Here is a 144179-nt window from a genome sequence, read left to right as displayed (position 1 = left end):
AGGGGTGATATGAGTATATCGGTCCAGGCAGGAGATAAGACGTGCAGCAGGGTTCTGAATGGATTGAAGGGGGGATAGATGGCTAAGTGGGAGGCCAGTGAGGAGTAGGTTGCAGTAGTCAAGTGCGAGAGGTAATGAGAGAGTGGATGAGAGTTCGGGTGGTGTGCTCAGAGAGGAAAGGGCGAATTTTGCTGATGTTATAGAGGAAGAAGCGACAGGTCTTGGCTATCTGCTGGTTATGCGCAGAGAAGAGAGGGAGGAGTTGAAGATGACTCCGAGGTTGGCGGGCAGATTGAGACGGGGAGGACTGAGGTTGTGTTGTCAACTGAGATAGAGAGTGGCGGGAGAGGAATCAACCTAGGGAGAGTGGCAAGGGTCCCTTCCCAACCAGGCCAGCATTATACCCTGACCACCACCCGCATGATCCTTCTGTGGGAAACCTGTTCTCTCAGCTCCCCTTTTGGAGCCTCCTTTCCCCTTCTTCTACCAGGCTCTCCTCCCGAGCAGCCCTCTCCTGTTTCACCTCCTTTCATTCCAGTTTAGTCAGAGCAGCAATCTCCATCAGCTCCTCTTGCTCTAGTTCCTCCCCCTTTTCTTCCCCTTGCCAGTCCGTGGTTCCTGCCCACACCCATTGCTCAGCTGCTCTCCATTTGCTTTGATTGGGCAGGTTCAGAACTCCTTTCCTCATCCTGGCTCTCTGGGACAGGTTTTTCCAACTCCCTTTCTCTGACCTCTTCCATGGGCTGGTTGGGATTGAAGTCCCTGTTTCTACCATGGGACCTACTCAGGGGCTGCTGGGAATTGTAGTCTTTTCCTTTCCTCCAATCCCCAGGGGAAAAGACTCCTTCCTTTCTCTACACAGCCTCCCTCCCTCTCGAGCTTCCTCGTTTCTCCATGTGCCTTCATTCTCCCTCTCACCTCCCTCTCATTCCTCACAACATCCAAAATGACTTAAGAAAATGCACTCAGACCCCTCTACTGTTGTTTGAACAATTTATTTTCTCATTTGCTTTGGTCCCGCTGTCTCTTTTCTGTTTTTCTCTGTTTCTGCTGCCTTTACAGGGTCTTTTGCCCATCTGACATTTCTTCTGTCTCCAAGTGCACCATCCTTCTTTCCTCTGCACCACTATTTGTCCTGTCCAGCATCTCCCTTCTGTGTCCCTTGTCCCTATCCTACCCCCCAAGTTCAGCATCTGCTATTTCTGTGTCCCTATCTCCCCCCCCCCCCCCCACCCCATTTGTCAGCACAAGCCTACCTGGTCTCATCTCCCTCTTTTCTAGCATCTGCCGTCCAGGTGTCTCCATCTCTCCCTTTTCCAGCATTACTTCTTTGTCCCCATCTCACCCCTTTTTCACCATTGTCCCCATATCTCCATTCCCCCTTCCAGTGGTGCCCCTCTGTGTCCCTATCCCCCTCCTTTTCAGTAGAGCCCTTATCTTTCCTCCCCCCCCTTTTCAGTAGTGCCCCTATGTCCCCATTTCTTCATTATCCAGCACTGCCTCTTTGCGTTCCAATGTCCCTCTCCTCTCCTCTCCCTGTCCAGTATGACTCTGTGTCCTTCTCCCTCCTCACTATCCCATGTTAACCTTCTTCCCCATCTCTTTCAGCGCTCCCCATCCTCCTTGGGGCCACATATCTCCCTGGCCTGCTCCCACGGTCCATCCTCTGGCAGCTCCAAGGAGGTTTAATAGACAGGAGACCAAGTGACATCAAAATGTTGAAACCAATTAGGCCAATCTCACTTTCCCCTTCCCCATGCAGCTGTCATTGCTGTACTCTCAAAATAAGCAAGCAAATCTATGAGCTGCTGCATCCATGTTGTCACTCTTTATTGTTTAAAAAAAAAAATCCTTTATCCTCCACCTTTTAAGACACTGCCTATTGTGCTGAATAGTGATGGCACAAGGAAAGCAAGTTTGGTCCAGTGCAGGGGCGTAGCCAGACACCCAAGTTTGGGTGGGCCTGGACCCAAGGTGGGTGGGCAGAACTCCGCCTTGTCCTACAAGTGATTTGGTTTCTCCTTCTCTTGCCTGCATGCCATATGGTCTTTCAAACATCCCCTCTCCCCCCATATACCTTTTAAATAGCAGATTTTCACCGGCAGCAAACAGTTGTTGGGAGTTTTTGGCTGGTGGGGCTTGGGGTCCCTGCCAGCCACATTATAGGTGTGCTGCTACTTGGTGGGCCTGAACCTAAAGTGGGTTGGCCTGGGCCCACCCCAGCCCACCCCTTGGCTATGCCACTGGTCCAGTGAAGACTAACTCAAATAACCTGTTTCTTAGCTGGGCCCTAGTATTGCCATATTAAAAATACAACCATACCATGCTTCTGTGGCTATGTTCCACTAATGTTAAACAATTAACTAGATTTCTTGAAAGGATTATATAAACGTAGGATACATGACTAGGGGCACAAACATACACTTATTTATTCAATATCACAATTCCTCATGTAGAGCCACAAAACAACTTTTTAGGGCAGATAGTGTTCCTTTTATTATCGACCAGATAGAGGTAAGAGTTTTCAGTTTTGGCACAATATAAGTCATCATAACAACAAAATATAAGAAAACCAGTGGACTGAATTAGGGGCTTATAGCACATTTATATTTAAACAAAAGAGATCTGCATGAAACAAAATATTTATTTTTATTTTGACTTATAAAACTACTTGCCCCTGAAACACATTCAAAACAGAATAATCCCTTTCAGGTGAATTTTCGAAAGAGAAGGGCGCCCATCTTCCGCGGGAGATTGGCGTCTTTCTCGCAAGGTCACCCAAATCGGCATAATCGAAAGCCGATTTTGGGCGCCCTCAACTGCTTTCCGTCGTGGGGACGACCAAAGTTCACTGGGACGTGTCGGCAATGTAGCGAAGGCGGGACTGGGGTATGCTTAGGAGATGGGCATCCTCGGCCGATAATGGAAAAAAGAAGGGCGTCCCTGACTTGGGCAACTTTACTTGGTCCATTTTTTTTCACGACCAAGCATCAAAAAGGTGCCTGAACTGACCAGATGACCACCGGAGGGAATCGGGATCACCTCCCCTAACTCCCCTAGTGGTCACTAACCCCCTCCCACCCTCAAAAAATATCTTTAAAAATACTTTTTTGCCAGCCTCTATGCCAGCCTCAAATGCCATACTCAGGTCCATTGCAGCAGTATGCAGATACCTGGAGCAGTTGTAGTGGGTGCAGTATACTTCAAGCAGGTGGACCCAGGCCCATCACCCCCTACCTGCTACACTTGTGGTGGTAAATGTGAGCCCTCCAAAACCCACCAGAAACCCACTGTACCCACATGTAGGTGCCCCCCTCTTCATCCCTAAGGGCTATGGTAGTGGTTGTACAGTTGTGGGTTTTGGGGAGGTTTGGGGGGCTCAGCACCCAAGATAAGGGAGCTATGCACCTGGGACCTTTTTCTGAAGTCCACTGCAGTGCCCCTAGGGTGCCGGTTGGTGTCCTGGCATGTCAGGGGGACCAGTGCACTACAAATGCTGGCTCCTCCCATGACCAAATGAGTTGGATTTTGTCGTTTTTGAGATGGGCGTCCTCAGTTTCCATTATCACCGAAAACCTGGGATGACCATCTCAAAAACGACCTAAGGACGACCATCTCTAAGGTCGAGCTAAATTTCATGATTTGGGCGTCCCCGACCGTATTATCGAAACGAAAGATGGAAGCCCATCTTGTTTTGATAATACGGGTTGCCCCGCCCCTTTACGGGGCCATCCTGCATGGACGCCCTCATGAAAACTTGGGTGCCCCGTTCGATTATGCCCCTCTTTGTGTGTCTAAAAGGTAAATGTCTACAAAACTGATGAAGATGTGATTCCATGTGCCCCAATGAAAGGAGAGTTTAATTCTACTTCCATTTAATTTCAGTATATTCTATCATCTTTATAACACCAGGCTTCAGAAGGCAGATTACAACTACAGTTAAGATGAACCCATCAGGAAACAGGATAGCCTCACTGAAATCTGGATATCTATATATAAGTCTCACACAGTGAAACACATCTAGTCAATTAAGGGGAAAAAGTCTCATCCATCTGTGACATCCAACAATTTTTCTAGTTTACATAGTGAAAAAAGTAATCAACTGAAAACCCCCAAAAAGAACTTATTTCTGTTTAAAAAAATGTTTTAAATTATTTTTTATGCATCAAAAACTCAGAAAAAGAACTTCTCAGTTAATTGTCCTTTCAATATTACAAATCTGAGAAAATATATTGAACTTATCTTTAGCTCATCAATCAATTACGTAGTCAATGGTAGTGCCAGCAGCCCTTGCAGCCAGCTTGTATTTACGTAAAGTGCGGTCCCTGAGGGAAAACAAGAACTATAGATTGTTTGGGGCATGGCAATCCTGGCAGTCACAACTTGTGTTAGTCCTGCCGCTAGAAGCCTGCTTAATAACTGTGTTTCCTAACCTGCAGAGGTTTACCCACACTATGTCATGGGCCCTGTGAAGGAATAGGCCCAGGGAGTTCTTTAAATAAATACTTATTTTGTGTTCATCCCTTTTGTCTGGTTGCGTATTTCTCCGATCCACTCTCAACCCTCGCTTGGGGTTGAGCAAGAGCAATCCCCACTTACTACTTCTAAATGGTGTCAGCTGACCCCTAACAGTAGTCTCGCAGTATTACCACAGGAGGTCAGATTGCCAAAATAAGAGTGCATGAAAATTTACTACTGCAAAGTGTATTTTTGCAAAGTGACTACACAAAAGTGCACGTTGCATAACGTAGCACAAAGAGCCTGAACTTTGGCATTTTTACATGTTTTCAGGCATTTTGCATTATTTTTTGTGTGACTTGCACTTTTGGGAAGTCACTTCTTACTTTAGCTTATAAGGCCCCAAAACAGATCTATAAAAATTTCTGACAAATATAGCATCTAATTAATTCCAGCCATTTTCAAGTATCTTCAATACTTTATACTAAGTGAAAAAGGCAGCTTAATGATGCCAATTTCCTAATACAACCAGGAAACTATTAGCTTGGAGCCAGGAAGGTGTCAGAATTCTTGTAAATTTCTAACCTTCAGTTTCATTGTTTGCCACTACTAAGAAGGAGCACAGTGCATGATCAGAAGATAAATCCCATGACCACAGAATCTCTGCCAGAAGGTATTTATATAATCTGTGGTTTGTTGAAAGTAATAAAGCAAATAGTGAAGAGAAAAATGTAGTCTAACTCCTGAAACTACAGCTCCATACTCCAACCACTAGAATGCAGTCGCAGGGCCCTACATTTTCATGGGCTCAAATGAGATAAAGCCAGTACTTATGGTTGCCAACTGACTGGTTTTCAGATGGCCTGGTCAGTTTTTCAATGGCCAAGCTGACTACCGCCAGACCCCTAAAACTAGCGGTACAAAAACAGGGTTTTTTCCCCCTTGAGGTCAGGATCCTTCTCACCCCACTCCTGGGTCCAGCCATTCTCTCTCTCTCACCCCTCCCCTCAGGCTTCCAAGTCCAATGTTTCTCTCTTCCCTCCCAGGTCCTCCAAACTTGCCTTGATTGTCAGCAGCAAAAGCATCTCTGACCGGCATTGGGACTTTCCCTCTAGAGAGCTGCACGGGAAAGGGGATTGCGGGATTCCCGTGGGAGTGCAGTCAATCTCTGTTGACTCCAGAATGATGCTTGGAACATATGGAGACAGGCAGTTGGAGCACCAGAATGAGGCTTGGAACACTCGTTGGTTGAATAGTGAATACCATCTTTAAAAAACACAGGAAACTGTTGGGGTTGGGAGGAAACAGAGAGCTGTGAGCAAGTAAATAATAGCGTTGGCTTCTGCGGATATGGGTGGGAATAGAGGAGATTAATTGTGGGGATGGGTGGGGCTGGAATGGATTTTAGCGGGTATGGGTGGGTATGGATTAGATTCCAGTGAGGATGGGTGAAATTTCTGTCCCCGTGCAACTCTCTACTTCTCTCTGCTGCATCCCACCCAGGCAGAAATAGAAAGTTATATCAGAGGAGGCGAGATGTGTGTCAGAGGGAAAGCATAACACTGGCCAGAGGCAGTCTGCTTTTATAGCTGCTGCTACTTCAATCAGAGCAAGTGGAGGACTGGGGGGAGGAAATCCTGGACTCATGGAGGTTATAGGGAGAGAAGGAGAGAAAGATTTATAAAGAAAATATAAGTTCCAGAAATGCTGTGACTCATAATCCTAGAACAGGTTTATACATCTGTCTCTAATAATAACACTAGCAATAATATCCAATACTGTGTCACACTCCAGCTTACAAAATAATAAATCTATTTCCCAGAAAACACTTATTGCATAATGGGATCAACCCAATAAATGAGGTTCAAAGTTAGGCACCAGGATGATCCATGCTAAGCTAGTATCCTGAAAATGATGCTCTGGGTGGAATAGCTTTTACAGAATACTAACTTAGCATATTAGCACGTAACTTTGGGCATGAGCATTTATGTCTGCCAAAGGCTGGTGGAAATGCTGGCACAGAAATGCAGATATTCTATAACACTGCACCTAAATTCTGGGAATACCCCTGACCCGCACATGCCCCTCTCATACCCCCTTTGGAGTTGCTTGCTAAGAAATTTAGGCTTGCATGTTGTAGAATAGGGCCAATGGTGTAGCCAGGAATTTTCAACAGGGGGTGCAGCTGTAACCAGGTGAGGGTCATTGTACAGTTCTTAATCAATAGGTTCTTGCACACGACACCATTATTCAAATGTTAGATACAATACTAATGTTATTTCATAGGTGTAATGATAAAAACATTTAAAATTAAGACTTTACTCCTCAGTCATACACAGACAATCTTGCAGACTGTTAATCCTATCATAGTACACCTGTTCATGCCCATTCCAACCAATCAAGATTACTTTTATTCTCCGTAATAATTGTGGTGCTTTAGCTCCAAGGCAAACCATCTGGAGACTTAAGGCTTGTCCTATCTGTCTTCAGCTTGCTAGTTTAAAACAGGAGCTCAGTAAACTAAAACAGGAATTGGATGCACTTAAAGCAGCTTCTAACACTTCACAGAATCATACCAACTTCTCATCACTGTCTCAAAGGATAAAACCACCTAAGAATAGATGGTTCACAGTAGGCTCAGGCAGACTACCTCATGTGGCACAGAAGCATCAGCCCTCACAAGTGTTGCCCCTACAGAATTGTTTTGCTCCATAACAGCACTGTGATGCCCCTGAAAATAGAACTGAGGCGGGACAAAAAGCAAAGAGAAAAGACACCCCCAAAGCACTAATATTTAAACGCATACCAGGAAACTGATGCTACTAGGGGATTCCATTATCAGAGGCATTAACTTTGAAACACAGTTCAATGGGCCACCCATGCAAAGTGAAATGCCTTCCAGGCTCCTCAGCTACCAGGAGTACCAAGCAAATAATGACTATAATCAGAGAAGAAACTAAGGAGTCAAACACTGATGTTGCTATCCACCTGGGAACAAAGAACATGTCCAGTAATACCCCACTTGCAGTGCAGAGAGTTTTTCAGGAGCTGGGTGTCTTATCTGGAAAGTAGGTGAGCCCTTAGGTCCCGTGAGGCCCCGAAGGACCTCAAAGGACAACCGTGCAACCCCAAGACTTCACCCGCGGCGACCGCCGTTCACTGGAGGTTGAGCCTCCAGCTGCAGGCGGCCAACGGGACTTCTGGAACTGCGGGGTTGACGAACTGACCCAGTACTGGAACCGAGAGCGGGAAGGGCAAGAGGAAACCAGAGAAGTCCAGAGACAGGCACCAGGGCAGAGCAGGCAGCTCACAGCATCGTCCAGAAACAGGCCACAGGTCAGGGCAGGCAGCTCACAGCGTTGTCCAAACACAGGCAACAGGTCAAGGCAGGCGGCTAGCAGAGTTAACCAAAAACAGTCCAAAGGTCAAACCAGGAGAACAAGGGAACGTACAGAAAACTGGAACACACAAAGACTGGCCTCAGGAAACAGAACCTGAAGCAACGTCCTGTTTCAGCCCCGCTCCTTAAATACTGTCAGCAGTCAACCGCCCAGCCCCAGCCGACATGGCCGGCCAATCGGAAACCCGGCTACTGAAGAAATCCTTCTGGTTGGTTCTGTCCGGCTTCTCAGGCGGGGCTACAGTACCGACATCCCAATCCAGTTCCTCTGAGGCGAAGCTTCGGGCTCCCGCGCCCGAATGTGGGGAAGACGCTGGCCATCGTGTCTCAGCGCCATCCTTCCTGCTAGCGCAAGCACGGAGCCCATAGCCGGCGACCGAGAGTCCGGAAGCCACAATCGCCGGCCCATGGGCTCGGCCCCAGACAGGGCGGCCATCACCGCGGCGAACCCCGGCTCTCAGCCGCAGCCTGAAGGAGGCCGGCCATCGCCGCAAAGGACACCGACTCTTGCTACCCGCAGAGGAGCAGCCGGAGGGAGCGACGGATGTGACACTGGGGGAGCAGATAAAACCTTTGGTACAAACAATAGCTTTTTCTGAAGTACCACCTACCTTTGGAAAGGGAGAAAAAGATTGCTCAAAGCTGGCTCAAAGCCTGGTGTCACCAAGAAGATTTTAGGTACATAGGAGGATTGGACATAGAAAAACAAAAGACTATATTGTAACGATGGGCTGCATCTCACTGTGGCAGGAAAAAAATCCTTGGGAGAAATGTATACAATATGTTTCTAGGCATTTAAACTAGAAGGCAGGGGTGGCATATGGAGGCAGGTCACTTCAAGTGGTCACCCCCAGCTAAAGCTAAAGACAAGATGTGACAGTAGAAAAGAAAGCAATGAAAACAACAATCTTAGCAAATCACTTCTTAACAACACAGCAGGAAGTGAGACTAAGCAAAAAACTAAACAGAAGACAAAAATGCCATTGAAATGTAGATGGAAAGCGATGACCACAAATGCTCGCAGTCTAAGCAACAAAGTTCATCTACTATAATAATTTGCAATCCAACATTCTGAAGCTGACTGCCAGGAAGTTGAAGCCCGGTTCACAATGTCTGAAGCTTTCCGGTGACGTCACCGTGTTGCCCGGGAAACCGTGATGCGTCTCAAGCACGGGCGCGATGAGTTCGCACCACCATCTCCATCACCATCACCTCCCAGTTCAGCAGTCCCGCCCCCCCCCCCCAGTGTGGCGGCAATCTCCACTTACTAGCTTCACCTAGATCATCATACATACAGTCAACAGTTCTCAATCTAACCCCCCTGCCCTTAACACCTCGCCAGGAGACGCAGGGACGTGGTACGCTCAACACTGAAACACTGCATGTAGGGAATTGTAGTTTTATTGTAGCACTAAGATCCAACGGAGGGGACAACCCCAGGGGTGCCGCAGTTAAGCGCCAGAGCTGCGCTGTGCTCGGCTGAGAGCCTCCCCTCCCCTTTTCAGCGAGAGCCTACGTTATCCTGCCTGTTCGGCTCTGCTTCCACTTGGAGGGCACAGAGAGGGATGGAGGCGCGGGGGTGTGCAACTCAGATGACAGGGGGTGCATGAAACTCGGAGGGCAGGGGAGGAGAGGGAGGAAGGGAGGGGGTCCTGGAACTGGAGGGGGGAAGGGGTCCTGGAACTCGAAGGGGAGGGGGACCTGGAACGCGGAGGACAGGGAGGGAGGGAGGTAGGGGCCATGGAACTCAGAGGGGAAGGGGCCTGGAACTCCGAGGACAGATAGGGACGGACACGCGGGGGTGTGGAACTCCAAAGATAGAGACTGAGGGACGGAGAGCTGGAACTCCAAGGAGAGGGGAGCATGGAACTCCGAGGACAGGGAGCGGGGCCTGGAATTCACATGACAGGGAGTGAGGCAGGAGGCCAGGCTGCAACTGTGAGGAAAACCTTGCTAGCACCCATTTCATTTCTATCAGAAACGGGCCTTTTTTACTAGTGATCTATAAGCCCTGATGTTAGAGGCAGACTTAGACATTGTTGCAATTACGGAGACATGGCTCAATGATTCCCATGAATGGGATGCAAACATACCAGGCTATAATCTATTTAGGAAGGGTAGGGATGGTCGTAAAGGTGGAGGAGTAGCTCTGTATCTGAGAAATGATATCACTTTGGCTGAAATGACAGGGGCCTGGGGAAAAGAAGAAGCGATATGGATCACCTTAAAAAGAGATGATGGAACCTCTGTCCACATGGGTGTTGTCTACAGACCTCCAAAACAATCGGACGAACTAGATAAAGATCTGGTTACAGGTATACAAAAGTTGGGAAAGAAGAGAGAGGTGCTGTTGTTGAGAGATTTCAATCTGCCGGATGTGGATTGGAAAGTTTCATCTGCGGAATTGGAAAGAAGTAGAGAGATCGTGGATGCTTTTCAAAATGCTCTACTCAGACAAATTGTGATGGAACACATGAGGGAGAGAGCAACGCTAGATCTGGTGCTCACAAATAGGGAAAGTGTGCCAAATATCCGAGTGGGTGCCCACCTGGGCAGCAGTGACCATCAAACAGTTTGGTTTGCTATTACAGCTGAAGTGGAGGGCAGCCACTCAAAACTCAGTGTTCCGGATTTTAAGCATGCCGACTTTAGTAAAATGGGGGAATACCTGAGGAAGGAGCTGATGGGCAGGGAGGACATATGAGAAGTGGAAGGGCAGTGGTCCAGGCTGAAAGAAGCTATAAATATGGCTACAAACCTTTATGTAAGGAGAGTAAATAAAAGCAAGAGAAAAAGAAAACCGATATGGTTCTGTAAGCAAGTGGCTGAGAAATAAAGGCTAAAGAACTGGCGTTCATGAAATTCAGAAAAACTCAAAAAGAGGAACACGGAGAGGAATACCGGATGAAAACTGAAAGAAGCCAAGAGAGAGATACATCTGGCGAAAGCGGACGAACAAATGGCTAGAAATGTAAGGAGGGGTGACAAAAATTTCTTCAGGTATATTAGTGAAAGGAGGAAGACTAAAATGGAATTGTGAGACTGAAAGATGCTGCGAACCGCTATGTTGAGAAAGATGAAGAAAAAGCAAATGCACCTAAACAAATACTTCTGTTTTCACGGAAGAAAATCCTGGAGAAGGATCACGATTGACTGGCTTAAAGTACATATGAGAATGGAGCGGATATAGCACCATTCACAGAAGAGAGTATTTATGAACAACTTGAAAATCTAAAGGTGGACAAAGCCATGGGACCGGGTGGGATCCATTCCAGGATATTGAGGGAGCTCAGAGAGGTTCTGGGGGGAGATGAACAGGAGAGGTAAGAAGGGAGGTCAGAGGGATGCTGGGTAGAGGACTGGAAGAGACAAAAGGGAGTTGCTGGACAAGGGGGAAAGGAAGAGAGGAGAGATGCCCGACATTGATAGAGGGAAGGCAAGAGAGAGGGGAAATGTTGGACATAGGTGGGTGAGAGATGGAAAGATATATATAGAAACAGTAAAAAGAGGAAGCTTGAAGACTGGATAAAAAGGAGGGATGACCACTAGGGGAAGGGGGGGTGCCCTAGGACTATCAGAGTCCAAGTCCTGGGATACGAGAGGGAGGGGAGAGGGGCAGGGAGGGGGGAGGATGGGGGGGGGGGGGTGTGAAAAGGAGAAAGCAAAAAATGGATGACAGACTTCTTCACTAGCTTTTTGTTATGTATACTATGAAGTGGCTATGTTATTTAGGCCAGATATGGTCTATGTATAATTTTGATTGTCATCAATAAAAATGTTGAAATAAAACTGAAAGTAAAAGCAAAAAAAAAAAAAAGGAGGGATGAAATTTGAGTGGTTTGAGAGCAGAAAAATAAATGGAACAAAGCTGCATATCAGAGATGAATGCAGGAGTGGAAGTGAAGAAGACAGGAGGAGAGTAAAGTAAGGAGGGCAAATGGACAGAAAGCCCTGGCCAGCAAGTTAAGAGTGTATATAAAAGAGTCATTTAGTGGTTGGAATATGTCAGTTTTGGGAATTGACTTATTTTATATTTTGCACAGTGCAGGAGGAAATGCATCTCTTTCTATTTCTCTGGTGTTGCGTTACTTGCAGAGTCTAGCTTCTTGGGGTTTCAAGGTAAAATCTGTCTAGTTATTTCTATTTTTAGATTGTTGTCACTTATTCTGTGTTTGGAAAAGGTCTATCTGTGTATGTGTTCTGCATATGTGACCATGGTCAGGTATTCTACTAGCACTGAGTGTCTGTTGGAATCAGTAGTAATCCAGCTTCTTCAATTTTCCAATAGATTTATCAATGTTCTAGGGCTCACTGCAATAGTTGTGATGTTGCCTTTTCCTATGAAGGCCCTTGTTGTTGGTGTTCTAAATGTCCTGAATCACTTTTGTAGGGTTTTGTGTTAATTTATAATATGCCTGCTAGTGGAAAGGGGTTATGTTGCTGTTACTGAGATAAACCAGAAACAGGTAAATTCTGTAGGGAAATGCACTAGTTCTGCTCTACAGATCGTTGAATGAAGAAGGCTTCTGTGGATGCAGAATATATGTCTGCATTTAATACTGTGATGGTGCAAGGTCAGGAGTCAATATTTTGATAGAGTTCCAGGCTACAAAATTTACCTTAAACACAGGAGATTCCTAAATAGAAAGAGGCTTTTAGTCACGTCACAGTACCAAGAATAATTTTTGCTGCTCTCCTTAGTGATCTTTCCACTGCTCTGGATAAGGGTAATATCACTTTGGTTGTCTCACTTGATCTCTCTGCAACATTTGTTCTAGTAGATCATTCTCTGCTTCTCACTTGTCTCTCTGATATAGGAATTCCTGGCTCTGTTCACAACTGGTTTGCTTTATTTCTCTCTAATCATTCAAATGTTGTACACGTTAATTCTTCTACTTCTTCCACATACCCTCTTTCTTGTGGAGTCCCCCAAGGTTCAGTTTTGTCCACCTTACTTTTCAACATTTTTGTCAGTCCACTTGCATCCTTAATTCAATCATTCAACACTAAGTTTTATATATATGTTAACGATATATTTACTAATCTTCCCAGTCACTCCACACAAAATTGACTTGCAACCCCTTCAGGATTGCCTTACTGCCCTAGATGATTGGCTCATTAAGAACAAATTTAAACTAAATCTAGAAAAAAAAACCAGCCTGTAAGGTCTCAGATCCATTGTCAGAACTTGATTTTGCTCCAGCTCCTTTCTTCTACTATTTAGGTGCATGATTTGACACCCAATTGTCCTTCGCTAAGCATATCTCTGAGGGTATTAAAATTGGTTTTTCAACTTTACATATATTGTGCTCTCTTCGCTCCATTCTTGATTTCTAATCTCTACATACTGCCATACATGCTTTTATCATCTCTAGATTGGATTATTGTAATATAATCTACTCTGGTCTTCCAGTTTCTCAAATTAAAAGGATAAAAAGGAGGGATGAAATTTTACAGAAAAGTGTAATCCATTTCCTCTAAAGCTAAAAGGTTCAATCAAGTCTCAGCACTACTCTCTCGCTTACATTGGCTTACTGTTAAATATTGTATCCCTTTCAAAATCCTCACGCTTGTGCACAAAACTTATTATTTGGGTAACCCCGCAGATCTGTCAGCATTAATCATCCCTTATACCCCTACATGCAATCTCTGGTCCTTGGACTCTAAATGACTTGTTCTCCCTAGTCCTAAGATGATTCACTATGAATCTATTCATCAATCTACATTCTCTTTTTTAACTCATAAACTCTGGAATAACTTGCCAGGTAATATATGGAATGAGGAATCACCCAAATTCAACTCCTTTTTATGTGTCAACATTTTTATTGATGATTCCACCTGGTAACACATCCATTAGAGTACATACATAACAAATTATAAAGCTATCGTTCTTATGTACATTAATCTTAAGTTGCTATCATCAGTTTTTGTTTTTATAATAGTACCCTGTCTTATGCCCCTCCCCCCTTACTACCTTCACTTTTGCCATGTACACTGAAAGAAACAATAGTCAGCATGTTACATTAAACTCAAACCGTAATTCCAATAGTAACACCTTACATTATTCCGTGATTGAACCCCTTATTACTATTATTCCCCCTCCCCTCCCCACTCATCCCCTCCCCCCTGTCTTTTTTAAAAACTCCATGCTCATTCGTAATCCTTTCATGGTCTAGTCATAGCCATCCTCTTCATTTTCCTATATTTAATGTGTCGGTAAAGGTTCACTGCCTTACTGGTGCTTCTTAAAGCTCTATATACCATTATCCTCTCTGTCTATTGTATTCCTTGTCCAGCCCCCCCCCTCCCCCCAAAGATACCCTGAGACTACCTCTCCCTCATGACTCTTCCTTCTCCTTCTTAATGTGTAGAAAATTTATTTAACACTGCACTTCTCGCTTTATGGGAAATACTTTGCAAATATTTATTCCAAATAGAAACAAACCGCTTTCTTTTCTTTGGAGAATCCTGAGCTTCCCTGGCCTCTCATAACATCAGCTCATGAAATTTATTCCTCCAATACCAAAAGGAGGGCGATTCCTCCTGCATCCAGTGCCTGAGTATACATTTCTTTCCCACAGCATGTGCTTTGCATAATAATAGTTCCAAATTCCTATCGGAGATCCCATAAGCTGCCCTTCTATTTAAAAGTACTCCTCTCCAAGATGGGATTATTCTTTGATCAGTAATGTTTTCAAAATATTTATGCACTGCCTTCCAAAATATTTTCATTCTATCACAGCTCCAAAATGCATGCATAAAGGTATTCCATCCCCTGTTACATTTAGGACATTGAGCGTCAGGTGTCCACCCTGCCCTTGCTGCTTGTGTTTGTGTCATGTATCCCCTATGTATTATCCTGTATTGACTCTCCTGCAATTCCGTCCCCCCCCCCCCCCACCTGCTTTGGGATATCTGTTATCAATTTTGCAAAATTTACTCCCTTCAATTCATAACCTAGTTCTTTGCTCCATGCCTCTTTAAGTGCTTCATAATTACGGGGGGGAAGGGGGGGGAGGGGACAAAGCAGCAGCAGTGCTTTATGTAAACTAGATATCGAATGATCCCCCTTTAAGAAGTCTCGGAGCTTTTGACCCAGTTTTGTTCCCAAGGCCTCTTGGTCTAAACTAAACCAATAGTAATGTAATTGTCTATAAGCATAATAATCTTTGTTGGTAAGGGAAAGCCTCTGTTGCAAGTCTTGAAATGTGTATAACTTTCCATCCTCATTGACTAAGTGTTCAACTAATGTGATTCCCTTTTCCGACCAATTTTTAATGATCCCTGCTTCCATTCCGGGTTGGAAGTCCCCATTTCCTCAAATAGGCAACTGATCACTAACATTTGGGTTCTGATTCCAAGCTTTCATTAGGTATTGCCAAACTTGTCTTAAAGGTCGTAGCAAAAAGCTTTTCTTACATGCTAACGGTAGGCTATTTGAATTGGCTTGCAAAAGAAAGTTTACATGCCAAGGTTTATACAATGCCTGCTCCATCTAATCAGGGTGAAGTGATTGGTATCTAACAGCCAATCTCGAAGGTGGCACATAAGACAGGCCTGGTTATATCTTTGTATATTGGGGAGTCCCAAGCCTCCCCGCGCCCAGTTGTCAAAGAGGTATTCTAGGCGCAATTTGGACTTCTTCCCACCCCAAAGGAATTTCCTACAAATCCTATATAATTTTCTTATATCCCTGCTTAATAAGTATATTGGCATAACTTGTAATATGTAGAGCCATCTTGGGAATATGAGCATTTTAAACAAATTGATTCTACCTATGAGAGACAAGGGTAGATGGCTCCACTGTTCAAGAGAGCGTCCTGTATCCTGCAGCAACTTCTCTACATTCAGTTGGTACAATTTTGAGGTATCCATAGACAGCTGTACACCCAGGTAACAAAAGGACCCATCTGCCCATTTCAATGGGATGTGTCCCTGCCAATTCTCTTCATGGTTCATCTCACCTTGCAATGCCTCTGACTTCTCCAGGTTTAACTTAAAGCCAGAAAAATCTCCATATTCTGCCATACATTCTAATAGAGCTGGCAGCGAGATTCCTGGATAAGTTAGATGGGCTAGTAAATCATCAGCAAATGCTGCGATCTTGAACATATCTGCTCCTACCATGACCCCCCGTATATCAGGTGACCTTTGAACATCTCTGATTAAGGGGTCTAATGTTAATACAAACAATAGGGGTGACAGCGGACATCCCTGTCTGGTGCCCCGGTGTATGGAGAAGGGGGCAGATAGTATTCCATTAACCCACATCTGGGCCTGGGGAAGATAGTATAACGCCCGTATTGCCTCCTGAAAAAACCCACTTATTCCATAGGCTTCTAATGTCCCAAATAAAAAGTCCCATACCACTCTGTCGAATGCCTTTTCGGCATTGAAGCTGACTAACACAGATGGTATTGCCTGATTGGAGACTACCTCCAATGTTGTAAGTATCTTCCTAACATTTTTTGTAATGTTTCTGCCCTGCACAAAGCCTACTTGAGACTCCTCAATAATGTCTGGTAGTATTCGGGCTAGGCGGTTCGCTAGGACTTTTGCATATAATTTGGCTTCATAATTTAAAAGTGAAATCAGCCTATAAGATTCTGGCTTCTTCGTATCTCGTCCCGGCTTTGGTAATACTATAATTTGTGCAAGCCTTAGGGATGGGGGCATTTGTTGTTCCTGCACTATGGCATTAAACATGTCTGTTAGCGGCTGTACCACCTCCTCTTTAAGCAATTTATAAAATTTCCCTCTATAACCATCGGGGCCCAGGGCCTTTCCCAGGGGTCCTTGTTTTATTGCCCACGATACTTTGTCTGCTGTTATGGTAGCATTTAACATGGCTAGACTCTCTGGTTCTACTCGGACAGTATCTTGTCCACTTAGATACATCTCGCTTTCCAGCGGTGATGGATTAGGGGGTGAGTACAAACTCGTGTAATATTCTAACATGATTTTATTGATTTGAGCATCCTTATTCTCCAGTGCCCCGCTAGAGGCATACAGAGTGTCTATTTTATTGGGCCCCTGCTTAGGTTTTGACAACCGTGCCAGCATCCTGCTGCTTTTGTTTGCATATTTATAGATTTGATATCTATAATAAGCATAGTTCTTTTGGGCCTTTTGATGAAGCCTTTCGTTTAAGGCCTGCTGCATTTCTAATAGTTGGGCTTTTAGTTGCAAATTATGATGGCGCCCATATGCTTTCCTTACTCTTGTTACTTCTTTTTCCAATCTGAGCAACTCCCTCCCCCTTACCTTGTTTTGATGACTCGTGTATGCTATGATCTCTCCCCGTAATACAGCTTTTGCCGTATCCCAGTATAGAATTGGGGTGCCCCTATGCTCCTGATGTCAGGTCTCTCGGGGAAATGTGAGCCCTTGGGCCGCTGTCACGGAGGTGGCAGCAGCAGGCAAAACCACCCAACAGGCAACCCTAAGACGGGCTGAAGTAGACAGGACTGGAGTGGCTGGGCTGGAGCTGAAGAGGAAAGCAACAAGGAATCCAGGAACAACGTCCTACAGCAGGGTTCAGGCTTGAGAAGCAGGATACAGGATACTCAATACAGGCTTCTCCCACAGGATTCGGGAAACTGGCACAGCTTGACTGGATCCGGGTTCACCCAAACACTAGGCAGGCAGGGTGTCCATGGAAGCTTAGCTTGGCAGGGAAGAGGACACAGGAGCTACATACAAGCTAAGCTCAAGGAAATGGGAATGACAGATATGCTTGCCAGAGGAAGGGTAAGACTGGAGCTACAGTAGCTAACAGAAAGAAAGTAGAGAAATGGCTGCAGCATCAGCCGCTAACCAACCTCAGACAGGGAGCAGAGCCACTGCACAGGGATAACAGAAAGGCAAGAAGCCCACAGAGAATAATATACACAGAAAGGCTGAAAGCCTACAGGTCAGAGAGATACACCCAGAAAGGCTAGAAGCCCACAGAAAGTCTGGAAACCCCCAGGCCGCAGTAATACACCCAGAAGACCTGGAAGCCCACAGATAAAGGGATATACACAGATAGACTGGAGGCCCTCAGAGCAATGGGCACAGAAGGGCTGGAAGCCCACAGAGCAATAGACACAGAAAGAATGGAAGCCCACAGAGCAATAATACCCTGAGCCAGAAGGCAAGGCCCACAGGTGATAGTAACTAGCAAAGCAGAAGGGCTGGAAGCCCACAAGAAAAGACAAGGAAAGCTAACTGTGCAAACAGCACACTAACCTTGGGACCTAAGGCACTGCGTAGGCATTGGCAATGCAAAGGCAATGAAGACTAGAACACCAGTTCCTTAAGAAGGCCCTGACAGATGAGGTCACCCCTTCAGGCCACAGGCAGGGAGCATACAGAAGCCCAGAGAGACCTAACCCACACAGGTGTAGTCTAGTGAGGTAATTAGTGTCAGGCTGGAAGCAGCCAGCCCACCCAGCCTGAGACAGAGCTGCCTCAGGAACAGCCCACTGAAGTACAGAGAGGCCCAATACACACGTGTAGAGTAGTGAAGCAATTAGAGCAGCCAGCCCACAGAGACTGAGATAGAGCTAACTCAGGAACAGTATCCTGAAGCACAGAGAGGTTAAACCCACACAGGTGCAGTATACTGAGGCAATCAGCGCCATGCTGGAAGTGGCCAGCACCCAGAGACAGAAACAGAGCCAACTCAGAAGTAGACAGAACCCAGCATAGACACTGATTCCCAGAAATAGGGTAAGTCTGAGGGTGGTCACGACCACAGACGTGACACCTGATTAGTTTCTTGAAAATGCTTATATTTTGGGGTTATATATCCCAAAAATATTTTATCGTTATACAAATGAGTAGGAAATCTCCATTGAACTTGGCCAGACACGGGTCCGGGAGGGTCCAAGATGGCGTGTACTATCGCGTGATCAGATATTTTTATAGGACCTATTTCCGCCTCCCGAATCCTCGCAAATAAAGAGTGTGAAAGTAAAATATAGTCTATATGTGACAGGGTAGCATTTGCACGAGACAAATGGGTATAATCCCGTTCCAATGGGTGTACAGTCCGCCACACATCCACTAAATCAAGGACCTCACTTAACATAGTTATTCCTCTCGAATCCGACCCCGACCCTCTCTTCCTCCCCATGCGACCTATCCAATTTTGAATCAGCCACTGCATTAAAGTCCCCTCCTACCAGCATGGGAATTCCTTCAAAACTTGTTAGATGTTGCATAAGTTTTTTTATAAAAGGCTTTATTATATGTATTGGGGGCATATACATTACACAAGACTATTGGTTGTCGCTCTATTGTTAAATGCACTAGTACATATCTGCCCTCTGTGTCTGCCACAATCTTATGAGTATGGACTTGAATCCCTTTCTTGATTAATATTATAACTCCCGCTTTTTTGCCCTGTGCCGGGGACTCAAAATAAGCTCCCACCCACCACTTGCTTAGTTTCTCATGTTCTTTAGCATTCAAATGTGTCTCTTGAAGTAAGGCTATTCCTACTTTTTGTTTATGGAGTGTCTGGAGTATCTTCTGTCTTTTGATCGGCGAGGAGATGCCACCCACGTTCCAAGTCACTATCGTAAGTGCCATTACCTAAAATCATTTTCATATTGTACATCAAGTTGATACCTGCATTTAATAAGCAATGGGGGCATCCCAGCCAGTACCCCCCTCGCTTTCTTCTTATTAGCATTCTATGTGGCAGTGTTCCCATAGTTTCCCGTACCCAACTACTTATGTCCATCTTCTTCCTGACCATGAAGTTATGTCTTCTTACTGTATCCCCCCCTGATCCCATCCCTGCCCCTCCCAACCTCTGTTTCCCCCTACTTCTACTGGGCACCTAAGGTGCACAACCTCCGTGTCTCCGATCGAGGACTCCTTTAGCAAGTGTTCCTAAGTTTGTGTCTTCCCCCCCCCCCCCCTTTGTGAATTATAACATCCATAACAGCAAGTGTAACATTAACCATTTCAGAGATAATTAACTCAACATCAACATAAGATATTTTCATCTCTTCTATCATCGTTCTCACAGTTACTCATGACTCGCTTCGCACCATCATAGTCTACTTGTTTTTAGAAGGACTCGGTCTGTCTCTCTCCATCTGGTCTACAAACGCTTGGGCCGCCTCCACAGTATCATAGAACTTCACAGCTCCATTATGCTGGATACGTAATTTCGCTGGATATAATAGTCCAAAACGGATTTGCAGTTTGTGCAGTCTCCCACAGACCTGTGAATATTTTTTACGCTGAAGAGAGACTTTAGTGGAATAATCTTGAAAACATAATATCTTGTGGCCTTCAATCTCGAGTGCTGCTCCTTTCCTGAGAGCTGTGAGTATCTCCATTTTATGATGATAGTGGAGCAGACGCACAATGACCACCCTCGGCCGGTCATTGGGAGCTTTCCTGGGCCCCAGACGATGTGCCCGCTCTATCTTGAGAGGTCCTGCTGTGCTTACATTGTGTAATATCTTAGCAAGCCAGGGTTCCAGAAATTCTCTCAGGTCTCCCTCCTTTATGGTTTCTGGTATTCCTACCAGTCGGATGTTATTCCGTCGAGAGCGGTTTTCTAAGTCGTCCACTTTATCTTCTAAGACTGCTACTTTTTTTGTTAGATCAACTATAGCTGTGGTGGACTCCTGCGTCATCGTTTCCACTTCTCCCAGTCTCTGCTGGACCTCTTGAAAGTCTTTTGTGAAAGTTGTGAACCGTTGGTCCATACTATCCAATTTGTCTATTATCTGTTGAAGCTGGTGACTCATAGTTTCTTCCACCGCCATCTTAACTTCCGTCACAATTTCCGAGGTCCATACGGAACTCACCAATGGCGATGGCGGTGAGCTTTTCTCCACCATCTTTGAGCCTCCTCCTTTGGGTTTTTCCAGCTCTTTTCTAGATCCTCTGGTCGCCATACACAGTATAGTAAAGTAGCGCTTTTGAGGTGCCTGTTTGGATCCTAATACCGTCCCAAGCACTCCTTCCTCCTCAATGCTTTATGAGGCAAGTTCAACTCCACCAATTCAACCTTCCTGCAGGGAGTTAAAGTGTTGTACACCTCCCTCTCTCTTCCTAGACTGAGGTTAGATGAATTAAAAGAAAAAGGTGCGTCTGTCTCTTTAAATCTCCAGGCTGCTCTCTTAATACAGGCTTGCTCTGCTTTCTCCAGCTTCTCTTGCAAGTACTATAACAGTTTGGCTCAGCTGCACCAGCTCTTATCTCTGCTGATATGGGATTATAAAATCTCTGTTGCATTCATTTCTCTCTGTTAGTCTCTCCGACCCTCTCTCCCCTTCCTGCCTGCAGCAGCTCCCACTCTCCCGTTGTTTACTCCCCCAGTCGCTGGTCTGCTATCTTTTGCCAATTTCCTCTTGTACCAGAAGGGACTTACTCTGTCAGCCTGTTTATTCAGTGCTCGTGCTGCCCCTGTCTTCCGACCTTATTTTGCTGTCCACTCGCTCCAGACCAGTATCTCTCAGGTGCCGGCCGTTCGCCTCGTGGAGTGGAGGAGGGGTAACCCACTGCTGCCGATTCTCGCTGCTCCGATTTCGCCGCTGCTATATTTTTGGGGGTCGGATCGCCGTCCCGTTTCCTGCCCCGGTATTTATCATCGAGCTGCATCTTAATGTGGTTGGAAGCAGCGGGTTTTTCAGAGTCCCCGACCGTGACTTTGCGGAGCTTAGCATGCGGCGGCCATCTTGGCCGGCAGCTCCACCGGAAGTCTAATTCAACTCCTTTTTAAAAACATATTTTTACCAGCAGGCTTTTGGTTAGATCTTTAGCTCTGTGTCAGAGCCTGGTGTACAGGGTTTGTTTTGCTTTGATTGTTCTCTAGAGTGTTTGCTTGTCCTCTTTCCTGTATTTATTTATTTATTAGGATTTATTTACCGCCTTTTTGAAGGAATTCACTCAAGGCGGTGTAGAGCAAGAACAAGTTAAACATAAGCAATAGCCAATTACAGCAGTAAAGATATTCAAATAACAGTACAAGTATGGCATAGTATACTGAGGCAGTGGGCAAAGAAAGTGTTAACTCTGATACATAAGAAATGATATTAAAAGCTTGGTATTTGAATTGAATTCTTATTTCAAATTTCAACTCTTTACTCTGTAAGTGAAGTGAAGGTATGCCAGATGGTTCAGATTATATTGAACTCTAGCGTTTGCCGGGCTGGGTTAGAAAGGTCAGAGACAGGAATTTCTTTCACCCTTGTGAATAATGAATGCTAGCTCAACATTTGTATACTGTTAGACATATTGTAGTTTAAGAATAGGCTGAAATACTATTTAGAAGTGCTTAATATGTAGATATTCCTGATATTTAGAATATGTCTTATAAGAAATACTGATTCTGTGTATTTTGTGTAGTTAATAGGTAGGAAACCTTTTTAAATTCTGTATCAATTCTTTGTCTGATGTTTTTAAGCAAAGACTGTAGTGAAGAGGTCAAACATGTGTTTTGACTTATCTGCAGTTCTGGCTGGTTCAATGTATAAGCTGATAGGTGAAAAAGGTCAGGAAAAGTCTTGATTAATTATAGCTAAGTGTAGGACTGGCCTCCTGAAAGTAATAACAGACCATAGCCGTATGCTATTAAGTAAGACTGACTTTTGACCTCTTTAATGAATACCAGAGTTTAGTTAGCAGTTAGTACTAGGAATATGAGAATAATAAATGTAAGAATATCCATTATCCTCTAAGTGAACCCAGGTTAAGCTATAGATGAGAAATCAATCATAATGAGAAATGTAAGAGTTCTGGAGACCAAATGTCTGGTGTAAGGGGCCCCAGGTCACAGGTCAGTTTAGGATGTCTGAAACCTATGTAACTGATATTTTTAAGGTAATGATTGGTTGAGGCAAGGTAATCAATCTATTCCTTAACCAATTGGAGAGTAAGGGGGGGGGCCAGGCTAGGAGGGGGCTTAGAACAGTATTTAAGTAGGAGCAGAAGCAGTTTACGTCAGAAGGAGCTCAGAAGAAAGAGAAGGACAGAAGGAACAGACAGAAGAAGGAGAAGACAGCATAAGAAGAGAAGCAGCTGAGACAAAGACACAGAGAGCTGAGAGAAAGACACAAAGAGAAGAAGAGACTTAATGCTGATGTCCTGCTTTGTTTGCTGGCAAATAAAGAAGATTTCTCTCTCATACTGGTGTGTGCTGTCTGACTCCTGAAGTATCACAAATTCATGCATCCATTCCTGCAACAATTCTTGGTGGCAGCGGTGGGATGAATCCTGCATTAATCCCAGCACCCAACTGACTGGAGAACATTCGCCGGGTATGTATTCTGTATTCTGTATTGTAATTCTAGCTAGAAAATTGTAAATCAGCCCCTCAAACAAATTGAGGAAGGAGAGCCTGATCAACTCTCAGCGAAGGCCCTAGTACCTTCTAGTCGCGGGGACTAGAAGCGAAAACGCTTGAGCTTATCTGTATTTGAGAAATCTGAAATTGTTGGGTGGGATTTTCTGTATGGAATGTGTGATGCGTGAATGATTATTGAGTGCGGACTTCTTATAGCTGCATTTCCAATTAACGCGAGTTCAATTGGTCAGCAACGGAAGGAAGCGATTGCTGTCTGTCTACCTAGTGTTTCGAGAGTGCGGACCCCTTACTGCACTTTCAAAAATTCCCTCCCTCTTTGTGTGTTGTAACTGTAAGCATTATGGGTGGGACATCATCTAGACAAATTGATACCCCCCTAGATTGTATGCTTAAGAACTTCAAAAAAGGATTTTTAATTAATGACTATGGACAGACTTTAAGCTCAAGTACTCTAAGAACCTTGTGTGAAGTTGAGTGGCCATCTATGGGAGTGGGGTGGCCCCCTAGTGGCAGCTTAGACATTGAAGTAATCCGGAAGGTCTACAGTATAGTTGTAGGAGAACCAGAATATTCTGAACAACTCCCTTATATAGATTCCTGGGACAGCCTTGTGACTGACCCTCCCTCGTGGTTGAAAACTTATATGGGATCCCCAGTAAAATTCATGTTAGGCCGTGTTCAAAGAAAGATTAGAAAATCTAAACTAGAAGAGGGAAAGAGCCCTAGGAAGCCTACCACCCAATCGGTGGCTTCCGCCCCTACCCTGTCTGAGAAACCCATACTCTCTGATGACCCCTCAGACCTTGAGCCACCACCTTATGGCCCATTGTTGGGGTTCCGTGCTACCCCCAGAGATCCACGCCGTCCAGCCCAAGCTTCTCCAGCACAGGCTTCTCCGGATAGTTCTTCCCCTCCTGTGCCAAACCTGCCACACCCTAGGTTGGACTTTTCACCCAGTCTCTACCCTTCTGTGCCACATCCTCTCCTGTTAACCTCTGAAGACCCGTTTTGGGTTCCACTCCCTGACTCCTCAACTCCCGACAGCCCAGCCTCTCCTTCTAATACCCCTACCCACTCATCAGGGGCCCGGCATCCCTTTCAATGGACTGACTCACCTGTGACCACCTCTCAGTTTATGAGTACCCCTCCCCATCCCTCAGGGGTTCAACACACCTCCACTGAATGGGTTAGACCCGCTGCAATCACCTTTGAGCATGATAGGAGGGTAGCTCCTAGCTCTACCTCAGGTTCTATTCCCACCTCCTCGAGAGTTCTGCCCCTCCGCCAGGTAACCATCACTCGACCGGATCCTAATAATGAGGGTCAGGTTATACAGGCACAGGCCTATCAGTATGTACCCTTCACAACCACCGATCTCCTGAATTGGAAGACGCATTACCCCTCTTATACTGAAAAGCCTCAGGCAGTGGTGGACCTAGTGGCTAGCATTATGGCCACCCATAACCCAACCTGGACTGATTGTCAACAACTTCTCCTGACCCTCTTCACAACTGAGGAGAGGCGGAAGATTTTGCAAAATGCTGAGGCCATCACGCGAGAGCGTGTCCCCGGGGGGACACAGGACCCAGAGGGGTGGGTTAGAGCTCGGTTTCCTCGCGCAGCTCCAGATTGGGATCCAAATGATGGGCAGCACTATGAACTGTTGTCTGGCTATTGCCGGGACTTGCTGGAAGGTATGAGGAAAGGCATAAAGAGGCCCATTAATCTGGCAAAGGTTTCTGAAATTCTCCAAGGGGCAACTGAATCCCCTGGGGCCTTTCTAGAGCGACTAATTGAAGCCTACAGAACATACACCCCATTTGACCCTGAAGCCCAAGAAAACCAGAGAATGGTGAATAGTGCATTGGTGGCCCAGAGTATGCCAGATATCCGGAAGAAGTTGCAGCGTCAGGAGGGATTCGCAGGGATGAATACCACCCAGCTAATTGAGATCGCAACCAAGGTTTTCATTAATAGAGATCAGGAGGTGCGCCGAGAGGCTGACCGGAAGATGCAGAAGAAGGCCGACCTTTTAGCGGCAGCCATTACTAATTCCACCCTTAACCGAGGTCGACCTCTAGCTAATGGGAAGCCAAAGTGGGATCCCGGACCACCAGCCAGGCCCCGAGATTCCTTCAATCAATCCCGGCCAAGGGGGGAGAATCCCAGACCAAGATTGGAGAGGGATCAGTGTGCCTATTGTAAGGAAAGAGGGCACTGGAAAGATGAATGCCCCCAGAGGCGCCAGGGACTGAGAAGGGGACCAGGAGATCGAGGAAGCCGAGGCCGAGTTCGAGAGGGAAGATATGAGCCTCCTGAATCTGACATCATCGGGATAGCCGAGATGGCAGAATGGGACGAATAGGACAGACCGGGTTCCTACAAACTGGGCTCCCAGGAACCTATGGTCAAGTTAACTATAGGGAGCCGCTCAATTCCATTCATGATTGATACAGGAGCTGAACATTCTGTTGTGACGGAGCGATTAGCGCCTGTGTCTGGAAAAACTGTCCGAGTGGTGGGAGCCACGGGGGTGCAGAACCGGAGGCCCTTCCTGACAACCCGTAGATGCCAATTAGGCTCACACATAGTCACTCATGAATTCCTGTATATGCCAGACTGTCCAATCCCTTTGTTAGGCCGAGACCTGCTGTCCAAGCTTAGAGCCCAAATTTCCTTTGACTCTGATGGCCAGACTTCAGTCTCCTTTCGGCCCCCGATATCCAGCCCTAAGGGTATATTGAGTTTCTGCTGCCCTCTTGAAGAAGAATGGCGGCTGCATCAGTCGCAGGGCCAAGTTGACCTACCCCTGGCAGATAGCTTTCAGGTCAGAGGGGTATGGGCAGAAGATAATCCCCCAGGGTTGGCCCGAAATATTCCTCCTGTCCATGTAGACTTACTTCCAAATGCCCGGCCAATCCATCTTCGCCAATACCCAATTCCCAGAAAGGCTCTGGAAGGGATTCAAGCACATCTGAATCGTCTGTTATCCCATGGAATTATTCGTCCTTGTCAGTCTCCATGGAATACGCCACTATTGCCAGTTCAGAAGCCAGGGACTGAGGACTACCGGCCAGTCCAAGACTTACGAGTGGTCAACAAATCCACTATCTCATTACACCCTGTAGTGCCTAATCCATATGTCCTGCTAGGATTGATACCTTCTGGAGCTACCCATTTCACGACACTAGACCTAAAAGATGCCTTCTTTTGTATTCGGGTGGCCCCAGCCAGTCAATTGCTTTTTGCCTTTCAATGGGAAAACCCAGTAACAGGAAGGAAGCTTCAGTATACATGGACCCGCCTGCCACAGGGGTTCAAGAACTCCCCCACTATTTTTGGGACAGCCCTAGGACAAGACCTTAAGACTTTTAAATCTGAGCCTTCCAGGCGAGTTTTACTCCAGTATGTAGATGACCTCCTGATTGCAGCAGTGACCCAGGAAGAGTGTTTTGAGGTTACTAGAGAATTGCTGGAGCTACTCTTGGATGCAGGCTATAAGGTCTCACGCTCAAAGGCCCAACTTTGTCAGTCAGAAGTGAAGTATCTGGGCTTTTGCATTTCCCAGGGAAGTCGGAGACTGGATGCTAGTAGGAAGCAAGCGGTAGCTGCAATTCCCCAACCCAAGTCCAGAAGAGAAGTTAGGGAATTCCTGGGAGCAGCTGGATTCTGCAGAATTTGGATTCCAAATTTTGCATTGATGGCGAAACCCCTTTACCAAGCCACAAAGGGGGGTGAAAAGGAACCATTTGAATGGGGACCTACTGCTCAACAATCCTTCATTGCCATAAAGAAAGCCCTACTCCAAGCCCCTGCGTTAGGCCTTCCTGATGTGGAGAAACCTTTCTCACTGTATGTCCATGAGCGACAGGGGGTTGCTCTGGGTGTGCTGACCCAGATGATGGGATCCTGGCAGAGGCCTGTTGCATACCTGTCTAAACAGCTGGATGGAGTGGCTAAAGGATGGCCAGCCTGCATGAGGGCCATTGCAGCAACAGCCTTACTGGTCCAGGAAGCTGATAAGTTGACCTTGGGGCAAGAACTGGTTGTTAAAGTCCCCCATGCAGTTCTCACCCTCATGGAGTATAAGGGCAACCACTGGTTTACAAATAACCGTATGGTTAAGTACCAAGCTAGCTTGTGTGAGAATCCACGGATACACCTGGAAACAGTGGCTACATTCAATCCTGCTACTCTTTTGCCAGCATCTGAGGGACCACCAGATCATGACTGTATCCAAACTATGGATGAAGTGTACTCCAGTCGACCAGATCTTAAAGATGTGCCGTGGAGGGACCCAGATGTAATTTATTTTACAGATGGAAGCAGTTATGTGGAGAACTCCAAGCGACTGGCAGGCTATGCTGTGGTGACAGAGGACAAGGTGATAGAAGCAAGAGCCCTGCCCCAAGGAACTTCAGCCCAGAAAGCAGAACTTGTGGCCCTCATACGAGCTCTGGAGCTAGCAGCAGGACTGGTAACCAACATTTATACTGATTCCAAGTATGCTTTTACAATTCTACATGCTCATGGAGCTTTGTATAAGGAAAAGGGACTCATAAATGCTGCAGGCCAACCTGTTAAGTATGGACCTGAAATACTTCAGCTGCTAGAGGCTGTGTGGGCCCCTAAGAAGGTAGCTGTCATTCATTGCAGGGGACACCAAAGGGTAGATACTCCAGTGGCCCGAGGGAACCGCCATGCTGATCGGGTGGCCAAAGAAGCTGCTCGAGGACCCCCAGCAAGTACTGTGACCCCCCTGTTCCAAATCCGATTGCAAGAATGGACGCCTATGTATACCCAAATGGAAGAGAAATGGGCTCAAGAAGAAGGTGCAGTAAGGAGACCTGATGGCTGGTTACATCTCCCTGATACCAGAGTTCTGGTGCCACGCCACCTAGCTTGGCCTGTAGTGTCTCAAGCTCATGACCTATCACACTTAGGGAAAACAGCACTAGCCCGCCTACTCAATCGAGTAGTGGTGCTGGAAGGATTGGATAGTCTGGTTGCCACTGCCTCTGCCCGATGTACTCTCTGTGCCCAGAATAATGCCCGTCAGGGACCCCGTATTCCACCAGGAGTTCAGTCTAGAGGACTAACACCCTTTGAGTCCCTAGTTATAGACTTCACAGAAATGCCCAGGAGTGGTAGGTTCCGATACCTCTTAGTTATGGTTTGTACCTTTTCTGGGTGGGTGGAAGCATATCCTACAGTCACTGAGAAAGCCACAGAAGTAGCTCGAGCCCTCCTTAGGGATGTCATCCCCAGGTATGGACTGCCCCTTGCCATAGGTTCAAATAATGGTCCCGCCTTTGTTGAAGCTACACTTCAGGCCCTGTCCCGCGCATTGCGCATTACCTGGAAATTGCATTGTGCCTATCGTCCCCAGAGTTCAGGGCAGGTTGAGCGGGCAAACAGAACCTTGAAAAATAGCCTAGCAAAGATTTGTCAGGAAACCCAATTGAAATGGCCACAGGCATTGCCACTAGCCCTCTTTCGCCTTCGATGCACCCCAACTAAAGGAACAGCCCTCTCTCCCTTTGAAATTGTGTATGGGAAGCCCCCAGCCATTTTACAGGGAATTAAGGGAGACATAGGGATTTTAGGGTCTGCCCAGGTGCAGGAGCAGGTAGCCCTCTTGGGAAAGATAATTTCTGAGCTTCAGTCTTATGTGAGAGAAATAAACCCTGTCCCCTTCCAGGCTCAGGTACATTCCTTCCTGCCAGGGGATAGAGTTTGGGTGAAAGACTGGAGGCTCCAGCCTTTGGGGCCCCGATGGAAAGGACCTTTTACTGTTTTGCTTTCTACCCCTGCAGCTGTGAAGGTCGCAGGGATTACTCCATGGGTCCATTGGTCTCGAATTAAGTCTGCTGACCAGACTGAGCCCAGCACGGATCAGACGGAGCCTAGACAGTGGAGAGCAGAAAGTGATCCAGCGGAGCCATTGAAGTTGCGCCTGACCCGAACCAAAGAATCTACTAGCTGAAAAGAAGGGTCAACTGCATACTGCAGGAGCGGCTGAACTTCGGCTTCACACTGAGACTCTTTCTTGCCCTGATTCTGGCTTTCTTGGAATTTGAAAGCTTGATCCTTGTCAGTTGAGGGTCTATCCCAACTGGTATAAGAACTCAAAGACTGAGAACACTATATGAGAGTAATCTGTGATTAGCACAGACTGTTGAAATATTATTGCTTAATTAGTTTGCTGTATTTGTTTTAGATTAGGAAGAAAGAAAATGTTAGTAGTTTGGATGCTTTTGTTGTTTTCTACTCCTTGCCTCCTTGTTCCTAAAACCCCAACTCGCTCCAACCTTTGGTTACACTCAGTCCAGGAACTAATTAGCCAGGCAAAGATTACTTCCCCTTGTATTGTGTGTTCCCGATTTTCTCCTTATACTACAGATGTCCCAGCTGTTCCTGTTCCTGTGCAACTCCCAGCTCTTATACCTCCCTACTTTTCGAGTTCAGGTCCTTGGAGCCAGGATTATACTTGGTGGTCCTTTTATAATGCTACTTCCCCCTCTGACTCTTCTCTAAGGCCAGTTTTTACGTCTCCCTATCCAGCCTCTGGAGTGTTTTGTTTAACAAGAAGCATCTCAACTGTTCTTCCCATTCCCTGTAATTATACTAATGTTCTCCCAGAAAAAGGAGAATCTGTGTGGGTAGTTTCTCCAGGTACTCCTATGTGCCCTGCTACCATACCTGCAGATTATGACCCAGGTGATTATCTGGCTCCTAAGCGTACCACTGAGAAGACTATAGTGTCCAAGCTTATTTTCTACTTTCATAAGTCCCCGGGGTATGAAGAGTTACTAACAAATGAGCAGCCTGTCACAATTGGGGATTGGCGCCTATGGTGTGCAAAGTCTCCATTTCGTCTTCGTTCCCCCTGGGATAGGGGCTCGCATTATGGGCACCCTAAGTACCCTGTCCAGCCTGAGCCAACATTTATTGGGAACTTTCCTCACCCTCTCCTTGGTCATTACTGGCTCTGTGATAATGTCCTCCACATGATTCTTCCCTCCACATATGATTTTTGTGTATTGGTAACCTTGAATTATTTTCCTAAAGTTATTCCTCTTAAGCCACTATCCCCGCACCGCTACCTTACCTCCTGGTGGTGGTCATTGACCTCCTGGATACGTCCCTTGTTCATTTCCCTAATAGTCTTAGTTTTAGCAGGGTTGTTGTTTTGTTTCCTGGCCTCATGTGCTTCGGCAGTATGCCGTCGGACCTTAACAAGTAGGGTAATGGTGATTCACAAGTCTATTCCCAGTTAGGATCACTATAATCTCCAGAGTTTGAGTTGTGAGACTTATCTCTGCATAAGCTGATTTTAGTCTCAAAGGGGGGAATGAGGCAGTGGGCAAAGAAAGTGTTAACTCTGATACATAAGAAATGATATTAAAAGCTTGGTATTTGAATTGAATTCTTATTTCAAATTTCAACTCTTTACTCTGTAAGTGAAGTGAAGGTATGCCAGATGGTTCAGATTATATTGAACTCTAGCGTTTGCCGGGCTGGGTTAGAAAGGTCAGAGACAGGAATTTCTTTCACCCTTGTGAATAATGAATGCTAGCTCAACATTTGTATACTGTTAGACATATTGTAGTTTAAGAATAGGCTGAAATACTATTTAGAAGTGCTTAATATGTAGATATTCCTGATATTTAGAATATGTCTTATAAGAAATACTGATTCTGTGTATTTTGTGTAGTTAATAGGTAGGAAACCTTTTTAAATTCTGTATCAATTCTTTGTCTGATGTTTTTAAGCAAAGACTTTAGTGAAGAGGTCAAACATGTGTTTTGACTTATCTGCAGTTCTGGCTGGTTCAATGTATAAGCTGATAGGTGAAAAAGGTCAGGAAAAGTCTTGATTAATTATAGCTAAGTGTAGGACTGGCCTCCTGAAAGTAATAACAGACCATAGCCGTATGCTATTAAGTAAGACTGACTTTTGACCTCTTTAATGAATACCAGAGTTTAGTTAGCAGTTAGTACTAGGAATATGAGAATAATAAATGTAAGAATATCCATTATCCTCTAAGTGAACCCAGGTTAAGCTATAGATGAGAAATCAATCATAATGAGAAATGTAAGAGTTCTGGAGACCAAATGTCTGGTGTAAGGGGCCCCAGGTCACAGGTCAGTTTAGGATGTCTGAAACCTATGTAACTGATATTTTTAAGGTAATGATTGGTTGAGGCAAGGTAATCAATCTATTCCTTAACCAATTGGAGAGTAAGGGGGGGGCCAGGCTAGGAGGGGGCTTAGAACAGTATTTAAGTAGGAGCAGAAGCAGTTTACGTCAGAAGGAGCTCAGAAGAAAGAGAAGGACAGAAGGAACAGACAGAAGAAGGAGAAGACAGCATAAGAAGAGAAGCAGCTGAGACAAAGACACAGAGAGCTGAGAGAAAGACACAAAGAGAAGAAGAGACTTAATGCTGATGTCCTGCTTTGTTTGCTGGCAAATAAAGAAGATTTCTCTCTCATACTGGTGTGTGCTGTCTGACTCCTGAAGTATCACAAATTCATGCATCCATTCCTGCAACAATACTACTTACAATGTCAACACAATATGTAATAAAACATTTTAATAGAAAGTATGGAGTGTAAGCAAAGATGGAACATACAGATAAGACAGAGTAACACGAATAAGAAAATAAGAGACTAATTTAAAGAAAGTTGCAAATTAGGTCAGAAAGGTGGTTGAACATTATCTTAGCTAGGGTAGGAGTGGATAAACATGTGCAGCCAGTTTCACTGCTTGTGTGACTAGCAAGTTAGCTACTTCTTCCATTAAAGGCCTGGTTGAAAAGCCAAGCTTTCACCTGCTTCCTGAAGCAGAGGTTGTGTTCAGCAAAGCCTTTCAGAGAATGCATTCCAGATTGTGGGGGCTATTTTAGAGAAGGCTCACTTGCGAGTATCACATCATGTGATGTCTTTTGGAGAGAATGTGGTTAGGGATACTCCTTGGGAGGACCTTAGTGACCTTGGAGGTGCATAGAGGGAGATCTGTTCTTCAGGTACTCTTGGCCATTTCCTTTATTGGCCTTGAAGGACTTATGGCATTCCTTTCCTATATGATTTTGTGTTTTTATTTTTATGCACACCACTTAGTCCTGCTATATTGGAATTGGCAGTATATCAAGTTTTTAATAAACATAGCATGGCTGTTGAGGTGTTATGTTAAGCAAGAGTAGTGGGAACTAAGGCCAAATCTTGGACAGACTTCTACGGTCTGTGTCCTGCAAATGGCAAAAGACAGGTGAAGCTTCGGCAACTCCAATGCTGTAGATCACTTTATTATTATGTGCTGTGAGTGAGGGTGCTGTACAGCTCAGGGGGAGGGGAAGACATCTTGGCTGGTAAGTTGAATACTGTCAACAATACTTGGGGATGATATGTGGTTATAACCAAGACTACTTCATGTTTGGATGCCTATATGCTTGGCATGGTGGAGACTTGACAACCAGTGTTTAAGCATGGGTGACTGGGCTCTGCACAGTGAGGGGTACGGTTGAGTCACCTTGTTGGACAGACTGGATGAACCATACAGGTCTTGTTGAGTATAACCAACATTGGCAAAGTTTTCTATTTTTTTCGTGTGTGTGTATATAGCTTGGGAATATAAGCTGAATTCTGTTCTATGTGGGGCAACTGCCTGACCAGTATGCTGAGTGAAGGGGACCTCCACACCCTCCTCCTTGACCAGATCTTTCAGGAGACCCTCTCTTTTGGGTGACTTGAGGAGCTTCTCATCCCTTGCGTCAGGCAGCAGACTGCCTTAAGCCACCCCTGCCCCACAAATATACAACCCTTTCATGGTAGTTTTAAAAACCTGCAGTGACTTGAGCCCGGACAAACTAACTCAGCCTTCCTTCGATGGGAGGCACAGGGAATCACAAAAGTGGAACATCTGCTAGGAAGGGAAGGAGATATCATGAAATTCGAAGACCTGCAAAATAAGATAGGGAATACATGGGGTGACTATTTTGCGTTTGTACAAGCTAAACATTATATTTCTAGCCTTAACCAGCCGGCACTCCAATCAAAAATTGGAGGTCAGATACAAGCCTTCTTCCTGGCACTGGAAGCAATAGGAATGACAGTATCTTCTATAAGCCGAGCAATGGAGAAAAATGCCCCCATAAAAAACTTGGACTATATTAAACAAAAATGGGAACATGAATCGGGAGGATCATTAGAGAGGTGGGATGTACGGGCCACACTGAGGCGCATTCCGATGCTCACCATAGACGAAAGGCTTAGGGAGAGTGGATATAGAGTGGTAATGAGGGCATATGTGTCAGGAAAGCAATGGGGACACATGAACACCATGAGGAATGTGAAATGTGTCAAATGTGACCAAGAAGCCCCCACATTATTTCATGCCTTTTGGGATTGCCCTGGAGTCCGTATGTTTTGGAGACGAATTCAATGTTTTCTGACTGCCATGACACAGACACCGGTAAGGGGGGCATGGGAACACTACGTGCTGGACACGCAACCAGCATTTACTGCATTGGCGAAAGGGCCTAGACTTTGGTGCCGTAAGGTCTGCCTGATAGCACGTAAGACTATATTGCAAAAATGGGTATCTCCCGATCCACCTGCCTATTGGCACTGGCGAAACCAAATACATGAGATGGCCACATGGGAAGCCAGAGAGGCAAAAGGTAATCCAAAATGGAAAAAATGTTTCATGCAAATATGGGGACTTTATTTACAAGGGCTTAGCCCAAGGGGCAGAAGTCTATTGCTCAACATGTTGTGACACAGTTACGGTTATTTACATAGAGAGTAAATCTCCTCCCGAACAAAGGTTGGCAAGGGGGAGGGAGGAGGGATTGGCGAGATCTGGTATCATTATAAAAAGGGAATAATTAATATACATGTTTCCAAATGTATTGTATCATTGATATTTAAGATCTGGTGGACATTTGGGCAATGCTTGATAGTATTGATGGATCAGCCGTGAGGGGACCACAAGAACAAGGGCTCCCTCCCGGGATAATGGATGCCTACCTGCAAACAATGGTTCTATGCAGAGACGGACCAAAGGATACGACCAAAATAAGAGTCAGGAGAACTGAGAACTATTGAAAACACACCATGATGACTTTTTTTCAAAATAAAAATAAGCATTGCCTAGTCCAAATTGCATTTTGGACATGAGGGAGGGGAAAGGGAGGGGGGAGATGGGGGGGGGGGGGGGGGGAGAAAACGAAACAAAATCTTGATGGTAAACATTATTCACCTTGTATCGATGCATAGTACTTGTATTTTATAATTGATTTTGAAGTTACTCGGTTGTATATACCAGATTGTTCCATCAATAAAAAAGTTGAAACATAAAAACCTGCAGTGACAACCATAACTGTGTCAGCCTTCTGTCATTGTCAGGTTAGCAAAGAAGCCAAAGAGAAAGTGGCCTGTAGTGCTGAAAGGCAAGACCAGCTGCAGTTGTATCTGCTGAACCCTCTTGAAATTCTAGCGACTCAGCACCATCCTTTCAGATAGACCATTTTCAGCACATTTGCCATGTTATTGCTTGGCAGTTCCCAGCTGCACAATGGTGTTACCAGATTTATAAAAAGTAGCCACCTGAATGGTAACAATGCCAAAAAACAACAATAAAACTTATAAGTAAAACTAACCAATTCCTGGAGGCCAGAAAGTTATTTCATAAGTTCATAATTTGTTATAAAGACTTACAATTTATGAAACTCAGTCAGTTTATAGCATATATTTGTGCAGAGATTTAGATATTTGCAATCACTGGATCTCAGAATGTGTAATAAAATATGAGGTTATAAGGACCGATAGAGGCCTGGGATCTACACGCAGATAATCCACAGGAGAACAATGCAGACCAGAGTGAAAGTAGAAATACACTATTAAAATCAGTTGCCCGATGTGGCCACATTTCGCCTCCCAGAGACTGTGTCAGGGGTTTATCATTCCACTATCAGCATATGCTGAAGCTCTTCAGTAACCTCCTCAAGAGGAGGACGTTACTGAAGAGCTTCAGCATTTGCTGCTTTTGGCAATTGCAATTTACTGCAGTAGTGTTTGTTTCAGCTGCTATCAGGTGTACATGACTTTAGGGACCCTGATAAGTGGAATGATAAGCCCCTGATGCAGCCTCTGGAAGGTGAAACGTGGCCAGGTCGGGCAATTGATTTTAATAAAGATTGTATTTCTACTTTCACTCTGGTCTGCATTGTTCTGTGGATAAAACATGAGGTTCCACTAATCATACTTGCTGATAGCGACGAACCACTTATTATAGATCACCAGTAGTCACGTTAGCTTCATGACATGCCTCATGCCTGTCATATTGCATGCACTTTGGCCAGATTCTCTGTAAGTTTCTACCTAGGATTGTTGTAGCCTTGCAATAAGATGTATCTCCAATTGTTTTGGAACAGCAAGGTCTTGTGAGTCTGTCAAGAGATGTTTATATTCATTCGGTTACTGTAGTCAGTAAATTCAGCAGTTTCTCTCCACTTCCATTCTTGCTAACATGAACGTGGCTTGTATATACTTGAAGCTTGAATTGTTGTCTTTGGCCTGTAGAATTATACTAAATGCAACACATAATTTGCAGAACCAAAACCAACTGCCACAATATCCTCTGTTGACTGATCGCAAGTAGGAAAGATTAACAATATGATCTAATAGCAAGGATGACAGTAGAAAGCAAAAAGCAATCAAGTAAAAGTTAAAATAAAAGTTAAAGCTAATCAAAGGTAATCTGGTAGTTGAAAATGAAGCCAGTGCCAGGCTCAAGACCAAGTATGCATATGCTCAGCAGACTAGATGCACCATGCAGGTCTTTATTTGCTGTCATCTGCTATGTTACTGTGGGGCTTATTTTCAAAGCACTTAGACTTACAAAGTTCCTAAGTGCTTTGAAAATATGCATCCATGTTCCTTTGTAAGTCTAAGTGCATTGAAAATACAACTCCAAGTTAATAAACAATAAAATTAAACTATAATATAAATCTTGCAATACAAAAAAAATATTCAATAGAAATAATTAAATGCATGGTGATAATCAATGAATAATAGAAACTAAACAGTAAATGAAGCATTGAGAATAAGTGAGAGGCCCTTGGGCCTTGAGCCCTAATGCAGTAATTTGCCTATTAGTGCATGCTAATCACATGGGCTTTTTTTTAGGAGGGGGCGTGGAAGCATTATCCAGTTAGTGCATTTTGATTAGCATGTGGGAGTATTTAGTGCCTCCTAAATAGGAGGTGGTAAGTGACCCTGCGTTGTCTTTGCAAGTCCCGCTCAGTAATTGAAAAATTAGTGCAGGACCTGCAAAAAACAATTACTGGTATTTAAAATGCCCTAAGTACTGGGCTTAACGCATGGGAAGGTCCCATGTCAAAATATTAATACATTTTAGTAAAAGGGCCGCTGAATGAGATATATGGTTGCATTATATGGAAATATTCAAAGAACAGAAAATAAGCCAAATTAAAGTAATGAGGTTAAAATAAATCAATAACTAAAAAGGAAGTATATCTTGTGCAATCAGAGTCCAAATAAAGTCAGATCACAGTTGAAATTACTTTGCAACTGCTGAACTGCTTGAGTGAGGCATTTGCAACATGAGGTACATTTTAATAATAACCTGCAATACATTTACTATCAAATGAAAGATAACCCATTTTTTTCTAAGAAGCTGACTAGGCTCAAACACTAGTACTGTTGGAATTTTTTCCTGCAGCAGCAGTCACTCTTCCAGTGGCCAAACTTGACAATTATAAGGTAATAGATAACTGCAAAACAATGGACTTTCAGCCCCAGGCTTGTCTGCCTTCTCCTTTCTAGTGACAAATCAGCTCATGCAGGGCTGCATTCTTTGCTCCTTAAATACTTGAACCACACCCATGTTTAGTCCTTTTTAAAGCCAGTGTGAAAGGATCAGCAAGGCACTGGGATCAGGTTACTGGAATGTGTGCATCACCACAGTAATGAGACTTCCGGTTCTCTCCTGTCCCATCTAAATTCCCAGGGCCCTGGCTACCATGGTAATTTCTAACAAAAAAAAAAAAGGAAAAGAGTCAGGAAATGCCTAGCCACCCACCTGGGGTTACCCCGTGGCCATTTAGAGGGTCTCTCTCCACCCAGCACAGCTGTCTGCCTGCACCTGCTGCTTGTGCTCTACACTAGCACCCTCCTCCCACTGACTGGGTCACAACCGCTTCTGGGTGAGTCTCCCACTCTCAAATTATCCCCAGTGATTTCTAGGTTACTGAAGCCACACTCCCAGTGGTCCCACAGTTCTCAGAAAGCACTCACAGACCCAACACACAAACCACCAGGAATCTTTATCAGTCCAGACAGGCAGAGGCAACAAACTAAATTGTTTATTGTCTTAAAACTTGAACAATGAACAACAAATATGCAATCAGCAAACAATAACAGGTAACTGAAATATGGATCAATTATAACACTAACTAAACATCTGTTTACTTTCTAGAAAGTACCTGAGAAGATCAGGACATATAGCTGCTTACCAGTTATCAAATATAACTATTTTACAGAGCATCAGCAAAGAGCTTTCTCTCTCTCTCTTCTCCCGGGCTGAAAGTTTGGAGCAAAAGCCAGTGCAATCCAAAAGAAATGAACTCCTGGGCCAATCAGAGCCCAGAACAACAAGTTTCAAAAATAGCTGGTTACATTACTATAGTATGCTAACTAAAAGAAGGAACAGTCATTCCTCTGTAACAGTTTTAAGCATAAACATGCACCACCTGCTGGCCAAACTAGAGAAATACACGTCAAGAAATATTCAATATAATTTACAGGCTTAAAAATATGCTGTTCTGCCTCACCTTGCTCTTCAAGAGAGAGACCCTGAACTGTGGCTTCTACAGACCGCTGATTAGGTCTCAATAGTCCAGTGTCAAGGTGGTTCTGGCTCTTCCTTTCTGGAGAGGCCATCAGCGTTACCATGTTCACTGCCTTTCTGGTGCTGTATGGTGAAGTACATTTGCAGGGATGGCTCCACAAGAGTAGTTTCCCATTCTCTCCTGAGACTCTTTTAAGCCAGACCAAGGTATTGTGATCTGTGATGACAGTAAAGTCTCACCCATAAAACTGTCTGTTCTCCAGGCTGAAAAGTCCTAGCCACTTTAGTCTTTCCTCATAGGGAAGTCGTCCCATCCCCTTTATCATTTTCATCGCCCTTCTCTGTACCTTTTCTAATTCCACTTTATCTTTTTTGAGATGCAGTGACCAGAATTGTACACAGTACTCAAGGTGCGGCCAGGGTTCAACAATGTCCCTTGTGATTGTGGGTAACTCATTTAATCCTCCATTGCTTCAGGTTCAAATTTAGACTATCAGCCCTCTAGAGACAGGATGATACCTATAGTATCTGAATGTAACGCCTTGAGCTACAACTGAAAAAAGCATGCACTAAATCCAAATTAAAATAAACTGGGGGGACATGGAGGAGAAAAATAAAAATAGGGAACCCCCTAGCTAACAATGAAAGTTCATGGCATTCCAGCCACAGTACAGGTAAGTTCCAATTAAATTAGGAATATGATCCTGATTAGAGACATCGACCTTACTGCCAATAAATCTCAAGAGATGCAAATGTTCTTAAAATGGATATGTTTCATCCAAGGGTCCCATAAGAACTGGACTTCACTTTCATTTGCGTACATGAAGCCTGATGTATCAAAGCTTTCTCCTTTTCTGTGCCCATGTGAAAAATAAATTTAAATCACACCCATCTTTCCGTACAACTAATTTAAAAATGAGAAAAATGGTTTATTCTTAAGTTGGCTTTACTTTATTGTTGTGAATTGCACAGGGTTTGACTGAGAGTTCTAGCCCCTCCCTCTGGTTTCTCTTTGTAAGTGAATTTATTGCCTGAGCCATGGGTTGCTGTTATAAACTGGCTGAAATGCATTCTTGGCCCATTCCAGGAGAGGGTGTGAGAAATCGGATTATAAATTGAAATTATTAATACTCTAAATAGTTAGAATCATACATTTAGGGGGCCTTTTACTAAGGTGCACTAGCGTTCATAGCTCATCCTAAAAATCAGCTGGTGCTAAACCCTGGGAAAGCGAAATACGAAAGTGCCAAACCCCTAAGAGAAAAACTACACTGGCTACCTTTAAAAGAACGAATTGCGTTCAAAGTTTGCACCCTGGTCCACAAAATCGTTCACGGGGAAGCTCCGACCTATATGTCAGACCTCGTAGACTTGCCTACTGGGAAAGCAAAAAGATCATCACGAACATTCCTCAATCTCCACTACCCCAGTTGCAAAGGACTGAAATATAAATCCACATACGCAGCCAGCTTCTCCAATGTATGCACGCAACTATGGAACGCATTACCGAAGGCCATAAAATCAATACATGACCTAACAATCTTCCGTAGACTACTGAAAACGAACCTGTTCAAGAAGGCTTACCATAATGTTCCATCTTATACACAAAATAAATAGACTTTACACAAACTAGACAAAACCGAACTCTTGTCACTGGACTATTTAACCTCACTGCTATTAAAGAAAGCTACACAATACGCACTACCAATCTATTTCCTAAATTGAAGATGACATCTTTATAGTCGATGACCTAACTTATGCTACAACTCATTTTATCACTTAGAAACCTCGATGCAATGCCATAATGCATTCCTCTGTACTATATATGGATGCACCTTGATGCAAAATCATTTGTATGCAATACCACAATGTATTCCTCTTTACCATGTATGTATACAACTAAATGTATTACCATTTGAAATTCTGTACCCGGAAATGGCGATCGCCATCACGGCATAATGTAAGCCACATTGAGCCTGCAAATAGGTGGGAAAATGTGGGATACAAATGCTATAAATCAATCAATCAATCAATAAATAAATAGGCGTCTTGGTGTTTAGCACCAGCTGATTTCTAGCATGAGCTAAAAATGCTAGTAAAAGACCTTTTTAGACTTCCTGGCATATTTTTGGCTGAAATCATATTAAAGATCTAAACTATGAGTTGAGGCTGGTCCTTTCTTGGCCTTTTAAACTGGATGTGTACTTTTGCAACATCTGACACATGCGTAGGAACATATATTGATAGGGGGCATTAATGCTTTTGTCATTCAATCCTTCACCTATGTGGACTTTACTATTTGACCCAGGTCAGAATGGAATGATTAAACCCCCTGGGCTCTCTTTTTGGCTAAAGTCAAAGATAAGATCCCAGCCATGGGCAAAGAATGGTTCCTCCTTGGCCTTTTAATATAGACAGCCAGTAGACCCCAAAGGGGATATGAAATTGGATATTGGGAAAGGCCAAAGGATTAAAACTTTCCATTCTCAAAAAAAAAAATTCCTAGGGAGATTTCTTATTTTAGAGTTTGCCTTATTCTGAACAGAACACTGAATGGAATTCAAAGAGAAGCCTAACAAAGTAATCAGTTTACTTGAGATAATAATACAAGGCAAGATTGATTCACAGGGTGGAATAAAATCAAAGTAGGCTTTTAAAACAAGATACAACATCGTGTGCAAACAAGATAGTCTGAAATATTTACTGAGCATCCTTATGTAAAAATCTGTACCAGGAGTGTCCAAGCTTTTTCAGTACTAGGCTGCAGGATCAGAAATCCATATGTGTACAAGCTGCATGTTATGCTCTGCTACACTTCTCCAGGATGGGTCGGTTTCTGTTTCCTAACCCGGCAGCCGTCATCCGGCTTGGAGCAAGAGCAGCAGCCATCTTGGCTAGCTCAGGAGGGGGCAGCCATCTTGTCTAAACGAGAACAGGAAGGAACTCCATATCTGGTCGTGGGAGGCTCTCCTATGGGGGCTGCCATGTTGGATGCACCTGAGTTTGGTTTGCTCTGATTGCTTCACTATTTAAGGCACTGCCTCCAGGCCTTCTTTGTTTCGGCCTCAATTGTTCTGAGGAGTTGCTGTGGGAGTGCTGTTTACTGACTATTCTTCTGTTCACCTGTGCACCGGACCTTGGCTAGTTTTCTCGGATTACGCTTGTTTGCTGCCTGCCTTGACCCTGGACTGATTTTGACTATTCTTTGCCTGTCGGAATACTGGTTCTGGACTGTGTCTGTTTCCTGCCATCCTGGTCAGCGGCTGTGCAACCCCGCCAGTTCCAGAAGTCCTGGTGGCTGCCTGCAGCTGGGAGCTCAACTCCCGGTGAACGGTGGACGCTTTCCAGGTGAAGCTAGGGGTTGTCTGGCTGCCTGACTGAGTGCGGTCCGCTCCATCTCTGCCGTGCTCTGTCGGGGCACAAGGGCTCACTACTACTGGGTCATAACACTGCATGAATATTTTAGTCTGTTATAGAAAGACTTATACTAATCAAAATCTGTGAAAATGTGACTTTATGTCCACCAAATAGCTCTCTAATGCTTTCAAATCTTGTGTGCTATTCAGGTACTTTTTTTGATAAAAAATCTCAAATGGGCCACATCCCAAGGTTAGATAAGCTGCATTTGGTTTATGGGCCCACATGTTGGATACCTCTGCTCAATGTTGCTGGTGAGAGAAACCTCTAGTTTTTATCCCATGGCAGAAACTTCATATACATGGCAACTAAAGATAGGAAATGCAAAACGTCCATGGCCGCAGGGTAAATTAAATGAAAGCAACATAAATTGCATAGTAAAATACAGGGGAAATTACGGACCACCATCCAGAGGATAAAAACTCTTTTCCAACAGGTCTTTTGTACAAAAATTGCTGTGGGGTCTTACTTCTGTTTACACCCTGTGTGACATGCCCCTTAGCATCCCTACCCCGCACACTGTGCCACGGCCACTGCAGGGGAGACAATGGACAGGGAACTGTTTTTGCACCCTGTGCAGCTGCACCACTCTCACAGCTCTTGGGATGGCCCTGTTCTAGGGACCAATGTCAGAATGCACAATACAGTCCTGAGACATAACAAAAAGTGTGCTATGTAAACATTACAGTATGAATGCAGTGTGGTGTGGTGTGGGTGTGAGGGAGTCTATAGGGCACTGCCACCTCTTCACAGTATCAGGGCCACCTTAAAAACCCTAGCCCCATCCAAGGGGGAAGTGACATGGGAGGGGTGGAGCTAAGAGGGCATGACCCAGGAAGTATAAAAGGCTGGGCCAGAGCTAGGTGAAAGGGGCCCAGAGGGAAGCAATGATGTATCCACCCCAAAGCTGAGAAACTGCAACCACTATGTTCAGGTAGGCCAAGTTCATCTTGGAATAGGGTTATCATATTTTGTCCCCCCAAAAGGAGGACAAATGCCCTGCCCCCCACTACACATCCTCACTCCGCCCCATGTCACACCCTCGCTCTGCCCCGTCACATTTTCCCCTCCCCCCTGTCATCCTCCTCCCCTTAGCTTACTACTGCCCTGGTGGTCTAGTGACCTCTTTGGGAAAGGAAAGAGCCCCCTCTTTCCTGCCTGGAGTGCTGCCCTGCATGCATCCTTCCTGTTGTTGATCCTTGGCGCTGAGTCAAAATGGCCGCCGAGAGTTGAAGTCTCGCGAGGTCACTTCAACTCTCGGTGGCCATTTTGAATCGGCTCTGAGGATCAGCAACAGGAAGGATGCAAACAGGGCAGCGCTCCGGGCAGGAAAGAGGGGGCTCTTTCCTGTGCCGAAGGCAGAAGAGGTCATTAGACCACCAGGGCACTAGTAAGTAAGGGGAGGGGAGGCTAGCAATCTGCCCGTTTGTCCGGATTTCTGGACAAACAGGCAGGCTGGCGGGCCATCCTATAGGACAGCCTGCCCACTTGTCCAGAAATCCGGACAAGCAGATTGGCAAAACCCGTCCGGTTGCCCGGACATGCCCTCAAAAAGAGGACATGTCTGGGTAAATCTGGACATATGGTAACCCTATCATGGAACCTTGAAGAGTTTGTGTTTTGACTTGGCCAGCTGCAGGTCAGTGTTATGTACCTGCTAGAAACTGTGCTGGCAACTCCGGATCTATGGACCAGGTCAGAGATTAGAAAGAATTGCTGCTGAGCCAAGAGACATTCATGCTGTGGCCCTGCAGGAGTAGGCCACCCAAGGACACTGTTACATTTACAGAAATAGCTTTGAGCCTTCCTTCCTGTGAAGTGAACAGGGGGCCTTTAATAAACATTATTTCTTTTCACCATAACTTTCTGAGTGTGTGTGGCTTGTTTTGTCTGGCTCCATGGCCCGCCCTTGCTCACCTTACCACAGTGGAGAAGAGGCAGACCAAATTTAGATACCAGAGAAGTGTTCCCATGGTCAAACACAGCACTTCCTCATTACATCCCAGTGCTCTCATGATAGGGGCCAGTTGTATTGCTTGCCTTCATTTTCAAAGTTTGTGGTATCATATCTTATGTGACCTGACAAATTTGGCTCACAATTTTATTACTTTGTCAGGCTCTAGGACACTATTATGCATTATGTCTTATTATTACTAGGCCACTCCTCCACTGACACTATTATGTGCAAATAGCATGCAAATGTGATTTAAATTAGATCTTTTCCTATTCCCTGCAATGTTCAGAGTGCAGTGCCCATACAGCCAGCTTGGAGCTGGTGTTAGGGTTTCTGAAGAGAGGATTCGAGCTCCGATTGGACAAAAGAACTCAAAAATATTGAACCAGGGTCACAAGCTTTACAGAAGAATTACAGAGCACAGAGTCAGTCTCATATGAGGTGTTATGACCTACTAGGGTATCAGTAGTAATCCATTCTCTTTCATCCAGTCAGCAATACAAGAAAAAACTTCATTGCAACTGTGCATCTTACTGTTAATGAATTAAGGGTGGTCTGACAACACTGAATTCAGCATGTGAGCAGGCTGCTGGTTGGCTTTCTGGCCTTCCAGGCATCAAATAAAGAAAGCTAGATGGGAATTTTCATAAGAAACAGTGCCTGGAATTTAGAGATAGAAACTCGGGATATCAGGAGAGAGAGAGATGAATCCAACCCTCAATCAACTATGCAGTTTTAGAGAAATAATCCATAAAAATATAAGCATCCCCATACTGGGACAGAGTGAAGGTCCATCAAGCCCAGTATCCTGTTTCCAACAATGGCCAATCCAGGTCACAAGTACCTGGCAAAATCCAATATAGCACTTCCACTATCAGGGTCACTCTTGATGACACTGTGGGGCCGGTATTCAGACTGCAGGAGTTAGCCTGGCTAACTCCTGCGGTCCACGGTGATATTCAATACCGGGCTGTTTCCGGTGACTGGCATTGAGCTTATTTTGGGTCGGTTTGAACTTAACTGGCCAAGCTGACATTTGGTGCTGGCCAGTTATATTTAAACTGGCCAAAGATATTCCAGGGTTTCACGATCCAAATATGGTAGCCAAACTCAGATTGAAAATTGTCAGATAGCTGGTTATATCAGTGGGAGTCAGACGGCTATTTTCTGCTGAATATCGCCTGATAGCCAGCTAAATACCATTTAACCAGCCAGGTGCTGTTCCTTGCTGGTAAATGGTTTTGAATATCTGGGGGGGGGGGGGGGGGGGGGGGGGTGTATATATCTTTCCATGCTCATATCTCTAAAGTGGTTTCGTCCTGTTTCTTTACTCTTAGACAAATATGCTCTATTCAGTCCCTTTTAGTGCCCTCCTCCTTACGCACCCTTCTTGCACTAATCACTTCACCTCACTATTTGACCATGCCACCTTTTTCAATAAGTAGACAAATCTCTAAAAAGAGCCCCGAGTAATGCTTCTGAAGGGAGAGGTGATTTAGCTACTTCATTGCAGTGTCTTTAGGTAGGGTGGAGTACACTCTATTGAGATACCCTGAGCAGACAACCCATATAGGAAAAAGGTCAATAACAAACCTGGCCATCTGGAATGAGTCCAAGGTCTGCAGTACTCCAGAGACAAAGGAACAAAGACATACCATAGAACGATAATTCCTGAGGAGGGATTAACAGCAAATGTTAGTCGTTTTGTGGATGACTGATTCAGATAGCTTTATTGGCATGACAACTTTACATGTTGCCAATGTAGTGGCAGCGGCACCTGACTTCAAATTAATGTGTATATTTAGTTCTGCTAAATGATAATTAGTAGCACTGAATCTATATATTTGTGCAGTGACTGTGGCCACCACCACAGCAGGACTAAACACTGAAAAGGCAATTCTCTTAACTCGGCACCAAAATTGGCAGTTATGTGCGAAAGTGCACTAGGCACACTCATTTGTACTTGCCATTGACCTGGCATAAATCGTCATATCTAAATCTAAGTGCACCAATTTTGGGTTACGCTGGTATTCTAAAATAGCATCGGTGCACAGATGCTGTTATACAACTGGTGCTCAGCATAGCATACCCAGATAGTGGCTAAAACACAGGTGTAGCCAGACCTCAAATTTTAGGTGGGCCACTGGGCAAAATGGGTGGGCACATGTAGTCTCTACATCCCCCTCCCCCCCTCCTTGGCGCCAACAAAAAACATTAAATACCTGAGATGGTGGAGATCGCCAAGCCCCACCAGCTGTAGAGGTCCTCCGGAGGCAAGAACAGCTCCCTCTCCTACTTGCTCCAGCCGGTGGCACTGTACATGAGATGTCGCAGCCCTGCCCCCTCATGTATACTCAAGTTTTCTTGCATGCGTGAAAACTGAGCATGTGTGACGGCTGGAGCAAGTAGGAAAGGGAACTGTTCTTGCTGCCGAAGGACCCCTGCAGCAGGTGGGACTTGGGGATCCCCACCAACCATAATAAGGGTGCTAGAATTTTGGGTGGTCCTGAGTCCAAAGTGGGTGGACACAGACCCACCCATGGCTATGCCACTGGCTGCTGAAATCTGACACTTTCCAGATAATTGTGCAGTACTTCCTTCCATCTTCCCCTTCACTATACTATTGGATAGGTTAGAGAGATTTTTTAGCCCAACACTCTTCATACAGTGGCTAAAAATTAATAGATAAGGAAGTTTTATTCACTAGCCACCAGAGAATATATAACTTACAGTGAATATTAGCCCATTACAGGCCTATTTACTAAGATGTGTTAGCAATTAACATGCTAATAGTTAACACCACACTAACTTTGTAGTTCATGTAAACTGTTAACAGCTAATGTGGAACAGAGCACGGGATGGTTGGAGAATGTGTGAAGAATGGACAGGGAATGCACCTTGCAGTTAACTCAGAGGTAGTTACTACATGTTAACTGTTCATGCCATCTCAATAGGCATAGCTAACTGCATCACATTATCTGCAGTGCGGTTAACATGTAGTAAACAACTTGTCTCTCCCTTAAGCACTCAGTTAGCATAGAGGTTTTGCAATTACCATGCATTCATTTTGGCAATTAGTTACTGCAAAACATTACTATACTGTAGTAAATAGGCCCTTTAGTGGTTAAGATTATACAAATAAATAAATAAAAACACCCTCCCCTCATAAAAGCAACAAAAAACCCTCGAAACAAAACATCAACAGGTGGATTATAAAGTTTAATAAGATTATTAACATTGGAAGTTGGATGATGCACAATGTTAATTTATCATCTGTGGGGCTGGGGGCCATAAAGATGATGCAAGTTTATTGGGAACCCAGACCAGTGCTGGAAGGAAAAAAGAAGCCAATACACAGTGTTTGGGATTGGAAGAGAAAATGAATACCAGGGTGGAGGAGGGAAAAGGAAGTTGAGGCACTGTGGCCGTGAGGGAGATTAGTAGGAGTGAACCATCCTTTTCCAAATACAGTGCACTCCATTTAAGTGCACGTTGGATAAGCGAATGCTCTGTTTAACTGTATGCCGTACTTCGGTCCCGTTTTTGGCGCCATCAATTTCTATGGGGACAAACTTCGGTTTAGTGCACCACTGGAAAGTGCAAGATTCGCTTATATGCATGGTTTAAGACCGTTCCTCTGCAGGAAAAACTGCACATAAATGCATGCATGGAATATGGAAGCCGATTGGCACGTGACAAAGGGGTGGTAAATTTGAAATCTCATTGGTTAACTGCCACAGGCAGAATAATAGAAAGAATGTTTAGTTAGAGTGTACACTGGAGTTGTCGTCGTCACGCAACTGTAAGACTTTAACACTGGCTGAACGAATAGAAGTTCTTAAAAAATTAGAAAGCAAACAAAGTCAAGCATCTATTGCTAAAGAATATGGTGTCAATCCCAGTCAAATTTCACGTATCTTGAAGCAGAAAGATCAGCTTCTGGAAGACTGGCAAAACAATACAAATCCACACAGGAAACAAAAATGGGTGGGAAAAGCTGAGGATGTAGAAGTTGCACTTCTTCGGTGGTTTTCTCAAGTCAGGAGCAGACAGTTTCCTGTCAGTGGTCCACTGCTTATGGAGAAAGCTAATCAGCTAGCTGAAAGTCTTGGACTAACTGAATTCAAAGCCACTGTTGGATGGTTGGAAAGATGGAAGGAGAGGAACAACATAAAATTCAAGAAACAACATGGTGAAAAACAAGACACTGATGACTTTGGTGCTGAAAATTGGGTTGTTTCATTCAATTCTTCCTACCATCTTGAAAGAGTTTGCACCTCGTGACATTTTCAATGCTGATGAAAACGGTCTCTACTGGCGAGCGATTCCTGATGGAACACTTGCATTCAAACAAGCCGAAACTACAGGAAGTAAAACGTTGAAGGACTGACTGACGATCCTCCTTTGCTGCAATATGGATGGGAGTGAGAAGTTGGAACCACTAGTCACTGGAAAGAGCAAACAGCCCTGTTGCTTCAAGAATGTTAAGCAACTTCCTGTGTTATACGAGGCTAATGCAAATTCATGGATGACTGGGGAAATTTGGAAGCAGTGGCTAAAGAAGTTAGACACTAGAACGTGGGCACAAAAGCGTCAGATTTTGTTGCTTTGTGATAATTGTGCTGCACACAGTGATGATGTCAGGCTGTCTAACATCAAGGTGGTCTTCCTGCCACCAAACACTACCTCTCTGATCCAACCTATGGATCAGGGCATAATAGCCAACTTTAAACAACATTATCGGGCTCTTGTGCTACGTCGTCTGATGAGCGTTATAGATGACCAGATGGCAAGGATAAACGTGCTGTTGAACTGGCTCGTAATCTATCACTGTTGGATTCCCTACATATGCAGAAAGAAGCCTGGAATCATGTTACACAGGCAACCATTGTGAACTGCTACAAGCGGGCAAGCTTTGTTAAGGATGTGGAGAGGGACGAAACAGATGCAGCTGTTGCAAACGCATCAGATGAACAGGCTATTGACATCCCAGCCGGTGTTACTGAAGAGGCGTTTCATCACTATGTAGCTGTTGATTATGATCTACAAACAGCTGATGACAACACGGATGTCGAGATACGCGCCTACACTCAGGCAACAACGGCTGATGATGAAACAGATGATGAAATAAGCAGCGAGGCACATGCTGATGAAATTCAACAACCTCCTGTCACTTTTGCAAGAGTGCTGGAGAGTCTCAACACCGTGCAGGCCTATCTGGAGGCCACTGGGTGTCAGTGCTATGACAGTTTTTACCGTCTAGCAGACGTAGTCTACGGAACTCACAGACACAAAAGTGTACAGAGGACTATGACTGATTACTTCAAGTAAGCCTAATGTCAGTTAACGGAGACTGTATAACGTCAGTTAATGGAGACTGTATACTGTACATATGTTTATCAGATGTCAAGCTTCTTTGGGTCACAACGGTTAAGCGCACGCTCTGGTTAACTGCATGTATTTCTTTGGTCCCCAGACCCTTGCACTTAAGCGGATTGCACTGTATTTCTATCTTGCATAAAAAGTGTTAGTATTCAGCAACATAAATGCTTTGTAGTATTCTAATTGCTATTGAAAAGGAGACTTTCCACAGGACACTCTTTTTAGCTGCTGCAAATATAGCTTAATTTTATGCATCCTGTTTGTTCAGTTATCCTGGTGCAAGGCAAGGCCCTTCTACAATTCCTCACAAATCTATTTGTGTTTTAACCACCTTGAATATTTTTGAGTCATGTGCAAATCTGATAAAATCATTTGTAGAACTGGCCCAAGTACAGATCCCTGGGACACTTTCCTATTCACCTCTTCATTAGGAAAAGTGACCATTTAGGCCTATTCTTTCTTTCCTATCTTTAATCCAGTTATCAGTCCACAGTAAAACATTGCTTCCTTTCGCTTAACCTTTTAATCTCCTGAAGAGTCTCTGCATAGTTGATTCAAATGCTTTCCAAAAGTTTAAAAACATGTAACCAGCTCACCCTTATCCATTTGCCCATTCAAACTTTCAAAGAATGTGAAAGATGCCTGAATCCGATTGTAACACAGAATGGGCTAAATTTACTAAAGTGAACTAGCCCACCAGTGTCACAGCCAGCTCTACTCCTGACAGCAGCAGGGACCAGCAGCATTCCTCTACCCCCGTGATGTGCCTGGCCCAGCTGAAGTAGCAGAAGCTCCCCTCGGCCCAAATCAGCTGCATCAGCAGTGGCTCTCCTGCCCTTGGCCTGTGCTCTGTGGCTCCAGGACAGGTGGAAGAGGGGAGCAGAGTGTGCCAAGATACTTGATTGCAGCTGCAATGACTGTCACTGGTGTCACAGGTCAGACAAAAAACATAAATATGTTTTTTTTACTGAAGCCTGTTAAAGATCATGTGTGTACATGGAGCACACAAGGTGTTTTGTTTTGTTTTTTTATTGTAAGTGGGGTGCTTAACCATATGCATTCACTTAAACCAGAGGTTCTCAACCAAAATGTCAAAACGTACTGGTGTGCCACAGGGAAAGTTCAGGTATGTGTACCAAAAGGTTTTTTTTTTAAATCCCAGCAAGTTCCTGGATGCCATCTTTAGCTGGTGTTCAGGGAGGAAGCATATCCCCCTCCATCCCTCCCTCAATGATCCTGATACCACTTCTTGTTCTCAAATGTCACAGCTTTTGTGGGCAGTGTACCCCAGCCTGGATTGGTAATGAAGATTGCAGCTGACACAGTTGTACCTTGAGTTGAACCCCCCCCCCCCCCTCTTGCTGGGTGGCGGGGAAGTTCTGGAGTTTGTGTTATGGAAATTAACAGTCTTGCTTATAGCTGCAGACTGGAACATGTTTGTGTTAGCTATGTGAAGTTTACAGCTTGCTCGGGTACTGTAGTTTTATGAGTATTTGTTCCATGACAATTTGTTTAGAATAAAGCGGTGGCCAAGTTGTTGCCCCTAATCCCGTCTGTGCGATTATTTATTAAAGTTGAATGTGAGCCACCCGGGTGAGGTCAGGGTGTCACAGTTGCCTCTGTTACTGATTATGCCAGTTGAGAAGGAAGCAGGTGCTGGTGTGCTTGGACAAAGTGAACCCAGCCAGGTGTGCTGTGACATAAAATGAAAGCTGGAAAAACACTGACTTTTCAACATCAAAATGACGGCAATCCTATAATTATGAAAATGAAAGTTAATAAAATAAAAATTTGAAGTTAGTCCAATAAAACTATACCAAAATGATATACATTTTGGACTAGATTCAGTGAATCACACTGAAAAACCAGTGCAGAAAAAATGATGCATTAAGCCCTATTCTATAAAGGGAATCCGCACTTTATAGAACAGCACCTAAGCACCTAACCCACACCTAACTTAAGGCGCCTGCATTTACGTCTGCTGAAACCAGGTGTAAATGCTGGTGCCTAAATTAGGCACGGATCGGGCGTATTCTATAATAATACGCATAACTCATATGAATGCCCCTAAACATGCCCCCTTGTTATAGAAACTCCCAATTAAGGCCAATTAACACCAATAATTGGTTGTTAGCAACCAAGTATTGGAGCACATTGGCTCATTAATCGATTAAGTTGTGCACATATGCACGCTGATTTGCATGTGCAACTAGTCGCCATATATAGAATCCGGGGGTTCTTGACTAGGGGCCAGATGCACTAAACAATCGTTAGAGTCCTTCCATTACCGATTCCCTTAGTGAATCGGTAAGGAACGGGCATGCATTAAGGAAAGGGAATGCAAATGAGCTGCTCGTTGTAGCTCACTTGCATTCTCTATTCCATCGTTAAACAGTCGGCCAATCAGCCGGTCGAGCATGCACAGAGTAGCCAAGTGTTATGCTGGCTGCTCTGCGCATACCAAATACGCCTCCCTGTGCAACCCCGCTCACCCCCTCCGATGTGGCTCGACAGTGCAGTTGAGGACGCCCATCCAAAAAAAAACTCCACCCATTTTGGCCGTCATTCTCCCAACCCCACCCGAAGAGGCCGTGCTGCTCACCCCTTCTGATGCGGCTCGATCCAGAGGACAGTGCCGTTGAGGACGCCCATCCAAAAAAAACATCCATTTTGGCCGTCATTCCCCCCTGCAATAATAAAAACATTTTTTTTTGGCAGTGCTTCACTCAGCTGAGAGACCTGGAAGTCCCTGAGCCAATCACAATGCGTTTAGCTAAACGCGTTCTGATTGACTCAGGGACTTCCAGGTCTCTCAACTGAGTGAAGCACTGCCAAAAAAGACGCTTTTATTATTGCGGGGGGAGGGGGAATGACGGCCAAAATGGACATTTTTTTTTGGATGGGCGTCCTCAACTGCAGTGTCCTCTGGATTGAGCTGCATCGGAGGGGGTGAGCAGCACGGCGTCTTCGGGGGGGGGGGGGGGTGAATGACGGCCAAAATGGACGTTTTTTTTTGGATGGGCGTCCTCAACTGCACTGTCGAGCCGCATTGGAGAGGGTGCGTCTTGGGGGGGGGGGGGGTGACGGCCAAAATAGATGTCTTTTTTGAAGCGGAGCGCTATTTTTTTTTTCATGAGTGAAGGACGTCCATAAAGGACGTCCCTGACGAGCACTTGACTTTTTTTCCCTCGATTTTTTGTTTTTGTTACTTTTGTAGCAGTTTTTCAATCCCGCACAGACCTCTCGTTAGATTTTCCAGTGTTAAGGCAATCGGAAAAGGTTAGTGCATCTCATTACAATAGGGTTTCTACACAATTTGCTCATCTGCATTCCGTTTTCGTTAGCTGCTACCGTCGTCGGAAAAAAGTCTTTGGTACATGCCAGGGTTTACTACTTGCTCGTTAATGGCTCATTAAGTTTAGTGCATCTGGCCCTAGGTTTTCAGAGTTAACACTCCCTTCATCAGATATAAACAAAACAAGCACATCAGAGAAGGCTGTTGTTACCTGAATACACTAATGAATCATAGAGTGCATTACAATTTTTAATTTAATTTTTGTTACATTTGTACCCCGCGCTTTCCCACTCATGGCAGGCTCAATGCGGCTTACATGGGGCAATGGAGGGTTAAGTGACTTGCCCAGAGTCACAAGGAGCTGCCTGTGCCTGAAGTGGGAATCAAACTCAGTTCCTCAGGACCAAAGTCCACCACCCATGGTGGTGTGACTGGGAAGGGACGTGCAGATGGATAGAAAATGACATGGGGTGGGGACAAAGTTTGTCCCTGTCCCGTCCCCGTGGGTTCTGTCTCCATCTCAGCCCCCACCCCATAGGTTCTGTCCTCATCTGCAGAAGCCTTGAACACTTATGATTTTATAATCTTTTTATTAAAGTATAAAAAAGGAACAATATGCTGTGCAACTGTTGTTTATAAATCACAAATAGAAAACAATAATAAAAACAAGCAACTTGTCTTCTTTGAAGATGTGCTGGTAGCAGGAATGTACAGAATCCCCCATGCAAATTTTGCTAGTTGTGGCCAACATGTTTGCTTGCTTGCTCCCCCCCCCCCCCCCCAAAAAAAAAATCAAAAAATCTGGTCTGCATCACGCAAATAACAATCCAGTTCATTAACAGGCTTCAAAGTAGAAAATGACACGGCGGGGGCAAAGTTTGTCCCTGTGGGCTGTCCCCATCCCGTGGGATCTGTCCCCGCCCAGGCCCCATACCGCGGGTCCTCGTCCCCTTGTCATTCTCTATTTGATGGGTCTTTACGGGAACCCCCCCCCCCCCCCAATTTAAATAAGGTCCACGGGGAGTTCAACCCACTTAGTTGGCCTCCCTGTTATACTCTTACTTTGATGGTACATGAAAGTGTTCTGATCTGAAGCGTCTGTTAAGGCCCGTCGGATGTCCTTAAAGCCGAGCCTTTTCTGCTACTAAAATCTTCCTGCTGCATACCGAGGCTACCGAGCGCCTGCTGATTCTATTTGCATCTCTCGGAAAGTCGATGGTCTGTGGTGGCAGCAGACAGTTCTGTAGGATCCGGGTGGGGGGCGGGGAGAGCGGTCCTGCACTGCAGCTCGGCTCTTTTTTTCGCGAAACCTTTCTCTTATTTATTCCACAGCAGCAGCGGTCGCCTTCAAGTCTCACAGCAAGAGAAGGAAGGATTTCCCAAGCCATCTCCGTCTCCGCCTCTTACTCAAGCAGGTGGGAGTGATTGCGTTCTCCTTAATAACTAAGGCGTCGGGTTTCATTTCCTGTCATAGGTAGAGGCTACACCTTCGCAGTAGGGAAGGGAAGGGGTTAAAGAGTGACACCCTGCAAGGTTTCACTTGAAACTCTGGGACAGGAAAAGGGAAGTGGCAAGTGGAGGGTGAGCTGGGCTTTTTTTTCTCTTCCCCCCCACCAGCAGAAGGCTGATTTATCTCTGGGAGCCGTATAGAGGTGATTAGCAGGAAGGGAGAGAGGACACAGCAAGCCGGCTTTATTGGTTGGGAGAAGAGACAAGAAGCAGCTTTGGATCCCCACTGAGGAGCAGAGATTTGTCGCCGACTTAGAACAAAGGAAGACACGAAGCTTAGTGGAATAGAAATGGACTTAATTTTGCGCTTTTGACGTTAACAAGAGGTTTGAGCAATTGTTGGTTCCTTTCAATTTTGGAAGACTAGAAGAGCCGAAAGGAGGAAGTAAAGCATCCAACTTCTACCACCTGAGGCAGCTGTCCCGAAAAGTGAAAAACGTTTGATTTATATTATCTTTTGGGGGCAAGAGGTATTCCATTTTGCCTGAGGTTGACTCGAGGGCAATCTTCCTTCCCCGGATCATCTGATGGATCTCAGGCGCCTTCACGTTGGGCTGGTGGGGGTCCACCTGGTGTTGCTTGTCTTCTGCTTGAGCCAGTCTGTCCTGGGGGAAGAGGAATCCTTTGGGGAATCCTGTCTGAACCGTTTCACTACGGGGATGCCAGACTTCATCCTGGACTTGGACGATTCCGTGAAAAGCGGGGCCACCTTCCTGAGCTCGGTACGTGCCCGCAGGGGCAAGGAGTGTGTCAGGGCTTGTTGCAAGACCCCTGGCTGTAACCTGGCACTGGCCGAGCAGTCCACGGAGGGCGAAGATCTCATCAAATCTTGCTTTCTCATCAATTGCCTCTATGAACAGACTTTTGTTTGTAAGTTTGCCAGGAAGGAGGGTTTTCTGAACTATGTCAACCAGGAAGTTTACAATACCTATATAGCAGAGAGAGAGTACGAGGAGGGTAAGTATTGGAGTCACCTGTATTATTCACTTTTTTCCTTGCTCTCACAGAGCTATAAATGTGCGAAGTTAGGTCTGGTTTGAATTTGACATCCCAAAATAATGTGCAAAGCCGGCGCAAGGATAGGGGGTGCCCTAGGCGAACTTTTAGCCCTACTCCTTCCCCCCCCTCTCCCCAAATGTCGATAATTCTAGTGAAAATGAGCATCCCACAAAAATCCTATAAAAATGCAGGTTAAAATATGTGCTGATGCCTGTTTTGAGTTTGTGTCGTCATCATCTATTGTTTTGCTTAGACTGAAGCTGCCCTTTGTCGCTCCCCCCCAAGTTGCTCCTGCTCAAGGGGCAACTACCTAATCTAGCCTAATGGTTGACCTGGCTCTGAGAGTGTGGTGGTAGTTTTCGATTGTGCCCATTGTGCGGATCCCACAATGCAGTAGGATATGGCAATCAGAAATGCAGGCCTGAAATCTTTTTCGCATAGCTTGACGGCTCAGAATCCCCCCCCCCTTTTTTTTTTTAATTTGATTTTAAATTTTGTTTAGGATCAATTTTACATATAAAAATTCAGGTCAGCTTATTTTCCTTTCTGTGGAAGTGGCTGAGTGGACACCAGGGGCCTATGTATTAAAAGGAAACTAGGTTTTTTGGGCCTAATTTATTAAGACTTGTTCACTATACTGTGGCTGTTGGGGGATAGGAGGGTAAGAGAGTTTTTATTACAGTAAACTGGATCCAAATTTTAGGATTGAGCAGAGGGCACTTTTTACTGGAGAGCTAGTTTTTGTCTCTACTGCAGTAGGATCACAGGGGACATCATCGGGAGATTGATTTGCTAGGGGTTCTTTTCCTAAGGTGCATTAATGATTAGCGTGTGCTAAATATAATAACCATTATATTCTATGGGCATCTTATTTAGTGCACTCTAAATCGGTTAGCGCACCTTAGTAAAAGGAACCCTATATGAGTTGATAAATAGAAACAAAACAAAAAAGGAAGAGTAGATACCTTTTTTTTTTTTTTTTGGTCTGACAAGCATTTGAAGGCACGAGCTGCTTCTGTATGATCTGGAAATGATAGTAGTAGTAGCATTGCACAGAAGTTTGCCAAGAAATTGCTATTGTATGAAGCTGTTTTTGTTCACTCAGATCAGGCATTTTGCCTGTCTGAACCATAAGAATTACCCTTTTAATCAGCCGTCATGAGAGTTAGTGGACGGCTTTGGAGCAATAATTGGGTGAGTGATCCAAGTGAGATATGTGGAGATGAATTCAAAGGTGCCTATTGAAGATTAAAGGCACCTTATAATGCACCACAAATTTGACCACTGAAAAAAAGAGTAACAGATGAAATAGAGCTGTAACCAGAGGACTCCACAAGTTACTTTTGAGCAGATGAACGAACTTGCAGCTGACTGATGGAGACTTGTGTTTTGAAACTTAAAGTGTTGTTGTGACTTGGCCCTTGTATGTTTTCCCCTTGTAGCCAGTAACTAGAGTATTTCCTCATTTAGGTGTACTGTTTTTGTTTCCTCCCACTTCTTACTGTCAAGGAGGTGTTTTTTTTTTCCGTTTCCTAAACTGCTTGTCAGAGGGAAGGTCTCCTGCCTCTCCACTGAGCTGCACACTGTACAACTCTCTAGAGAAGGAGTGAATACAAAATGGCTTCCCTGACGTGCCTATGAACAGCATTCTCCAGAGCTTGCATTCAAGTTAGGTTGATCTGCATCCGATTTGTTTTGGTGCAATAGTCTTTAGGTTAGTAACACTGGGTGGTAATTTAGTTATCCTGCATATGATCGTTAGAGGTTGTATGTTAGCAACGTGGTCACCCATGCTACCTAGGATACTGGGTGCTGTGTGAATTCGATCATGGCATCTGGACGCCCAGATTTCTGTTGCAGAATATGAACATCAGTCAGCTTTTTAATGCCATACTTTAGGTGTGAGCAGCCATGTGAATGGCTGGTGTAAATGTTTATGCCTAAATGTGCATGTAAATGCCAGCAACTGATAATATTGTATAAACTTAGTGCTCAATTGCTTGGCATGCCCCCTTTCAGTTACACAAGTGACTGACACCCTAATTTCTATGGTGTGTAACTCCTAAACTAGTGCCCATTATTGGTATTTAATTCCAATTTAGTGTCAATTAGATGCTTGTTTCGCATGTAGCTTAAATTATTCTATAACTGGGTATGCAGTTGTGCCCAGTTTATGGAGTTAGGGGGATGGTGTCAGGGTTACTGATTTGCACTTATTTTTCTGACGCTTCCCCCCCCCCCCCGCCCCCCCAATTTCATACAAAAGTAAGCCACTATGACCACAGGCCATTTGGTTTAGTGGATAAACTCACACTATTTATCTAGGTTGCTAGTTCAAACTGGCTAAGACTGATGTTGACTAATAGTCATTGCTATTTGGTAGGCCCATCGTAGAAATGTTAAGTAGTAGTAGTAGTTCCTGGCAGATGTGCTTGCTTTTCCAGCACTTTGTGAGTGGAAGACTCCTGTTCCTATGTTTCACTCTGGTAATTTTTTTAAGTACTAGATTCACTTGTAAAGCTGTGGTTCAGAGTAGAGCATTAAAACACCCTGAAAGGAGAAGTAACTTGTTTCTCAGTAAACACAGACATTGCGTGATATGATGTGCAAGCATGCACTTTCCAGCCCAGCAACAACATACAGCAGTTGGGAGGAAGTGAAGGTGGGAATGGCTCAGCCACTTTATTTTTACAGGACACATTTTTTACTGTAACATTTTAAAGCAGTAGTGCCATCTACAAACTTCAATACTAATAAACCTTTTTTGGGGTTCTGTTCCTTGTTTGTTCTTATTCCTAGATAGTTTTAAAAATTCCCCATATGTGTTTAGCAGAGCTGCCAAGCTACCCGTTCTAGGAGGGAGACTTTTTGGCCTATTCTGGATTTCTGCCAACCTCATCCTTGTGCATTATGGGTCCTGCAGCACTGATTTCAAGGGATGGAATCATAGAATAGAAATACTACACTGCTTTGGGATATAACCAGGCCTGTCCAAAAAGTCTCCCTCCTGGAATGGATAACTTTGCAGCTGTGGTTTAGCATTCTTAAAACAAAAAAGCATGTATCTTTGAAATTTGACCCCATTCTTTATAAAGGGCTTGGGCTCCCAGCTTTGAGAGTAACCTCCTAAACTGGCCCTATGAAACAAATAGGAGGAAATATTTTTTCACTGAAAGAACAGTTAAACTCTGGAACTCCTTGCTGGAGAATGTGGTAATGGTGGTTAGTGTACCTGGGTTTAAAAAAGGTTTGGACAAGTTCCTGGAGGAAATGTCCATAGTCTGTTATTGAGCTGGACATGGGGGAAGCCACTGCTTGCCCTGGGATTGGTAGCATGGAATGGTACTACTAATTGGGTTTCTGCTAAGTACTTATGACCTGTGTTGGCTACTGCTGAAAACAGGATACTGGACTAGATGGACCATTGCTGTGACCCAGTATGGATATCCTTATTATGTAGACTAGAGCCGAGTTCCTACATTTATATTCAAAATTTCATAAAGTTTAGGTGCCTGAAAAATGGATAACAGGAGTGGATTCAAGATGGGGTAAGGGAGAAGTTTGAAGCTTAACACTGATTTTCAGCACTAGTCACACAGTCTCTAAATCTAGGGTAAATGAATGGTAGGCCAAAATTTGGTTGAAAATAGGGGACAAATTTAGGAACCTAATTTTAACAACTTAAAATTTTTGATTGCAACTTCTTTAGGTGTTTTTTTTTTTTTTTAATTGGGTCCAGTGCATGTGGGTCTCAACATCTTTCCCAGGGTCCATTCTCTGGCTCATATTTTACTGTCTTTAAAAATATATGCCTCCCTGGGACATAGCATATCCACAATGAATATTCAGGAGAGAGAGAGTTGCCTGCAAGTCTCTCTCCTGAATATTCATTGTGGATATCCTAAAAACCGGATCCTGGCTGGGATGCCTCCAGGATCAGGTTTTTGGAATCACTAGCCTAAGGTTTAAAATATCTGCAAATCTAATGTACACAGCAAGTGTGCTGAAAATGAGGGCTTTCTCAGGGCACTGGAACTTCCTTTCTAGATAGTATTACTGGCTGCCTTGGTCTGTTTGCGTTTTAACATTTTATCTACATTTGCTACTTAATATTTGAGCTGTAAAACTTTTATCGCAGGTATATTATAAACTTTGTATTCTTTAGCTGGAGCAGGTCCATGGAGAATTCAAGATGGGCAAAATGGGTGCCGTGTGTTGAGTATTTGACTGTCATATAGTAGTGTAATTCCCATGCATTACAAATGCTTGCTTGCTGGTGCACAGAGAAGGTCCTGGGTTGGTAGCCGCCTGATGAGCAGAAAAACCTTTGGAAGTGAGTAGTAGGATGTTCTGTGATGCTCTGCTAAGTTACTGCTTTGAGACTGTGACAGCTCAGAGGGTTGGTAAAGTCATGAGTGAGTCAGAGTTGTGTTTTCCATAGATTTGTAGAGACATTTTGTGTTTTTTTTTTGGGTTTTTTTTGGAACCCGGCATCCATGGATGCCGGCATTCTTTCCAGAGTCTAGTAAAATTGAGGATAACACCACCCAAGCTAGAAGGTCATTCTTAGATCATCATGGTTGCAGCAGTGGTCTTTACAGCTCTGCAGAAAGAAACGTAGCTAATGCTTACGTATTTAGTTCAATTTGGCTGTAGAAACCATGCTGTAAAACTGAAATATATAGATTCTGTCTCGCTTATACACGGAAGCATTGGATAAGATAGTTAACCTTTAACGTCTCTGCCTTCTCCTCCTCTCCACCCATCAATGATGGACAAGCATCTTGTCTAGGTGGCTATGGTGCACACTTAAGCTGTAGTGGGAGTGGGGCTGGCAGAGCCTTGCTGATCACCTGAATACCAAGGCTCTGCAGCCCCTTAATCAGAGGTGTAACCTCAGGGGGCCTAGGCTCCTCCACTTTGGGCTCAAGCCCCCTCCAAAATTATGACACCGGATGCATAACTGGCTGGGATGCCCAAGCCCTGCTAGCCAACTGAGCCCCTGCTAAAGCTGCCTGAGCAACAGGAAGTTGGTGGAGTGCTCTAGCTGCCTATGCCGGCACTTCTGCACATGCTCTGCTCATGCATTGAACTGATCATGTGTAGAAGTGCTGGTGTTGGTAGCTGGAGCACTCTGTACATTTCCTTGCTGCTGTGGCAGAGAATCGCTTTGGCTAGCAGAGCTTGGACATTCCCACCAGCAAATGTATGATGGGGGGGGGAGGGGGAAGAACCAAGAGGAAATGCATGGTCCACCCCACTAACCCCCCATGAAGTTCTGGTTATGCCCCTGCCCTTGAGTGCTCCTTTTACTGTTAATGTCGTTTCAGCTGTGCTAGAGGAGCTGTGACAACAAGTTATGAGGGGAGTGGAGAAGATGCCTGGAGAACAGGTAGAGAGGGTAGGAAAGGTGGGAAACACAAAACCATGGGTGGGGAAGGGTGAAGGGGATGTGGGTCTATGCAGAGGCTGGGGATTGAAATGTTGGAGAAGGGGTTGGGGCTTGGAGATGGGTCTGTAGGGACTAAGACTGTGGTTGGCAAAAGGGGATTAAGCTGGTAGATTGTGGGAGTGGCAGAAAGGGTCTGATACTAGGACTGGGAGAAGGGGTTGATGGGGTATAGAGAAGGAGGCTCGGAGGACAGGTTGGTGAAGTGGTGTAATGCAGGCGGTCAACCAGGGGGTGGGACTGAGGGCAGAGCTTGCTTCCCCTCAAAACAAAACACACAGGCATTCTGCTGTCCCTGAGTCCAAAGAAAGTTTGTTTATATTAGATATAATGCATGCTGTAGAAATAGTTTCTGCATCTGGAAGAAAAATGAATCTCCAAACATCCCCCCTCCCTTACCTTTTTATAGGAAAAGCAGCTTTGACAGCTGCAGTATACATACACTGATTCAGTGTAACATAGTGAATAAGAATTACATCTTTCAAATTGCCGTCCTATATCTTCTAATCTCAACACACAGAAAACGCATACCAATACACAATCACACATGCATAGACATTCCTAACACGTGCACAGACATGCATTTGCATGCAAAGATGTTGGAAAGAACTCCATGAGCTGTGTTCCGCATGTTTTCCCCACTTGCTCTGAATTCTTAAGCACAATGGAGTAACCAGTCACTCTGTATGTGCTGCTGGTGAGAGCATCAGGAACTCTGTCTGAAGATCAGATTAGCTTCCACATCTTTGAAGTTTTACTTGAAGTTGTGTACCTTTAAGTGCTTAAAGTACATCAGAACATAACATCATACTGGGACAGACCAAAGATCTATTGAGCCCAGTATCTTGTGGCTAAAGTAGAAAGCAGTTTTTGTAAGACCTCATTCCTAGTGAATACTTTTTCAGATAATTCTGTTTTTTTATTTATTTTTAAGTAATATCCAGTGTACCTGAACAGGGCCGGTCTTAGCAAGTGCTGGGCCCTATGCAGACCAATTTGGTGGGGCCCCATCCTAGCCCCGCCCCTATCCTAGCCCCGCCCCCGCCCATTGATAAGATTATTCAATTTTTAGAAAATTTTTTATTTATGAAATTTCAAATAAAGACAAATGAAGCTAAACTTGTACAGAAAAACTGATTGAAATAATAAGCACAATGCTATCATGAACCCCCCCCCCCAAGAAATTATTCAGTTCAAGTCCACAATTAGTAGTTCAAATTCTCATAACCCCGGGGGGTCAGAGGTGCGGACACACAATCTCTCCACTGCAAAACACTATACACAAACTTGTGCAAAAACACAGTCAGAACCTTACCAAACCATAACAGCACTAATTCCAAGGACAGGACGAGCTACAACCTTATGCATGGAAAGGCAGAACTGTAATTACACCAGGCTCTAAAACACCAATACACTACCTTGTGAAAAAAAAGGGCTGCAAATACTACACGCTAGCAGGATACTGTACCTTGATCACACATGAAAAACACATGACACAACAAATATGAAGGCAAAATACTGAATGGAAAGTTACCTCAAGAAGTCAGACTCGGCATGCAGCAATACTAGAAAAATTGAAACTTACATGCAAAATATCACAGATGCACATTTCTAAAAGCTGACATATTCCAATTAATAAATTCTGAATAAAATACTTTTTTTCTACCTTTGTTGTCTGATCATTTAGTTTTTCTATTCGCTTTGGTCCCAGTGTCTTCTGTTTTATGCAGTGTCTTCTTTCTGTTTGATATTTTTTCTCTCACCGTGTCCACCATCCTCCTGTGTCCTTATGTGTTCTGTCTACCATCTGTAGCCCCCTGTCCCTATCCTTTCTCCAGTTTCAGCATCTGCCTTCAAAGTGTTCCGATCCAGCCCTTAAATTCAACAATTTGCCCTCCATCCACATCCAGCATTTCTCCTCTCTCCCCTCCACTCCATTTCCAGCAATTTCTCCTCTCCCTGGGCCCTGCCATCCCATCCAAGTCCATCCTTGGCCCTCTCTACCCTTCCCTCCTCCATCCACATCCAGCAATTCTCCTCTCTCCCCTCCCCTCCATTTCAGGCAATTTCTCCTCTCTCTGGGCCCTACCATCCCATCCAAGTCCATCCTTGGCCCTCTCTGCCCTTCCCTCCTCCATCCACATCCAGCAATTCTCCTCTCTCAGAAGAAGGCGGGACACAGCGAAGAGAAGCGCTTTTACTGGCTGGGAGCGCTGTCACTGACGCTGCCGGACTGGAGGTAAATTTAAAAGCAAAAAAGGAAAGGGATCGGTGATCGATCGTGGGGGAGAGAAGAGGGCGGGCAGTTCGGATGAGCGGCGGCGATCCCCGGGCGGAACTAGGTCAAGGCTGACTGAGGCTCGCCGCGCGGGGCCCTATGCGGCCGCCTCGGCCTAAGACCGGCCCTGTACCTGAATGTAACTCGCCTTGAGCTACTACTGAAAAAGGTGTGAGCAAAATCTAAATAAATATGTGGAGAGACTAGTAGTTTTAAGAATTTGGAAACTCGTTTTTATTTGGCCACTGCCATGGTTATGAAGCTGGAAACGGGGGGGGGGGGGGGGGGGGAGGGGAAGGGGTACAACTTTACTGATTCTTATCTGATCACCCAGCAGCCAAGCATAGATGCAGCATGAACTGGAGTGGGTGTAGCATGAATGTTTTACTGGCACAATAAAATAAGAGACCTGGGAATAGGAAGAAGACTGCTGCTAGGAAGGCAGGTGGGGAGTATGTTGAAATAACTGGCACTTGCACTTTTAACTGTTTTTCTCAGGTTGCTTGGTAGGCTCTAGAAGAGGCAGCCATAGGTGATTCCCTCCCCCCGCCCTAGGCTTGAATGCAGAAGCTGCTAATGCTTCATGCTCTCTCTTTCTCTATATATGTACACATGCCTGTCACCGGCAGCAGGGTGCAGTGCTGTATACCACAAAGCCTGTGTTAGTGTGCCTGCACTTGGGGCTGTGCCACTTCGCAGTGAAGAGAAAGTGTGGTTTTCCAGATGGGGAGACTGAGGCAGTAAGTGGTATAATTGGGAACCGGAGGAGTCTGTGCTCCGGCTTAAACTTTCTACACCGGTTTACCACAAACTGTGTGACTCACCAGGAGCAGCTAGTCTTTCCTTAAATGTGAAGCTCTCTGTTCTTGTTTTCTTTCCTGGTTGAGGAAGAGAAAGGAGGCTTTTTTGGTTTGGACTGGAACTTTCACTTCCCTGCGTGCTAAATGTTTTCCAAACAAAGCAGGAGAAATTTTCTGAAGACTTTGGGTTTTGGATAGATATTTTAGCAGTACTACTAACCGTAATATTCACTAGTCCAATTATCAGTAGGTTTCCTCTTTATTTTTTTTTCCTCTCTGTATGTATTTGTGTGTGTGTTTATATATAAGAAAAGATGTAAGTCTGTTCATGGTTTCTTGTTGAAATTTCTTTTCCCAGGTTCCTCTTAAACTATTTCTGCTTTCCTTGAATCAGTGTGATGCTTGCTCAGGTGTTTGAAAAGACTTGTGATTTTTCTTTACCAATTCTCCATCTTTGTTTCAGAAATCCAAATAGAATTTGAATCGCATAATAACATACATAAAGGGGACATACAACAAATAGAGAATAACAGTAAATCACTAACATTCTTATTTGGATTTTGCTCACACCTTTTTCAGTAGTAGCTCAATAAAATGTTATGCTAAAGATAATCTTCAGTCCTACAAAATGCCAGTTAGTCTTTTTCCAGTTGTATCTTCACTGCCAAAGAATTCCACATCTGGATCTGCCACAGAGCACAGTTTTCTGTGTGAAAGCTAGATGAGCACATTTGACAGATGGACAGACTGTGAGTCACTGTCCATAGACCATAAAGACTTGGGATAGTCTTGAAATTCCTGTGGACCTTGAAAACATGCTACAGGTTACAATTTATGTATTGTTAACACCAATTGTTCGAAGCAGTTTACAATAAAATTAAGATCATCCTACTCCCCCTTCATACACATTCAGAACTCCCCCCTCCATGCTTTCCATCCATCCACAGAGAATCCCTGGGACTTACTTGGGAGGGCCATCCATGATGGTCTGGCAGGAATGGTCCCCTTCCAGTCACATCCCACCTGGCTCTGCATACAAAATGGCACTCATTGACCCCTGGCATTACTCTTAATAAAATTAAAAAAAAATAAGCTTACCATCAGAAATATCAGTGTCTTCTTTCTAAAATATGCATATTCTAAATTGTTCAAAAAACAAGCAGCATATGATTGCCAGATTTTAGGAGCCTGATAAGCAAGAAGCATATCACAAACCTTAAACCTCTTAATGGCCTTAATTGATGGAAAGGCAAAAGGAGATTAATTTATAGTTCTTCTCTAGAAGAACTTAAATTTGAAATGGCATAAAAAATACTCGGGACAGTCACCATGTAAACATGATAGGATGTCTAAATTCTGTATGTACCTCCATTGGATTCTGATGGAGGCCAGGATTTTGTTTAAATTCTCTTGTACATTATATCATTTATGTAAGGAGTAAATCAATCTGACACTGGTATTTTGAATCGTCTGTAAATGTTGAAGATTATACTTAGAAGTCTCTTAAAAAAATTAAATTGAAAAAATCAAGTTACAATTGTTCAATTTACTCTTGTCTAAATTAGACTATCTCAAAAAAGCTTTGATTCTTCTCAAATTCTTCATGACAAAGAAAAAACTTTTGACTATATAGAATTAACTTGAGATTCTAATGAGATTGATCCAAGATGATTCCCAGTAGTTAAATAACGGGAGGGAGAGAGGATACTTGACTTCGTCTACAACAATATGATCAACTAGTGGATCCGGATTATTGTCTAAAAGCAAGAACTTAGTTTTCTCAGAATTTAATTCCTTTTATAATTCAATATCCAAGTATCAATTGTAGATTTACAATCCAACGGGTCTTGGAATAAGGATGGTGATACAAAGAATTAAACATAGACTGGTCAATAGATGAAAATACCAACTGACCTTGATCTCCTGGAATCCCTGTCTTGTTTTTTTTTAATAGTCTTATTATTAGGGATCTCTTTGCATTGCTTAGAAAATAATCGGCCAATCGTGAAGCTGTAGGAACATTGTCCATTGCTGGACAAGAAAATTGTGAAGCATCTGTCAAGGTTGTAACTTAAAAAAAAAAAATCCTTAGTACCCAAAACATCATTGCATACATAACTAGAATACCCTGCTTAGCATTTAAGGTAACTTTATATTTATAAATAGCTAATTTCCATTCTTTTATATATAATCTCGGAATCAGATGTCTTCTGCCATTGTCGCTCTTTTTCTACATATTTGCTTCTGCAACAATAGGTCTAAATTGTGCCAGCCACCTAAATTCTATGCAGCTGGTAACCAGTCAAAGCTTTCAACTGTGATAGGCCATTCCAAATATGCCTATTTGGATTGATTGGCCATACATTTGCAGAATACACAGCAATTTAATCAGGAGCTCCCAGGTATGAATTGTGGTGCTCTGAATATAGGAGCACCAGAGACTGAATCACTAGTTCAATCCTTGGTTTTAACGCAATTCGATTACTGCAATTCCATCTATGCTGGATGTAAGGAGGGTATCTTAAAACAGCTGCAAACAGCCCAGAATACAGCAGCTAGGCTTGTCTTTAAGGTATTGTGTTTTGATAGAGCCACTCCATTATTATGCAAGCTGCACTGGCTGCCCATTAAATCCAGGATTATTATTAAATTGTGTGTTTTTGTCTTTCAGATATTATATGGCATGACACTGGGTTACGTTCAGCTCTTAACAATCCCCCTACACAATAAAACCTGTGGTTCTAGGGACTATCTTAGACTTCATCTTCTAGATTGCAAGAGAGTGTACTATAAGTTGGTTCACTCCATAGACTTTAGATACCAAGGTTCTAAGTGGTGGAACTCACTGCCAATGGCAAACAAGGGTCAGCCTGATTACTTGGTATTTCACAAAAGACTGAAAACTTTCCTCTTTGAGAAGTTTCTACCCATTGATGGAGTATGTTAGATTGTAACTGGCCATCAATGGTTTACTATTTACCTCTTATTTGTATCTTATTTGTGCTCTTACTTGATATTTATGGTAGTTTGTAAGCTACATTGAACTCGAGTATATGCTTTCAAAAAGGTTCAGTGTTAACATTGCAGTGACATAATGAAAAATGACAAAGGGTTTGCTGAACTACCAGATTATGTATGTAAAAAGTTTTCTACTACTACTTTTACAAAATCTCAGCCAGGGGTTCAGGGGCAGAACACGATCTTTCCAGTTATGCAGGAATAGTTTTCCCCCAGACATTGCACACTCGCAGCTTGTTCGGTAGTGGGAGCAGGAGACTGGGCACCCTGTGCCTTTTCCTACTCTGTTCCTTTGTCATCTTTCCCAAGTTTTCCCTTTCTGTTCTGAATTTGACTTTTTCAGGGGCCCTTTTTACTAAGCTGCGGTAAGCGCTAGGGAACACTTACTGGAGCTTAAAAGGACTTACCAAGGAACACACTACCTGCACACTAAAGAAGAAAAAAAATTCTGAATTTTTTTGTTAGAGGCGGCATGACTGGGAGCAGCGAGTGGACATTCCTGCACTAACTAGCGCATGATTACAGTGTGAGTCCTTACCGCCTACAAAATAAAGTTACCATGGGAGCACTTACCAACACCTTTTTAAAAAAAAAAAAAATGTCTATACACTAATGGCAATATTTGGCATATTCCAGACCAAAAGACGGGAGAAAAACCTCTGCAGTAATGCAGAAAGCAACACAGCAAAGATGGAATGAAGAGCAAGCTTTATTGAAGGATCCAACTTGGCCAAGTTTCGGCTTCACCTTATCAGGGATCTATAAACATATATTAATATAAAGACAATTACTATTCAAAACAGCACAAAAATATGGCCACTTGTAGAAGAAATAAAAAAGAAAGCCAGTCAGTTTTCCACTGCAGTGAAATTGTGCTGTTTTGCTTTGACTGCACAGCTCCCAGTAAATTTGAGCTGTGCGATGTCCAAACACCCTGTGTTGTCATAAGTCTATATAACACAAAGGAGAGTCCAAAATCTCCCGCAAAAAAGACAAATGAAAAGCAAAAAGGAGCGGAAGCTATCCAGAAAGACCAGACTGAATCCACGAATGTAAAAGCCAAAATGGTTTATTGTGACCCAACACGGTCCATGTTTCGGCCAAAAGGCCTTCCTCAGGGGTCTAAAACAAGGATACAACATGTATAGTAATAGCATAATGACATAATAAAACAAATGAAAATTTATTACATACCGTAAAATTAACTTGGGACAACATTTATATTTAAAAGAAATTATGATATATACATATATATATATAATCGCAGGTGAATTAAATAAAATCTATTACATTTATTTATTTTATTTTAGATATTTTAAATAGTGTTTAGGTAAGATGCGTATGATAAATATGTAAAAGAATTGAGGAAATTGTAATAATGTATGATAGAACCTGTTAAAATTAAAACAAGGTATATATAATGTATAATGTATATAATTAAGTGCATGTAAAAATACAGACACAATTGTAAATGTATATAGTAAATTTATATAATAACTGCTGTATAGCTATACAGACATCGATTTTTTTAAAAAACAACAAATATGAATTTCATTAGATATGAATTAAAAACAAATAAATGGTCATACCTTCAAGCTGGCTTATACTGTTATTCATACAAAAGAGGCTCACAAAAAGGGTGAGGTAATCTAGGCAAAGAAATGTGGATAAAATTAAATATTAAAATTAAAAATGTAATTTTTAACACTTATACAAGGTGTTTTTTTGAATACATCAATCTAATATGAATTTTAAAATATGTAGTAATATTCTTGAAAATAATGGTCGCAATAAAGCTGACTAAGTGCTCTTCAGATGGCGATTAATAGGATCATGTGTAAAGGGTTCCTTTGTCTCTAGCGGTATACGCAATGGTCTTGACTTAAAGGTTAGATAATGATTTAAACGGTAGAATTTAAACAACGTTTTTTTAAAATAAAATGCATTTCGAGAACGAGCCTGTGGGGGTGATACTTATGTGGGAGGTTATCAGAAGTATAGATGTAAATTTAAATTTTATCTACATAGACTGACTTGTGCATTAAAGTCAAGCCGTGGTCAGCGTTAAACTTTATCTGCATAGGTTTATTTGTACATTAAAATCCAGCAATGGCAAACGTTAAAGACAAGATAGAATCTTATTAAAAGAGTGTCTTAAGAAAAGATCTTCCAAAACATTAAGACCTTACCGCTGAACACAATCACAGTGAGTTGGTCAGTCCTGTCTATATAGGCATTAGAAAGTCAGCAATGGTGAGTCGGCTATTATTTATATACAATGGGCAGACGTCACTGGTGATGTAAGCTACACATGGGAACCTATGATTGCCTAGATGCCCAATATTCGAAGGAAAACACAATGACGTTTCAAACCGTCTCAATCAATTAATGATTCATTGTCTTAAAAATACATGTATTGACGAAAATGTGACCAAGCCTTTCAAAGGGAAGGGTCCAATATAAATGAACGAATCTTAAGAAAATAGCGGAGTGTCTAAAAAATCTGTCCGAACTGAAACTAAAAGCGAAAGCGATAGACATGATCTTTAAAGGCGAACGATCATCGATACTGTCTATTTATATATCCCGTTATTGCATTTCAAAATCAAAAACGTTTTAGCGGGTGCTGGATATAAATTATATAGTAACGTTTTAAATGCCAAATCAAGACTGGCTAGAACTATTAGGTGTGTGTATGGATTAAAGGAATCCTACAATAAACAGTATCAAATATTAAATGGATTTGAAGGGTAATATAGGTGAAAAATTACATTTATATAAGGATTCCTTTGTCTCTAGCGATATACGCAATGGTCTTAACTTGAAGGTTAGATGATAATTTACAGTAAAATTCAAACGACGTTTTTTAATTGAATGCCAGCAATGTATTTGGAAAACGAGCCTGTAGTGGTAATACTTATGTAGGAGGTTATCAGAAGTAGAGGTGTAAATTTAAATTTTATCTACATAGGCTGACTTGTACATTAAAGTCCAGCTGTGGTCAACGTTAAACTTTATCTGCATAGGCTTATTTGTACATTAAAATCCAGCAGTGGCAAACGTGAAAGACAGGATAGGATCTTATTAAAAGAATGTCTTAAGAAAAGATCTTCAGAAACATTGAGACCTTACCGCTGAACACAATCACAGTGAGTTGGTCAGTCCTGTCTATATAGGCATTAGAAGGTCAGCAGTGGTGAGTCGGCTGTTATTTATATGGAATGGGCAGACGTCACTGGTGATGTAAGCTACACATGGGAACCTATGATTGCCTAGATGCCCAATGTTCGAAAGAAAATACAATGGATTTTAATGTACAAATAAGCCTATGCAGATAAAGTTTAACGTTGACCACAGCTGGACTTTAATGTACAAGTCAGCCTATGTAGATAAAATTTAAATTTACACCTCTACTTCTGATAACCTCCTACATAAGTATTACCACTACAGGCTCGTTTTCCAAATACATTGCTGGCATTCAATTAAAAAATGTCGTTTGAATTTTACTGTAAATTATCATCTAACCTTCAAGTTAAGACCATTGCGTATATCGCTAGAGACAAAGGAATCCTTATATAAATGTAATTTTTCACCTATATTACCCTTCAAATCCATTTAATATTTGATACTGTTTATTGTAGGATTCCTTCAATCCATACACACACCTAATAGTTCTAGCCAGTCTTGATTTGGCATTTAAAACGTTACTATATAATTTATATCCAGCACCCGCTAAAACTTTTTTGATTTTGAAATGCAATAACGGGATATATAAATAGACAGTATCGATGATCGTTCGCCTTTAAAGATCATGTCTATCGCTTTCGCTTTTAGTTTCAGTTCGGACAGATTTTTTAGACACTCCGCTATTTTCTTAAGATTCGTTCATTTATATTGGACCCTTCCCTTTGAAAGGCTTGGTCACATTTTCGTCAATACATGTATTTTTAAGACAATGAATCATTAATTGATTGAGACGGTTTGAAACGTCATTGTGTTTTCCTTCGAATATTGGGCATCTAGGCAATCATAGGTTCCCATGTGTAGCTTACATCACCAGTGACGTCTGCCCATTGTATATAAATAATAGCCGACTCACCATTGCTGACTTTCTAATGCCTATATAGACAGGACTGACCAACTCACTGTGATTGTGTTCAGCGGTAAGGTCTTAATGTTTTGGAAGATCTTTTCTTAAGACACTTTTAATAAGATTCTATCTTGTCTTTAACGTTTGCCATTGCTGGATTTTAATGTACAAATAAACCTATGCAGATAAAGTTTAACGCTGACCACGGCTTGACTTTAATGCACAAGTCAGTCTATGTAGATAAAATTTAAATTTACATCTATACTTCTGATAACCTCCCACATAAGTATCACCCCCACAGGCTCGTTCTCGAAATGCATTTTATTTTAAAAAAACGTTGTTTAAATTCTACCGTTTAAATCATTATCTAACCTTTAAGTCAAGACCATTGCGTATACCGCTAGAGACAAAGGAACCCTTTACACATGATCCTATTAATCGCCATCTGAAGAGCACTTAGTCAGCTTTATTGCGACCATTATTTTCAAGAATATTACTACATATTTTAAAATTCATATTAGATTGATGTATTCAAAAAAACACCTTGTATAAGTGTTAAAAATTACATTTTTAATTTTAATATTTAATTTTATCCACATTTCTTTGCCTAGATTACCTCACCCTTTTTGTGAGCCTCTTTTGTATGAATAACAGTATAAGCCAGCTTGAAGGTATGACCATTTATTTGTTTTTAATTCATATCTAATGAAATTCATATTTGTTGTTTTTTAAAAAAATCGATGTCTGTATAGCTATACAGCAGTTATTATATAAATTTACTATATACATTTACAATTGTGTCTGTATTTTTACATGCACTTAATTATATACATTATACATTATATATACCTTGTTTTAATTTTAACAGGTTCTATCATACATTACAATTTCCTCAATTCTTTTACATATTTATCATACGCATCTTACCTAAACACTATTTAAAATATCTAAAATAAAATAAATAAATGTAATAGATTTTATTTAATTCACCTGCGATTATATATATATATATGTATATATCATAATTTCTTTTAAATATAAATGTTGTCCCAAGTTAATTTTACGGTATGTAATAAATTTTCATTTGTTTTATTATGTCATTATGCTATTACTATACATGTTGTATCCTTGTTTTAGACCCCTGAGGAAGGCCTTTTGGCCGAAACATGGACCGTGTTGGGTCACAATAAACCATTTTGGCTTTTACATTCGTGGATTCAGTCTGGTCTTTCTGGATAGCTTCCGCTCCTTTTTGCTTTTCATAAGTCTATATAAACCATGAAGGAATTTGAATATTATGTGGCTCAGTCACCTGGAGCACATGATGCTGAAAGAAAACAAACTGGATGTCCCAGAGGTGGCGCAACAGCAAGGTTATGTGGAAGATGGAGTATTAACAGACTGGGAGGCAATCTGTCTTAGAGAGAGGGGGAAAAGGATGATGGGAGTAGAGACTGGCTAAGATAGGGTTAAGGGAGAGGGAATGTGTATTGGCAGGAGATTGGATCGGAGAGAGAGCAAGTCTGGGGAAATCAGATTTCGTTTACATGTGTTGATGCATTGTTGCAGGGGACCTCCATTTGTTTCGTTTCCCTGGGGTACAGAAATGTATCAAAATAGCAGAACAGTTCAGATTTGTGAAGGGGTGGCACAAGGAGTTAAGGATATTGGTGTCAAGCCTGTCTTAAAAGTTCTGCAGGGAAACTGCATGCTGGAATTTCTGTGGATAGAAATTTGTCTTGTGACAAGATTATAGCAGTGGGGGTAGATCGCCCTTCCATAAGCCTCTGATTTTAGGATGGCACTACAGACCATGATTTCACCTGTTCTATGTTAATTTTACTATACTTCTTAGCCTAAAAAAAAATCAAAGCAAAGCAGTTTACAATACTACTACTACTTAACATTTCTAAAGCGCTACTAGGGTTAAGCAGCGCTGTACAATTTAACATAGAGGGACGGTCCCTGCTCAAGGAGCTTACAATCTAAGAGACAAGTGAACGGACAGTCCGATAGGGGCGGTCAAATTGGGGCAGTCTGGATTTAGTGAACGGTAAGAGTTAGGTGCCGAATGCAGCATTGAAGAGGTGGGTTTTAAGCAAAGACTTGAAGATGGGCAGGGAGGGGGCTTGGCGTAAGGGCTCAGGAAGGTTGTTCCAAGCATAGGGTGAGGCGAGGCAGAATGAGCGGAGCCTGGAGTTGGCGGTGTTGGAGAAGGGTACAGAGAGGAGGGATTTGTCCTGTGAATGGAGGTTATGGGCGGGAACATAGGGGGAGATGAGGGAGGAGAGGTAGTGAGGGGCAACAGACTGAATGCATTTGTAGGTAAGAAGGAGAAGCTTGAATTGAATGCGGTATCTGATTGGAAGCCAGTGAAGTGACCTGAGGAGAGGGGTGATACAAATGAAAATTTATATAAAAGTATAGGAAAGGAATGCCAATTCTTAATAGGAAAGGCTTCATACCAACAAAGGGGAGAGAGAGAAAAAAAAGCTACCTGTTTTGAGTAAACTGGCTGTCAGTGTTCTGAAGTTAATTCAAAATGTGGCTGCACATCTATTTATTTATTTATTTTTTTAACTGGATGCTTTCAATATGACCATGGGGCTCATTTTCAAAAGAGTCTCAAACGACATCAAGTGGCATTTGGACATTTTTCTTTGAAAATGCTAAATTTAGCATAGAAGGAGAGGGAGGAGTCAAAGATGACCCCAAGGATATTGTAGTACAGTAGGTTTTTGGTGAGTTTTGGAGGGCTCACCATACAGTATAAGGGAGCAATGGTCAGATGTGTACCTGGGACCTTTGTATGTGAAGTCTGGTGCAGTTCCCCCCAGGGTGCCCCAGTGCTCTGCTGGGATCTCTGTGTGGCCAGTCTGCTAAGAATGCTGCCCCCCCCCCCCCCATACATCCCAATGACTTGTTTTTGTGCATTTTTCTCTTGGAGTTTTTGTTTGTTTGTTTTCCAAAAATGGCCCTAAAAGATAAACGCACTGAGCACAGATGGTCATTTTCAAAACAAAAAGTTGGCCATTTTCAAACCAGAAAAGCATCTGTGTTTACTACTGGATGTTTGGACGTTTTCTGTAAAACATCATATTGAAAATGCCCCTCCACATTCCTCCAAGTGTCCATTCTCTTTATTGGTTGCCTTATTTAAATGCTTTTGGTCTTGGAAAGCCACATGATAACCCTGCACCTGTCCAGCATTGGTTCCTTTTCAACTAGCTTGTATATTGCAGGTCCTTCTTCGAAGTACCTTCCATCAAATGTGTAACAAGCAGGGGCGTATCTGGAATCCGGCGGTAGGGGGGGCCAGAGCCAGAGGGGGGGGGCACATTTTTGCCTCCCTCCTCCCCCCCGCCGCCGCCACTCTCCACCCTCCCTGCCGTCAACCCTCCCCCGCTGCTTACTTTAGCTGGCGGGGGGGCCCCCGACCCCCGCCAGTCGAGGTCCGACCCGCAGTCTTCATATTTCGTCTTCCTCCGACTCCTCCGTGGCCATGCTGTAAGTAACGCTGCTGATTCGTTGAATTCAGTTTGGAGTCTGACGTCGCAGCACGTTGTACGCGCGTACAATGTACTGCGACGTCAGACTCCGAACTGGATTCAACGAATCAGCAGCGTTACAGCATGGCCACGGAGGAGTCGGAGGAAGACGAAATATGAAGGCTGCGGGTCGGACCTTGGCTGGCGGGGGTCGGGGCCCCCCCGCCAGCAAAAGTAAGCGGCGGGGAGGGGGGCCAGGGCGAAATCTGCGGGGGCCCAGGCCCCTGTGGCCCCACGCAGATACGTCCCTGGTAACAAGGTTCTGTATATACATGTTTCTTTTCTGTGGCAATCTTGGAATGCCCCCTCCCCCTCCCCCTTTTTGATCTGTGATGAGTTGGACATGTAAGTTATGGAGGCTGCTGGATAACGTTACATTATGTATGTGTTGTTTTAGATCTGTGGTTGGATAGTGGCAGTGATTCAAAGGCTTTATTAAAACCAAGTTAGACAGGTTTGATTGGGCATATGAACAAAACAGACACTGAAATGCTTATGAAGATTAGATAGGCTAGTAAAATTGGAAACCTAGTAATGGGGAATTCAATTACCACTGTTAATTGGTAGATTTATCTTTGGAGCAATGGTCTATATGAGATGAAGCAGTACACGTTTGCTCAGAAAAATAGGTATTAAGAAGGAAATGTCGGGAACAGATGTTCAGTTTGTTGTTTTTATTGTTAATCTTTTTTTCTCTAAGTAATTTTACTTTCATTTTTTTGGATGCTGTCCACTGTTCCCAATATCTGTTACGCTGGTGTCCATTGTTCCAAGGGTAAACTGTACCATAAACGACTCCATAGACCTGGGGGGGACACTTTTTGATCTAGTTCTTGGTGCAATTCAGGACCTGGTGCAAGGAATCTAGAGCCAATTGACAATAATAGTGATACTGCTTCAGATAAATTGAACTTTTAAAGGAAGAAACTGATAAAATGTGGATATTAGAAGGACATGTTAAAATAGAGCAGTTGCAAGGATTAAAAGACTACAATGAAGTGTGGAGTTGTTTAACACCACCATCTTGGAAGCTCAAATTAAGAATAAAAACAAAATTGAAATAAGATTAAACCAACTGTGAGCCTAGCTTCTTTAAAAAAAAAAATAGAAAATGGGGTTAAATGAGGAAAATAGGAAACAGCATGAGCACTGGTGAATGAGATGTAAATCCTTGAAAAGATCACAAGAGAATTTAAGTTTACCCCTGCAAAGCAGTTAGTTGGGCCATTAGATGATCAGAGGTTCTGAATTTGAGAACGATATGGCCATGGGGAAAAGGAAGGTATGTAGCTCACACCCTTTTCAGTTCTAGCTCAAGGCAGATTACGTTCAGATATGCTAGCGATTTTCCTGTCCCAAGAGGAAAAAGTAATTTACTAACACTGTTCGCTAACATACTTGCTTCACATTTATCTACTTCTGGTCCTATTGATTTTCCATGTTCAGTGAGACACAGTGTACAAAGTGGGAACATTTTTTTGAAATAGTAAGTGAACCTCTACTTTATAGTGGTTAATTGACTAATTAGAATCAGGTGCATAAGTGGGTAACAAGTAAACCACCTCTGAGCATCCAGTCCTCCTGTAAAGGTCAAAAGATGATGGTTGTATTAGTGACAGCTCATCATCCCACTATCAGAAGAAATGTTAGAGGACCTAAAAAATAGTTGATGCTTCTCTCTCTGGACAGGAGTACAAGATCATTTTGAAGCATTTTGGGCCACTGTCATACGTGTATGAGAGAATTCATTGCAGCCTTCAACTTTTCTTCAATCTAGGAATGTTCCTCTTGCCAAGATCACCCAAAGGGCACACCAGAAAATCATCCAAAAAAAGTCACAACACATACTAACATCTAAAGATCTGCAATCCTCTGTTCCCATGGCTATGAGGATTTGTGCATCAACCATCAAGAAATAAGCTAAATGGGAAGAGAGCTGCTAGGAAGAAACAATTGCTGTCTTAAACATGAGGCAAGCAACAGACTTTTGTCAAGACTTGTGGAATAATGCCATTTTGACTTAAGTCAACCTTGTCCCGACAAAATATCAGTCTGGTTTGGTAAAAACCAAATGCTGCCTTCCAAAGTAAGAACCTCATCCTGACTGAGCATAGTCTGTTTGTAGGTGGCGGCGGGGGGGGGGGGGGGGGGGGGAGCTGCTTTGCTGCATCAGAATTTAGGATGACTTGTCTTCTTCAATGGGAACTTGAATGCTGCTTGATTATAAAAGAAAATTCCAGAGGATTGTTTTGGGCCATCCATCCATGAGCTGAAGCTAAGCCAAAATTGGGTTAACCTCTTACAGCATTCAAGTACATCTACCACAAATTGGCTGAAGAAGAGATTTGTTGTGTTGGATTGGGCAAGTGAAAGTCATGACTTAAAACCCTATGGAGACATTGGAAAGACCTGAATCATTGTTCGTGCAAGGAAGCCCAGAAATATTAGAGCTGTATGAAAAGAATGGGCTAAAATTCCTTGAGGCATATATGAGACTGGACAAAAGTTACTGTAAATTTAGTTGACGTTACTGCTGCTATCCAAACGCCATCCAGCCATTTGCTAGGGAAGTTGCAGCCCATCTGCACACTGAGAATCTTTCACATAGAGTCAACAATAATAATCTCTGTTAAATTTAAATATTGAATTTTTTTTGTCCGATTTACTTATTCAATGGGGTTATCTTTCTCTTTTGTTGGGGGGTTTAGATTAACATCTAATCTGTTAAAATGTTGACCATTTCCTGTTGCAGGGTTTTGTTCCTTCTCTGTGCTAAAATGTTGGAGTGAGATTGACAGCATTAAGTCACAAAGTGGTGGTTTTAAGCCCCCCCCCTCCTTTTTTTTTTTTCTTCACATAAATGGGTGAATTCTATATATGGTGCCGAAAAAAAAGCGCCATTGTATAAGCCACATTTCGGTACAGTTTATAGAATAGCACTTATGCCTAGGGATTGCGCCTAACTTTAGGCGTAGCCATTTGCACCAACTGAAATGTAGCGCAAATGTACGTACCCCGTTATTCTATAATGGAACGTAAATGCTAGGAACGCCTCTTCCACCCATGACCTTCCATTTCCACGCCCCCTTTTTTTTTTTTTTTTAACTCTTATGTAAATTCCAATCAAATCTAATTATAAAATGGATGCATGCACCTTTTCTGTACCACAGCCTAGTGACCTGTTTAAAATTACCACTATTAACAATCTTCATGGCTAATGATAAAGAGCACTTGCCTGTATAAATCAGCTGTTTCAATATTTCTCTCCCTCGGTGTTCACAAGGCATGTTCCTTTTTGCCTCCATAAAAAGACTTTGTTGAGGGAGAACAATAGCAGCACAGACTGAATGCATTAAAAATGCAATGTGTGCGCTCCAAAGAAGTGAGTTTAAGTACCCACAGGTATTTCTGTACACAAGTACTGGAATAGTTCAGCTTTGGAACCTGGGGCAGAATTTGTGAGTAAAGATGCTGTCAGGCTTTCTTGCAAAAAGACATTTATTAAGTGGTACATACAAATCAAATTGTAGAAAATATTTTTTTCTGCTCAATGCATAGGGGCTAAAAAGTGGCCTGCGCTACCCCCAGTGCAGGTCTTTCCTGCACACTAAGGCCACATTTAGCTCTGCCAGGAAAAGGCCGACTTTTCTATTTCAGCAATAATGGCCATGTATTAATTTTCCCATTACTGTGTGAGCACTTAAACTTATTTTGTAGGTGGAAATGGCTCATGTGCTAACCACACACTAATCGGTTAGTTCATGGAAATGTAGCTGCATTAAGGGGTTTTCTTACTAAACCGTGGTAAAAAGTGGCCTTGGGGGGGGGGGGGGGGGGGTTACCACAGCTGGAGAGTCTTTTTTTTTTTTAACGGGGGCAGTAAATTACCGTGTGCTAAAATTAAAACTAGCACGCGGCTATCTGCTGCCTGAGCCCTTACCACCACCCATTGACCTAGCGGTAAGGGCTCACGCATTACACGTGCGGTACTCCTGCAGCACGCGCCAATGTAGCTGCACTGCCGACTTACCGCTGGGAACACCTCCTGCAGTAGAAAATAGAAAAATATTTTCTACCGCTGGAAACAGCGCGCGTCAACTTCAAAATTACCGCTGGGTGGGCCCGCTAACCAGGCGTTAGTGTTGATTTGGTGCGTGCTACACATGCGGTAGCCCTACTTCTGCTTTGTAAAAGGGGCCATAACTGATTTAGTGCATAACATGCCTACTTTCCGCCCCAGCACTAAAAAAAAACCCAAAAAACAACAACAGAAGCTTTTTTAGTATGGGTAGTTTGCAGACACGGAAAAACTACCGCAGGGCACGTTGGTGCTTTCCGTAGCATAGCAAAGGACCCCATAATTAAGGTTTAGGAATTTGCTGCCAGATGTGCTAAAAACAGCGTAGATGGTTTAAACAAAAAAAGATTATGGATTTTTCCTCCAAAAATTGTCCAAAACCATTAAGGTAGACCAGGGGAAAGCCACTGCTTATCCCTGGGATTGGTAGCATGGGATCCTGTCAGGTACTTGTGACCTGGATTGGCCACTGTTGGAAGCAGGATACTGGACTTGATGAATCTTTTGAACTGCTCTAACAGTTCTTTTGTTCTTGAAATGCATAGTCTGAAAATTGCTCCCACAGTGCTGTGTATAGTATCCTTCTCCCACAGGGCAGCATTTCAACATGTTCTTAAAACAGTATTCCACGTTCTGTCTGACGCACCATGAAAGGTACTTTGTTTCCTTTCCTTCTTTGAAGTCTTCAGGCTGATTGTGACCTATGTTCTGACGTCGGCTATAGATGGTAGCTCTCTTTGTCTTAAACTCAAACAAGGAGAATCTTGTCGTTGTTCTGTTTTGCTGCTTTCTTTAGATTCCTGCCTCTCTTCCCCCTTCAGCTGCATTTTCCAAGGTCCACTATGATTGGAAGAAAGTACTAAAAATGGTTTGCAAAAAAAAGTAGTCGAACTGCACTGAGGGCAACCATGTGAAGAGACAATAGATTCAACTCCCAGCATGCAGTAACCGTGTCTGATGGAGCAGTACTAGTGCAAATATGTTCTGACATTCAACTAACAAATGCCTTTGGTGTGTGTAAACAGCAGTGCAGCCACTGGGGTTTATCCTTTCCCAGTGCTGTAGAATCTTTGTCACAAGAGGGGGGGGGGGGGGACACAATATCAGATCGATTATATATTAATGTATGGGACCAAAGTTATGGAATGAACAGCCACTCCAGATTTGTGTAATCAGATCATTGTCTCTTTTTTAAGAAGATGTTGAATAAACAACATTTTATATTTGTGACCATGATGCTGTATTTTTATATAATTATATGTATGTTCATTACGTAATCCACTTAGAATAATTGAGAGTGCAGAATATAAGGTTTCTACAATAAGTATAGACAAACCACCTGAATTAGAAATACTGTGCTTTGGATTCTATACACTTTTGATGTAGGGGAGTCCTCTGGAAGATCAGCATATGGAGATCTTGTCATGTTCTAGATCTTTAAGAAAAAAAAATAATCCCTTTGTTACTTAGAGCCCTGTTTACTAAGCAGAGTTATAGGCGCGTTAATGTTTTTAACTACTACTACTACTATTTAGCATTTATATAGCGCTACAAGACGCGCGTTAACCATGTATGTGCCTACAATGTCCCTATAGGTGCCTACATGGTTAGCGTGCATGCTAAGTGGAGGCGCACTAAAAACACGCACCTTAATAAGCGGGACCCTTAGTGGTGAGAGACACTTTCCCTAGTGCAGTATTGTAAAATCTCTCTAGCTAGCAGCATCATTGACCTTTTTTTTTTTCCCCCCATACTGTTAGGTCTATGTATATAGCATTGCGTGGGCTGAGGAAGAAGTTTGAATTAATCTCTTTCCATGAAGTGCACTCATCCAAGGAATAGTATTTTTTTTTTTAAACATATTTTTATTATTTTCCATAAAGCCATCTGCAAAACATCATCCAATAATGCATCATAATACAAAAATCCAAGATCTATTTCCATAAACATGTTCCCCAACTACCCTCTCCCTCCCCTCTTCCCCTCGCCAGGAGTAACTTCAGACTAATCATTTATTCTCCTCTCTAGAGGCTCAACAACAATTAAACAGATATCCCTCTCCATGTCATATATGAGGACCAATTTTTAAAGAACTTCACCACGCGACCTCTTTTCACCGCTGTCATTTTGTCCATTATGCAACAAAAGTCCACTTTAGCAAATACTTGTTCCAATGATGGTGCTTTGGTTTGCTTCTAGTATTTTTGTTTACTTAGATGTGTCAGCAAAAATCTTTTCAGTAATAGATCAAGGTGAGTTAAATTCAGGAACACAACATAATTCAGACATAAATGCCCTCCATTTAAGTAAGGCACAATAAAATTGCAGAGTGATACTAAGTAGTATGTTTAAAACATTTGAAGACTTCCCCCTCCCCCCTCCCCGAATTCAGCACACATAATTAAACTCTGGAATTCATTGGGTTTAAAAAAGGTTTGACGACAATACTGGAGGAAAAGTCCATAAACTATAAATCCATTGTTTCTTATCTAACTTTTGGGATTGTGGCCAGGCGCTTGTGACCTGGATTGGCCACAGTTGGAAACAGGATATTGGGTTTGAAAGAACTTTGAGTGGAGGAGTAGCCTAATGGTGAGGAGTGGGGTGAGAATTGGGAAAACCTGATTCAAATACTACTGTGACTCCTTGTTATAGAGACGCCCATATATTCCTATGGGTGCGTCTAGAGTTTAGCACACACTAATCAGTGTGTATTAAAAAATGCTACCGCACTTTTGTAAAATACTCTGTTAATTCTCCATTGCATCAGGTACAGATGTAGATTGTGAGCCTCCTTTGGGCAGGGAAATGCCTACTGTAACTTAAATATAACTCACCTTTGAGCTACCACTGGTAAAAAAAAAAGGTGTGAACTAAACCCAAAAAGTCCTTGCCTTTGGTCTGACCCAGTATGGTGAATCTTATGGTCTTCCGACATACATTTCTGTTGGTGCTATAATGTACATTATAAATTAATCAAAATAAAACAAGATAGATTTGAAGTGATGCAGCCAGCAGCACCACTGGACTTGTCAGATTAAAATTGCTAGAAAAGTAGGTACTGAATCTGACAGGGGTCCATCTAGTCTCCTTGGTTTACTTCTCGGAGCAGTGTCTTAGACCCAGTTGAACTCTAGCTCTTCTCGTTTTGACGACTTCAATTCTATTGCTGTTATATTTATCTCCACCACCTTCCCAGGAAGGCTGCCTTTGCATTCACCACCATTTCTGTGAAGAAAGTACTTCTTGATATTACTCCTTGTATCAAGATATTTGAATGTCTGTTTTATCATCCTGTCTCTCCTTTCTCTGTTGTCTGTGATATGTTTTAGATTCTTAGATGGTAGGCAGCCATTTTTTTTCTGAGAAGCGATAGTGAACATAGAAATGCTAGCCTCTTCCCTGAAGAAGTTTAACGAAACCTGGCCATGTTGGCAGAGGTTTGGCTGGATGAAAAATCACTGCTGCTAAATGCTTTAAGCCAAGTTAAGTACTATTTATATATTTTTTAAAATAAATCTACTTCTACTAAAAAAAAGTTTTGAAAAGTTTAAAAAACCCCAAAAACAAACGGTCATATAAAGATAAAATAAAAGAACATAAATAGAAGTGTGATTCACGGTTGGATCAATGAGGATATAAGGAACACCATTAACGATTTGGGACTCAGTTCCCATATGGTGGACACCTTTAAGAAATCTGAGGATCCACGGACACACTATATGTATGGATCCATCACTAATATGGAAATTGATTTAAGAGACTGATTTATATAATTAATCAAGATGTGTTTGGGAGATTGACAGTACTGCATTAGATTCTTAAGTTGCATCTCATCTTTGGTTAAGACCCTTTATCATTTTGATGGCCCTTTCCTGAACTGTGTCCTCTTTGTTGTTAGTTGTAAACCACCTAGAATTTTAGATGGAGCAGTCTATAAATTAAGTATGGCTTCCAGAACTGAACCTAGTATTCTAGATAATTTTATAGTACAAGTTTATTGGTAAGACATTATCTCCTTGTTTTTATATTGATTTATACCTTTTGCTGTGGCCATGGATATGTTGCTTTGATCACATCTGATCTCTCAATTGTGATAGTCTTTTTCCTGCTTGGTAGACCACTTTCACTTGACTTCATGCTTCTCAAATGTATGGCTCTGCTTTTTTTGCCAAGCATTCAACCATACGTCAAGCGTTTTTAGATAACTCCTTATTCTGTCTGATCTTTTAGGGCTCTACTTTTTTGCAGATCTTAAGTGCAATCTGTAAAAAGAGAAACTAAAAAAAAAAATCAACAGATTTTGCTAAAATCCAAGTAAATCACATCCAGTGTTTAATTTTTTAAAACCTATTCATCAGATTTGTTTGGCATGATCCCATGTATTTATTTATTTAGTTATTTTGTGGGCAACTGAATGAGGTGGGCAGCTGAGGCCTTGCCTTGCAGGGGAAATAGTTGGAGGAGCCATCAACCAGAGAGCTTGTTGAGGCTGTGGAAATGGGAGATAAAAATTAGCCTCCCACAACCAAAAAAGGAGCTTCCTTGCTCTTGCCCCTGCCCACTCTGTTAAAACCATGCTGTCTTGGATTTTGCCACTAGTCACAACTATCCTTTCTTCAAGTAAATTCTCCATGAGTTCCCATCACCACAGTCTGGCTTAACCGTTCAGTAGTTTCCAGTCTGCACTTTGCTCCTTGTTACTATGGATTTTCTGTCATGGCAGGCTCCTTCTTTTTGCGCTCCCAACTCTGTGGGAATGAAGGATGTGAATGTGCTTTAAAAGTTAACCATTTACCTTCTAAAGCTTACACACCTAATTCAAAATGGTGTATATAGCCTGCAACTGCAGAGAAAGCTGATGTGCTCCTTTGCTCCCAGGGCTGGCCAGGAGTGGGTCATCCTGCCCCCATGTGGGTAGCCATGCAGCACACCAAAAAAGGGAGGGAGGAACCTAGAAGTCATCTTGAGCCAGCTTGAGTTGGTTCCTGGCTTGCGCTGATGGATAGTAAATGTTTAAATGACTGTGTGTTAACACCTCTTTCTTATTGTTTTAATAAACTAACATTTTAATTCCCAATTGGACTCGGCGTCTGTTGGACTACAGCGGTGGTTTTCAACTCCATTTTGGGGCACACCCAGCCAGTCAAGGTTTCAGGATATCCAGAATAAATATGTAAGAGTGAAGTTTTGTATGGCAAGGAGGCAGTGCATTATGGATATTCTGAAAACCTGTAAATGAGAGAGAAAGGAACAAAGGAACCGTGCAGTGTATCCAGCAATAGTACAGCTATTCAAATGAAACTTGGCAGGTATTAAGATAAGCCTTCCAATTAGCCACTCCCAGAAAGAAAGAGAAAATAAAACTTGCACAATGCATTATGGGGGTAATAATATAATTATTTACTTTGTATAATAACCCAAATGCAGACGTCTTCTGTTATATACACATAATTGCTCAGGGGAGCCCCATTGCCAAGAGTTCATTCCCCGTTCCCTGAAGTGATGATCCTTTTGGTCCTGGCACTCCTTGGTGAGTGAGGCAAAGCTCTGAATTCCTAGATGTGGAGCTCTTCTTTATACATTGGTTTTTACATTAGCAGGAATTTGTGTCCCTATTTGATTGGTCCAAGCAAGTGCTTTCAGTCACATACCATTCTGGAAGGTCTTAACTAAAGGTAGCTCTGTGAATCATTATCTTATCCTTTCTGTGAATCCTTAACTCTTCCTTGTCATCCAGACCAGTCCAGAGCATGTGGTTTGTCACCATCAATCAGCAGATGATGACGAGAAACAAAAGTAGTTCTGTGTGGTTTGTCCTCTTTAGGGCACTGTGCAGCAATAGAATGCTCAGTATTCCTCAGGTCTCTAGTAGATGATGGCAGTACACTGTGCATGTCTTCAGCTGGTCAGGCCGGATAAGCTCCTATCCAGTAGTTGGTGGCTTCAGTTGAGCAAAACTTCCTCTGAATATAAGATTTTAAGATGTGGTAAAGAGGAAGGCTTGAGGGCATAATTGGTAGTGCCAGGTCTTTCAAGCTTTCTCCCCCCCCCCCCCTTTTGTGGGAGTTTTCTTAGGATTGAGAGATCTTGAAGGAGCAAATTTCTCTAATTTCCAGCCTATAAGCTCTACAGCAGAAAGACTGACTTGCTCACTATTTTGAGTCTGTTAAACCAGACTCTGGTGATGGGAGCACATGGAGAGGGTAGTAATGGCAGAATCTGAGACAGCATGGTTTTTATCGGAGCGGGCAGGAACAAGGAAGCACCTTTTTTGGTTGGGGGAGGCTAATTTTTACCTTGCTTCTCCACACCCTCAAGTTCTCTAGTTGATGGCTCATCCATCTTTTCCCCCTGCTAGGCAGGGCCTTCGCTGCTCACCCCAAATAGTTGCCCACAAAAAATGGGATCATACCAAACAAATCTGATGAATAGGTTTTAAAGAGTTAAAACAGCATATGCTGGCTATGATTTACTTGGATTTCAGCAAAAGCTGTTGATAAAAAAAGTTCTATACAGGAGGCAGAGAAATAGTGGTCTGGAAATAATGCCCCAAGGTGTTAGGCTGATTTAGACAAAGGGTGGTGGTTTTTTATAGTGGCTGAGGCATAGAAGAGGTGGACATGATGGTACCTTCTCTGTCACTGTTCTTTCTGCGTATTTCTGTATAGCAGCTAGGACTCTGAGATAGTAATTGGAAAGTTACGGTCTCCTATGGTGTAGCTTCAGTGTTGCTTGTTTGGATGCTTTCAGCAAGTTTACCATCACTGGGGTGCCAGGTAGTGTCTTGTATGGCTTGTTTTATTTATTTATTTTTTGTTGTTTGGAGCAAAATGAGGAGACCAGATCCTGATACTGCTCAGAACTACAGCTTTCTCTTCCCTACTGAAATTGTGAGGTAAACGTTGCCTGGCTTTTAGCATCCAGAGATTTGACAACTACTGTTTAGGTCTCAGAAGAAGGTCTCCCTCCCTGCTTGTGGCAGTTTGCCTACGGAGCTGTTGATGTTTGTTTTTCTTTTTTCAGTGCCAGTTTAAAAATTTTACAATTGCTGTCTGTGAGGAAACAGCGCAGGTCATTCAGTGGTGACCTAACACTGTGCGGGCCTGATGGCAGAGTGGACAAGGCATGGGTTTTTCCTGTAATGATGGTTGGCTGAGAGGACAGAGTGCAGGCAGGGATATATGTTCTGTTAGGTTTCTGTGGCTGGCATCATAATTGTTGCAGCTGTCCAGGTCTTCCTGCATCTGAGTAAGTAGAACTGATGTTGGTTCCACTTAACTTGAGGTAAGCCACAGCATGATGGCTAAAATGTCAGTTCCACCTACACCTAGACATAAGTACATAAGTAATGCCATACTGGGAAAAGACCAAGGGTCCATCGAGCCCAGCATCCTGTCCACGACAGCGGCCAATCCAGGCCAAGGGCACCTGGCAAGCTTCCCAAACGTACAAACATTCTATACATGTTATTCCTGGAATTTTGGATTTTTCCAAGTCTGTTTAGACAACTACAACAGTTGGCGTGCAGGGAGTTTCTGTGGCAACTGCAGGCTAACAGGGACCAGCACATGTGCTCCTGTACTCCATCTTAGGAGGCCTTGTTTCAGTTCAGTACTGTGGTGGTTCGTTTTTTTTTTTTTGTTCCTTTTACACTAGAGAAATTTTTCGTCCGTCTCTAGTTGGATGTCCTTTTGGCCTTCCCCTCAGGTGAGGCAACTTTGAAGGTCTGTCCTACTCTCCCACATTTACTCATATAAAAATTGTAGGATGGCAGCCATATTCCTTTCTTTCATCTGTGTCCAACCCTCCACTCAATTCGGACACTGGTGCAGTCGCAATCTTTCAGTGATTTTATTTTTTCTCCCTAGCCCTTCTTAGTATAGGAAGCAATAAACCTACAACTCTTCTCTCAAAACCCTTCAGTTGTAAACTTGCTCTTATTTCTTTTGGAAATTTCTGCCAGGTTCTTGGCTAGATGTGGTACTCTGGATTGTGATATCTCCTCCTGCAGTTGTTTCCAGCGCATTAATTGCTGTTCCTAGTGGGACAACGTCTGACACTAAAAATAAAAGCAAGGGTGCAGTGCTATATGTTCTTGTCAGTGCACCAAGGGTGGGCCTGGCAGCACACCCATGATGTAGCTGGCAGAGATCCCCAAGTCCCACCAGCCGAAAACTCCCAACAACTGTCCCTCCTGCATACCTTGTAAATAGCAAATCTTCACCTGCAGCGACTGATACTGCTCCTTCACCTGCAGCGACTGATACTGCTCGCACCGGCCCCACAGCCTTCCATCTGATGTATTCCTGCCTATGCGGAAACAGGAAGTTACATAAGAGGGAAGGCTGTGGGGCCAACACGAGCTGTGTGTATTAGTTGCTGCTGACTGCCGGTGAAAATCTGCTATTTAAAAAGCTATGCGGGGGAGGGGGGATGTTTGAGAGACCATATGGTGTGCAGGTGAGAGAGGGAGAGACCAAATCACTTGTGGGGCAAGGCGGAGTTCTGCCCACCCAAAATGGGGTGTCTGGCTATGCCCCTGGTTCTTGTGCTGTTCAGTTCTCTGCCATGCCCTTAATCCCTGAGGATATTAACTGTGTTTTAAGTATCACATTCAGAGCCTCTCCCTCTTATGTCTTCCTTCCTTTTCTACTTAAAACGTAGCTGTTCTTTCTTTTGCTAACAGTTGCCTGCTGAATTGTTTTTTTTCTGTTTTTCTCATTCTTACAGTTTTAGTTCTTCAGGGTCACATCCTATCCTTGTTTGTGTATAACTAATGGTTTTGACTTTTTTTTTTTTTTTTTTAATTTAAATTAAAAATCACAGACATGGAAGCACTGGAGTATTGTGTTCAGTACTGGTCTCCGTATCTCAAAAAAGATATAGTAGAATTGGAAAAGGTACAGCGAAGGGCGACGAAAATGATAGTGGGGATGGGACGACTTTCCTATGAAGAGAGGCTGAGAAGACTAGGGCTTTTCAGCTTGGAGAAGAGACGGCTGAGGGGAGATATGATAGAAGTGTATAAAATAATGAGTGGAATGGATCGGGTGGATGTGAAGCGACTGTTCACGCTATCCAAAAATACTAGGACTAGAGGGCATGAGTTGAAGCTACAGTGTGGTAAATTTAAAACGAATCGGAGAAAATTTTTCTTCACCCAACGTGTAATTAGACTCTGGAATTCGTTGCCGGAGAACGTGGTACGGGCGGTTAGCTTGACGGAGTTTAAAAAGGGGTTAGATAGATTCCTAAAGGACAAGTCCATAGACCGCTATTAAATGGACTTGGAAAAATTCCGCATTTTTAGGTATAACTTGTCTGGAATGTTTTTACATTTGGGGAGCGTGCCAGGTGCCCTTGACCTGGATTGGCCACTGTCGGTGACAGGATGCTGGGCTAGATGGACCTTTGGTCTTTCCCAGTATGGCACTACTTATGTACTTATGTAAGCAGATTAGCTGCCTCTTCGTTATTTTTAAGTGATTCCATTTGGTGGAGGTTCTGTCTAAGCCTGTTGGGTCCTTTTGGACTTTCCAGGACATGAATATTTTACAGTCATTTTATTTGCCAGTATCTAGTTTCTGTTTCTTCAAGTTCTTATTATATTTCTTTGGAAATTTCTTCTGTTCTACTGTCCTCTTACTCTCTCCCTAGCAGGACTGGTGTTGGGAGTGTCAAACGGGGCAATTGCCCTGGGCCCCCATACCATAGGGGGCATCAGGAGACATAGGCAGAAGGCCAGCTTTTGGGCCTGTACTGCTATGGATTTACAGCCTGCTTCACTAACACAGACTACTCAGTAATTACTGTGGATTCTTTTGGATTCGTATTAGGTAAATGAGACCTTTATTAGAGGTGCTAAAATCTACAGTGATTAAGATATATACAATGATTAGCTATATACACTGTAAAGAGTATGTAGGAAAGGCCCCAAAGGAACCCTGGGTTAGGCCAGAATACCCCCGGTATAGGCAGGCATTCCCCAGAAAAAAACTAGAAATAAGGAACTACAACCCCCAGCATGCCCCAAGGGAGACCGGGGATAAGAGAAACTATGTGCATTCCCAGGAGTCTCCAGAGGAGGGCCGCAGGGGAAGGAATAAGGCTGATTCGCCAACCTGGTGGAAGAGGTGGTGGGACAGGTGGGTGGAGAAAGAAGAGCCACCAAAGAGCTGTAATGAAAGAAAGGGTGAGCAGCTGGGAGAAGGGCGGGGCGAGGAGAATATGGATTGGGCTCCTGAGGAGAGAGAGGCAGAGAGTGAACCTTGCCCGATGGAGTTGACTGAACCGGAGAACACCCTGGAAGAGCCGATGGACTTTTCAGCTCTGGCTCAGCGAAAGCCAAGGAAGTAGCGGGGCCAAGCCGGGTCGAGCGGGAGGAGGTCAGGTAGGAGTATGACTGACCAAGAGGGTGGGACCCTAGGCTTTGAGCCCGCGCAAAGCCATTATTGAACTGTGTTTTGAAAGCCTGGCTAAACTGAGCTGTGTTTTGGAAGGCTTGGCTAGAACTGAACTGTGTTTTGAAAGCCTGGCTAAACTGAGCTGTGTTTTGGAAGGCTTGGCTAGAACTGAACTGTGTTTTGAAAGCCTGGCTAAGATTAACTTGTGTTTTGAAAGCCTAGGCTAGAACTGAACTGTGTTTTTGAAGCTGGGCTAAAATTGAACTGTGTTTTGAAAGCCTGGCTAAACTGAACTGTGGTTTTTGAAGGCCTGGCTAAACTTGAACTGTGTTTTGAAAGCCTAGCTGGACTGAGCTGTGTTTTTGAAGCTTGGCTAAAAATTGAACTGTGTTTGGAAACCAGGGCTGAATTGCGCTGGGTGTTTTTTTTTTCTTTTTCCTGCTACTCTCCAGGGGACCGGGAGAGAAAGCAGCGGTTGAAGCCTGCACGGTGTAGCAGTGTTTGTTGTTTTGGAGAAGCAATTGGGAGAAGGAGGGACGGTCCTCCTATTCAATAAAAAGCTTCCTTATATTTGTTTTTTGAGACAAAGGGGAGTCATACAGGAGTGTGTTTTTTTTTGTTTGGGTTTTTTGTTTCTTGGAAGAGCTGCAACCCAGGAGGAAAGAGGATCCACTTTACAACACACAATGATTAGCTATATAACTAAAAAGAAACAATACCTATCTATAAACAATCATTATCACTGGTCTCTACATCTAAGCAATGCTAAGAGTTCCTAGACCAGGAAAAGAAGCAATAATACACTATATACAATCGTCACTGGCCCGTACATCATCCAGGCTCTTATCAGCTGGGGGGGGGGGGGGGGGAGGAGGGCCCGGGCCCTGTTCACAGTGAAAGCTAGGAGTTTCTTTGACCAGGAAACATGGTTCTCTGCGCAGTTCGTACGTTACTCACAGATGAGCTCCCAATTTCACTGAAAGAAACTCCCCTTTTTATAAGGCTTAGAACTCATGTTCAGAGCTAAGGAAAATTACAAGAATGTACATGAGGATGCAGTCACATTCTTCTGGCCCAAAAAAACAAACCACTGGCCAGGTGGCTCATCTCCTGAACTCCGAACATATCCTGTTTCCCTCCTGCACAAACTGAATTGATCAGAAACATGCCTTATCTTCCACATTCCAACTTGTTTTTGTATTTACAAGGAAAGTTTTTTGGTCAAAGAAGATTTTAGAGTGTATTATCGGACAAAGCAAGGTTGAAAATCAGTCCTTTACATCTAACATCAGCCCTTCTCCCTAGAAATCTAGGGGTCCATTGTACTAGGAAGTCTGCTTTCCTATTAGTGTCAGTTTAATCCAAAAACTTTCTTTCATTTTGGATTCATCCTTTTCACAGGCATTAGTGAGTCATTGCACCACTGCAGTATTCATTTACTCCTTTTCAGACAGGGTTGCTACACTACAGATTCTTATGGTTGGTCTTCGACTTCTAATCAATACTTCTTCAGCAACTCCTTATCACCAGGCCTGCCTTTGCCTCAGTTTTCTACTGTCTGACTTGACTTTGACTCCTACTAGATGTAGTAAATCTAAGACATTTGATTAATTACAGAAACATAGGATTTTTAAAATTTTCTTTTTAGTAAACATATACAGAAAAAATTTACAATAATGTTAAAGGAAATGCAAAGCATATTATACACACTTTTCTAAAGAATATAAAGAAATATTATAATAGCTTAAATAAAGGAAAAGAAGGCAGGCAGCATCAGGAGACATTAAACAAGAAAATAAAAAAGAAATAAAAGTATCTAATAATATTACTCTGTACCATAGGTCAGTTCCTAAAACTAATAAGCAGATTTCATGCTGTTCAATCGAAGTTTTCAGTTGGTTGGTTCTAAAAGTACATGGTTATTTCCATCAAACTTAGTGGGCCTTTTACAAAGGTGTGCTGGCTTTTTTAGCATCCTCTAACGCTAGAGATGCCTATATATTCCTATGGGTGTCTCTAGCATTTAGCACGTTCTAATCATCAGTAGTGATTCTCAGCACTGCAAATGTGACGAATCTCATTGTATTTGCTGATTTGGAATCGCTACCAAGTGTTAGTAAAAGGAGCCCATAATCTGACACCTAGGATATTTGACAAGAAAGGTAGGGTTAAGTGGCCCAGCCCCTACCTGGTACATTCTGGGATGCATGAGGAGGGGTGAGATAGGGAACACAAGCAGGTTGTCTTTTCAGCTGCTTGTGTTTCCCTCCTCTCAGACAGCTCCAGAGCTGCTGGAAAATCTAGCTCAGTATGCTGAGTGCTGTGGAGCTGTGCATAGCAAGGAATGCTCATTATAATACTAATGAGCTTGTTGTAATATATTTGCATAGGGTTCTTGGTAGCTGCTAAAGGCACACGTTAGAGCCACGGAAAACTCCTTTGTGCCTTAGTCACTATAACGTTTGCTTTAAGACTGGTCTAAAGCAAACATCTTTATTACCATTTACATAGTTCCCCCCCCCCCCTGGTTTTTATACCCTCCCAGCTCTGCCAAGCTTTTTGAATCATGGTGGTGTTGGTCTAGGTTAGTGGTATTCACTCCCAGTTCTCAAGGAGCAAGTTCAGGAAAAAGCTATTGGAATGCTGCAGGGCCTTCATAACAAGTCTTGAGATGCAACTTCATAAAAATGATGATGGGCTGACCTGGTAGTGTGGCGGTTTGACTTTTTTTTTTTTTCCTAGGCCCAGCTTCTGCTCCTCTGTTAATTAATTGGGAAGGCATTAAGAGATCATGGGGGTATTCATTCTCAGATTGAGAGCACCCACAAGTAGGTTTTCAGCATATCCTTAATAAATATGCATGAGAGAGATTTTTGCATACAATGGAGAGATTTGAATGCACACTTACCTCCATTGTATGCTTTCATTATTGATACAAAGCCCATGGGTAAAAGTCCCCACAATTTGCACCACTGCAGGTTGTTTGTCTCCCTATGTTTGTACCTGAGGCAATGGAAAGAAGTGACTTGCCCAAGACACGAGAAGCAGAATTTGCTGTGGTTCTCTCAGCCACTGTACTAAGCTGCTCCTCTACTCCACTTACAATAAACAAGACTATCTGAGGTTCTCTGGCCCTCAGGTGACTACTTCCTGGACAGGTAGGGGGTAACTTTTTTTTTTTTTTTTTTTTTTTAATAACTTATAAATTCTCAAATGACAACATATGCACCTTTTTTATAAAATAGGATTCTAGAATAACTTGTAGAAGTGCCTACATTTTAACATATAAATCACCTGTTCCGAGGCATGCATAAATGTGTGCACGCTATATGTCTCTGGGAACCTTGTACAGATCATGTAAAAATATACCTCTTTGCAAGTTTATATGAGGAAGTTTTTCCCCCTCCCCCCCACGTGTAAAACATGCTTTATAATTGGACAATATGTTTATATAAATTTACCCCTTAGAAGTACTTTCCCAATTTATATGTAACAAACTCCAGTATTGCTCTCCTTCCTCATAAGAGCTGCCATACTGGGTTAGACCAAAGGGTTCAGCAAGGTCAGCCTCCTGTTTCTACCAGTGGTGAATCCAGACCACAGAACCCGGTAGGTCCCAAAGAGTATGGCCCTTGCTTGTTAAACATTTGCTGGAGAGAACCCTTTGCATGGGGTCTAGAATAGTGTTTCCTAAGTCCGGTCCTAGAGTACCCATTGCAAGTCAGGTTTTCAGGATATCCACAATGAATATGCATGAACTTGATTTGCATACACTGCCTCCGTTACATGCAAATCTTTCATGCATATTCATAGTGGATATCTGAAAACCTGACTGGCAAAGGGGTACTCCAGGAGAGGTCTTGGGGAAACACTGGTCTAGAATGCCTGTTAATCACATTTTGGCTGTATGTACTTCATTCTACTTCCAGCAGATCAAAATTGCCTATTAACAGCAGTGTTTCTTTCACTGGAGTTCTCTCCAGCTTTCTGTCTATGCTGGAGGGCTGTAGATCTATCTGGTGAAGACAAGCATGCCATCTTCCATCTTTAGGATATCCTAAGTGCTGCTTCCTTTCCCCATACCGTCAATGGTTCTCAAACTGGAGGTTGGGGACTCCAGATGGGCTCACAAATGGCTCACTATGGCCCTGCCTATGTGCAGGCAGTGCAAATGCTCAGGGTGCAAGGGAGGTGGAGGTGCCAAAATTGCACCCTATCCATTGCCTCCCTTGTGGGTGGTGCAGGAGTGCTGGAGGTCATGTTGCACGGTGTGTGTTTCTGGCTTGGGATGCTAGAGGGGAGGAATGGCCTAATAATGTAGTGGGCTGAGATGTTGAACTGGGTTTGTTTCCCACTGCAGCTTCTTCTGACCCTGGGCAAGTTACTTAACCCTTATTTGCTCTAGGTTCAAAGTACCTAAACCATCACTTTGGGGCCTGTGGATCTGTGAGTGTTCACAGACTTTGCCCCTTCTTATTTGGGCTTTCCTTTAGACTGGAAAACCATGTACCATACTGGGGTCTGTGAGTGTACACTGGCACACAAGGCCCTGTTAGGGTTGCCAACTTTTTGACAGAGAAAAACCTGATATCTGCCCTCCTCCATGTCCCGCCCTTGCCACACCTACAGTTACATCTCTCCTTCTCTTCTCCCTCCTTGCAGTCTGGCATTTTTCCCTCTTCTCTCCCCCCCCCCCCCCAATGTGGATCTGGCATCTGTCTGTTTTCATCCCCATGTGTGTCTAGCATGTCTCCCTTTCCCCACCCTCTCCATACAGATCTGGCTCTTCCCCTCCCCGGTGCAGATCTAGCATCAATTCCTCGCCTTCCCGCGGTCCTTCAAACATAAAAGTTACTACTGCTACTACTACTTATCATTTCTATAGCGCTACTAGATGTACGCAGCGCTGTACACTTGAACATGAAGAGACAGTCCCTGCTCGACAGAGCTTACAATCTAATTAGGATAGACAAACAGGACAAATAAGAGATAAGGGAATTACTAAGGTGGGAGTGCTAAAATACGGGTTGCTGGCAGAAAGGGAGGACACGCTGCTTCCACTACCCTCAGAGCCTTCTTTCTACTGCATTCTGCTTACAGGAAGTTGCATAAGAGGAGGTGGGATGCAGCAGAGGGGATGCCTCAGGGCATTCGATGTACAGCATCTTCCTCACTGCTGGTGATTAGGTGCTATTGGGGGACTGCCATTGTGAGAAAGAAGGGAGGGAGAGATGCTGCTGGACCCACAGGAGCCTGGGAGGAGGAGAGGTAGATGTTGATAGACTAAACCTGTGGGAAGGGAATGGGAGCTACTGGACCGGGGGGGGGGGGGGGGGGGGGGTGCAGGGAGCTGAAGCACTAAAAAAAAAAAAAAAAAAACACCCAGCTTTTCTGTTGCCGGGTTTTAAAGCTCTGCTGGAAGCTGGCTTGGCCATTCAAAAACCAGCCACTTGGCAAACCTAGGCCTTGTGTGACTGCTACTGCTGTCTTTGTGCTTTGGACAAGTGCCGGGAGGAGTAAGAGTCTGCTGTTCTTCGTCATGAGTTCTGTGAATTTTTAAGTGTTAACATGGGGTCCTGTTAGATAAAAGTTTGGGAAACACCGCTGTATGTATTTGGACTGTAAAGTGCAGTTCCTGCAACTTTCTGGCTACCTTCTAAATGGCAGATGATGTTTAATGTGAGTACGTGCAAAGTGATGCATGTGGGAAAGAGGAACCCGAATTATAGCTACGTAACACAAGGTTCTACATTAGGAGTCACTGACCAAGAAAGGGATCTAGGCGTTGCCATTGATACGTTGAAACGTTCTGCTCAGTGTGCTTTGTCGGCTAAGAAAGTAAATAGAATGTTAGATATTATTAGGAAAATGGAAAACCAAAAATGAGGACATAATGCCTTTGTATCCCTCCATGGTACGACTGCACCTCAAATATTGTGTTCAATTCTGGTCACCGCATCTCAAAACAGATATAGTGGAATTAGAAAAGGTACAGAGAAGGGTGACAAAAATGATGAAGGGGATGGGGCGACTTCCCTGTGAGAAAAGGCTGAGGCAGCTAGGTCTCTTCATCTTCGAGAAAAGATGACTGAGGGGGAGATATGATAGAGGTCTATAAAATAATGAGTGGAGTGGAACGGGTATACATGAATCATCTGTTTACTCTTTCCAAAAATACCTGGACTAGGGGGCATGTGATGAAGCTACAAAGTAGTAAATATAAAACGAATCGGAGAAACTTTTTTTCTTCACTCAATGTGTAATTAAACTCTCAAATTCGTTGCCAAAGAATGCTGTAAAGTCAGTTAGCTTAGTGGGGTTTAAAAAAGGTTTGGATGGCTTCCTAAAGGAAAAGTCCATAGACCATTATTGAAATGGACTTGGGGAAAATCCAGTGCTTATTTCTGGGATAAGCAGCATAAAAATGTATTGTACTTTTTTGGGATCTTGGCAGGTATTTGTGACCTGGATTGGCCACTGTTGGAAACAGGATGCTGGACTTGATGGACATTTTGGTCTGTCCCAGTATGGCAGTACTTATGTACTTGTCATAAACTAGCCATGGGACTCGCTGAAATGTGTCTGTGAGGGTCAGCGTCCAAATCTCGCGTTTGTGCCTGTAACTCTGCTGTCTTATTACTTAGGTGAAGAGTATTTGTGCTCAGAGCTTTCCAGGTATTCCCTCTTCATATCCTTGTATTGCCCCCCTTACTGTCTGTCTCTGTTCTTTGTGTAGTCTGATAAGTTACACACAAGCTTCTGTGTGTTTCACCATTTAACTTTTTTTTATTTATTTATGGTGACGGCCACTTTAATCAGCTTTTATCTGCTATCTCTGTTTCTAGCGTAAACTCCTAGCATAACATAGTAACATAACATAATAAATGATGACGGAGAGAGAAGGAGTGCCAGGACAGAGGGAACTAATGGCACAATAAGCAAAACACATCCAAGGTGAAGTGGGGTGACAAGAAGGGATGCAGGGCACTGACTTTATTGTAGACCCAACACAGGCTCTTTTTTTTTTTTTTTTGGCATTATGCTTGCATCTGCCCAGGAATGCCTCTTGGTGCAGGTTACTTTCTCCGTGGCTTCTTAGAAGTGTAAAAGTCTGGGCTGAAGTGCTCCGGTTTGGTTTGTCCTTTTGCTCTTTGGGGGTCCACTGCATGGATCTTACTCCTTTTTGAATTCCAGCAGTGTTTGCTTCCACCACCTCTTTCCAGACATTCTTTACCCTTTCTGGGGGGGGGGGGGGGGGGGGAGTTTCTTGAAGTTGCTCATGACTCTACCTCCCTTAGCTTCATATCATGTCCTCTAGTTCTAGAACTTTCCCTCACTTGAAAAATGGTGACTTGTTTAATCAATTATTTAAATGTTTGTATTATATTCCCCTCTGTACTTCCACTCCTTCATGACAAATGTACTTAGGACTTTCAGGTTGTTCTCCATATGTCTTCTGCGATTTCTCGACCATTTTGGTTGCTTTACTGACAGCTGCTCAGTAATGGGAAATCTTGTCCTCTGATACCTACAGCTGAGCCCTGGGAGGCAATTCCACTGTTTGCTACTGGGGCTGCCAACCAACTGGTATTTGACATGGCTTGTTTCAGTAAGGGAAGCCAGCAGGATCAGAGAACCAGTCAGAGATTTGTCAGGGTGAAGGACTGGTCTCCAGACCAGCAGAAACTCCCTCCCTGGGCCTGCAGAAACGTTTTGTCTTTTTTGCAGCAGTGCCTGGTCCAAAAACCGGTTGTTGAGTAGTAGCTTATTCTGAAGGTGAATGGACCAGAAACTGAGCTTCCATATTGGAGGTAAGGTGTGGTAGCAGCGCATGTGTTAACCTGGTCTTCTGCTTGCATTCCTTCAGAATGAGTTGATGCCATAAGTGTAGTTTGGGATGAGCATGGGAACCAGTGTCATATCTCTCCCCCCCCCCCCCAAAAAAAAAAAAAAAAAGTATTCCCTACTGTGTTTAACATATTTATTTCACCGACTATAACATTACTCTGTATTTGTTTCATCACCGGAGGTAGATACCGCCTCACGGTATTATGTAAGCCACGTTGAGCCTGCAAATAGGTGGGAAAATGTGGGGTACAAACGTAACAAATAGGCAAAGTATACTGATTTAATGCTGCCTCTACTCCTGCAGCTGGGATTTGAACCAGTCCATCCTGCAAAGAAAAGATCCTAGGGCAACATTTTATATGGGAGGCCCAGGACTGAAAGGGGACACCGTGGCCTGAACTACTCCGGTCTTCCCAGTACACAAGTTGAAAAAACACCTAAAAAAAACTAAAAAACAAAACCCCCCCCAAAAAAAAAAAATCTCTAAAAACAAACCACCAACCAAAACTGGGTCACAAGTTTGGCTGGTGCTCAGGTTTTTTCAAATGTATTTCTTGCACTCCTGTTTCTGCTAATGTTTGTTAGTTGGTCATTTAGGATCCTGGCTCATCTCAAGACAGATGCAAGCTATCTTTCTAGAAGAGCAATCCTTCCATGTATCTAAACAGCTCTTAAGCCATATTTGAAGAGTCTGGTGCTATATAACTTTGCTAGCTCATTCCTGGGAACAGGTAAAGCTGCTAGTTCTTTTGATTTTAAAAACACAAAAGGTTTTTATGTACATGGGTTCAGTGTTTGGAATAAACGTTTTGTAAGTTGTTTCATCAGAGAAAAGTGAAACTTCCTGGCCACTCCCTTGTTTGTGGCTTGGTCTGTTCGATCCTTGTTGTAATTTGTGGCCTTGCAGCCTCTCCCTTGGTGACATCAATATGTGTGGGTTGTTTTTTTTTTTTTTTTTTTTGCTCAGAGATGGGATTAATTTTATTTCTTCAAGGCCTTACACTGGCCTAAGAAGTCTGTCTGAATTGAGAACCGTCGTCTCTCACATGACAAACAAGCAGGCTTCCAAGGTGCACCAGTGCACAAAGATTTTTTTTTCCTATACATGATTGAAGTGGCTTTTGAGGCTCCCCCCCCCCCCCCCGAAGATTTCATGTTGTCACAAAAAGTGACTGCATTCTCACTTCCCCCACCCTCTCTCAAAAAGAGTGTATCCCACTCCCAGAACACTATCTTTAGTTGCAATTTCTTTAGTCTTTCATTAACTTGACTAATTATTACCTTGAAAGGCTTTTGCTGTCCCTTCCCTGTAGCTATTTTAAAGCTGCTGCCTTTTTCCTCCAGATTTTATTATAGAGTTACCTGAGGCAGTGTTCTGAAACTTTTTTTTTTTTTTTTTTTTTTTTAATAGGTCACTTAACCCTGCCCCACTCAATTGTTCTTCTCTAATACTGTTAACCTTCCACTGGTATAATAATTTGTAAATATTTCCTCTCCAGATTGTAGAACCACTTAATGACTTTTGTTTCAGATGCTTTTCCTCCCCCTGTACAGTCAATGACTAACACCCTTCTGGGCAGAATATATGATGGGCTATGGAGCAGCAAGCCGCTGGTTGTGTACTGAATCTCTCTATTGTGTGGAAACTGGGTACTGGGCTAGATGGGCCATTGGTATGGCTATTCTTATGCTCTTATGCGAGTGCTGCATGGCACTCCTAGTGAGAGAGTTCATATTTCAGAGTTAGTGTGGCAGTGTCATGGTAACAGTGGCCTCCAAATATGGGGAATGTGTGTATTTGGTTTTATTTTTGCCCATTTCATATTTTTGGAAGGGAAGGGGTAACAAGGTGGATACATTTTTCTTGACTATTTTTTGGGAATTAACACTCCCATCGGGTCAAAAAAAGTTTCACTGAACCATGAGTTGCATTAGTGACCTTTAGTAAAATTATGTCATTTTCTTGGTGGGTCAGGGCTGGGCCCAGTTTTCATGAGGAAGGTATTTACCAAAGATTACATACTTTGCACTTTTACTTTCTGGCCTGGACTGTCTTATTGAGTGAAAGGAGGTTCTGAACCAAACTTCAACTTAGATTCTTCATTCAAGAATGCAGGTCTGTGTTCATCTTCAAATACAGGCAGAGATAAAGCAGAAAGAATAGTTTTTCATCAGTTTCTTCAGGGTTCTCTGTGCCTTTAGGCAAGGCTTTGGAGTCTGTACACCAAACCTTCTTCTATTTTTCTGCTGTCTGTCACCAACTGATATTAGGCTTTACATATTTTTTTTTTGTTTGTTCCAGATAGCTCTAAAATCCTGTATCAGTAGGAAACTGTGGAATCTCCTCCCTTGGCACAATCCTCCTGCAGAAGTCCCACCATGATCAAAACTAATAGCGCATACAAATTTGCATGTTATTCGTTTCTGATCGGGGCTTTAATTCCCTTGTGTTGTTTCGGTGATAATTTTTCAGAGCTGTTCAGAACAGCAGAGGGAATTTGATCATTGGCCCCTGAGGGCACTACAGGTGAAGTTGTTAGTGGATGGAGTACCCTAATGGTTAGTGTAGCAGGCTTTGATCCTGGAGACCTGGGTTCAATTTCCACTGTAGCTCCTTGTGACCTTGGGCAAGTCACTTAACCCTCCATTGCCCCAGGTACAAAAACTTAGATTGTGAGCCATCTAGGGACAGAGAAAGTACCTGCATATATTTGTACAGCACTGTGTACATCTAGTAGTGCTATAGAAGTGGTTAGTAGTTGGGTGGACTGGTATCTGTCAATACCTGAGAATCTTCTGAATACATTTGTCTGTAACTAGATCCTTCAGTGGACCACCTCCTGCTTCAAAGGGACGTTACCAGATGAAGCCCAGACTTGAAAATGGTGTGCATGAAGGAAAACAGCCTGAAGACAGAGTGGGGGAGGGTAAAACTTGTTAGATCTTGACATAATGGCAATCAGAGCAGACAATGTACCAAATTGGTTCTGCATTCTCTCTATAGCTCCTAGGTTGCTGTGAGTAGGAGAACCAGTTTTACTGATGCAAGTAAACTGTCACCGGGACCCCTGCTTCTGATGCTGCTCAATTCAGGAAATTGGTGTCCAATATGACTAAGAAGTTGCCTTGCCCCTGGTTCCAATCTGTTTGGGTTTTCAAGTTTCCTCTAATAAATATTCATGAGAACAAGAATGCATACAAATCTCTGGCCTGGAATTTGTCTACTTGTGCTGGGAACAAAGACACTGGCTCTCCGGATGGGGGGTGGGGGCCTTCCTGTTTCTTGTGACACATTCCTGAGGCAGGATATTGAAGATGTTAACTTATTTTATTTATCAGACTTCTTCCTCAATAGTAGTAATGTTTTAAAAGTGAAATGAACCAGTGGGTTGGAGTTTGGTAGGCCTGCCGAGGGGGGGGGGGGGGAGATACACATATATATATATCTCTTTCTTCCCCCCCCCCCCCCCCTGGCAGGCCTACTAAACTCCAGCCCACTGGCAGGGACCTCCCTCCAGGGCCTCTGGAAAAATCTATCGCTACTGTTCTTGTAATACCCTATTACATATATGTATTATATCAAACATATAAACGGCGAGTGACCGTACTCACTCTCAATACATGATGACGGGGGGAGGGCGGGACAGAGAGGGAAAGTGCGCGAAGGGGAGGGAACCGCCGAGGTCGCTGCCACCCCTCCACCCGGCCCGTCTCTTCGTTGGCCTTCCTTCCCTGCCTGTGTCCTGCCCTCGCCGACGTCACATCACACGAGGGCGGGACACAGGCAGAGAAGGAAGGCCGACGGGAGCTCAGCTGATCTGCTGTTCCAGAGATGTAAGTTGAATAGCGAAGAGACGGGCCGGGTGGAGGGGTGGCGGCGACTCGGGGGGGGGGGGGGGTACCGGCAGCGGCGAACTCGGGGGGAGGGGGCAGCGGCGATCTAGTAGCCTGTTTTAACGGACTCAACGGCTAGTATAATATATAAACAGGGACAAGATTTTATCATGGCTTTGCCTAACAACAATTTGAGGGTTTTTTTTTTTTGGTGGTTTTAATTTTTTTTTCCAGATTTTTGATCTACTTTTTGTGGAAACAAGGCAGAACTTCTGTCTGTGATGACACAGCTCCCAGATCGATCACCTGCTCCACTAGGTTCTCTGGTATACTCCCCCCTCCCCCAATAGCGTTGCTAAAGATCCTGTTCGCATCGCAGTTGGACCCATTTCACCGAAGCTCATCTGGGAATCAGAGGGGGGAGGCTAGTGGGTCCTCCTGTCCTCAGCAAAGCTTCACTGTCCAAGCTGGGGCTCTACCCTGCCCTGGCAGCAGAAACGCCCAGTAACGGAGAGGCTACCACATGAGATGTAATGGCGGTTTGTCGCAATGAACTAGGAGCCGCTGGAGAGGGAGGAACTCCTCGCAGCTTCCCTCTGCGCTTATGCATCATGGAATATTACACTGAAGAAACAGGTAATAAAACCCCAGCGCGGGAGCACCTAGCACTAGTATCTTACTCAAAAGCCATCTTGGTTGCCCCATTGCTGCTGATAACCTGACTAAAACATATGGTGAGTCTTCTGAAGTGGTCTGGCTTTCCTCCCCTGCTGCTGTATGTATTGAAAACATTGTGCTGTAAATGCCCTCAAAAGGAGAAATTACTTTTTAAAGTCATGTGTCAGAAGAACTCTCTCTTTTCCTGGCACTGCTGAGTCTTTCTGGCACAATAGCCAGTTGTCAGGCCTTGAACCTAGAAGACTGTATAGGATTACAGAGATATTTCCGATCTTATGAGCCACGCTTCTGTTAAGGCATGTTTTTCATCTGAAATGTTTAGACAACAGAAATGTGAAGCATACTAGATTGGTGGTTTAGAAAAATTGGCAGAAAAGGATCAGTTTATTTCCCCCCCCCCCTCTCCAGTTTGCCCATTTGTGCCTGTTTTATTGTGCCCTTGCAGGTCTTAGGGCTGGCTTAGGGTTTAGCAAACAGGCCAGTTGTCCTGGGCCCTCATGTCACAGGAGGCTTCAAGCCTGCCTTAAGCTGAAGGAGGCATAGCCTGCAGGTGGGCTTTGGGGGCCTGCTTTATAGTTACTGCCCTGGGCCCCAGCTCTGGTGGTCTTCCTGCCTGCAACAAAGTTCCTCTAGTATGTGTCCCGACTGTTTGTAGCATCTTCCCTCTGCTGGAATCCTGCTCTGATAGCGCTAAATGGAACAGCTGGTGTTTTTGATTTTGCCTACCTGTTATTACATCCCCTGTACTGTTCTGGCCTGCTGTTGTGACTCTTATACCCTAGTGCACATGTCCTGGTAAAAGGTATCGGGACCTAGTGAAACACATATCCAGAAACATTTGTGTTTGGTGGTACCACTGACCACACAGGTGCTGTTTTTTGTTTTATTTTTTTTTTGTTTGGGTTTTTTTTTGGCTACTATTATATGTAGAATACCCAAATGTATCCTGCCATAAAAGGGACCTGGTTTGGGATGGGATGACTGGCAAAAAAAAAAAAAAAAAAAGATACATTCAGTGGTGAAATTCAGTAACTGAGCATGTAACTATTAAAATGCTGAAGAGATTGATGACAGTATGTATCATTTTGTCCTTAGTGAATACTTTTTCCTATTCGAATCTTTGTGTATTTATGCTGTGGATTTGCTTTCTTTGTACTGTCATTAATTAATTAAAAATGTTGAAACTAAAATGCTGAAGAGAGAATTAGGCCTAACTTTAAATGTTTAGGCTGGGCGTTTAAAGTTTTATACATAGATTTTCAAAGTTGGTACTTATGGATAATGCCGATTTATCATATAAACATTAGAAAAAATGTTAAGTAATTAACAGTGAATGCATTGCTCAATATTGACCTGTTTGTGTTTAGGCTCAGTGGTGGTCTCTCGTGCATTGGAACCTTGCTTTGAAGGAACAGCTCCTTTTCTGGCCTTCAACTGGCACTGAAGCCTTAATGAAACAACTCCTATCTGGCCTGTTTACTCTGCATCAACCAGCAAGAGAGGCTTTCTTTTGTGTTATATGATTAGGCGCTGTTCTTTGCTTTTGCACAGGATAGCACAAATAAGGAAAGGAAGAAGAGTTGGTTGTGATGGCAGATCATTTAGATGATTTCTTTCCAACCTCAGCCAATGGTGTTTTTCTCTCGCTGTGGTAGCACTATTCCAACTGATACTAAAGGGAGAAATTATATTTGCAAAGGGATATGCTTCATCTCCACAGCCATATAGCATTTTGGTGAAATCCGTTAACGGGTGGTGGTGTATGATGCTTAATTCTTTCCTGTTTTCCCCAGGTGACCGTCCCCCCATAGCCAGAGCTGATACAGATGTGCGGGTGCAGCCCCTGAGGTCCGTGACTCTGAGTGGCATTGAGAGTTGGGATGATCAAGGGATTGATAGCTATGATTGGCAGCTGATCAGTGGTGACCCGTCTGTGGTGACAGAAGTAAGTGAAGGAAGGCTTCAGCTCTTTGTGTAACACACCTCTGTTGCTGCTTTTAATGACCAGAGAACAGGGGCCGCAATCTCTAGTATTCCCATGGTTGCCCTTCCCCGACTGTGCAACCACTATCAAATTGAGCGAGTTTATATCAATTTTATTATTTGGAGATAGGGAGGGGAAGTGCCTGAGTTTCTATTCCAATATTTTTCTGTACTTCCAAGGATTATGAACCTCTTGATCCATTTTTATAACTGAGTGCACAGCCTGTAGGAGAAGAGGGAAAAGCCAGAGAAGCAAGGGGCAGTGCTCCCCTGTAGATGATGGTCGAATGCTACATATTCGTGTCTTTGAGGTAGTCACCTAAGGATAAATGGAACTTTTATTTTATTTAATAAATATAAAATATAACCAGATATTTAAGAATGTCATAGAAAATTGACAGCCCTTAAGAAAAAACTAAGTACATGTCCATAAAAGTGTGAAACTTGTACATTTTTTAAGAGAACTTATTGTGGTTATGTGAGAGATTCTTAACCCTAGAACCAAAAAGCTCAAAACAAGAAAACAGGATATTATGGTAAAAAGATAAAGCACAAAATCGGCATTGATGTGGTTTGTGAAACCACATCATCGTGTGATATTGACACTTTTATTGCTAATCAAGTGTTAGTATCGCAGGATGATGTGGTTTCATAAACCATTATTATCCAGACAGTTCAGCCTAATTTCTACAAGGAAGACTTCATTGTTCCTGAATTTCAACTGTTTATTGCAACATACTTACTGATGCAGAAGCTGAAGAATGAGTTAATTTATTGTAGAGGTGGAGTTAAGGGGCAAAATAAACTTAGGAAGTTGAGATATATGTACAGTATAAAGGAATTGGGCAAAAGATGATTTCAAGCCCTGTCACCAAAGAAGTTGGAGAAGGGCGGAGCAGCACTGCATACTCGGAGCCAGAATGGAGATTCTGGCTTGTTGGGAGCAAGAAGAAAACCCACAAGGCTAAAGATTGAGAACGAGGATTTTAAACTGTATTTTATATTGGATTGGCAGCCAATGGTAATAAAGGAGAGATGTAACGTGTTCAAATGTATTTACTTATTTTTTTGAAATTTACACACTGCCTACAATCTAAGCAGTGTCCAAATCAACATATGCAAATTAAAATGATCAAATCACAACACACACATCGGTGCTACTCCATCTGTCCCATCATTACAGAAGGGCTTCTTTTATCAAGCTGCTCTAGCTGTTCCCACACGGCAATGCCGACGAAGCCCATTCAAACTGAATGGACATTGTCAGCATTACCGCACTGGGGACCACTAGTGCGGTTTAATAAGAGGCCCTTAGTCCTAAGCAGCTTCTTAAATTGCTGGTACTGGTACTCGGTAAAAACAGCAAAAAAGTACCAGGAGTCTTCACAAGTGGGGCAAAAAAACCTTTTAATTGTACATCATATATCATTGACCCGACATGGGTCATGTTTCGGCACGAAGCGCCTGCATCAGGGGTCGTTTGATTATCAAAATTGAAGAGAAGAACTGAAAGCTGAATTCACATCAAGCGTGATTAAGATCCGCACCAGTTATAAGCACAAAATGCCTGCTTGCTCCGTTCATTTCAGATAATTATAATCAAACAACCCCTGACGCAGGCGCTCTGCGCCGAAACAAATCCCGTGTCAGGTCAGTTAAAGGTTTTTGCCCCACTTGTGAAGGTTCCTGGTACTTTTTTTTTTTTTTTTTTCTTTTTTTGCTGTTTGGACTTTGTTTTGTGCTTTGAATCCCTCTCTTTGTTTCTACTGGTACTCAGGTAACACATAATACTCCCTGAACCAAAGCTCAGGATATTGCTGTTCTGGGGTGGGGTGTTCATTATCTCTATATTCAAATTGTTTCAGGTGGTTACGTGGTCATTCTTTGCTTGTTTCTCTGTGAAGCTCTCCACTTTTTTCTGTGCTTGTGGGCTGAGGCACTTAAATGAAATGCTTAGCTCATTAAGGTGGCACTTTGGTGAAAGACTTACTGCAGTGAAATGCAAGATGTGGGCTGAGCTTTCAAGAGCCAAGGAGAGAATGCCATTCAGTGTCAGCTTCTGAATCATAACGTGTAGTAATTGAAGGTGTGTTTAGAAAAAATGTATTAGTCAGTGAAGTAAACGGATATAACTCTTTCTTTACAATAGCGAATCAAAGGTCTGGTCTACTTTTCTTTTGGCTGTATCATTTCAGCTGGGAGGCATGTTTCTTGGTTTAAAGAATCGCTTGCCAGCCTGATATTTCTACACATTTAGCATTATATGGTACTTCAATTCCAAGTTTATTCATTGATAATCCACCAATTGGGATTACCGTTTTGGTGGTTTACAATAAAACCAAGTAGACAGCATAGCAAGAAGAAGAAAAAAGTAGAAGTTAGAAATCTCAGAGAGAGAGAGGAAGTTCTACATTCCAGGTTCAAGCCAACCACCAAATCCACATTGTCCCACGATGGACAAAAGTTCTAACGGGGATGATCAGAAGCAAACGCTGGCGCTAGAGGCTGTTAGCGCCATACTAGTGCCGGCGTTTGCTACCGCCCCATGATCAGAGCCCTCGAGCGTGTGAAACAATGCACTCGAGGGCTCTGAATGCAAGTAGCATGCAAATGCATGCTAAACACAGGGCATTAGGTATTCTTCCCCAATGATCAGCGGCAAGCGCGCCAAAGATTGGGTCGCTGGCTGTAGCAAACCCTACGCCTGCTCCAAGCTGGTGTTGGGGTTTGCAGATCATTGGGGAGGAATGGTGAGCCTTGTCCAGCATGCATTTGCATGCTGGCAGGTCTCCATTCCCCCCAACAAGCAAACCTGCCAGCGACAGGGGGCTGGGGGTCCTCTTGACTGCCGTTTTTTTTTTTAATTCCCCCCCCCCCCCAAACCCCCAGCAAATGGTCCCTGGAACAGCGCGGGGCTTTTGATCATCTGTCTGTAAATGAGAAACCCGTTTTAGTTGCTGAATGCATCCACAAACAAGTCTTAAGCACCTTCTAAACCTTTTGGAATGGTGTTTCTAATCTCAAATAGAAGATCAGATTTTGTTAAGCTAATTTCTGTTTTGATAAAACTGTAGCAGAGATTTTAAATCACAGAGCCTAATATTACATGTGTCTACTTTTTCTTCCATATGTTTATTTGTTTTCTCTCCATTTCTGGGCTGCCTAAAACCTAAGCAGATTACAATAAAAACATACACAATCTAAAAACATAAGAAAACCACCTCCCCCATATTCCAGTAATACCACACATCCTGCATTATATTCTGACTTACCCACTAATAGCCTGCAAGAGGAGGGAGGTTTTAGCAGTTTCTTAAAATTAGAGATATCGGTGACCACACATGTGTACTGGCAGCTTTGCGCCATAGCAAAGGGCTCACAATAGGAAGGGCAGCAGCTCTTACTGTGGCAAAGTACAACCTCGCCGAAGATGGTAATAAGAGCTCTGATGTCCCATGTGCTCGAGAGGGGGGCACAGATTTTTAATCTACCATGTATAATGGGGAAGTACCATTCAGAGCTCTGTGAATAAGAATCAAAATCTTGACCCTGATCCTATACTAATAGGGAGCCAGTGCAGACTAAGCAATCAAAGATAAAATAATATGCTCATATCTAGATAACCCAGTCACCAATCTGGCTGCTGCATTTTGTATAACCTGAAGTGCCTTACCATATGCCTGTGATATAGCCAGGTAGAGAGCATTATAATTGCTTGCTTGTTTTGGTAAAATTTCATTCTTGCTGCTCAAAATCCCTTTTTATTTATCCTTGTACAGAGGAAGGGATTAGATCAGATCGAGGTGTCCAACCTGCTTCAAGGACAGTATGTCTTCCAACTCACTGTCACCGACACCGCAGGGCAGCAGAGCTCCACCAGAGTTACCATCACTGTCCTCACTGCAGCAGAGACGGAGGGTCAGTACAGATCACTGCTCTAGAAAAACCAGAAGAAACTGTAGAAAGATTGATCATGCTGGGCGCTGGTGCTGGGCACTGGCTACTGAAGGCACAGGCGCAATAATCTTTGGCTCATGACAAAAGATGGTGGTGATGATATTCTCATCTACCACTTAGTCTCCCTCCTTCCTTTACTTCTAATCTCTGTCCCTCTTACTAGTCATCCAAATTTTCTTCCTGACTCATGGTGGTGGCTGGCTTTCCCCACTCCTACTGATGGCAGCTGGGGAGAGGGATGAAGGAGATGGTACTGCTGCAGAGAGCTGATGGCAGTAGTGGATCAAATAAGGTAATGGGGAAGTGGGCAGTACTCCTGAGCAAGAGGAAATTTTCTGGAGCAGTCTTGGAATTGTGGCAAATAGGAATCCAAATCCTCAGGTTCTGCAGTGGTGAAGGAACGTGGCTGTTCACTGTGGAGTCCTGGTTACGGGCTTCCTGAAGACAAGTATCCACACTTCAGTGTGTTAGTAGTGCCTGGCTCTTGTGCACAACAGAGACGTCAAAAGTGTCAGTTACACACATAAGCATACGAAATGCTATTCCGTAAGGTCACGCATAAGTGCTGTAGTGCACAATTGCAAGGGGCTTATATGTTGGCAGAGAATGGCTGGGCAAAGGGTGTGTCCAATTTACACACGTAATTTATAAAATACCATGTTTCTGCCATTGACCTGGCGTGCCAAATCATGCTTATGCCTGTATTGTATAACGACATCTTGGTGCACAGATGTTACAGAACTTAACGTGCAACACCTGTGACAAATGGAGATGCCAGTTATAGAATTGCCTCCTAAGTATTTTCCTCTTCCACACTAATATATCACCAGCATTGTATAAATGATTGCAAATGGTTATAGAAAATGAGATCCCCAGTGGTCTTGCGCAAGGTATATATCCCTCTTGAATAGTATAGGAAAATTGTTAGCTCGTTAATGAGCCTCTCTCTCCTTGTTGTCTTTGAGAAGGTAACATGAACACATGCACAATAAGATCTACTATTAGTGAATCTATTGGTACTGCAGCAGCAATCGTGGTTTCTTCAGATGCTCTATGGACTGATTTTCTCTAATGCTGACTTTTTTTGTTTTGTTTTCTCCCTCATTTCAGAGCATTGCCTTGCTCCTGCTAAGGTGGGTGTGTGTCGAGGCTCCTTCCCACGCTGGCATTACAATTCAAACTCTCAGGCATGTGAGGAATTCATCTTTGGTGGTTGCAAGCCAAATAAAAACAATTACTTGAGGGAGCAGGAGTGTAAACTTGCCTGTCAAGATATCTCAGGTGAGGGGCCTCCACTTCTAACTGTAGAGTCTGTTTTTCTTTTTTTTTTTTTTTTCAGCCTCTTGTTTCTTGGCGTCCATATTTTAAGTACATGTCCAGAATGGGGAGGGGGATTAGACTGTAGTCCTAATAGATTTGAACCTCTTTCTTGAGTATACCATGGGGCAGATGTAAAACAAAACCCATGACTGGAAAGGTAAGAGACGGTGTTTGAGTGTGTATTTTAAAAGAAAAACTTACAGTTGTCGGTGAAGAAGCTGACAAAATTACCTCCTACCAATCTTCTTACCCTCCATGCTCTTCCCCTACCTCTTCTTCATCGCTCCACTTCCTTACCTATCCCTATCCTTTCTCTCATACCTCTTTTATCCCATTTACCCTTGTTCATTTGTCCTACCACATACCTCCTTTGTTGATTCAGATACTACAGATTGTATTCTCTTGTTACTATGTAAGCCGCATTAAGCCTGCGATGAGCGGGAAAGCGCGGGATACAAATAAATAAATATAGACTCTTTCAAAACCTATATCCAGCAGACACCCATGCTGTGTGCTGGCCATCAAGTTCCCTTACTGCCCAGTCTGCACCAGTATCTGCCAAATGTAATTTTGCTTCCCCACTGAAGTGCTGTCAGGGTTTCACTTGGATATAGCTTATATTAGCACTCATGTTGAAAGCGGTAAGATTTAGTCCTGCTCTGAGGCTCTTTGAAGCAGAGATTAGGCATTAAATATTCACTGCATTTTTGCCCCTTTCATTTCATGTTTATGGAGTCATCTGATCACAGTTACTTCTACAGACTGAGTTGGTTGATGGAGTGGGAGGAACTGGTTCATTTCCAGGCTAGTTTCATAGTTGTCTAAAGAGGAGAGAAAAGGCCGATTGTGTTCCAATTTCAAAGTTGAATTTTTAGTGTTTTATGGAAGGGAACATGCTTATGTAATTAGTTTTTCTGCAATCCATGATGTTTGAGGCAGGGCCTAGTGGTCGTTTTAAACAAAAGTCTCTGGCAGAACTACCAAGCTATTGGGAGTACTTTGAAAAGCCCAGGGCAGAAGTGGACCCTCAGGCTCTTGCTCTTTCCTCATATTCCTTTGAGGTTGTTCCCAGCGGCTCTTCTCGCAGCTTAGCCAAGGACCCACCTCCTTGCAGCACTGACTGGTTGGAGGTGTGTGATTGGCAGACTAAGACTTTGTACTGCCTGGCACTGGGTAGGTCAATTTAAATGGTCGAAAAGCATCAGCAAGGATAACAAAATAGCAGTACAATAAACCTAGCTGTCCTTAATAATTACTTTCTCTTTGTTATTCTTTGAATTCCAAAATTAGTTCCAAATCAGTTCCAACCAACATGACAATTTCGTTAGAAAATTCAGCTGTTTGTTATTGCAAATTTCAATATATATTTTCAACTTGTGCAGACATTCTTCAATATGTAAAGACATTTTAAAACTTTTCAAAATTGTAAACCTTTAACAGTTATCACATTTTGCAGTGCACGGACACCTCCACCAACATGCGGCATGTTTCGCAAATTGCTGCCTCAGGATGTGGTCCGCCAAAACTGAAAATTAAAATCGTCAGTCAGAACAGTGAATGTGTAATCATAAAACAGACTAAATATAATCTTTACATACCTTATACTCGCACATACTGCATCGGTGCCTGCCATATTCTGTTGCTATCGCACCAATATTCAGCAGAAGTTATAAGTCACATGACTCTGTACACCAATGAGATATCACCTGGCCTGTTTTATAAAATGACTTTGTTTCTATGTGGGACTACATTTTTTTTTTCAATCAAAGTAGGTCATATTTCTGTTTTATGTATGAGGCTTCACTTACCACAAGGTGACAAGGTAAGAAGGTCACACAGCAGGGGCTTGTTCCAACTTTCAGCAATTTCTTTATTTCCTAGCTTACCTCCTGTGTGAGCTGCTTGGGACGCTGGCCCTGGTATCATAAGGTATAAACCTGAATCATGCAGAACCAGTAGCAGGAAGCAAGTGAAAAGGGAGACAGGAAAGTGGGGAGGAGGATGGTAGTGTTGAATAGATGTATTCAGTATGATTTGTAATAAGTATCCTCCTGTCCTCTGTCTCTCTATCAGGCCCTTCAGAACCAACCAGCAGGCGAGAGAGTCCAGGTAAGATTCCGCCTTGCTTCCAAATGCACCAGGGTCAAAGAATGTGTTTTGTGGGAGTAAAGAAGCTAAGTATTCTGTTCCCTCTCATTATTCCATCTTTCTATTCCAGGGGTGATAGAAGGCCACAACCCAGTTGGGTTTTCAAGATTTTCATAGTGAATATGCATGAGATTGATTTGCATGCACTGCTTCCATTGTATGCAAATAGATCTAAATATTTATTGTGGAAATCTTGAAAACCTAACTGGGTTGTGGCCTTCAAAGATGGTGGTTGCCCACTCCTGCTGTAGTCCAACACTTAACAACAAAATTCTGAAAATATAAATTGCAATATTTTGCATAAATATCTGAATTGATCATGACTAAGACTGAGCATCTTATCTTTCCCCCTAAACCCACCTCTCCTCTACTCCCATTCTGTATGTCTGTGGACAACGCACTCTCATCAGCTCATAACCTTGGGGTCATCTTTGACTCCCCTTTCTCAGCACATATCCAACAGACTGCTAAAACCTGCCGTTTTTCTCTATAACATCTCCAAAATTCATCCCTTTCTTTCTGCACGCACCACCAAAATCCTTACCTACTCTTTCATTATCTCCTGCTTTAGACTACTGCAACTTACTTCTCACAGTTCTCCCACTAAACCTCTCTCCCCTTAAATTGTGCAGCAGAATTTTGAACAGATTGATCTTCCACCAATGTCCCTACACTCACATAACCTCTCAGCTCAAGTCACGCCATTGGCTCCCTATCGGTTTTCATATGAGGGTTGATATTCAACAAAGAAATGGTTTTTTTTGGGTTTTTTTTTTTAATTTTGTAAAGTTTATTGAACAAACCATATAAAAGTTGCATTACAATGTCTCATCCTAAATTCTATTAACATCCATCATTCCCTCCTCTGAACCTCAGGGTACAGATAAATAAGCATTAAAGAATGTCTCCTCCATTTTCTCCCACCCTATATTCACCCCCATCCCCCCTCCCCACTTCCCCCCCCTTACAGGTCTTTCCCCAATATTCGGTCAAAGTGTTTCTATTCTTCAGCCTCCGAATTAAACCTCCGCCGCCTTTTATCTGTCAATTCCTCCATCACTATTAGTCCCCTAATCTTTCCAATCCAATTTTGCACTGTGGGTCCCTTGTCTTGCTTCCAAAACGCAGCTACTATAGATTTTGCAGCCGCTAGGCCTATCCTCTTAATCCTTTGTTCCCATTTCACCCCTCTCTGGTTCCCCCACCCTAATAGGCACCATTTCGGGTCACATGGGAATAGAGTGTCTAAGGCTTCTGTCAATAGCCCTGTAACACCCTCCCAAAATTTCTGTATTAACACACACTCCCACCATACATGATAAAAAGTGCCCTTTTCCGCCTTACACCTCCAGCATGTATCCGAGGCTCCAGGGAACATTGCTTTCACTTTCTCCGGCGTATAGTACCATCTGCTCAGTATTTTATATGCATTTTCTTTGAGTAGTACACATACGGAGGCCTTTTTGACCTCTCTACACACTCACCCCATTCAGAGTCAGTCAGTTCTTGCTTCAAATCCCTCTCCCAGGCCTGCAAATACTGGTGTTTTACAAATTGTGACCCCCTTATATGATCATATAGCCTAGAGATTCCCTTCCCCCATATGTCTTCCATATTTTCCTTTTCTACTAATTTATCTTTAACCCACCTGATGGATATTATGTAGTGCTTTACCTGCATGTAAGCGTAGATATCAGAGGGTGGTAGCTCATAGGCCTCCCGCAATTCTGCGAATGGTTTAATTCCCTCTTCTGTCAACAAATCTCGATAACGTATCAACCCCTTATGGAACCATGTTTTAAACACCCCACCTTGAGTCCGAGCTGGAAAACCCGGGTCCTGCTTGATCCAAGCAAATGTAGATTTAGTCCTAGATCCCCTAAGCCTGTGTTTTAAAGTACCCCATAAAGCTAGAAGATGTGATACAAAGGGATTTAGAGTTAACCTCTTATATGAATTATCCGGAATCGAGGCTCATAACAGTCCCTCCAATACTCCTTCTTGGACAAAGATCTGCTCTAATTTTGTTATTGGAGATCTACTTTACCCCAAACAGCTATTTGCTTTAGCTGTGATGCCCAGTAATACCAGAGAATGTTTGGTATTCCCCTCCCCCTTTGGTCAGGTGTACCCCACATTATTTTCCGTGCCAATCTTGCTGGTTTCCCCCCCCCCCCCCCCCCCCCCCCAAACGAATGTTCCTATATCCGCTTGCAGCCTCATTAACTCCCTCTTAGGTACCGGGATTGGTAATGTTTGAAACAAAAATAGAAGCCGGGGTAGAATATTCATTTTTACTGACGCAATACGACCCCACCATGAAAGCCACCCCTTTTGCCATTTGATCATATCCCCCCGCACTTCTTTCTGTAAAGGTATATAATTTAATTGATATAATTTATTGAGATTCCACAGGATCTGTATCCCTAGATACCTGAAACTGTCCTTAGCTATTTTAAATTTAAACGCCTCTTTTATTCTTTCTTCCTCAACTTCTGGTATAGTGACCCTCATCACCTTGGACTTATCATAGTTCACCTTAAATCCCAATACCCAGCCATAATCTTTCAGCTCTTTAATCAAAGAAGGCAATGTGGTCATAGGGGATGAGATATAAAATAAAACATCGTCCGCGAAAAGTGCAATCTTATGCTCCTTAACTCCCATCCGAACCCCCCGGACCTCTTGGAGCAAGCGGAACCTCTGAGCAAATGGCTCTATGGCTATAGCGAATAATAATGGGGAGAGCGGGCACCCTTGCCTAGTTCCCCGCTGAATATCAAAGTGCTCGGAGTACCCTCCATTAACTTTAATTTTGGCTACCGGATGGGCGTATAGTTTCCTCAACCAACCTGTGAGACTTTTCCCCATCCCCATTTGTGCCATGCTTTCCCATAGGAACTCCCAATCCGCCCTATCGAATGCTTTCTGTGCATCGATCGCTAGAAGTGTTAGGGAGTCCCCTCTCCTCTGAGCTCCCCACTTGATATTTAGAGTTCTACGAATATTATCTGCTACTTGCCTATGTGGCACGAATCCCGCTTGATCTTCATGGATCAAGAATGGTAAGAGCTTGCCCAAGCAGTCTGCCATCACCTTGGCCAAGATCTTGACATCAATGTTCAGCAGGGAGATCGCACAAAGCTGGATCCTGCCCTGGCTTGAGGAGCACTGTAATCCCTGCCGCATGCTTACTTATAGCCATCTCTTCCCCAATAAAGCAGGCATTACCCATTTGTACCAGTAGGGGAGCCAATTCTTGTCTAAACACTTTGTAATACTTCCCCGTGTATCCATCTAGCCCCGGCACTTTCCCTCCTTTTAATCCCTTGATGACTCCTAACACTTCCTCCAATGTTATAGAGGCTTCTAAACTCACCCTTTGGGTATCTGTTATTTTATTGAGACCCAAATCCCTTATATAATTCCGCTTCTCCTCCAGACTTGCCCCTTCTTCTTTGGAATACAGTTTCATATAATATTTCACAAACTCTGCCCTAATATCTCCATCCTGATCCAGAAATGGTTCTTAGCTAGTTAAATTTCCTGTTTGGGACTAACTGATCATTTTCAGCAGCATTTAATCAGTTAGTGCTGAACTCAAAACTGGTTATTATAAGTACATTCACTCTGCAGCTCCTTGGTATCTCTCCTGTCTTCTCTCCCTACACCCCTCCATTCATCACTAAGTCATTCTTATCTGTTCCCTTCTCTTCTACCGCCAACTCCAGACTCCTTTCCTGCCAAATTGCTGTGCCTTACACCTGGAATAGACTTCCTGAGTCAGTACATTATGCTCCATCTCTGGTCCTTCTGAAATCCAGGCTACAAGCCCATCTTTTGAGGCTGCTTTTAACTCCCCCTTAATCACTCATAATAAATGTAGATACTCCCTAATTTATTTACCGCCTTTTTGAAGGAATTCACTAAAGGCGATGTACACAAGGAATAAGTCAAACTTAAGCAATAGACAGTCTTATTTGTTTGACTTGAATAGATTGTAAGCTCTGTGGTATGGAGATCCTCTTACATGTGTGTACATCTGGTAGCGTTCTAGAAATGACTACAAGTAGTAGAATAATACAGTATAAATATGGCAAAATAGAGCAATTGATAAAATTGTAGATACTAAGTCCGTAAAATACTGAAAATTCTAGTCACTTGCCTCTCCTGCTTTCTCTCATTCACACTCTCCTCTTTTTTTTTTTGTTTTTTTTTTGTTTGTTTGTTCCACATTATTCCACTCCCCCCACCCAGTTATTTTTCTCATTGCAATCCTCCATATTCTACCTCTACCTTCCCTACTTTTCTCTTTCTCTGTTTCCATTATCTTTCTTTGTTCCTTCCTTGTTCCTCTGAATTTGTTGAAGGAAGTTCACAGGGGATGATGATGATGACCTTGTTCCCCATGCCAGTGATCTAACCCTAGCCTCTTGTTCGGATCTTGCTTTCCAAGCATAGATGTAATGTAGAGGGCTTGGATCTCCACAGGGTTGGGAGAAGCAGGATCCCTCGCCTCACCGTATGGGAAGTGGAGGTTGAGATCTTTCGGAGGGAGGGTGGGAGTGTCCCTGCTTCCATACAGGTGGCACAAGGGCTGTCTATGTATTTCCACCACATCTGCCCACTGTTTAAGTCAGTTTAGGGACTGAAGAGATGTCCCGCTTCCCTTTGGCATTTATTTACTGAATCTTTCCTGAGTGCACATAGCTTGCCCACCCTTCCTTTGTAATGATTTTGCCTACCTTGTGTGCCAAGCCAGTGTGGGGATAGTGCGGTCCTTTTAAAATAGTTTGTGAGCACGTGAATGAAAGGGACAAGGCCCTGTTTTATCTAGTGATGCCTGCAGAGAGAAGTACATGATGATTCACTGTGAATTAGGGGCAAGTGGCTGCTGGATTCAAGTTTTTGATTATATCTATTGCGAGTAGCTCACAGATTGTGAGTTACACAAAACTGATCAGAGGGCCGCATGAAGCTACTGGTCGTCACCATCCAAAAAGATAAGAGTATTAATGTATATTAATGGTGAACTGCTATCCAAATTTGGTTAATTTCATTAATTACTCTGTTGGTGTCAGGAAGGAACGCATTTCACCTTGGAAGACAGCTGAATGTTTTCACGGCTTTTTGCTGCCTTCTGGATTGTCACAAACCTAAATCTGGGCAATCTGATGAAGCATGAATATGGTGGACTTCTGGTTTCTTTCCATCAAACTAATTCTAGGGATTACGAGTTTATTCCTCCCTTATGTAATGTTCATTTGGGTGTGACACTTTGTGTATAATACGTGTAATCTCTTTCTGCTGTAGTCTGTGATGGACACTGCCTACCTAGTCAGTTCCAGTGTGCTGATGGCTGCTGTATTGACAGCTCTCTAGAGTGTGATGGAACACCAGACTGTGCTGATCAGACAGATGAAATGTACTGTGATAAATGTAAGTATTAACCCCAGATACTCGAGACTTTTCCTGTCCGCTTAAATAACATTTAAGCTCCTAACCATGGATATTCAGTCGGAGATAACCGGTTATCTCCCGCTGAATATCCCAGTTAGCAGTCAGCAGCTAACTGGTTATATCACATGACATAGCCAGTTAGATGTGGATATTCAGCACCAAACTGGCTATTTTGAGTGGTCAAAACAGGCTGCTTCAATAGCAGGCCTATCTTTTGACTGCTAAAAAGTTAACTGGTTAGCGCTGAATATCGGCGTAGTTGGTTAACTTTTTTTAGTGGCCAAAATAAACCTGGATATTCAGTGCCAGTCACCGGAAACGGCCCAGCATTGACTATCCGTGTTTAACGCTGGCGGCGGACAGCGAATGCGCTGCCCGCCACTGGCTGAATATTGGTCCGAAAATATTTGTTCCATTACGTAGCTTCCTGCTGTTCCAGAGCCTGTGGGCCAGTTGTGTTCATCAACTAGCAAGTAGAGATCGAAAACTGAAAAATGAGCTGAGACATATCTCTCTTGCCATTCAGTCCAGCGCCTCAGTTTTTCCAGCAGGTGGATGGGCACACTTTTCTGGCTCTGAGTGCTTAACTCCTGGTCCAGTTGGTCAACCGGTCCCCAGTTGAGCTTTGCAGGTGGCTTAAGTCTGCAGAGTCATATCTGGAGGTCTTCAGATTCCTGTCTCTGGTGCACCGCAAATGTATTTCTTCCCTCCCTTCACCTCTCCCCTGTTTCCTGTGGTGCTCTCCTTTTCCAGCACAACAACCTTAAAGAAAGGAGGAGGAAAGAGGTTTTACTGGAGAGTGTGGGACGAAGTATCGGCCCTGAGCGTTTCTCATCTGTGGTAAGACTTGTGGAGACTGAACCTGGGGGGAGTAGCTGGTAAGTCCGACTAAAGTTTGACTCTGAACCGCTTGGAGGGCTGCAAGTATTACTTGCTGCAGGGGAGGGATTCTGATTCACCGCTTGTGACAGTGGGGGGTTAGTATAACAGCTTCTGTGGAGGCAGTTAAGCGGTGTTCCCACTGTGGAATCTATTGGCTGGCGTCAGGGCATTGCAGTGTGTGTAAGCTGCAAATCCCGCGGGATTCAGCAGCATGTCTTTCATTGGCGTAGCATCCGAATATGCCAGGATCTTTGGGCTCTCCAGCAGGGCCGGTGCGTAGTCTGATGCAGGAGAACATGGCAACGGGCACCATTTGTTTTCAGGGCTGACTGAGTGAGGAGCAGCCTCTATCTGATCACACGTGGTGCACAGCTGCTATTTTACAGCCTCGGGGCCTGACAGGGCATTCGGCTGCATCAGGATCTCTATTTTCTCCAGAGTTTATATTGCTCCTACACCAGACCTGTTTTTCTGAAGCAGGGATGGTCAAAGTTGCTGCAGGGTGCTTCAGTTTCTCGCCCCGCTGCCCTTGCGGCTCCTTAGAGATCTCGTTTTAGTCCTCCAGGAATAGGCAGAGTAGGCAGATGAGATGATCTCTGCTTCTCCCTCTTTATCGGATGTGGTCTCGGACTATTTAAAGGAGCCATCATTGAAGGAGCTGTTAGAGGAGAGAGATGATCTGAAAGTACCAAGATTGTTTCATAAAGTGGAGCTCAGTACTCTTATTTCTAGGGCCCTGGCAGTACTTTCCATTCAGGAGCCCATTGCTTCAGCGTCAGGAGTTCCATCTTCATTGATCACAAGGGGGCTTGGAGTTCCTTCTAAGGCCTTCCCAATGCATGCAGACATTCAGGACCTGATTACAGCAGAATGGGTCTCATAGGGCTGAGTGGGAAGAACCATGGCCTGCCTCGACCCATTTTTTCCAAAATAGAAAAATAATTTGCAGCTCCCTGGTTACAGCGGTGACTAAAAAGACCCCCTTGCTGATGGAAGAGGGCATGACCAACAGAATTGGAAACTAGAAGGCTCGCTGAAACAAGCCTTTGAAGTGGCTTCTTTGGGCCTACAGCCCGCAGTATGTATTTGGCTCTTGCTGTATGTCTGCAACTCTGGTTGTGGCACTGAGCAATGGATGCAGCATCATTCATAAGAAAATAAGTGTTGCCATACTGGGACAGACCAAAGTTCCATCAAGCCCAGTATCCTGTTTCCAACAGTGGCCAGTTCAGGTCAACTACCTGGCACGATTCTAAAACAGTAAAATAGATTTTATGGTGCTTATCCTAGAAATAAGCAGTGGATTTTCCCCAATTCCATGTTTAGTAATGGCTTATGGACTTTTCTTTTAGAAAGTTATCCAAACCTTTTTTTAAACCCTGCTAAGCTAACTATTTTAACCATGTTCTCTGTCATTGAATTCCAGAGTTTATTTACACGTTCAGTGAAGAAATATTTTCTCAGATTTGTTTTAAATTTACTACTTATACAGTGGGGGAAATAAGTATTTGATCCCTTGCTGATTTTGTAAGTTTGCCCACTGACAAAGACATGAGCAGCCCATAATTGAAGGGTAGGTTATTGGTAACAGTGAGAGATAGCACATCACAAATTAAATCCGGAAAATCACATTGTGGAAAGTATATGAATTTATTTGCATTCTGCAGAGGGAAATAAGTATTTAATCCCTCTTGGAAACAAGACCTAATACTTGGTGGCAAAACCCTTGTTGGCAAGCACAGCGGTCAGACGTCTTCTGTAGTTGATGATGAGGTTTGCACACATGTCAGGAGGAATTTTGGTCCACTCCTCTTTGCAGATCATCTCTAAATCATTAAGAGTTCTGGGCTGTCGCTTGGCAACTCGCAGCTTCAGCTCCCTCCATAAGTTTTCAATGGGATTAAGGTCTGGTGACTGGCTAGGCCACTCCATGACCCTAATGTGCTTCTTCCTGAGCCACTCCTTTGTTGCCTTGGCTGTATGTTTTGGGTCATTGTCGTGCTGGAAGACCCAGCCACGACCCATTTTTAAGGCCCTGGCGGAGGGAAGGAGGTTGTCACTCAGAATTGTACGGTACATGGCCCCATCCATTCTCCCATTGATGCGGTGAAGTAGTCCTGTGCCCTTAGCAGAGAAACACCCCCAAAACATAACATTTCCACCTCCATGCTTGACAGTGGGGACGGTGTTCTTTGGGTCATAGGCAGCATTTCTCTTCCTCCAAACACGGCGAGTTGAGTTCATGCCAAAGAGCTCAATTTTTGTCTCATCTGACCACAGCACCTTCTCCCAATCACTCTCGGCATCATCCAGGTGTTCACTGGCAAACTTCAGACGGGCCGTCACATGTGCCTTCCGGAGCAGGGGGACCTTGCGGGCACTGCAGGATTGCAATCCGTTATGTCGTAATGTGTTACCAATGGTTTTCGTGGTGACAGTGGTCCCAGCTGCCTTGAGATCATTGACAAGTTCCCCCCTTGTAGTTGTAGGCTGATTTCTAACCTTCCTCATGATCAAGGATACCCCACGAGGTGAGATTTTGCGTGGAGCCCCAGATCTTTGTCGATTGACAGTCATTTTGTACTTCTTCCATTTTCTTACTATGGCACCAACAGTTGTCTCCTTCTCGCCCAGCGTCTTACTGATGGTTTTGTAGCCCATTCCAGCCTTGTGCAGGTGTATGATCTTGTCCCTGACATCCTTAGACAGCTCCTTGCTCTTGGCCATTTTGTAGAGGTTAGAGTCTGACTGATTCACTGAGTCTGTGGACAGGTGTCTTTCATACAGGTGACCATTGCCGACAGCTGTCTGTCATGCAGGTAACGAGTTGATTTGGAGCATCTACCTGGTCTGTAGGGGCCAGATCTCTTACTGGTTGGTGGGGGATCAAATACTTATTTCCCTCTGCAGAATGCAAATAAATTCATATACTTTCCACAATGTGATTTTCCGGATTTAATTTGTGATGTGCTATCTCTCACTGTTACCAATAACCTACCCTTCAATTATGGGCTGCTCATGTCTTTGTCAGTGGGCAAACTTACAAAATCAGCAAGGGATCAAATACTTATTTCCCCCACTGTAGCTTGAGGAGTAGCCTAGTGGTTAAGTGCAGCGGATTTTGATCCTAGGGAACTGGGTTTGATTCCCACTGCAGCGCCTTGTGACTCTGGGCAAGTCACTTAACCCTCCATTGCCCCAGGTACAAATAAGTACCTGCATATACTATGTAAACCGCTTTGAATGTAGTTGCAAAAAAACACAGAAAGGGGTATATCAAGTCCCTTTCCCTTTCCATTTCATTGCATTGCATACCCCCTAGTCCTAGTATTTTTTTTTTTTTTTTTAGAAAGAGTAAACCAAGTGATTCACATCAAGTCCCATTCCCTTTTCATTTCATGCCCCCTATTACTAGTATTTTTAGAAAGAGTAAACTAAGCGATTCACGTCCACCCATTCTATTCCTCCCACTATTTTATAGACCTATCATGCCATCCCTTCTCCAAGCTGAAGAGCCCTAGCCACTTTAGCTTTTCTTCATAAGGAAGTCGTCTCATCCCCTTTATCATTTCCGTCACCCTTCTCGGCACCTTTTCTAATTCCATTATATCTTTTTTGAGATGCGGTGACCAGAATTGCACACAGTATTTGAGGTGTGGTTGCATCATGGAGCGATACAAAGGCATTATAATATTCTGATTTTTGCTTTCCATTCCTTTCCCTTATAATACCCAACATTCTATTTGCTTAGCTGCCGCTGCACACTGAGCAAAAGGTTTCAAAGTATCATCGTTGATGACACCTAGATCCCTTTCCTGGTTGGTGACTCCTACTGTGGCACCTTGCATCACATAGCTATAGTTTGGGATCCTCTCTTTCCCACGTGCATCACTTTGCACTTTCTCGCCAGACTCCCAGCCTCATAATGTCTTCTTGCAATTTTTCACAATCCTCTTGCAACTTAACAGCTTTTGAATAACTTTGTCAGCAAATTTAATTACCTCACTAGTTATTTCCATCTCTAGATCATTTATAAATATGTTAGAAAGCTACAGTCCCAGCACAGACCCCTGCAGAATACCACTATTTACCCTTCTCCATTGAGATCATTTAACCCTACTCTGTTTTTCTATCTTTTAACCAGTTTTTAATCCACAATAGGACATTATCTCCCATCCCATCCCATGGATATGGAGGATGTTCATGGGCTGGTGTTCTGAGTGTAGACTTTATCTTTTCTTTGCTCAGATTGTTCATATCCTAGCATTTGTCCAGGCATATCTTCGGAAAGGATTGGCATTTGGTTCTCCTAAAAGATCAGGTTGCGGCTTTGGTCTGTTTTAGGTGCCAACTACAGAAGACGTCTCTTGCAGCTAACCCAGATATAGATTCTTGTGGCCTCCTTTTTCTTATGCCATGTCCAGAGTACAACCTTAATTTAGTCTTTCGGGCTCTTCAGACACCTTCTTTTGAGCCACTCCAGAAGGCCTCCTTGAAAGATTTTATGCTGAAGACAGCGTTCTTCATGGCTGTTATGTCTGTACGTAGGGTTTTGGCACTTTGGGCTCTCTTGTCAGGATCCCTTTTGTTGCTTTTCAGAGGTAGGGATCTCTCTGTGCAGTTCCTTCCTTTCATCCGAAAGTGGTATCAGCATTTCATCCCAACCAATCTGTGGGGCTTCCGTCCTTTTGTAGAGAAGATGAAGAGACTAGGTATTCTTCCTTGAAGCTTCTCGATGTGTGTAGAGTCCTCATTAGATATCTGGAAATTAGGAATGAGTTTTTTGCAAATTGGACAGACTGTTCTTTTTGGTAAACAGAGGCTTGGCCTCATGGTTTCCGTCCATAATTGCTAGATAGCTGAAGGTCACTATTGCATCATTTGCTTGCGGAGAAGCAGGCTCCCCAGACCTTACGGGCTCATTCTATGAGGCATACACCAATATCCTGGGCGGATATTTGCAAGGCAACATCATGGTCAACGCTGCCAAGCACTACAGGGTGGACTTTTCAGCACGCTTGGAAGCCAGTTTTGGGGCTTCAGTCTTCAGGGTGGTGGCGCTGGGATCCCACCTACTCTAAGGATTGCTGTTCATCATCTCACAAGTTCTGGAATAGTAGGAAGCTATATAATGGAAGGAGAAATTAGGTCTTACCTGATAATTTTCTTTCCATTAGTCCTTCCCACTATTTATAAGCCTGCCGGAGTTTTCTGAGATGTTTTAGTCGGTGTGAAGTAATTAGTCAAATAACTGTCACTTTGCATGGTGCTTCCTTCATATCTCTTGTTAGCTCTCCAGAGGTGAGAGGTCCACATATGTTTGCTCATCTGGTTCGTGATGTGTTAGGTTAGCAGTTGCTTAAGGTGGTTGTGTTTTATTTTGAGTTTCTCCTTATTGTTTGCCTACATAATTACTGAGGAGCTGGACTGGATGCCATGAGAGATGTTTCAGCTCAGCTTTCAGTTCTCTGTTTTCACCTGCTGGTTGATGGACACGGCTATCCCACATGTTCTGGAATAGTGGGAAGGACTAATGGAAAGAAAATTATCAGGTAACACCTCATTTCTCCTTACTTAAGGTCCGATGCAATAAAGTGCGCCTCCCTTTGCACACTAATTAGCTCAAATTAGTGCACAATTTTGTGAGTTCCTATGTAAAACTGGGTTTTGCATATGAGCTATCTGTGTTCAAAGCCTTGCATAGACAACAGTACACAGCACATTTTAATCTATGCTAATGAGGTTATTAGCTTTTCAGCACAGATGCAGAAGACCAAAAGGCTGAGCTCAGTTGCCAGGGCTTTGTAATGCAAGGCCTGAGGATGTGTGAGAGCTTAGATTGTTCTTTTGTGGTTAGCATTAGTGAGGATTTTCTGCCTGTTTCTTCTCTTTACTAGATTGCAGGTAAAACTGAAGAGTGAATTTGGGGGGGGGGGGGGGGGTGCTGCTGGAACAGAGAAGTCCTGGGCTGTTGAGAATTGCATGCATGAAAGGGAAATGGGACTTGATATACTGTTGCAGGAATGGATGCATGAATTTGTGATGCTTCAGGAGTCAGACAGCACACACCAGTATGAGAGAAAAATCTTCTTTATTTGCCAGCAAACAAAGCAAGACATCAGTTCTAGCTCTCTTCTCCTTCTCTCAGCTCTTTTTGTGTCATGTGGCTTCTGTCTCAGCTGCTTCTCTTCTTATGCTGTCTTCTCCTTCTTCTGTCTGTTCCTTCTGTCCTTCTCTTTCTTCTGAGCTCCTTCTGACGTAAACTGCTTCTTCTCCCACTTAAATACTGTTCTATCCCCTTCCTAGCCTGGCCCCCCCCCTTACTCTCCAATTGGTTAAGGAATAGATTGGTCACTTTGCCTCAACCAATCATTACTTTTGAAATATCAGTTACATAGGTTTGGTATTCCTCAAACTGACCTCTAACCTGGGGCCCCTTAAGCCAGACATTTGGTCTCCAGAACTCTTATATTTTCCTTATGATTAATGTCTCATCTTATAGCTTAAATTGCTTACTGGACTCTGGCATTCATTAAAGGGGTCAAAAGTCAATCTTACTTAATAGCATACATATCAGGTTATCACTTTCAAGACCATTTCTACATTTTACCTATAATTAATCAAGGAGAAGAGAGCTGACTAGTCCTGACCTCTTCACCTATCAGCTTATACATTGAACCAGCCAGAACTATGGCTAAGTCAAACCACATGTTGGCCTCTTCACTGCAGTCCTTGCTTAGAAACATCAGACAAAGAATTGATACAGAATTTAAAAAGGTTTTCTACCTATTAACTACACAGAATACACAGAATCAGTATTTCTTATAAGACATATTCTAAATATCAGGAATATCTACATATTAAGCACTTCTAAATAGTATTTCAGCCTATTCTTAAACTACAATATGTCATATGTCTGGCTCATGCCTGCTTACAAAACTATTCAGTATGCCTAATAATATACAGATGTTCCAGCTAGCATTGGCAATTCACAAAGGACAGAGTCTCATTTCTCACTGACCTTTCCTAACCCAGCCCGGCAAACGTAAATAACCTAAACCAGATGACATTCCTTCACTTTAGTTGCCAGGTAAAAAGCTAGAATTCAAACTTCAAGCTTTTAATATCATTTCTTAGAGTTAACACTTTCTTTGCCCACTGCCTCAATACCGCCTTTCTGAGGTTTTTGCAACTACATTCAAAGTGGTTTACATATATTCAGGTACTTATTTTGTACCAGGGGCAATGGAGGGTTAAGTGACCTGCCCAGAGTCACAAGGAGCTGCAGTGGGAATCAAACCGTTCCCCAGGATCAAAGTCCACTGCACTAACCACTAGGCTACTCCTCCACTCCATGAACAGATCTAAGCACAAAAATCTGTATTGCCAACCAGTTCTGCTTGCATGCACCTGAGCTGGAACAGGGATGGGCAACCTCCCATCGGGTTTTCAGAATTTCCCCAACGACTATGCAAGAAATCTCTTTGCATGCACTGCCTCAATTGTATGCAAATAGATCTTGTGCATATTCATTGTGGAAATCCTGAAAAGCTGACTGGGTTGTGGCCCTTGAGGACTGAGGATGCTCATCCCTGAGCTGGAAAGCTATTCTGTGCTTAATATCAGTATTGCAAACATTTATGTGCAAAATATCCTTCCAGGACATGTGCGGATTATGCGCATGCAACTCTGGGTGCTGATAGGTTGTTTTTTAATGCTTAGATCTGTGCACATGCGTCTGGTGTTCTCCTATGTCGGTGCACAATTTTTGTAGTTGGGTTTGTTTGCATACTGCGTTGGGAAGCAGAAGATTTGCATTATGCTTGCATTGGAGCCATGCGCTAAGTGTTAGCACACGGCTATAATGCAAACTTACTGCATGGGCCCTTACTACTTACAAATACAGTCCATGCTGTGTGCAGTCACCTTTTTTTGATCCTGTGAAATGTCAGCAGCTGGGACCACTCTCCGTGCACAGTGGCAGTGTTGTATGGTTGTGTGCATAAACTGTTTTTCTCCCTATTGGGGAAGGAGTTCAGCTGTCGCAAGTCAGCAGCACCTGGTAGGCAGTGTGGCCCTTGCTTTCTGAGTTTGGCCACTACAGCAGCTGGGCTAGATCGGAAGAGAGTTAAAATGGTGAAGAATCCCTTCCATTACCTCAGTAGAGGCTGGTTCTGACGTCACTTGGAACCCTCCCTCCACCTCCCCCCCCCCCCCCCCCCCCCCCCCCCCCCCCCCCCCCCCCCACCAGCAGTGGCCACTGTACCTGTGAGACAGGTTTGAAGCATGTTCTCTGATGGGGGCATTGCAGTTCTGAGGGCACAACCTTCAGGAGTGGAGGAGTAGCCTGTCGGTTGCCAGTCATCTGAGAACGAGGTTCAGTTCCCACTACAGCTCCTTGTGATCCTGGGCAAGTCACTTAACCCTCCACTGTCCCAGGTGCAAAAACTTGTGAGCCCATAGGGACAGAGAAAGTACCTGCATATAATAAATGTAAACCATTTTGGTTATATCACAGAAAGACGGTATATCAGATTCATGAACCTTGCCCCCGCCCCCCCTTTTTTTAAAGTGTTAACATAATGCTAAATTAAAACCTTAAAATGTTAACCTTCTTACCTGGGATTCTAGTGTCCTAAGAGCATTGTTACATGGGTATTTGCTGGCCCTTCAGTAAGGTCAGCTGGTGTGATCTTCACTGAGCTACTGTCTTCAATGGTTGTTTTCCAGATAAAGACTTTTCTATACTACAAGAAATAGATGCTCCAAAGGACACAGGTAAGGTATCGAAACAACTGCTAGGCTAGCCTTCTGACTCTGTTGTTTGCACCAAGGTGCAAGAAACGAAGGTCTGTTTGGGGTTCTGTGGCATTGCAGAGCTGCTACACCCAATCTCTGCGTGGGAGGGAGGGCAAGCACCTGCCCCTACTGCAGGCATGAGAGTAGTACTGTGGTTCAAATTTCCCCCCCCCCCTAGCTCTCAGGGAGAGAATATCACCCAGCTACAGGTTAGAGGATGATAAAGGGGAAAAGATCTGTCAATTGCCACAAGGTAAAGAATAGCTTTTGAAGGCAATCCTGCATTTCCTTCCTCATACAGGGATGTTTCATATTTTTGAAGGATTTTGCTGAGAACACTGTTTATATTTATTGAGCTTTTTTGGTTTGGGAGAAGGAGGGAGAAATGATCAGTGCAGTATGTGTTAGTATCTGGGAGGGATGTGACAGTCAGTAGAGCAGTTGCAAATTTTCAAGATTGAGAGAGGGCTGTTCACTGGCTCTTCCCCCTCCCCCTTCAAGGTCCTAGAGAATTTAACCACAAAATGGAATTGCATTCAATAAAAAGACCTCTGTGTCATCACTGGAAGGGTGACTTTTTTTTTTCCCCCCACCCCTCTCCCTTCTTCTTGGCAGTTCGGTGTGGAGAGTTTCCAGATACTGGATCTTGCCGTGCCAGCTTCCCCCGGTGGTACTATGACCCAGGCAGTCAAAACTGCTACAGATTTACCTATGGGGGCTGTCCTGGCAATGAAAATAACTTCTTGACTAAGGATGCCTGCCTGACTGTGTGTGATGGATTTTCGTGTAAGTGATCATGTCTCGGGGAAAAGTGATGGGTTGGAGTTCTAGAATTATGGAGTTCATCAAAAAAAGTCTTTTTTTTTTTTTTTTTTTTTTACAGATAGCAAAACAGCATGTTCTGTTGCACATAATAGTATTTGGGTGACCTCCTTATATGTTCAGTGTGTTTTCAATGATCCCAAACATTTAGGTACAAAATGCTATCCTAATTTTGTGGAGAGATGCTTTTGTGACTGAAAAATGTTACATTTATTCAACTGCACAAAATAATTAAAATGATGCATCTGCTTACATCTAGGAAAGTCAGTCAAATGAATTGGTTTTATTATGCTTTCTTCTATTAGTTCCAGTCATATTATAATACATTTATACAGAAATTTAGATTTTTGCACTCAGGATCTCTGAGGAATATGCTTCTTAATACAATTGGATCTCTAGATGGCACGCTTCTCATCTACAGATCATAGTGTGTGGAGTTGGGCATATGGTTCTTTCCAGAAAATTGCAAATGTTAATCTACTTGCTGTTATTATATAAGTCATCAATTTTTTTTCTTTGGCCTGTAAGATTGAGTGGGATGCCACATTTAGGAAGAAGCATTCCCTGCTTTTTTCACTGCCTTATTCAAAAACTCTTTGATAATGCCAATTATTTGATCCCTCCACCCTAATTCATACTTTAGGACAGTTCTGTCATATTTGAATAAATGCACCCCTTCTCCTCCCTCAGCATTCTGTGTTGCACCTTCCATACAGTTGATGGATGCAATCAGGTGTGTAATATCAAAAATAGAACATCTTTAAAATCATTTCTGATCAAGTTAGAAGTGATTGAAACCAGGATCAGCCCCCGACTGATTCTACTACTACTACTACTATTAAACATTTCTATAGCGCTACTAGATTTACGCCAGTGCTTTTTTTGTAGAAAAAAAGGTGCCGGTACTCATTGTGGGCGGGGTCACCACACATGGCACCGCCCCTATTATAGCCACACCCACATTAGTCACACCCCTTATACCAGCCATGGCGCATATAAACAGACATCATTGAAAATATAAAACTAGTATAGGAGAAAAAATAATGTGATTTCTTTTCATTATAAATAATTTCTGTAAGCTGTTACAGCTCCAGTATACCCAGTGCAAAATAAGACAAATTCCAAACACTAAAATGAAAATAAAATTATTTTTTCTACCTTTGTTGTCTGGTGACTTTGTTTTTCTATCCATATTAGTCCCAGTCTCTGATTCTGCTCCTATCTGTTCTCTTAACTCCATTTCCAGGGCTTCCTTTCCATTTATTTCTTTACTTTCTTCCTTTCTTCTTCTTTTGTTGCCCTGCATCCATAAGTAAAAGCTGGGTCCTCCTCCATGGAATTGACTGGAGGAGGTATAACATGGATCCAGCTTTTGCCTATTTTCTCCATCCATGTGCAGTTTTTCTCCTCTTCCCTTTCCCTCAGCTCCATCCATGTGCATCTTCTTTTTTCTTTCCTCCCCTCCATTCATGTCCAGCACTTCTCCTCTCTCCTCCCCTCTATCCATGTCCAGCATTTCTCATCTCTCTTCCCTCCTCTGTATCCATATAAAGCAATAATTCTCTCTCCCCTCTCCTCCATCCAAGTCAGCATTTCTCCTCTCTCCTAGCCAACTCCTCCATCCATCCATGTCCAGCAATTCTCCTCTATCTCCTGCTCTCCTCTCCATCCATTTCTAGCATTTCTCCTCTCTCCCCTCTCATCCATGTCCAGCAATTCTCTCTTCCCTGTCCTCCCCTCCCCATCCAGCGATTCTCCTCTCTCCCCTCCATGTCCAGCAATTCTCTCTTCCCTGCCCTCCCATCCCATGTCCAGCAATTCTCTCTCCCCTGCCCTTCCCTCCCATCCCATGTCCAGCAATTCTCTCTCCCTTGCCCTTCCCTCCCATGTCCAGCAATTCTCTCTTCCCTGCCCTTCCCATGTCCAGCAATTCTCTCTCCCCTGCCCTTCCCTCCCATGTCCAGCAATTCTCTCTCCCTTGCCCTTCCCTCCCATCCCATCCCATGTCCAGCAATTCTCTCTCCCTTGCCCTTCCCTCCCATTATTTCCAGCGATTCTCTGCCTCTCCCCTGCCCTCCCATCGACGTGCGATTTTTCCGTCCCTCCCCTGCCCTCACCTCTCCCATATCCAGCGATTCTTCGTCCCCCAGCGTCCTCCTTCACTGCCTGCCAGCCAGCATCGGATGCAGAAGTGAACGGTGCAGGCAGCGATTGGCTGGCAGCATCGTAGCTTCCCTCTGCAAGTCCCGCCTACAACTTCCTGTTTACGCATAGGCGGGACTTGCAGAGGGAAGCTACGATGCTGCCAGCCAATCGCTGCCTGCACCGTTCGCTTCTGACTCCGACGCTGGCTGGCAGGCAGTGAAGGAGGACGCTGGGGGACGAAGAATCGCTGGATATGGGAGAGGTGAGGGCAGGGGAGGGACGGAAAAATCGCTGCACGTCGATGGGAGGGCAGGAGAGAGGCGGAGAATCGCTGGAAATAATGGGAGGGGAGGGGAGGAGGAGAAAAAGGTGCCGGTACGCCGTACCGTTGCGTACCGGCACAAAAAAAGCACTGATTTACGCAGCACTGTACAAATGAACATGAAAAGACAGTCCTCTAGACTCCCCGTAGCTTGATACCACTGGGAAGCTAGGGTCCATTGAGCTGATCTCATGTGAAGGCGGGCCATGGGTGTCACATGAACTGTGGAAGCCATGTGGCCAAGAAGTCTCAACATCTGCCCATTCCTTCTGTTCATAGTGTTTGCCAATAGGTTGTTCCCATTTGCGTACATACTTAATAGGATAAGACCCCCTATGTTAGCAATGCCACATAGATAGAGCCTAGAGATACCTGCTGTCCCCCTACCTAATCTAAGCACTTTTTTTAAGGGATGTTCCTCTACTTTCAACTGATCTAGAGCTTGCCGCTGCAGGAAATCCTCTATTTTTCTAATACTAAAAAACTTCCCTGTCTTCTATTCCATATTCTTGCTCCAACTCGGAACTCTTTTTTTTTTTTTTTGGTTAATTTTTAATACTGAGCTAATGTGTGGTGGAGTCAACTTGTATAAACAATTTATTGTAGTTCTAAAACAGCAGATAAGGCTGGGGTGGGGCATCCTCTGTCCTCGAGGGCCGCAACCCAGTTGAGTTTTCAGGATTTCCCCAATGAATGTGCATGAGACCTATTTGTATACAACAGAGGCAGTGCTTGCAAATTTCATTGGGGAACTCCTGAAAATCTGACTGTTGGCAGCCTTCAAGGACCAAGGATGCCCACGCATGAGATAAGGTTAGAGCATTGACCAGCTCATGTTTTGTTGACTTTAAATGTTGCTGGGGTTTCTGTGATGCACACTTACCGTCCTAACATTTAAATCCATGTCTTTTTGCTTTATCTCCTTGCAGCTCAGGATATGTTTGGTAGGAATATCAAAAAACAGCAATTTTCAGAAATGGCTTCAGGTAGGAAAGATGATTTTATAATGTGATTTTTGTCTTTATTTTGTAATGCAGAATCTTTCACATTTATTTTGAATGTACATTGCTTCCTCCCACACCACACATACTAAATAGCATGTCTGTGACTCAGCAACCCTTGCTGTCCTGAGGATCCAAGGACTTGTCTTTTTTTTTTTTTTTTTTGGGTGATCTTTCTGTACGGTTCACTGAGTATGTGTGCACTTGGTGCAAAAAGCTCCTGGTTCCTGGAGATCAAGTCTGATCTCTTAAGGTTAACAAATTTTTGGAGGAACTGAGGCAGACAGGTAGATAGAAAACACATATAGGGACATAGCAGAAAAGTCCACCTTCCTTCCAACATCTGAGTGCATCACCTCCAGGGCACCCGTGTGCCTTGTTAATTATGGACAGCCGACTTTCAACTCGGGTCTGCAGTACTGTAGCTTGCATTATTGAGCTGGCTTTTTTTTTTAATCCACTTCAAGGGTATCTTTTGGAGGCTTTTCTTCTCTACAGTATTTAGTAATATTTCTGGAAGGTTCATACAATTTCAGATTTTTTTTCCATTCAGTTTTCAAGTAAAAGCTATTGATGGAATATGGCAGTTAGAGATATTAAGCTGTACCTTCAGATCAAATTATCTAATACCTTTGCTTGACTGTACCTCTTCACAAGAATTCAGGACTAGTATAAAAAGCTCTAATATATCAGGCGTGGTGCTCCTTTCTAGAGTAATTTTATAAACGTTTTGTGGGTACACTGTGTTATCCATGGAGAAAGGCTTATATAAAATTAGTTCAGGGGCTAGACACATATAAAGTAGATGTGGTGAGTGTTCATTCCTATTTTTCCTTGACCTTGAGTGTAGGCATGTTTGGGGGGGGGGGGGGGGAGTGGAGCAGAGTATGGGCAGTTGCAAAGTATTCTCATGCAGTTGATTATGCATGTACTTTATGAACTACCAAACAAGGGTAAGTGTGAGTGCTTTTTTTTTTTTTTAATATCTTTGTTAACCATAAGCACTAAATGACAATACAGCAACTGAATACTACAACAAATATGTGGGTGCATTTTACCTGTGTTTGCTGTAGTCTTTGTTAGGCACTTGTGTTGTCTTTTATAAAATAACCCCCCAAAAGCTGCCTACTTGGACTTTCTACCTAGGCAACCTGTTATAATAATTCCCTCCACTTTCATAAATTTTCAGGTTACCCACTTAATGACATGTAAACTAGCATATAATTATCAAAAATATTTTATTTCAGTGTTTTGTTGTAGTATAATTTTGAAGATAGTAGGGAGGGAGGGCTGATCTTATGAAGAGCGATAGGTTGTTCCAAAGCTTTGGACCAATGTAACGAAAGGCAGAATCACGGGAGGAGGAGAGACTAAGTTGCACGGGTGAGGATAAAACCAAATGATTATCAGCAGAGGGGAGGCATCAAAGGGATGCATAGGGGATGAGGAGATAGGCAGGGGCAGAAGAAGATGTTGACTTATAAACCAGAAGTAAAATCTTATATTGTTGCAGGAATTGATGCATGAATTTATGATACTTCAGGAGTCAGACAGCACACCAGAATGAGAGAGAAATCTTCTTTATTTGCCAGCAAACAAAGTAGAACATCAGCTCTAGCTCTTTTCTTCTCTCAGCTCTTTTTGTGTCATGTGGCTTCTGTCTCAGCTGCTTCTCTTCTGCTGTCTCTCCTGTTATCTTCCAGCTTTCTTCTGACGTAAACTGCTTCTGCTCTCACTTAAATACTGTTCTATCCCCCTCCTAGCCTAGCCCCCCCTTACTCTCCAATTGGTTAAGGAATAGATTGGCTACCTTGCCTCAACCAATCATTACTTTTAAAATATCAGTTACATAGGTTTGATATTTCTCAAACTGACCTCTGACCTGGGGCCCCTCAAGCCAGACAATATGGCACTAGAACTCTTACATTTCTCATTATGATTGATTTCTCATCTATAGCTTAAACTGGGTTCCCTTAGAGACTAAGAGGCCCAATCTGACATTGGTTATTCTCATATTCCTAGTACTAACTGCTAACTAAACTCTGGCATTCATTAAAGGGGTCAAGGGCCAATCTTACTTAATAGCATACAGCTATAGTTTGTTATTACTTTCAGGACCATTCCTATACTTAGCTAATCAATCAAAGAGAAGCTTTTCCTGACCTTTTTCACCTATCAGCTTCTTACACAGAACTTGCTAGGACCACAGAAAACTCAAAACACATGTTGGCCTCTTCACTGCAGTCTTTGCTTAGAAAGTCAGACAAAGAATTGAACAAATATTCTACATAGAAATTACAGAATAAAACATATTCTAAAATAAGCATCCTTATAAGACATATTCTACATACTTATAATGGTCTCTATATCTATATCTAAGCTATCTCCTTATAACAAAATCTACATATCAAGAACTTCTGAAATTATTTCAGCTTTAAACTACTTTTAAACTACAGCATGTCTGGCTCATTCCTTTGTTCATTCATAATAGTTTACAGCTGTGCCAGCATTTAGCAATCCATCAATCACAAGGGACAGAGTTTCATTTCTCACTGACCTTTCTAACCTTTAGCTTAGCCAAGCTAGACATTGAAAATAATCTGAACCATCTGGCATTCCTTCACTTTAGTTGCAAGGTAAAAAATTGAACTTTTTAAACACCAGACTTTTAATATCATTTCTTTGTCCACTGCCTCAATATGTGATACGGACTGAGACAGGTAGCCAGTGTTCAGAGCAGAGAAGGGAGGGTGATGTGTCCTTGTCTCACTTTTGGACCATTTGAGGGGAGATAGGAGGGTGCACAGTAGACCTATTAACTCTTATCCGTAATATTATAGGCTCAGTGGAAGTTGCTGTTGGAGTGTTGCTCGGCATCTGCATCCTTGTGGTCCTGACAGTACTTGGCTACTGTATTCTGAAGAAAAGAAAGAAGAGCACTCGGCGAAATCCCCCTACTGTGAACGGCTCCACCATCTCCACCACCGAGGACACGGAGCACCTGGTGTACAACAGAACTACTAAGCCTGTCTGACGTTAAGGAGATCACCATATGTAACAACCCCAAGTGAGCAAGAGCCTGCAGGATTTATGAGAAGCCTATTAATCTACCAAGAGACCACTGTTCTCTCCTTAAATAATTAGAAATGGATGTGCTTCATTGAGGCTCCTGCCCTGCCCTCGGTTTAGCCTATGATGGTATGCTTGGCTCATGGGGGTTGGCGTTCATGAACCTTTTAGCGTACGGGATACTTCTCAGTCCACCTCCTAAAGGATCCATTGACTGTTGTGAACTGCTTTAATTTTATATTGTAACACACATAGGAAGAAATCTATTTCACTAGGATGATAATTGTACTTAAATCTGAATTCTGGTTCCTCAACAAGAGACACTTTAAGGTTGGTTGTATCCCCACTTGTTGGCTTTTCCCATTTCACTTTTCCCTTTCTCGGGTGTTTGAGGAAGGTCTTGCGTGTACTCTCATTCCAAATTTCTCTCCTTCACATCCCCGGGTACTAGTACTTCTGTAGCAGGAGCCTTTTCAAAAGCCACTCTTCCTCTGATAGGTTTAATGTAATACCATGTAAATACAAGCTTTTGTGACCATCTTATTTCACTTAAAAGCAATGTAGTGTAGTGTGCAAACATGACATGAGGAAGCAGCTTTTAAGGGATATTAAAGGTGATACTTTTTCAGGCATCTGCAATAATTTGCAAAAAATTGAGATGTAGACCCCATGAACTGCTTGTCAGAAGGGGTGACTACCTACCTCAACTGTTGGCAGCATCTCTGCCACCCCTGGATTTTTTTCCACCTTGTTTTATGGTAGTAAATGGCTGGGCCTGATTATATTTGGTAATACTGAAGTGAGGAGGGAGGTAGGTATGGAGTCAGCATCGTTGTGAAACATTTGGTGACAGGGTTGTAACTTTTTTTTTTGTTGTTGTTTTTGTCAGTTGAGGTAGTGTAGTGTTGGAAGTCTCCCAGCAGTTTTCTTGGTATAGTTACTGATGTCACCATTTTCACAATCTAATTACATCAGATTAAGTTACAGGTGCCTGGCAAAATGTCTCAAACTCCTGACCTATCTTTTAAAAGCTTCTTGGGAGGGGAGGTACATCATCGGTCCCAAATAAACTGGTGAGCTGCCCTGGCCTCTGTACCTGCGTGCAGTCGCTGCCTCACCAGAGTAAGTGGTGGAAGTAGGTTTTCAGAATAGATTTCAAGAGAGCAATAGAGAACTGTTTTAATGTCGGTATGCACTAGAACACCCCTAAAAATGGAATCTGTGTATCATCCCACTGTTGCTGCTTTTTTTTTTTAACATGTTTTTTTGGGGAGTACAGGATGAACTGATGGGTTATAATATGGCTTATAACATGTTGACTGTACTATATATTGTAAGTGACAACTTTTACCCCACTCGGACATTGTGCCTTAATAAATTATGCAGACATAATGTGGTGGTTAGAAAACTTCAAATGCTTTGAAGGGCCAGCTGCTTTACACGGGTCTGCAGGCGAGTGGTATTAACATGCCTGCACTTGGGAGGTTTCCAGAATTTTCTCTCTACTGAGGTTCACTTTTATGCCATTGTGTGTAGTGGGACGGTTAGGGCTTTTGCTGAAAGGTAAGTGGAAGTGAACCACAGCTGGAGGGAAACACCGAGAGAGGATCCCAATCTATATAAGGGGTTTTCTAAAGTCCCTGGATTGTCCTCCTAGGCAGCCCCTCAGGTAGCTTTGTGTGTAAATAATTTTAGCCTTTCTTTATGCATAGCTGTAAATGCACATTTTAATAATAAAAAGGTGTTCTGCTTTTTTTTTCTCTCCCCGAATGTTTTTATTAACCAGTCAGCTCCGGTACACTCGGATCACACATACACCATGCTGATGTAATTCATCATAGAAATCTGTTTGTTTTTTCACTCATACGGGGAAAATCCTAGACCCCAACTCTGTTCTCCCCTCCCCTCCCCCCCCCCCCCCCCCCCCCAAAGACAGTGCCAACTCTGTAAAAGAGAAAATCTATTTTCTGTTCTTAAAAGGTGGAAAATTCTCCTCACCCCAGTCTTATTGAAATACATGCTTTTTAAAATATCTTACCTTACCGTGGGAATTAGTGCGCAGTCAGTTTTAGTGCAGGAATTGATAACAGGGGAATTAGCATCAGCTAAGTTACGTGCATAGCATGGAGTGGGGTGGGGAGTGGGTATGGATTGTTCCTTGCAGTTAAAGAACACAGTTATCATGCTTTTAACTGTTATGCATCAGCTAATGTAGATCCGTAGGTGTCAAAATGTCAAAATGATTTCTGTTGTATAATGAACATGTGCTAATTTTATTTTCTTCTGTGTTAACTGTAGGGGAAGATGCTGGCTTCCAATAGTTACTGTAAAAGCTTGGCTGTCACCATTTGTAACTAAGGAGTGGTAACTGCACATTTTTATTGGACTTTAGAAGGGTCATTATATTTTTAAGTTGCTGCTGTAGCCAATTTACGGGCTGTTTCTTCCTTCAAGTTCACATACAGTAAAAGGGTTGCAGTCTCTTCTAGTTAAACACATTTATTATAACAGTGGTTCCCAGTTTTGTCCTGAGGGACTGTAAGTTGATCATTTTTATCAGGCAGTCCAGTACCTGAAATGTAACTTGGCTTGAACGCTGGTTTTTTAAGAATAAAACCCAACCTGTTACGGGTCTCTGCAGTGGTTCTTAAATCTATTTGCATACAAGGGAGGCACTGCATGCAAATAGATCTAATGCATATTCATTGGGGGGAAATCCTGAAAATCTGACTGGAGAGTGACCTTGCAAGGACCAATGTTGCCCACCCCTGCTCTAGTCCGTATGCAGTGCTTCCCAAATGTATCTAATATGATTCTGTTTTAACAGTTAAACATGTGCTTGACCTTTATTCCTCTCTTATCCATTTCCTCCTCCTGGCACTTATCCAAAGGATGAAAGCAGGAGCACTACCACCACTACCGCCAGGTTCCTGTGTGTATCATGTTTCTTGTTTATTTTCAACTTTGTATGCTGCCTTTCTGCACTAATAAGCAAAGCAGGTTACACAATTAGTGAAAGGTATGACACCGGAGTTACATATTCTTCAATCAGTGACAAATTCAAAGCATAATATACTGAAATGTGTTAGCACAGGATAAATGAAACAAAATAAAGCTAAACCAGAATAGAACAGAAATACAGCAAAAGAACAGCAGCAGGGCAACTTGGACGCCACATCAACAACACTCATCCCTTAAACTTCTGTGACCACATGCCCCTCAATCTGGGTATGCTGAAGTAAGAAGTTATCATTCCCTTTTTAAACTTTGAAATATGAAGTTTCCACTGGAAGGTACTGAAGGTGAGAACGCCACAACTGTCGTTACAGCTAGTAACACCTGCCTGACGTGCTGGGGTCGGGATGCAAAAGAGGCTCTCGTTCTGTGAGCGAAGACGTCAGCAGATACATAGAGAAACACCAACACTACCAAATGTGTAGATGATCCCGTTCAAAGTGCTTTAAAAGTCAAGATTCTAACTTTACATCTACTGATATTTCTTCATTGCTGGGGTTATATGGTCAAATTTGGACTGATTAGGCAGCAGTTTAACAGCCACATTTGCACTGCTTGTTCCTTTATAATTTTTAGCCTGCTATAAGGGAAGTTACAGAAATCCAGTGTACTAATTACTGAATCATTGACCAATGCTTGTAATGCAGACTTCTTCAGATACAGTCTCAGTGCTCTAATACGGAACACAATAGCAGATGCTTGTGCCTTAAGATGATGCGCGATTATCTGCAAACGAAAGCATTGTGGAATTGGTTGACAACACTGTGGCACAGCAGAGTCGTATAAAACAATCGCCCAGATTGCCAGTGCCTTCAAAGGGTTAAACTTCAGGTAATTGTGTCATAGCTCAGCAGCAGCAATGGTTGCATATTATAACAGATAAAGACCATAGGGTTGCCTCAGTCTGTTCCAGGCTTGGATTACCCCCTTGCCAGTCAGGTTTTCAAGAATGAATATGTATGAAACTTACTTGCATAGACTGCCTCCATTGTATAGGTAAATCTTTCATGTGTATTCATTGTGGCTATCCCAAAAACCTGACTGGTAAAGGGGTAGTCCAGGTCCAACTGAAACACTGGTCTACTATCCATTCCTCTGAAGCAGGCATTCCCAGCTAGTCACGTTTTCAAGATATCCATAATGAATATTTGAGTTAGATTTGCATGCAATGGAGGCAGTGTATATAAATCTAATTAATGAATATTCATGACTGGAGTTCTCCTGGGACAGGTTTGGGAACTACTGCTCTAAAGGCTGAGCAGAGCTGAGTTTACTTTGTACACAATGATAATTGGCAATTGTACTAAGATGAGCCCTAATGGAGTTGCTCTTGAGTTCTCATGCTGATGTGTAGAAGGTATTGATGTAGTGTTTGTGTAGGACAGGAAATAGGATCTAGGGCCTTGCACCAGCTAGCCCATCTTTTCCGTACAAATCTATATGACCTTCTACTGCGGGGGTCTATAACATCAGCCCTTGCCAGGTTGGGGTTTTCAGGATTCCAGCAATGAATATGCAAAAGATCCATTTGCATACAATGGAGGGCAGTACATTACAAATAGATTTCATGCATATTCATTGGGGAAGTCCTAACAAACAAACAATTGTATTGTGGCCCTCGAGGACTGAGGTTGGACAACCCTAATCAAGTGGAATCTCTTCTGGAAGCTAACAGAACCTGAGAAACAACTGCCTGTGGGTTGAGGGCATTCACTATTCCCCTCTCAACATTCAGTCCAGGAAGGCTACGGCTGGCAGTCTGGGATTTAGTAGGGATTCCCTTGACCTATGTAAGGGGTGTTGGAAATCCACTCTCCATAGATCTCAAGAGGCCAGCATCAGAATGTCCTCTTTATTTGGGTGTTCAGTTGAAATGCAAAGTGGGATCTGGTGCCATGAACATTCACTTGACCACAAGCTGGAGATTTCTCCTCATTTTACATCCTTTCAACATACTTTGATCCCAGGGGCTGATTTATTATAATCTGACATTCCCTGGTGGGCTGCTGATGTATGCAAACTGCGGCAACACCTTCCTGTGCAGGAGTTTGCAGGCAACAGTTGTAGCAATAGCTGCTTGCCCCTGTGCCTTTAAGAGGGTAGAGGGGACCTTCTGCTGCTGTCTGTTTACATCTGTGGTTCTCAACCCAGTCTTTGGGGTGCAGTCAGATTTTCAGGTTATCCACCATGACTGCATAAAAGAGAGTGGCATGCAATGGAGGTAGTTAATGTAAATTTATCAAATGTGTATTCATGGTGGGTAGCAGTGGTGTAGCCAGGTGACTGATTTAGGGTGGGCTTGAAAGTAAACTTGGTGGCCCTAATATTTCTTCAGTGCCACCTCCTCCCTGGCACCCCCCCCCCCTACGTTTTAAGAGTCTGTTCAGTGAGGAGGTCCTTGGTTGGTGGAGCTTGTAAATCCCTGCCAGCTACACTAAAGGAAGTACAAACTTTTGGTGGGCCAGAGCCCAAAGTGGCTGGGCCCTGGCCCACCTGTGGCTATGCCAGTGGTGGGTATCCTGAAAACCTGACTGGCTGTGTCTGTCCTGAGGATTGGGTTGAGAACCACTGGGTTACATCAGTTGCAGGCATGGTTCATCCAATGATGATTCAAGGGCAGGGACCAATAGCAGATGTGTCATCAAGGTTAGGTGGGAAAGAGGAGGGAAAGAAACTGAGTGGAAAGGAGGGGGTGGGGCCAGGATACTCATGCCCAGGCTGCTTTTTGGCCATAATCCACCCTACTTCGTTATTGTACCTATGATTCTGTACATCGGGGGGGGGGGGGGGGGGGGGGAGAGAGGGAGCTTCAGGGCTAATTCTAAAATCCTGCAATCTTTTTTTTTTATTTATTTATTTTTTTTTTTAATCTGGCTTCTATAAAGTGTGATGATTGTCTCTACAGTGTCCCCAACTCCAGCTGGTCTGCAGAGCATTGGGGCTGCTGTTAGGGGGATGTAAACAGAACAGTTAGCTTGGGTCCCTAGGGTCCAGCTGGCCATAAGCTTACCTGAAGCTGAAGAAGAGACTGCCTGGTAGGGCTCCCCTCCTAAATCTATGCTGGTCCTGCAGAGCAGAGAACCTGACCTGGAAAATGAATCCATGTCCCTCCACTGAGCTGGTCTTTAATATATATGTTTTACAAGGGGCTGATATGCAATAAGGTATTTAATGCACAGTAAGTACCTCATGGTGCATTAAATAGCGGTTTATTAGGCATGTGCTAAGTGTGTTATAGCACTCACCTTTGTAATAGTGTTGTTCAAAGTACTTAAGTATTTACTTAAGTAAAAAGTACAGTGCAGAACACTCATTAAAATTTACTTAAGTGAAAAGTAAAAAGTTATTGCCTAATATATTTTGAGTAAAAAGTAAAAGTACTGTAACTACAATGAATGCAACTATTGTTAATGTTTTAACCCAACACCTTTATTGCTCTACAATTCAATCCATGTAAAAGCACAATATTGAAAATGACTGTCATGTGAGTGTGCTTGTGACTCATTAATCCAGCACAGCTAGAAAGGTTCTACAATTGTACTAGCAGAAAGTGGATTGTTCAGTTTGATAAGTTCCTTCAAATCGGGCCAGGTTGCAGTATTACTGATGTCTTCTGACAGGGTATGCATATTTTGATCAAGAGAATCTCTGAAACACTTGACTTCCATATTGCAAAGAATGCTTTATCATCTGCATTAGAAGTAGTATTGTCTATTCACTTGCATTGCCATCTGTATCATCATCATTATGTTGTTCAACTATAAAGAAGGTTGTAAAAATGAAATCATTGTCTGTTGTTCTAACAATTTTTTGTCTGATGGCAAACTGTTTGAATATCTTTTGAGAATTGATGCAAGAACATCAAATGTATGGGAACCCTCCAGTCTGAAGGCCAGAGAAGCAGACTTCCTCCCTAAAGACTTACCAATCCAGTGGACAGTTGCCCCAATGTAAAATTTCCTATGGGATGATGAGCAGTCTGTTGTGGTAGAGACATATGTCTGTTCACCAAGAATTGCTACCAGCTTCAGCTTCATCGCCACTTGTAAAGTGACCAAATTCATCACTGTTCGGTTTGGCTGGCGACCAGTAACCAGTTCAACAAACACAGGCCAACTCCATTTTTTTTTGTGTGTGTGTGATGGATAGAAGGGACAGGGTGAGGATGGAGATCAGAGCTAGGAAAGACAGGATCAAAGAGTGAGGGGTCAATTCAGAAATCTTGCATTAGAGTTCTGCTCCGATCCTTTCCTAACTCATCAATTCCATTGAGCCGGACCTGATTGAACCCAGAAATAAAAGTTGCAGGACTTCTGTGTTTAGTAAACAGAAGAAACAGGCATGGTATCATCACCTAATGCTGATCACACAAGGTTATATTCATTGAACAGTAAAATTTAAGATGAGATGATCCACTGTTTGTGTGATGAGGTTACATGGACCCCCGCCAGCAAAGGTATTTGTTTGTGAGGGGGCGAGGTGTGGCAGTGGGGTGGCACTCAAAATATGCCCCCCAACCTCGGGCTCTGGCCCCCTCCCACCGTGAGGTCTGGCTACGCCCCTGCCTGGTCCATAAGTTAAGTCTGCCCTGTCAGATTATGTATTTGTCCTGGGTTGGGGGTGATGCATCCCTTGTTATATTGTAACTGTTGCTTGATCAATTCACTGTATACAATATGTATGTATTTTTTTTCCTGATAATGCCAAATATTTTGCTTGGTAGTAGGATACTATTTATTAACACAGTGAAAATACAAGACAGAAATGTTCATAGTAAAAATACAATATAGAAATGTTCATTTCTCCTGTTGGTTCATAGTGTGAGGATAGTGGATTTTCTTTGCCTGGTAATTATTGTAAGCCACCTCCTAGTCACCTAGCAGAATGATCACATTTCAGCACAGACTCACTCACCTTAAGCTTAGGATCTTTATTAATTTCTGTTCCCCCACAATCAGTGCATAACTGATTTTTTCAAAGCAGTCCTTGGGATTGAGAGGTTGCTCTGATCTCGGGGTCATTGCTGGCTGTTAGTATATTGACAAGTAACAAACTACTTTCCCTTTCTACATACGTTACCAATACTTCTCCAATAGAAGGGAAGATACTTTTCCCTAATCATGAGGTGGAGTTATCATGCTGCTAAAACGTCTATTATATGAAAATACTCATATTGTGATGTGCCTTGTAGTAGATATGAGAACAACAGTGCGACGATGCAGTGCAGTAACCTCAGTTCCCAGGTGATCTTTCAGAATAACAGGTTCAACCAGTTCTTTGGTTGATAAACTAGAATTCTCATTTTTCTTTTTTACTTTTTCATTGGAAGGAAAGTAAAACTTGAGCTGACTTATCCCCTCCCAAGGCTCCACCTGCCTCAAGGCTTTTATTCAAAAATAAGAATTGTGAGATACTCCTTTTTTAGTTGGTGCTGCACATGTACCACTGAACATTAGGTGACTACACGCCCATGAGTCCAGGGCTTCACAGTTCAGTCCTGACGACGCCACAGCCAGTTGGGTTTCCAGAATCTCCATAATCAATATATCTGAGATAAATCCGAGTGCACAGCAGCAGTAGTGTAGCCAAATGGCCAATTTTAGGTAGGCCTGAGCCTAAGGTGGGTGGACATGAAATTCTCTGTACTCCCCCCCCCCCCCCCCCCACACACACACACACTCCACCATCTCAAAATAGAAATACCTGAGATAGTGGGAATCCCCAAGCCCCTCCGGTTGAAGCCCTCAGCTCTTTCAAGTAGTAGTTTATAGAAATGTCCCTGGGCTGCTACTGCTGCCAGCAGGTCGTTCATGCTCACTATTTGTACATATGTGAAAATTGATCATGTGCGGGGGTGGGGGGGCTGGTATTGGCTTTGGTTTGTGGACGTACTCCCAGCTGCTGCTTGTAAGCTGTCGAAGGAGGAGAAAGAAATCTTCAGCTGGCAGGGCTTGGGGAGCCACAGCAAGAGTGACACAATTTTGGGTGGGTCTGGGCCCACCCATGGCTATGCTACTGCATTGGAGACCTAGTGTATGACAATCACTATCAAGTATATTCATTGTAGATATCCTAAAAATGTACTGGCTCAGGGAACATGTCAGAATTCCAAGTTTCGGCCTTTTAGATATGACAGAAGTCTGCACATCGCTGTTCAGATAAGGGGAGGAGTGCACAGACACCACAAAGCTGAGTTCAACACTGAGCTTTAATGCAGGGGTGTAACCACAGGTGGGCCTAGGCCCACCCAATTTGGGTTTAGGCCCACCCAGCGTGGAGCACCTTCATTAGAACGGCAGCGGAGGGAGCAGGCTGAGCTACGTTCCTGCATCTGCCTTCATTCTCACAGCAGCGCTTCCCAGACGCTGCCTACCTACCGCTGCCATGATCCTGCATCTACCTCCCTCTGTCTCAGCAGCAGCGGACCAGCGGTAGCGATTCATGCTGCCTGCTGCTTTGTTCTAATCCAGAAGCATCTCCTCTGCTGCGTCCCGCCCCCATTATTACAACTTCCTGTTTCTGCTGGGGCAGGATGCAGGTGCGCGGCAGAGGAGATGCTTCTGGGTTAGAACGAAGCAGGAGGCAGCATGAATCGCTACCGCTGGTCCGCTGCTGCTGAGACAAAGGGAGGTAGATGCAGGATCGTGGCAGCGGTAGGTAGGCAGCATCTGGGAAGCGCTGCCGTGAGAGAGAAGGAGGCAGATGCAGGATCGGAGCTCAGCCTGCTTCCTGCAATACCGGGGCTGTTAAGGGTGGTGCCCCATTGAAGAGAGGGAGAGTTGGGGGGAGGTCTCCTTTCAAAAAAGATGCTGCATGGGGAGGCATGAGGGGGAGAGGGGCGAGAGAGAGAATTGTTGGGCATAGGGTAGAGAGGGGTAAGAAAGGAAAAAATCTTGCATGGGGAGGGGAGAGGGAGAAATGTTGGACATAGGGGTAGTGGGGAGGGAGAGATGGTAAATGTTGGACAGGGGGTGTTGAGGAGGGGAAGATAGATGGTGAAAAATTGGACATGATGGTGGAGGGCAGGAAGAGATATTGTAGGGGGAAGTGAGAGATGTTGGATGGGGCACAAGGGAGGGGGAGAGGCAGAAATGTTGGACATGGCAGTGGAAGGGAGGAAGAGAGAAAATGCTGCATGGGGGGAGGGGGGAAGAGACAGGGCCGTGTCTAGGGTCTCTGGTGCCCCCCTGCAGACTAACAGTTGGCGCCCTCCCTCCCCCATGTGGCACAAGATGCAAAGGAAATAGGAGCTGAAAGATGGAGTGCATCTTTGTGGGATTGCTCAACAAATAGAGGGTTTACAACCACTTAGCTTTTCATGCTTTCATGTTCACGAAATTAGTAATTAAATCTTTGATATCTATACATTGCAAAATAAGATAGCAGATGTAAATTCTCAAAGTGGACATATTCCAAACACTAAAATGAAAATAAAATGATTTTTTTCTACCTTTGTTGTCTGGTTACTTTCTTTTTCTGATCATGCTGGCCCAGTATCTGATTCTGCTGCTATCTGTCCTCTTAACTCGGTTTCTAGGGCTTCCTTTCCATTTATTTCTTTACTTTCCTCCTTTCTTCTTCATTTCTTGCTCTATATCCATAAGTAAAAGCTGGGTCCTCCACAGACTTGACTGTCCAGTGGATCCAGCTTCTGCCTATTTTCTCCATCCATGTGCAGTTTTTCTTCTCTCTCCCTTCCCCTCCATCCATGTGCATCTCCTTCCTCTGTCTTCCCTTCCCTCCCCTCCATCCATGTCCAACAATTCTCTCTGTCCTCCCCTCCATGACCAGCAATTTCTCCTCTCTCCCTGGGCCCTGTCCTCCCATCCATGTCCCTCTCTGCCCTTCCCTCCTCCATCCATATCCAGCAATTCTCCTCTCTCCCCTCCCCTCCATTTCCAGCAATTTCTCCTCTCCCTGGGCCCGGCCCTCCCCTCCATGTCCCTCTCTGCCCTTCCCTTACCTCAGCTCCGCGCCACCCTGGGGGCTTTAAATCTTTTACCTCTGACGGTCACAGCAGCTGAGCAGTATCAGTGAAAGCGCTGCCGGCGTCTCCAGCCTTCCCTTCGCGCTCGCTCGTTCATTCCCTCAGTGTCCCGCCTTCTTCTGACATTATTTCCTTGCGAGAACGGGACACTGAGAGAACGAATGAGCGAGCACGAAGGGAAGGCTGGAGACGTCGGCAGCACTTTCACTGGCGCTGCTCAGCTGTTGCGACTGTTGGAGGTAAAAGATTTAAAGCCCCCAGGGTGGTGCGGAGCTGAGGTAAGCGGCGAGGGTAAGCACCACGGCGGCGCCCTCCAGAGGTCGGCGCCCCCCTGTGGTGCTTACCCCGCTTACTGTGTTGGCACGGCCCTGGGAAGAGAAGTGTTGGACCCATGGCACAAGAGAGGGAGAAATGGTAGAAAGTGGGAGAGAGGGAGATATATTGGACCTGGGGGTGAATGAGAGGGAGAGAGAAACACAGGCGGTGGAGAGGGGAGAAAGAGATGTTGGATTCAGGAGCAGAAGGGTGATGGAGAGATGCCAGACAGTGGGAGTGAGGGAAGAGAGAGGGAGAAATGTTGGAACATGGGGGAGAGGGCAGGAGGGAGCAGATGCTGGGCTAGAAGGGTGGAGCGAAGG

General features: G+C 43.4%; 1 protein-coding gene across 1 annotated transcript; it reads left to right on the top strand.

Moving 5' to 3' along the window:
- Positions 1-53460: 53460 nt before the first annotated feature.
- SPINT1 (serine peptidase inhibitor, Kunitz type 1) lies at positions 53461-134293 on the top strand. Its single transcript, XM_030214238.1, has 10 exons — positions 53461-54562; positions 102425-102576; positions 106394-106532; positions 107682-107852; positions 109965-110000; positions 115353-115478; positions 125112-125159; positions 125796-125966; positions 129399-129455; positions 132311-134293. Exons 1-10 carry the CDS (start codon positions 54133-54135, stop codon positions 132502-132504), a joined length of 1524 nt encoding a protein of 507 aa, XP_030070098.1. The 5' UTR covers positions 53461-54132; the 3' UTR covers positions 132505-134293.
- Positions 134294-144179: the final 9886 nt, after the last annotated feature.

Source organism: Microcaecilia unicolor, chromosome 9, assembly GCF_901765095.1.
Source record: "Microcaecilia unicolor chromosome 9, aMicUni1.1, whole genome shotgun sequence".
NCBI lineage: Eukaryota > Metazoa > Chordata > Amphibia > Gymnophiona > Siphonopidae > Microcaecilia > Microcaecilia unicolor.
This window is presented reverse-complemented; position numbering and strand designations above follow the sequence as displayed.

Bases quoted from the DNA above. Each gene is read 5' to 3' on its own strand.
- SPINT1 (XM_030214238.1), top strand. From the start codon at position 54,133: ATGGATCTCAGGCGCCTTCACGTTGGGCTGGTGGGGGTCCACCTGGTG. The intron at 102,577-106,393 runs GTAAGTGAAGGA...ATCCTTGTACAG, and splicing joins ACCCGTCTGTGGTGACAGAA to AGGAAGGGATTAGATCAGAT. The intron at 125,967-129,398 runs GTAAGTGATCAT...ATCTCCTTGCAG, and splicing joins TGTGTGTGATGGATTTTCGT to CTCAGGATATGTTTGGTAGG.